The 107,887-nt window shown below is 35.3% G+C and overlaps 11 protein-coding genes and 1 non-coding gene across 16 annotated transcripts; 7 read left to right on the top strand and 5 right to left on the bottom strand.

Moving 5' to 3' along the window:
* Window positions 1–488: 488 nt before the first annotated feature.
* Window positions 489–5,059, bottom strand: LOC133852375 (kinesin-like protein KIN-1). The gene is made up of 15 exons (XM_062289116.1): window positions 4,801–5,059; window positions 4,539–4,641; window positions 4,242–4,285; window positions 3,665–3,694; window positions 3,460–3,582; window positions 3,326–3,351; window positions 3,067–3,148; window positions 2,507–2,548; window positions 2,404–2,437; window positions 2,194–2,269; window positions 1,909–2,125; window positions 1,737–1,828; window positions 1,300–1,414; window positions 1,021–1,200; window positions 489–836 (listed from the first exon to the last, which is right to left on the bottom strand). The coding sequence occupies exons 1-15, from the start codon at window positions 4,912–4,914 to the stop codon at window positions 669–671; spliced, it is 1,446 nt and encodes a 481-aa protein (XP_062145100.1). The 5' UTR covers window positions 4,915–5,059; the 3' UTR covers window positions 489–668.
* A 7,531-nt stretch (window positions 5,060–12,590) lies between these two features.
* On the top strand, window positions 12,591–15,908 carry LOC133883057 (GDSL esterase/lipase At1g54790). 2 transcript variants are annotated; one of them, XM_062322244.1, is made up of 5 exons: window positions 12,591–13,011; window positions 13,959–14,159; window positions 14,266–14,432; window positions 14,515–14,785; window positions 15,388–15,908. In XM_062322244.1, exons 1-5 carry the CDS (start codon window positions 12,618–12,620, stop codon window positions 15,660–15,662), a joined length of 1,308 nt encoding a protein of 435 aa, XP_062178228.1. In that variant the 5' UTR covers window positions 12,591–12,617; the 3' UTR covers window positions 15,663–15,908. The 2 variants fall into 2 exon arrangements, with proteins under 2 accessions (XP_062178228.1, XP_062178229.1); XM_062322245.1 differs by lacking the exon at window positions 12,591–13,011 and adding an exon at window positions 13,483–13,827.
* Window positions 15,909–16,621: 713 nt separating this feature from the next.
* LOC133851026 (UPF0603 protein At1g54780, chloroplastic) lies at window positions 16,622–20,440 on the bottom strand. Of its 2 annotated transcripts, XR_009895726.1 has the most exons (4): window positions 19,872–20,440; window positions 17,618–17,810; window positions 16,771–17,182; window positions 16,622–16,729 (listed from the first exon to the last, which is right to left on the bottom strand). XR_009895726.1 is itself a non-coding variant. In XM_062287317.1 (3 exons), the coding sequence occupies exons 1-3, from the start codon at window positions 20,319–20,321 to the stop codon at window positions 16,935–16,937; spliced, it is 891 nt and encodes a 296-aa protein (XP_062143301.1). In that variant the 5' UTR covers window positions 20,322–20,440; the 3' UTR covers window positions 16,677–16,934. The 2 variants fall into 2 exon arrangements, 1 of the variants encoding a protein (XP_062143301.1); XM_062287317.1 differs by having other exon boundaries at window positions 16,677–17,182.
* An 826-nt stretch (window positions 20,441–21,266) lies between these two features.
* On the top strand, window positions 21,267–27,072 carry LOC133851101 (uncharacterized). Of its 2 annotated transcripts, XM_062287410.1 has the most exons (8): window positions 21,267–21,615; window positions 22,477–22,556; window positions 24,449–24,509; window positions 25,029–25,086; window positions 25,221–25,278; window positions 25,617–25,689; window positions 26,176–26,296; window positions 26,605–27,072. In XM_062287410.1, the coding sequence occupies exons 1-7, from the start codon at window positions 21,298–21,300 to the stop codon at window positions 26,266–26,268; spliced, it is 741 nt and encodes a 246-aa protein (XP_062143394.1). In that variant the 5' UTR covers window positions 21,267–21,297; the 3' UTR covers window positions 26,269–26,296; window positions 26,605–27,072. The 2 variants fall into 2 exon arrangements, with proteins under 2 accessions (XP_062143394.1, XP_062143392.1); XM_062287408.1 differs by lacking the exon at window positions 26,605–27,072 and having other exon boundaries at window positions 26,176–26,440.
* Window positions 27,073–35,899: 8,827 nt separating this feature from the next.
* On the top strand, window positions 35,900–43,812 carry LOC133851982 (sodium/hydrogen exchanger 1-like). Its single transcript, XM_062288622.1, has 14 exons — window positions 35,900–36,240; window positions 36,332–36,450; window positions 36,971–37,068; window positions 37,254–37,313; window positions 37,408–37,454; window positions 37,542–37,736; window positions 39,056–39,102; window positions 40,140–40,206; window positions 40,796–40,896; window positions 42,106–42,207; window positions 42,496–42,634; window positions 42,722–42,784; window positions 42,864–42,947; window positions 43,271–43,812. Exons 1-14 carry the CDS (start codon window positions 36,052–36,054, stop codon window positions 43,592–43,594), a joined length of 1,635 nt encoding a protein of 544 aa, XP_062144606.1. The 5' UTR covers window positions 35,900–36,051; the 3' UTR covers window positions 43,595–43,812.
* A 1,859-nt stretch (window positions 43,813–45,671) lies between these two features.
* LOC133851763 (uncharacterized) lies at window positions 45,672–53,904 on the top strand. Its single transcript, XM_062288333.1, has 12 exons — window positions 45,672–45,827; window positions 46,090–46,130; window positions 46,263–46,363; window positions 46,600–46,680; window positions 47,655–47,737; window positions 49,001–49,052; window positions 49,898–49,987; window positions 50,295–50,363; window positions 50,504–50,605; window positions 52,395–52,463; window positions 53,001–53,057; window positions 53,494–53,904. Exons 1-12 carry the CDS (start codon window positions 45,757–45,759, stop codon window positions 53,587–53,589), a joined length of 912 nt encoding a protein of 303 aa, XP_062144317.1. The 5' UTR covers window positions 45,672–45,756; the 3' UTR covers window positions 53,590–53,904.
* Window positions 53,905–62,109: 8,205 nt separating this feature from the next.
* LOC133852631 (zinc finger BED domain-containing protein RICESLEEPER 1-like) lies at window positions 62,110–64,122 on the top strand. Its single transcript, XM_062289399.1, has 3 exons — window positions 62,110–62,306; window positions 62,403–63,168; window positions 63,325–64,122. Exons 1-3 carry the CDS (start codon window positions 62,110–62,112, stop codon window positions 64,120–64,122), a joined length of 1,761 nt encoding a protein of 586 aa, XP_062145383.1.
* An 11,798-nt stretch (window positions 64,123–75,920) lies between these two features.
* Window positions 75,921–83,743, top strand: LOC133851623 (glutathione synthetase, chloroplastic). Its single transcript, XM_062288123.1, has 12 exons — window positions 75,921–76,324; window positions 76,876–77,045; window positions 77,932–78,007; window positions 78,469–78,599; window positions 80,228–80,350; window positions 80,446–80,527; window positions 80,865–80,944; window positions 81,048–81,117; window positions 81,998–82,119; window positions 82,579–82,718; window positions 82,800–82,992; window positions 83,224–83,743. Exons 1-12 carry the CDS (start codon window positions 75,947–75,949, stop codon window positions 83,345–83,347), a joined length of 1,689 nt encoding a protein of 562 aa, XP_062144107.1. The 5' UTR covers window positions 75,921–75,946; the 3' UTR covers window positions 83,348–83,743.
* Window positions 83,744–84,593: 850 nt separating this feature from the next.
* On the bottom strand, window positions 84,594–88,551 carry LOC133851749 (uncharacterized). Of its 2 annotated transcripts, none has more exons than XM_062288305.1 (3): window positions 87,580–88,551; window positions 86,031–86,057; window positions 84,594–85,140 (listed from the first exon to the last, which is right to left on the bottom strand). In XM_062288305.1, the coding sequence occupies exons 1-3, from the start codon at window positions 87,776–87,778 to the stop codon at window positions 84,824–84,826; spliced, it is 543 nt and encodes a 180-aa protein (XP_062144289.1). In that variant the 5' UTR covers window positions 87,779–88,551; the 3' UTR covers window positions 84,594–84,823. The 2 variants fall into 2 exon arrangements, with proteins under 2 accessions (XP_062144289.1, XP_062144290.1); XM_062288306.1 differs by having other exon boundaries at window positions 86,031–86,054; window positions 87,580–88,548.
* Window positions 88,552–93,784: 5,233 nt separating this feature from the next.
* On the bottom strand, window positions 93,785–96,513 carry LOC133883083 (phosphoglycerate mutase-like protein AT74). The gene is made up of 2 exons (XM_062322282.1): window positions 95,962–96,513; window positions 93,785–94,324 (listed from the first exon to the last, which is right to left on the bottom strand). Exons 1-2 carry the CDS (start codon window positions 96,413–96,415, stop codon window positions 93,909–93,911), a joined length of 870 nt encoding a protein of 289 aa, XP_062178266.1. The 5' UTR covers window positions 96,416–96,513; the 3' UTR covers window positions 93,785–93,908.
* A 5,598-nt stretch (window positions 96,514–102,111) lies between these two features.
* Window positions 102,112–102,193, top strand: TRNAS-UGA (transfer RNA serine (anticodon UGA)). The gene has a single exon. It is a non-coding gene; the product is annotated as a tRNA-Ser (tRNA).
* A 177-nt stretch (window positions 102,194–102,370) lies between these two features.
* Window positions 102,371–104,345, bottom strand: LOC133852034 (uncharacterized). Its single transcript, XM_062288700.1, has 2 exons — window positions 103,155–104,345; window positions 102,371–103,056 (listed from the first exon to the last, which is right to left on the bottom strand). The coding sequence occupies exon 1, from the start codon at window positions 104,257–104,259 to the stop codon at window positions 103,213–103,215; it is 1,047 nt and encodes a 348-aa protein (XP_062144684.1). The 5' UTR covers window positions 104,260–104,345; the 3' UTR covers window positions 102,371–103,056; window positions 103,155–103,212.
* Between the last annotated feature and the right edge of the window lie 3,542 nt (window positions 104,346–107,887).

The raw sequence follows: 107,887 nt of genomic DNA, 5'->3' as shown, positions 1-107,887 counted from the left end.
ATGGCTTGAGAGGTCATCGTCATATTGTGTACTCGTTGATCATTTACAAGGATGTCCATAAGTATATATGATCGAGATGCTAAATCATGCAACATACCATCAGGCAGGCCACCCCACATAGGGCAAAATATGAATAATATCATTTGTATATATAGTTGAATTGACAAGTCCTGTCAGGCACCCCTGTCCAGTGATTTTATTACTTGGAAGTAAAAATCCAATAATTGCCCTGTTTATTAGGTCATTTTGGATGGCTAAGCTCATACTTTTTGTTGTGAGTGCATGTTTGAATGTTGTGTCTCACGTAGAGAAAGTATAAAGAAAAATATTAGTTAATATACCTAATTGAACCTAAACCCCTTAGTTTAAATTTTTGGGCTATAATTAATGATGTTTAAATATGTATATTAATTAACATACTATTGGTGGACTCTTTATTCTCTAACTGATTCTCTCCCAAACGCTTTTTACATAATATCTGTGCTTTATATTATTATTTTGTTTCCGTTTTAGGAGAATGCAGCAGATCATATGGTCAAAGTCATCTAGCCATCCCGATATCTGTAAAAAATATTGTTTCTTCTATTTATGCACTTCCGATGCTTGTATGGTGTATATACCTTCTGCGTGTCCGAGACGTACAGTACCTTGAAATGGCAATAAATTCTTCATTTCAGCGTCTTGACGGAGGAGAATGACCCCCAGAAAATGAAGAAACGGATAATGCCTGAAATCTTATGCAGAAGATTTGAAATTACGCCGTCTTCTTTGCGGAGTGCATCAAGCCTTTCAAGGGCTGCTATTCTGGCTTTGAGAGCCTTGTTCTCCCTCTTAAGCTGTAAAATATAACATCTTATAGCTTAGGTGTATCAGTACATATATATATGCTTTAGATTGTTCAAATTCTCATTATCTGAAATCTCTCTTAATTAGTAAAAGGATTAGTGCAACCAAAGCTCATTGAAATGATGCTTACAAGCCCCTATTTCATAAACTTAATTGTGAAAAATTATCACTTACCTCTTCAAAATTAGGCACAAGCTCTTGCAACTCGTGTTGTAACAAGGACATTGTCCGTAAAGTAACATCTTCATAAACTGATTCCAGCTCTTCAACTGAATAAGGATCAAAGAAAATTCCCTCAAGTATGAACAACTCTTCCAGTACTTTCACATCTTCAATATCCAATCTCTCCCTCAACTATATGAGTGAAAGTTGTTTAAGAAACTGCAAGTCATGTAAAACTTTGAAAATGTACTACAGTAGGTCATATTAAGAGTTTCACAGAATACTTCTAACCTTGTTTAAAATTCTCTCACATGATTCATCTTTATTTGGATAGAGAACTTCGTGCTTCTTAGCACGTTTATCATCATTGCAGTTAACGCGTGGTGATGATTTGATATGCTTTGCCCTGCCCCAGTTTCCATTTACACAAACAGAACTATGATGTTAAAATTCAACCAAAGAATGTTCATCTCCAGAACCCAAAGCTGAGTTCATGTCGATAATTAGAAAAAGTTGCATTTCTTTGGAATGATTTCAAGTTTTTCAAAACTAAAAAAAGTTGGTGAATTATGTAAATTAATATATGTTACTATAAAGAAATCAGATCCATAAAGTAATCCTTCAGAAATATAAGAAAAGTGTCATTTTAAAACCCGGTAAATCTTAGCAATGATAATAATTAATATGGTTTACTGTGGCCTTAACACTAAAAGAATTTGAATTAGCACCTCCCACCAAAACGTAGAGTGGATAGGCTCTCTGATGCATTTGAAGAGCTGGGGGAGCAACAACACAATAAAGCAGTTCTGGAGTTCCCACCCTGCAAGAAGAGAGCTGCAGATCAGATCTTAGCTACAAATTGATATTGTTAGGATGAGGACAGAAGGGTGAGAAACTAACAAGTGCATCCTGAAGAATCCGAGTAAGCTTGGAATCACGATATGGGATGTGGTTCGCTCTGCCTGAGCCACATGTCAAAGCATTTATAACATTCCCAAGGGCTGAGAGGGACTTGTTGATCATTTTAGCTTCTTCAAGAACTTTCCCTTCAGCCCCCGTTTTCTCCACTTTCTCTGATCCTGCCAAGTCCACAAGGACTAGTTTCCCAGGGTTCACTCTGTCCATAGTTTTGAAATTTTCAAAATTTAATCATTAAAATTCTAGAACTGATTCAAGAAATACTACCTCTTGTCGCCAATTACTTCTTGTTGGACTGTGAACATGTAAACAGAATGACTTCTACTGCTGGCCATGTTCATTTCTGTCTATGCTAAGGCTTGGATAGAAGATTTAGTCACAAAGAGCCAACATTACTTCCACCCAGGAAACGGGCTTTTGATACATTGCGTAATTAAGAAATACAAAGAATTGAAAAAGAAAAGTAAAGCAGGATACGGGTCTCTCCAACTGCTCTGTTAGCTATCCCAGTCTGTGCATTTCCGAAGTCAGCAATAAAAATAAAATATACAACAAAATCCTCAAGCAGTTCTTGACTTACCGATAGGCTTTCTAATGCTTGTGCATGGTCCAGAATAGAGATCTGGAAAGGGAAGGCTCTTACAATTGGGAAACAGTTGCATAAACTTACGGAAAAATCTAACATCAAAAGATATAAACAAAATGGATCTAATTTCATTTACGAATTTTATCATATTTAGATAATTAGTTGTAGTGATATAATTGGTTCGGAGATTTAGAAGGAAAAAACTAATGAAACTTTATAGAGAATGAAGATGTTTTGATCAAATTATCCTTCTGCTGACAATGATTTGTGATGGATATCTTGAATAAGACAAGCCTGACTGCTCTGGTGTTTTTGTTGATACATTTGTGAACTTTCTTGAGTTGTGTATGTGTGTGGGCATGTGTGCATGTATTTCTACAAACAAACTTGTGAAAGTGGTATTCAAGCATATTGGGGATTTGAAGCCAGGTTATGGTTATGGCACAGCTGCATCATATTTGAAAATTAGGACGACAAGTATAAACAAAATTGCACAATTGTTATTATCATATATAAGATGGTGCACAGAGAGCTTTTACAAAAGACATGCTCACCTCTGTTGCTCCAGACAACAATATCCCTTGTGCTTTGCTCTCCTTAATCTGTATATGGTCCTTGGATAAATCAAGGAGGTCCCTGAGTAATGTGTAGGAAAGATCAGTAAAGCTCAAGACTGACGTAACATCCTCGAATGTTTTCAAGAAAGTACAGGTATAATCAAAACTATTAAGATGTGTCAAAGTATGGGGAATCAACCATCACAGTTAGAAGAATCATGTATTCTGAGTTTAATTGCATTTGGGAGGTAAGTACCTTACTTTTTCCATGTAGATCTCTACCTGGAAGAACCACAATAGATTGAAAAAATTACAATTAGTAAAAAATATTGACATTATAGCCAATGCTAGCCCCTAGTGCACGATAAAGGAATGTAAGTGTCCCAGTACCATTGACAACTTGATAGAGTATTTTGCGATTTTATCAAAAGATTTAATATGCTCAAAAAGTCCATCTACTACTCTTGGAAGTATCCCTTTCTTCTTCTCGTTACATTCTAGAACGCCAGGCCCCTGATCCAAAATGGCATCATGTAAAAGCTTTATTCAACATCCGGCCGTAACAATCATTTCTAGAATATGCTTGTGACTTTACCTCCATACTATACGTCTTTCCAGCTCCAGTCTATCACCAATGGCATAAACAAAGTTCATCAAATTAGAACATCAGTCAAATGATCGGCAACTTAAGTTACAAATCAACTGAAGAATGTATGGCAGAAAAAGTGTCATTCTATGAGCTTTGCATCATAACCTGTGGATGTGCAAGTGAGGAAAACAAATACTTTGTGATTCCACAGGAACTTGTTTGAATCTAATCTTTATTTAGCAGTTCAATTCACTAAATGGAACACAAAATGCAAAGATTTACAGTGATAGTGGTGAAATCTTTTATCTTTTTTAACTAGTGCCCATAAGGGAAATGAATTGTGGTCTCAAGATATCTGAACTGTAATTTGTTTAATGCCTGCTTGGAGAGCAAACATATCCAGTCTTCTCAGCCCATAAAGAAAGTAGCAATGTTTGCATATGTGTCAATTGCCATGTATATACAAAGTCCAGACGATTGTATATGTGATAAAAGGAGGCATGCAGAAATTACAGATCACTAAAAATTTAACAGAGAAAAGTAAGCCTTTGGAACAATTTTTACGCAACTAACTACATGTTACCTGTCCATAAGTAATAATCGTCCCGTTGATTGCATTAACAGCATCTGTTTCAATGAGCCAATCATATATGGTCCAAAAGCAGAGCATAAGAAGAAGATTTTATTTATAGCTGCATAGTGCATAGATATACTATTTGTAAACAATCAATTTCCAATCAGTTAAAACCTTCCCTCAATTTTGTAACAATGAAGATGAGTATAATTAAGGATTGTGCTGATGAAGTTTCTGAGTTATCAGATGCAAAGTACTCTACTGCTTTCCTCTATTTTCTTAGCAGACTAAAGTTATGAGATGTACCTCGAACGATAGGCAAAGCTAGAAATTCATAGATCTCAGCTTGCTCAGATTCCTCATAGAATACCCTATCGAAGCTGAAAGTGAAATCTTCCTCCTTCTCATCCTACAACACATTTATACAAATTGCTTAACAATCAAATTCACATGCATACACGCACACATATGAATTCAAATTGCAAAAACAATCAGATTCAGATGCACGGTCATTACTGAAAAATTAAGTAAAAAAATGTCTGTGATAAAAAGTCCAGCAAACTGAGACCTTGAAAAAGAAAGTCTCAGTGTCTATGCGTCGAATACAGACACTATCACCATGATCTCTTTTCTCTTTCGAACTCAGAGGCCTGAAGCGAGCACAGACCGTTATATTTGACATAGTTTCGTGGTGCGAAAAAGCTCAATTTCCTAAAAATTTGATTCAAACCTGAAAACAATAGAATGAGAGATTACGAATTAGTTCACATCTACATTGCAACGTCAACCAATAACAGAATCAGTTGAAAAATAAAAACGAAAAAAGTGATATGGACCACTGCTTGGATGCTGTGAAATCCAGAGAAAAGAAAAAAAAAATGAAAGTTGGAGTACAAAATTGAAGCAATCTAGTTTCGTAATAGATCGAAAGCTTGTATTTATTGAGCTGAATACGCGTATTAAGAATATATTCAAGTCCCGCTTTCCTTTCCTTCCATTTCTTGGCAACCAAACAGAGTGAAGAGGAAACAATTCGAAACAATATCTCAAAGTTCTATAGGAAATCTGAAGCCTCGATTTGACCAAAGGAAAGGACACAAACTTTTATATCTGTTTGGACGACAAGAAAAGAAGGAATAGAAAGAGAAAATGAACATTTCACTCTCAAATTTTCGTAAAATCTCGTCCGCACTTGCCCGCCGCAAAAATGATTTTGTAGATGGACAAAATTTATTGGATATATATCGACAAATAATTTCCTTTCTTTTCTTTTCCTTTTCTGCATTTTCTGGGCAACCAAACAACGATGAGAGAGAGAGAGAGAGAGAGAAAGGTACTTTGGTGTTAGCGCTAAAGGATGTGTTGGCGGGGATCAGAAATTTCAAAGTTGATTTTATAAGTGTGAGAATGAGGCGGCGAATACAACACTGAATTGAACGGCGTCGTTTGGTTAACGCTGCGCCAAATTGGAATTGAACAGTTTTAATCAAATTCAAATTCCTACTTCCAAAAGTGGAAGACATTTATATTCTTTTATAATTTAGGAGACATTGACGCAATTGTAATGAAGGGATATTGACAATGTGATGCCAATATGAGAGGGTTATGTATATTTTATATATATATAATTTATCATATGCTCAATTGTTGAGCAAGAATGCCGATAAGGAACGACAATAAAACAGCTTGCAGGAACATTCTGGCATGAATAGCCATGATGTTTAAGTTAATGATTAATGAGTAATTCAAAAGGAAGAGAAGGAGTGCTTAAATGGACTAGAGACTGGTTAGGCTATTTATCTTGTTCCTAAGCAGCGAAGTACCTTTTAATTGCTTACGACGTGTCATTTTCCTATTGGCAATTTCCTTGCAATCGAATATCCCAATTTTGGAGATGTCTAGGATTTGCCAAACATTGGTGTGAGTGTTAAGCCCAAGATGTTTGACGTCAATCCCAGATGAGGAGCCTTTAGTCACTTTTGTTATCAAGCATTATTACTTGTTATATTGACCATTCAAAGCAGTTTTCTTTTAATTTTTTTAATTTTTCTTAAACATATGAAACAATACTACTTTTTACTTCTCTATCCAAGTACAGTTCACAATAACTATTATTATCTTTCCTTATATCAATTAAATATAATTAAGTTTGTACCTACCTTTACATTTTTCACAAAATTTCAACACAATCCCAATAAAAGGCAAAAAGATGAGAAATGAGAGAGAAAAAAAAATATTTTATATTAAAATAATTGATAGGAAAGCTCTCTTGGTTCCTTATACATTGGGTAAAACTGTAATGTTTCCAATACTTAGGAAACAGATAAAGTATTTACTGTTAGTGTTTTTTGTAATTTTTTTGACATTTTTCCTGCATGTAGGAAACTAGGGAAAATGAATGGGCTATAAAAAAAAAAAAAAAAAAAAAAAAAAAAGGCTTTTGTGAATGCTTTTAACCAATTATTCTTCCAATATATGGAGCTGACGTGGTGGTCATTTATGCATTTAATTTATTTTCTTATTACTGGATTATCACTATTTGTTGTCATTTGATGTGTTTCATTACAGATATGACCCTACTAAGTTTAGCGCTATTGGATGTGTTGGCGGGGATCAGAAATTTCAAAGTGGATTTTATAAGTACTGCGTGAGAATGAGGTAGTGAATACAACACTAAGTTGAACCGCGTCGTTTAATTGGTCGAACTCTACGCCCTATTGGAATTTAACAATTTTAATCAAATTCAAATTCCTAAGTGGGGGACATTTGCAAGTTTTTTTTTATAGATTACGAGAGATATCGACAAATGACAATGTGGTGAAAATTTGAGAGAATTTTGTATATTTTATATATATTTTCTAAAAGTTGAAGACATTTATAATTTTTTTATAGTCTATAAGATATATTGATGCAATTGTAGTTTGGAGAGATATTGAGAAATGAGAATAGGGTGATAATTTGAAGAATTATATATACAGTTCATCGTATGGTCAATTGTCGATCAAGAATGCATGTAAAGAAAAACAATAAAAGAGCTTTTTGAAACGTAGCAGTATGGATAATTCTGATACTTAAGTTAGTGAGTAATTCAAAGAAAAGAGGTCTCAAAGAAGTAGTTCAATCGATCGAGAACCACGCCTCATAAAGCGGAGGTCATTAGTTTGAATTTTCTCTCTCTTTTCTTGTGTGGAAATGTAAAAAAAAAAAAAAAAAAAAAAAAAAAAAAAAATTAAAAGGGAAGAGAAGGAGTTCTTAAATGGACTAGAGAATGCTGAAAATAATCCTTACCTGGTCCCTTAGCCCTTTTTTTATTTTTATTTTTTTATAGCGGAGTACCTTCTATTTGCTTACTAAGGTCATCTTCCTTTTGTCAATTTCTTTGCAACCCAATATTCCAATTTTAGAGAGGTCAAGGATTCATTAAACATTTGACGAGGATAAGCCCAAGATGTCTAATGTCAATATGAGATGAGGCGAGACCGGATCCTCTCAATTTCAAATGAAATGGAGATCGAGGATCCAGTTAGCTAGATGCGTTTGGGATTGTGATTTTGTAGACAAAAAGTGTAATTTTAAACCAAATCGCAAAAAATATACCGTTGGAGAATTACGTTTTTAAAAAATTGCGATTTAAAAACGCAGAAAACTGCATTTTCAAATCGCAAGTAATGAGATATTTTTTTGAAAATGTAGAACTTTAAAGGCTAAACTGCGATTTTGCCAAACGATTTACTACTTTTTTTAAAATCACTTTCTCAAATCGCACATTTTAAAATCGTTATTTTAAAATCTTACTTTTTGAAATTGCAAACTCAAACGGATCCTTAGTGTATTTAAGAAAGGTAAAATAGTCAAAAAATAATAATAATTATTATTATTATTATTTTACCCCTCCTAAATGCACTAACCGACTCCTGCCAATTTTATTTGAAATAGAGAGGATCCGTTTTAAGACGAGGAGCCTTTAGTCAATTTGTTATAAAGCGTTATTACTAATTTTTTTTTTTATAAGTACAATTGAAAAAAGGAAACAAAACTATGGAATATAAAAGATATTCCAAATCAGGGAGGAAAAGAACTAAATAAAGAACTAGAAAAATGTGATAGCATGAGAATGCAGTCAGAAATTAAATATTATGGTCGCGGTCTAATCTGCCCCATGGTGCATGAACACAAAAATTTACAATTCGGTTGATTTTAGGAGCTATCCAAGCAGTAAAAGGTGGAATGGAGGATATGCAACTGATGTACGTAGTGGTAATTTATGCAATTAATTTATTTTCTTAATTATTATCGTCTATTTTATGTGGATTATCATTATTTGTTGCCATTTGATGTGTTTCATTTTTATTTATTTATTTTTTAAATTGGAGTCACGTTCCATTCTCTTTTTTTTTTTTTTTTTTGAAGTTTTCCTTGACTTTTATAAATTGATGAAATTACATTGATCTTTCCAGACAATTTGATGTGTTTCATTAGAGATATATATATATATATATATATGACCCTGCTACTAAGTTTATGAAGATTTTATTCGAAGGTGTGAACTCTACATTGATATTGGAATTGAATTTGAAGTCTAGTTATTTGCTCTTGAGGTGAGACCACTCTTCTTGCCGGTGAGACTGTAACACCCCTTTAAAATATTAGGGTTAATGACACTTTGATCTTGCCTATGATTGGGCAAGAAAAATGAGATTATTGGATATTTGGGAGAATTTTCTGCAGAAAACAATTGATCGTTGCTTTGAACAATCGAACAGTATTGTTAAGTACACAACGATCGGTCGTTATTCTTAACGATCAAACGGTGGCAATCTGCATGCGAATAAGAATTAGTTATTTTAGCATGAGCTAATGAGAGGGAGTTTTATATAAGGGTATAAGTTAACACCTAAATCCCATTTTGTCATTTTTCAACCACCAACCCCTAGAGTGAAAGAGAGAGTGATCTTTGGAGGGGTTTGGATCCCTACCTTTAAGAGAGGTAAACCGGACATCTAAATTAGCTCGGTTCTTTTCGTGCTTTATACTTGTTTAACCCTCATTTAGTTTCTGGTAGTGTACGTTTTTGTGTGTAGCTGTTGCTAGAGAGTCTTTGAGTAGTTTTTTATGGTGATTATAGGGTTTGAAATTTGTAGTTTTTGGAGAGACTTGGACCATTTCGTTTACTTTGCTTTAAAACCCTTGTTTTCTCCATACCTATATAAGCCTAAAGGCCTGCGACTTTCATAAGAACTAGATGATGTCTTTAACTATTCTTGGAAAGGTTTCTAAACACCTTTTGAGCCCGAGCATATTTGACTCCTCTCCTTGTTTTTTATCAATGAAATCACCGAATAACTTCCGGCCACCAAAGCTATGGGTTGTAACGAACAATGTTTGTTCATGGAGTTGATATGTGTAGAAGAAGGCCAAAGGTTTCTAAAGCCATTATGGTGGGATGTGAAAAAGCATTTTGCAGGGATTACAAATTGAGTCTTCAGAATTATAACAAATTTGCAAGTAAAATCAATCTGTAACACAAATCTTATATAGTGGATTCTTTTGGAGTTGGCTAGCCCCCATAGTGGTTTTATTTAGGAAAAAATACGCATAGTCTCCTTAAATTAACACTTAATTTGCAATGTCTCTCTCAAACTAAAGATTGCGTCAATGTTACCTTATTTTATTAATTTTTTTTTTTTTTTCTAAAAAGACATGCATGTCGGACCGTGAGCTGACATTCCACTTAAAAACAATTGGTGCTAACCGAGACAAACTAAAAACAGGCTGGCCTGTTTTTATAGCAGTCCCAATTAAGAAGCGACATTGTGTTCGAACATTCGTATGAGGGCAATTCAAGACGAGGAGCCTTCTGCCAGCTTTCTTCTTCTTCTTCTTCTTCTTCTTCTTCTTTTTTTTTTCCTAATTAAATAAGGAAATGGTTATAAGGGAGAATCATTCCCACTCTTGATTCAAAAGAAATAATGAGTAGACGATCCTATAGACAAAAAATGGGATGGGTGAAGGAAAAGATAATCAAATAGAAAAAAAAATAAAAAATAACGGAGACAATGAATTTTATGTAGTTCGGTCTATGACATACGTCCATAGGATAAAGCCCTAAGAGTTACATTTTGCTTTTATTCATTAATTATTTTACAATACAGAAGACTCATATTTATAGAAGAATTGATATAAATAAGTATGATAATTTACCATTAAACCTATAAAAAGTAAGTAACATACAATATCATATTAATATATTTCCTAAGAAATATATTCTCTAACATTTCCCCCCAAACTCAAGGTGAAACAATCTGTTAGAAAATTTATTTTTTAAAAAATATATTTTCTAAGAGTGAGCTCCTAAACAATAGACCCAAACACAAACTAAAGCAGTGCTGAAATAATTACAAAGGGTAAGAAATTGGTCAAACAAGTAACTTGGTCCTCTCAAAGGGCCGCTCAAGGTAGTTACAGAAGTAAAAAGGGGCACAGATTAAGGCGAATTAACTTATCTGAACTCCCACTTAAAAACAACGACAATCACCATAAGGAGACTAAAGGGATAAAATTACTGTTAGAATCCAAATTTAGGATTGCAAAATAAAGAAGCACCAACAAAAATCCAGCAAAATGAGCCTTCAGATCAGCTTGTTATCAAGCCTTATTAGGCTATTAGCCCATCATTCTTCCAGTTTATAAATGCAGCTTAATTATAATGTGGTGGTCATTTATACATTTAATTTATTTTCTTATTCTTGTTTATTTTAAGTGGATTATTATTATTTGTTGCCATTTGGTGTAGCGTTTCATTCGACATATGAGCATGCATGATATGTTTATGATTATTTCATTAAAAGTTGTGAACTCTACGTAACTACGTACGTTGATAGTAAAATTGAATTTGAAGTCAGTTATTTGTCCTTGAGGCGAGACTCTGGTGGTGAGACTCTAGTGGGTTAATTGTGAGCAGGGATGGAGCCAGAAATTTTTATGGACAATGGCTAATGGCTAAAATTTTTTTTTACAGGGGCCAATAAGTTAAATTTTTAGTTTTTATCTTATATTTTTACTTTTTTTTTTTAATTTTTTATTTTAGAAATTTGGAGAGCCATGGCCCCTGCCAGCCCCCTCCCACCGTCACTGATTGTGAGACTTCTGTTATTGAATGTTTGACAATTAATAGTACTGCATCAAGGTTATTGACAACTGGTAGAATATATTTTTCATATTACATATGTTGGTGTATTTTTTATGATAATATTTTTTATTTAGGTTTGATTTTCTTGTAGGGTTTATTCCCATTATGTTAGAATATCTATATTCTCTAAATTAGGTTTATCGATATTTACCTTATTTAAGTTTAGAATTTCTTATTCATTACTCATTAATTATCTCTCTATAAATAAAGAGTTATATAATAATATTTAATATAATAAATAGATAAAATGTAGCCTATACATATGTCTCTCTCAGCTTTCACTTCTGTTAAAAGAAACCTTATAAAGAAATCAAACTAAAATTAAAATATATATATATATACACCAACATAGTATGAAAAATATATTCTATCAACAACGATAACGAGATGGGTTATGATATATATATTTCTTTTAAAAAAGTTCAAAGATTGCGTACATAGATGAAAGACAGAAAATAACAATTTTAATAATGTAATATAATGCTCTATTAATCTATTTGGCAAGAGTGCACACGACAAATCTGTCTTAATTTCTCGATATGTATTATTTCAGTTGGCATTCAGAAGATATTTCTTGGCAAAAATTGTGAGAGAAACTTTTATAGAGCGGCACCTTTTCAGTTAAGTGAGTTTTATAAGAGCTTTATTACTATTGCATGTCTCGGGCGAAAATTGTGAGAGAACATCTTATAAAGCGGCATAGTTGATTTGTCGGGATTATGCAAATACCTTTTCGGTCGAGTGGGTTTCGCAAAAATCCTATCACAATTGCATGCTTAAATGGCAAACAATATGTACATGCAAGTGTACTAGATTTCAATTATACTCCAAAAGATGTTCTAATCTTTCATATTCTTTTCTTTCGCAAATAGTCCATATGTGTATATTTAATATAATTGAATGAAAATATAAAAAATATTTATTAATTTTTCATACAGGCTAAACATTAAAAAAAATAATTTCAACCCATTTTACGTCGAAACAATGGAACCGAGATACGTATACCATGCTTAGAAGGAAGCATCAAAGCCTTGCTTTCAACAGGGTGTCCAAGTGTAGTCAGGCTTAAGAGTAGTCAGAACTCACTCAAGCTTTTCGCAATCATCCGAATTTCCCTGTGAACTCAAACTATTCAAGTCCGTATTCACGGGACTTTTAGCGCGACATGCCGTCCGTGACTCGGGTAATCCACTCATATGGATGGAACCATAGCTGGTTTGCTTCTGGCTCTCATTTTACCTTCCCATAATTTAAAGCAAAAATGTTCCTTCAGCTGGGAAGCTAAAGCAAGCTTTCTCCGTCTTCATAAAACCCAGCAATTAGCAAACCTTCTCTTCTCTCTCAAAACAAAAGCAATGGCTACGAAAGCCATTTTTGTCCCAATTCTCACCTTATTTTCACTCTTCTTTTCTCTTACAAATTCCATCGACTTCGATTATCCTGCAATTTTCAACTTCGGCGACTCGAATTCTGACACAGGTGAGTTCGCCGCGGGGCTTGGGCTTCTCATGGAACTCCCCAACGGACAAACATACTTCAAGACCCCATCAGGGAGATTTTGTGACGGTCGTCTCATCATAGACTTCGTCAGTAAGTTCCTCACCACCTTACGAATTTATTATGCACTTTCACTTCCAAAGCATCCTTGCTATTGAATTTTGGACGGCTAAATCTATATATGATATTCAATAGTAATTTTTACTGTCACGTCAACGAATAAATGTAGCATTTGTTTTTCCTAAATAAATACTAAAGGAAATGCTACGTATACTTTCAAGTGCTTACTTTTTGCTGCGGAAATGTAACGTATCATTAATATGTCATATACATATTAACCCGTTCAAAATTTACACTTAAAAAGTACATGTAGATGCCCAGAAGAAAGTGTTTCCTCTCAGCCTTTTAAGTATTAGATAAGAAGAAACGAGCTGTGTGATATAAAGAGAATTGCCTTTTATCTTCTGTGGGTCCTCTTGGCTTCCCATAATTGTAAGCAAACTTCCAATACACATATATATAATTATATATATGACACACCAAACAAACTTCATTGTCAAGAGTTATCATGAACTATTTGTACTCGGTGGTTACAACATGAGTGAAAGCTACCAACAAGGGCAAACAAGCGACAACTCTCCCACCCCCCTCCTCCTCTTGCATTAGCCATGGCTTTTTCCAAGAGCTGCGTTCTCCATATCCTCACCTTAATGCTGTCCATCTGCTTACCTCTTTCCGAATCCATTCACTTCAACATTCCTGCGGTTTTCAACTTTGGTGACTCAAATTCTGACACGGGTGAGCTTATCGCCGCCGGGATTGAGAGCATTAACCATCCTTATGGACAGAGTTACTTCCATAGACCATCTGGGAGATACTGTGACGGCCGTCTCATTATTGATTTTCTCAGTAATTTGTTTATTCTTTCTGCTATTCATCTCAACTCTGTTTTTTTTCTCTATATTCCCCTGTTTCCTCTGTTTTCAAGGATACTCGATCTGTCTCTATTGTTTATTTTTTTTTTATGCAAAATGTTGCAGTGGATGCAATGGATAAGCCATTTCTAAATGCCTATCTGGATTCAATCGGCTTGCCAAATTTCAGAAGAGGGTGCAATTTTGCATCTGCAGGGTCCACTATACTTCCAGCATCTCCAACATCTGTCAGCCCATTCTCATTTGGGCTTCAGGTGGCTCAGTTTCTCAGATTTAAAGCTCGGGCTCTCGAATTGCTAGCACAAAGTATGTACACGGATCATCTTATTTAAGTTTCAAAGTATTAGAGTTCATTGACGACACAGAAGTAAGAAATGTTGTTGCAATACCAATATTCTTGAATTTGTTTCAGATAAGAAACTGAAAAGGTACCTCCCAGCAGAAGATAATTTTGAGAAGGCGCTTTACATGTTTGATATAGGCCAGAATGATCTTGCTGGTGCATTTTATTCCAAGTCATTAGATCAGATACTTGGTTCAATTCCAACAATCTTGGGAGAGTTTGAAAATGGAATAAAGGTCAGCTTCATCCATCACTTTCTAAACAAAATTGCAATCAGTGGAACATTGAATTCTCACACTTGCTGTCTTGTTTTTTCAGAAACTATATGATCAAGGGGCTCGGTATTTTTGGGTACACAACACGGGTCCTCTTGGATGCTTGGCTCAAAATATTGCCAGATTTGGAACTGACCAATCAAAGCTGGATGAGCTAGGATGTGTCAGCTCGCACAATCAAGCTGCTAGACTTTTCAATCTGCAGCTTCATGCTCTCTGTAAAAAATTGCAAGGCCAATATATGGACGCCAATGTCACATATATTGATATCTTTACCCTAAAATCCAACCTCATTGCAAATTATTCCCTATATGGTTAGTATGTCTTCTGGGCACTGTTTTTCTTGTCTTTGAATTCTTTCATTTCAGTACCTTAACTTGAGATACAGCTTGATACTTGAATAACCTAGTAATTTGTATCATCAAGCATGATGGGCCTGCATCCATTTCACTATAAAATTTGACTTTCAATGTCAGAGTATGCCTACATCACACCTCTCTTGACAACCACTCATTCCCTTCATCCATTTTACTTTGCTTGTATGTTCAAGAGATTGATGAAATATAAATATCTCAAGCTTGAGTGAGTATGTAAGTATTTTCCCGTTTCGGTGGAAATCCGATGGAAGACAAAGAGAAAGGCAAAGTCAGAGAAGTTAGAACAAAATAATTTTTTTCTGACCCCCACTCTATATATAGAGTGCAATACAACTCTGTTTCTCTTTTCAGTAACCTCCATGGAAGTTATTATCTTCCATGGGAATAATCAAATCAGTTAGGATGGTTCTTCCTGGGTATTCATTTCATTCAAAATCATTAGAACTATTACAAGAATTCATAACTTAATGAAAGAATTTGATTTCTGATTTCAGATATGATCATATTAAAGTTGATTTTTGATGGATACTAATTTGCAGGATTTGAACAACCTATAATGACTTGCTGTGGGTATGGAGGTCCACCACTGAACTATGACAGTCGCATTAGCTGTGGGCAAACAAAGATCTTGAACGGGACATTGGTCACGGCCAAAGGGTGCCCAGATAGTACTGAGCATGTCAGTTGGGATGGAATTCATTACACTGAGGCTGCAAATCAGTATGTCTCATCACAGATACTCACTGGAAAATTTTCTGATCCACCTTTCTCAGACGAGATGCCTTTCCTTCTGAAGCTCAAGTTCCAAAAATAGAATATGCTTATTATTATAACTAATTCATTTTTTCTTTTTCTGATGTGTTAACTTCTTTGAGTATTTGTAAGCCATCATTCAAAGAATCAAAATGATAAGTTAATATTTTTACTGACTGGAAACTAGTAATGCAGTGGATGCACTTCATCATATGAGGTGGGCTGTGTAGCTCTCATCAATTGTTTATGTTAAACAAGGGATATTTGATATATCTCACTCCAAGCGAATCTTTTGCGGGTTGGATTTGTTGCTTGTCTTACAAAATTAGAGCTCTCCTTCGTCACCTAGGAAGCTACTAGAGTCGCCTTAGAATTTCTGCACTTCAAAATTTTAGGGCTAGTAATGGTTACCCTAGAGATTATGGATGTAGAGAGAGAGGAATTAAATTTTCTTAGTGCTTCTAAAACGTACGTTCAGTCTTTTTAAAGAGTAATATTATTTAGTAGACTCATGTACAACTATCATACAACTTGATGACATGATAATAAGAATCAACTCTTGAATCAACATTTTTTCTTTTTTCTTTTAAAAAAATGCTGACCTAATTGCTGAATTTTATTGTCACGTCATTTAGTTGTATAGCAGTTGCAAAAAGTCTAATAAATAACATTATTCATTTTTAAAATCAATCTAGAATCTCTATACTAGATTCCTAAGAAAGGAAAATTTCTAGTAGAGAGAAATTTTGCACTCAAAATGGTAGTCCTATAATGATCCAAATTAGTAGGGAGTTATCAAATAACAACCTCACCCACTATTTGACAATCCTTAAAAGATTGTCTCAATTTGAATTATGACTCCACTAACCCATGTGGACTCTCCATGGGTCAATCTAATTTCCAACAGTTTATACCTTTACCTGTGATTTCCAAATTGGAAGGTGATTCAAACTGAAAAAATTGGGGTTAGTATAAAAAGGTTTCACTTGAACCAAATTAAGACAGCATAGCCTCGGAGCCTTCATGATTTTAATATATGAGTAATTGCTTTCATTGATTAAGTCTTCATGATTCATTATGGCCAAAACTATACTCTCTCTCTTGAACCCTTTTCAACTATATTGTCCCCTGAAGTTGCAGACACCTGTAAAATGAGTAGTTGCAGACACCTGAAGTTGGACTAAGAGACAAGTCCAACACATCATTAACATATTAACCAAAACTCACCGATTGTGAGTTTCTGATCAACCATTCTAACATGATGATTTGTACAACAGCATGTTATACATGATTTGTGAAATTTAAGGGAAATAATTTGAAGACAAATCTATTGTTACTTCCTGGAGACATAAGCATAGTATTGTGCCATAGGAACAACAAAGGCAATCACTAATAAACCTCCAACTACAAGAGAGAATTGCCCCCGCTTCTCTTCTGTCTCTTCCCTGGATTTGAAGTTGGATTCACGTTTATTGTCTTTAACCGAGGGTCCACCAGGATCTGGGAGCCCATCAATGGCAGCAACTAGTCGCTTGGCACTGCTATAAACAGCTTCATTGTACTTTTCTTCTGTAGCCAAGACTGCAATTACAAATCCAACAATTTGATCACTACAACTGCAATATCTTCTTTAAAACAATAGAAGAAATTTACTGCTGCACATCATCAAAGGAAAATTTTAAAACTTCACTCCTACAGCTTGTTTGATCATATCTCTTATATCTAAGATATCATCTGAAGCAGAGGATATAAGTGGCAGATATATGGAACTTTTGGACAGATGTACATCCAAAATAAAAACACATAAATTATCTTCTAAGCTCATTACTTTATGGGCAAAACATTTTACTTTTGCAGCTATCCTCTAGTTTCATGGTTTTTCAACATAGTTTCAATTGAACATTTATGGTGTTAGAATGCATATAAACACTACCATAATCTTCTCAAAGTCAAAAGCGGTTGCATATATAGTTGAATAATTTTGGCTTAAAGGATGACAAATAAGTGCAAGGTTACCAGGAAGATTTTCTGTAACAGTGGCATCAAGAATATTTTCTCCAACAGCCTGGACAAATGCAGGGCCCCCTGTGACTGCCCCTTCCTTTTGACTGGTAACAAGCACGACAATGCCCTTATTACTGCCCTCTTCTACTGTGGGATACCAACGCTCCAAAACTTGGTCAGCATACTCAAAGGCATCAGCTTTGCTCTGCAACCAAATGTTACAACTTTTAAACCAAAACAAAAAGCCCCACGCACTTGCATTCTTGAATTTCTTATCTTTATAGACACAACGGTCCAAGGCAATTGCATAACTTTTGAAGACATGGTATAAAGCATAGCCTTCTCATTGTTTGTGCCTTAAAAGTTGCAGAAACAAATATAGGAAAAGAATTAAGCTAGGAAAAACTGCACTTTTTTTATTTTTTATTATTTTTATTGATGAGTTGAACAAAGAACAACAACAAACACAGAAAAATGGGAACAGAGACCAAATACATTACAGAACAAAAAAGAACTCTATTATTGACAGCAATCCAAAGCAAGTTCTTTCCATAGCCCTGGTGGGAATCCTCGTTGATGGAAGTAGCAAGCGGAAAAGCTATCAGTAAAGCTGGTTGTAGCGTCCATCGTGGATGTTATGGGTTCAATAGAAGGCACCAAAAATATTCTTAGTTTCTATGCAGCTTCGGAGGGAGCTGGCAAGACTAAGAGGTAACTGAACAAGCAGGAGAGGAGTCCCCTACAAGGACGGTGTGGCCAAAAAAATAAAGAACAAATTTTTTTGTGACACATATCTGGATATGGAAGTTCTTATGTGCCAAAAGAGCGCTATAGTAGAGAGCCAGAGGAGCTGGGATGGAGGAGATATGCTGCAAGCGCTAAAAGGGGCATCGGCATGTGTAGCCCACATGCGTCACAACGGTGCATGGGGTGCACGTGAGGGGGCGGGGACTACTTGAAGGTGGAGCAGGGACCTGCGAGGGTCGAGGACGGGCCTGTGGATGGGGGGGGGGGGGGGGGGGGTTGGAAAGATTTCAGTAATCTGGCCTCTAAAAACTCAAATAAAAGATCAGCAAAAACAAAAGGAGAAGGAGAAAAGGAAAAACCAGAAACGGGATGGAGGGGAGGAGTACATAAGAGTAGGGAGTGGAGAGGAGGGAAGAGCAGGAACTACACTTCCCCCTCAAACTTACACTCCATTTGCAATCTCTTTCAAACTTTAAAAAGTGACAATGACCCCTTCAAACTATATAACATTTTCAATTTGCCCCCATCTATTAGCATTTTCTATTAACTTGGACAAAAAATGTATCACGTGACCCACACATGATTTAAAATGAGTAATGCTAGAGATACTAAATCTTTTACTAAGAGATGAATACCAAAATGATGTGGAGCTTATTCATTGGAGATGATCAAAACAATTAATAAAAAAAAATGCTACAGGTACCAATAAATAAGTTCCACATCATCTTAGTATCCATCTTTTAGTAAAAAATCTAGTACATGTAGCATTTATCAATTTAAATTGTCCATTATATCTCGTATCAGACGTGAAACTACAATTATGCCCTTAGATTAAAACCAAAGAAAAAGAAAGCAACCTCCTTTGATCATAAAGACGGTCTCTGGCCGTGGAGACCCACGGCCAGGTCGTGGCTCTCTGGTCACGGAGACCCATGGCCAAACCGTGGCTCTCTTGCCATTGGCCGTGGGTCTCCTTCCATAGAGACCAACACTCCTTCCATAGGCTTTATTTTTAGTTTTATTTATTATCAAGTATAATGGACAAGATGAGTCACATGCGGATTACATTATGCATTTTCCATCCAAGTTAACATGCTATCGGAGGGGGCAAATTGGAAGTGACAAGTAATTTAAGGATCTATTGTCACTTTTTTAAGTTTGGGGTGGTTGCAAATGAGGGTTAAGTTCGATACATGAAGTGTAGTTTCCGATATACATCTTAGATTTCTAAATGCTAGGGAACAGAAAAAAAAAAAAAAAAATTTGACGTTCATCTCAACTGAGCCTAAGAGAATCATACAAGATAGCTGAGATAAGTTGCATATAAAAAGGAATCCTCAGTTCTCCCAGAAACCAAACAAATGTTAGTGATCCAAATAACAAATTGTAATCCATTTGTTTAAATCATAAAAAGGGCGTCCTAGGAAGAGTCAACCTCACACTATACTAAACTGGTATATCAGTATATGCATATTAACAGAACCTTGTTATGGCAAAAAAACACAAAAACAGTACTCACGGTTAGTTTTCGAACAATGACGAAATTAATGCGGAAGTTCTTCCTTGACTCCAAATCCGTCAACAACCTCTTCAAATCCGATTTTGTCACCCGACTAAGCACGCCTGCATCGTCAACAACATATGTTTCTTTAGGTGGCCCCTCATTAATCACATCAAATTCAGATGCTAATGCATTGCCACTAGGCAAGAGTGGGCTAAAATTGAGTGCTAGAGTGATAGCTAGAGCTGCCAGTCCTTTTTGGGCATGTGAAAGCCAGCTTGTGGGTGTTGGTAAAGATGAACTTAGTGATTGGGGTTGGTGTTTTTTGAGACTACAAGTAATGGATTTGGTAAGAAAAAGAGAATTTGATGATCTGGGTTGGATAGAGGAGGAGGAAAGGGTCTTTGGACAGGAAGGTTTGGGATTGAAGAGAGGGGAGAGAGAGCGAGGAGAGAGAATGGTTTCCATGGAAGAAAGCAACCAGGGAGGTTCACAAATGGGGAAGCATGAGGGGGAGGGAGAGTGAAAGAGCAAAGGAGGGATTTGATACCACGCTTTTTTTGTTTCTGTTTTCTGTTGGGTTTGGAATTTGGGTGGTTAGGATTTGTTTGTTTTGGATTGGCTGTCTGAATTTGAACCGGGATAATGCTTGTTAAAAGCCATAAGGACATTTTGGTCCATATGAGTTACAATCATCCAATCTTTAGCAAAAATATATCTAATATTTCCCATGTTTTAAGTTTGAGTTTTCAATTTTTTTATTTTATTTTTAAACATAAATTTTAACTAGATTCTAATCTAAAATCTTCCTTAAATGAAATTTTTGTTTACTCTATTTGTTAATGCGTTTTGTTTTTAATTTGAAAAGAAAATTTAGCTCAACTCCTCGACCGTCAAGGATTTTACGATAATAACCTCAAATTAACTCAATATCGAGTTTTCAATTATGAGCCCTTATTAATGTTACTCCGATCAAGGTCATCAAATGTTTAGTTTTTTGTTAAAAAAAAATAAAAGTGATTATTTTTGACATTTTGGTGTTAAGATTTTACAAAAAAAATTCTAACAAATGGATACCATTAAAATGGGTTGGTAATTGAAAACCCGACATTGAAAATTTTGATAATTTTTAAGATTACGATAGTAAAACTCTTGATGGTTTTTGGGTAAGTAAAATTTCTCAAAAAAGTAATCTAATGCACCATCAATGTAAAAGTAATTTTAAATATTTTATAAAAATTTTGTGACAACTCAAGAAATGATATTTGCCTAAAAAATATGAACAACAGAAGAGTTGACTGAAATGACTAAAACAACCTCCTATTTTTCTCAAATTCCCAAAGCTACCCTCTAATCCTCACATAACAAAGAAAAACTAGTCCATGTCCCACATTATCTCCCTCCGTCCATTTATCACCGGCCATGAATACCATTCCATTCTCTCATGGCCATTCTCTCCCTCTCTCCACACCCACCGAACCCTCCCCAAAACCCCAACCCCAACCCTGCCACCACCAAACCCACTTCTCTCACCGCTCCCAAACCCGCAGCTTCCAAGAGGCACTTTCTCCTCAAAACCACTTCGCTTTTCATCATTTCCTTGACCCCAGCATGCCCACTTGCCCATTCTTCAGCTGAACCTTCGCTGCCTCCGAAGCCGGCTCTTTCCGGCATTGCAAACACGAAGTCTTGGTTCCAGTTCTATGGTGCTGGGTTCGCCATTCGGGTGCCGCCACAGTTTGAGGACATCACGGAGCCCGAGGTACTTTTATCACACATTTTTTTTCTTCTTGTACATATATAACTTAGGAAGAGCTGAAGAGGATTTATTATGTTCTTTAATGTTATGGAATGCATGCACTTGTAAACAGCATTCAAATCAAGGTGCTAATTTGACGGTAATGATGTAACGAAAGAATATAAATTAAATGATTAAATTCATGTATAAATTATCGGCTTAAACTTTTGGGATAACTGGTGATTTAACTTTGTATAAGAGTAAAAATCTTGAGTTCACACCTTTTGTTCATCATTTACATCTCATTTCAATTAAATATTCTATGGAGAGTGTTAATTAGCATATAAATTAAATGATTAAATATTATTCATAACCTATCAGTTTAAGCTTTTGAGATAAGTGGTGAATTAATAAACAATAGGATGAGAAAATTATATGCGAGTCACATATTTTTCAATAGTATTAAATTGTCTGAATTGTGTGGTTTGGGGAGTTATGAGTTGTGAATTGTAATTGATAAGGAGATAAACACCAGGGGCAGCTGTATATATTTGGTTGCTTAATGGAATTCTGCCACTTCTTTCTCAATGAAAAGAAACTCTGATCAATTTTTATTGTATGAAATTAGTTTGATTTTTATATTTTTCTATCTGACTTTCACTCTTTCTAAATGCATGCTCTTACAATAATATGTTTAGTGGTCATCTGTTTTCATCATAGCATTGGTCACTTTTGATTCTTAAGCTTTAAAGACCGATGCTGAAAGACTCATTGTATTGATTTTGAAATTGATCTCTTGTTTGGGAGTATATTAAAGTCCAACTATTGTCTTTCTCATGAATTAATTTTTTGTTAATCTACTGGTTATAATGATCAATGTTGTAGGATTACAGTGCTGGATTGTCTCTTTATGGAGACAAGGTAAAGCCTAAGACTTTTGCGGCAAGATTTGCATCACCAGATGGGTATATGATTTCATATAAGCTCCCTTCTCTTAGATGGTTTAATATATTAGCTCAGGAAGAAAAAAGAAAAAAAGATGGTTTAATATATTTATTTATTTATTTTCAATAGGACAAGTTGCATGATAGCTTTTGCTTCCCTAGCCTGCATATTGTTTGCTTTTACATTCTTTATTTATGAATGAAGATTAAATAAAAAATAAAAAATCAACTACTTTTGTGAAGGTTGTGTACTAATAAACTTTACAGAAGGATCATAATATTCACCCAAAAAAATAAGAGGGATAATGAAAATATTTTTTTTTTTTTTTGATAAGTAATGATAGTTTTATTGAAAGCGTAAGGCGCCCCTACGTACACTAGAAGTATACAACAGGAAACACCTAACTAGAAAGCGAAAAAGAAGCAAGAAATTCAGCAAAGCTGATAGATAAAGGGTACAGATAAGCCATCGACCAGACATACAAGGTATGGAAAAATAACTCTATCACCTCCTCTAGGGAGCTCTCTAGGTCCTCAAAATGCCTAAGGTTTCTCTCTCTCCAAATACACCAAAAAAGGCAAATAGGCACCATCTTCCAAGTAGTAGCACTCCCAGAACTCCCATACTTCCACCAGCAAGCAACTAAGTCAAGCACACTCCTAGGCATGACCCACGAAATACCAAAGCGGGAGAAAATGTTGTTCCAAAGAGAAGATGCTAGATCGCAATGCAGAAGAATATGGTCCACTGATTCCCCATCCCTCTTACAAAGACAGCATCTGTCCACAATAATAATATGCCTCTTCCTAAGATTGTCCAAGGTAAGAATCCTGCCTAGAGCTGCAGACCACGCGAAGAAAGCTGCCCTCGTGGGTGCCTGAGACCGCCACACACACTTCCATGGGAACCATGTACCTCCAGAACCCATCATAGAACCAAAATATGACTTCACCCCGAACACACCTTTCTTGGACGGAACCCATTTGAGACAATCTGCCCTCTCAACGTTCTCCTTTGTGTCGCCCAGAACCTGGAAGAAAGAGGCAAAAACATCGACTTCCCAATCATGAGCCTCTCTAACAAAGCTCACGTTCCACCGAATGGACCCACCCAATCTCTCCATATTATCAGCCACTGACGCATCCTTCACCCGAGCAATGCCAAAGAAATCAGGAAACACTTCTTTCAAAATCGAATCCCCACACCACAAGTCATGCCAGAATCTAATCCTGCTCCCATCCCCCACTTCGAATCTAAGTAGATTGGAGAATTTCTCCCATCCTTTCCTAATAAATTTCCACAAACCTACTCCAAACGCCCCAGTCACCTCTCGGGAGCACCACCCACCCCACAAACTACCATATTTGGAATCCACCGCAACTCTCCACCAAGCATCTCTATCCAAACCATAGCGCCATAACCATTTACCTAGTAATGCTCGATTGAACTGAACCAACTTTCTAATGCCCAGCCCCCCCTTCGAGATAGGATTACAAACCTTCTCCCAACTCACCAGATGGTATTTAAAATCATCACCCATACCACCCCAAAGAAAGTCGCGTTGCAACTTCTCAATGCGAGAAGCAACACTCACCGGTATAGGGAACAAAGACATGTAGTACGTAGGCAAGTTAGAGAGCGTACTCTTGATAAGGGTCACTCTCCCTCCCTTAGAGAGGTATAACCTTTTCCATCTAGCCAATCGTTTATCAACCTTCTCAATAACTCCATCCCAGATACGAATAGACTTGTAGGGAGCCCCCAATGGAAGACCCAGATACGTCACAGGCAAATGAGCAACTTCACACCCTAAACATAATGGGTGTACTATAATTGTTTTTGCCAACTGTATTTGTCATACTTAGTATTGTATGTATATATTGATTTTTATTTGTCTTATTGTTTGATGTAGATCTGAAGTTTTGAGTGTGGTCATTCGCCCAACCAATCAACTCAAGATCACCTTTTTAGAGGTATTGGTAATGACAGTCATGAAGTTTCAATACTTCTACAATATAAATTTATCCATAGAGCTTTATTACTCAATTGGATCAAATAGAATAAATACTTATGGATTGTTATAGTGGAGACTTCTCCTATTTTTTCTGTAATAAATGTAAGCCACATAAAACCAGTGCTAAATAGCAACAAATTAAGTGAGGTGTGATGGACTGAAAAAGTAGAAGGTGATTGCTTATATATATATACACACACATATTTAATACTTTGTTTGTGTGTGTGCTTTGTGCGAAAACAAGAGTATTGAGGGGTTTTAATTGTCACATTAATGACAATAACACTCTTATTACCATTTTGGCTTCCTATCTGCAAGACCGAAATTCAGCAATATCTTTATGCATATCTTTGTGTCTTGGTTTAAAGACCATGTTGTTCATGTCAATCAGGCTTTTGAAGTATAAGATTTTCATTATACCGTCATGAAACACATTTGCTGACCTGAAAACTTGTTTGATATTTGCTGACCTGAACAGGCCAAAGACATTACTGATTTAGGTTCTTTGAAGGCGGCTGCAAAAATTTTTGTTCCAGGTATATCATGTACCCCCCCCCCCCCCGAAAAAAAAACCCCAAGAACTATCATATGGGAACAACTAGGACATCTTCTTATCTTCCTCTGCCATCTCTAGCATTGGTTTTTAATTCTACTCATGCTGCATTTGCAGGTGGGTCCAATTTACACTCTGCAAGAACTATAAAAATAAAGGAAGAGGAAGGTCTCAGGTAAAGTTTATTTTCGAGGTGATGGCAAGGCCGCTATAAAATAATGGTTTCTATTGCTATCAAAGTGAAGTGCCTTAAGAAGGAAAACCAAACCCTTTTTTTTTTCTTTTTCTTTCAGTGAAAGAATATCGTTCTCCCACAATCACCTTCCCCCAACCGTACTGTTATTAGCAATTATAGGATAGACATTGCTTGGAAATCCAAATGTATTACAATAATGGCTCATTATTTTAAAGCAGTTGGGACACCAAATACAGACAATTTCTTCGAAGCGCTGTATACATGCTCTATTCACAATTTTTTATTTCCTAATGTTTGATGTTTGGTATATATTTCAGGACTTACTACTTCTATGAGTTTAGTAGAGATGAACAGCATGTAGCCCTAGTAGCTGCTGTTAATAGTGGAAAGGTCCGTTACTATATTTTATAGTGTTTAAATACTTGTTTGTCAAAAAGTTTGTCAGGTATATAGTAAGACCTAAGGATACGTTTGGTACGCGGAATAGTTATTCCATTAGGAAAAAGGAATAGCCTAATTAAGAACAAAATAGCCTTGGTGTTAAAGTATACATATACTCTAATACTTGAAATAGCCATTCTCATAGTCCAAGAGAGAATGACTCCTTTCAAATTGAGGAATGGCTAGTCATTCCCTCATGGACCGTGAGAATGGCTATTCCAAAACTCTTTCATTCTACCTTCTTCCATTTTTAATAAAAGCTAGTTATTCTGCATACCAAATGTTACTCTAGTGCCTTGTGATAGATATCATGTGAGTCAATTTGGCCTGGTAGTTAATTGACTCTATAGATCTCTATTCCCATGAAGAACTTACCCATAAAACTTAGGATTCTGATTTGACGTGAAAATTATGATGTCTTCTTGTCATTTACAGGCAATTATTGCTGGAGCAACTGCCCCACAGTCTAAATGGGATGATGATGGAGTGAAGCTTCGGTCTGCTGCTGTATCACTAGCAATTCTCTAGGCATGCGACCCAATGATTCAATAAGCAGGTCTGTGGAATCAAATCTCTGTAAATTATTTTGAGATTGTATCAGTTGATTTCTCTTCAATCTTTGAAATTTTGAGCAGAATTCAATTCTTTCAATTTCTTGACTCCCTAATATTTATCTGATTGTTCTTATTGGTTACCTAAATCTCAAAGATCAAAAGCTTTCTTTCCACTTTCTAGTTAATCTCCTTCTTAGTTCCATCGTAAGAGTTTTTATAACAATTATGAAAGCGAATAGGGCGGAAAACCTAAAAACCAAAAGGTTTTTCAACTCGAACTATGACTTGCCTTTATTATTAATGCATGCAGAAGAACCATGACTCAGTTTCAATTACAGACCGCGCGTTCAAGTGCTTCCAATTGACTTAACAAATTTAACGGTGCCTGCCCGGGTTCCCTTCGCCGGTTATACTTCACACTTATTTATCACACTCATTTCACACTGATTGATGTGTCTTGTTTTGAGTTACTGTCTCTGACATGAAAAGTTATTGAAAACATGCCATATCAGCCAGTATGAAATGAATGTGAAAAGTAACATTATTTATCTAAAACATTATACGATTTCCATGGGCTTATCCTTCCTGTGATAGAACAGGTTCTCCTAATCAATGGCTTAAAATGGGCCTTTTTCGCTTTCAGCCAGAGCTGCAAATGGGCTGAAAGCTTCCGATTAATGTACGATAAGTGCATTTAGTCAATCAGATTAGAATCGTAGGCCTATAGTAGCATATTTTCTGCTTTGCTAATGATTGGAGCATAAATTGAATTTCTTGGTTTTTCCCCCTCTTTTTTTTTTTGTCGATTTAATGGAAATGATTTACTATACACTAAAAAATCCCCCCCCCCCCCCCCCAAAAAAAAAGGATTAAAATAACCAAAGCAGGGAAGATTTAGCATTAAATAAGAAGGATTGATAGCCTGTGTTGATTTATTCAGGACCATTGTACTATATCATGCATAACTTCATACATGATATATGCAATATCTCAGTGAACATTACTTGATGAACATCCAAACAAAGAAAAAGAGACATTCTCTGTTTTTTCTTTTTCTTTTTTATTTCCTTAAAACCAACATTTACACGCATGTGCGGATGAGCTTGCATATACGTGTATGATCTTGGATTACATGATCACATGGCTGGCTGGCACAAGTAGACCGTTCTGGTGGAGAAGATCCTCCTCCAAGTTTCAAGATCTGCTATAAGATCTTGAAGTGCCAAAACGTGGACAGCTAAATTATGTTATCCCTAGATCCCAATTTGGTGCATTTTTTGTACCAAGCACGTTTATATGTACCAGCTATGAACTTATTTATATCAAAATACCGAATATTTTCAGTATAGCACGTGTATGCAAGTTTTGCTAGCTTCTAAGGTTTAGCTAAGTCTAACACTTAAAATTAGGAAAAAAATATAAAAGTAGTTTACCTGCTTTGCAATTAACTTCACGTGGTATTAAAACAATTTACTTTCTATAGTTAAATTTTATTCACTGACTTAACATATTTCATTAGTGTCACACTGACTTAAATATGACACACTATAATTTTATTAACTGATGTGTCATATCATCAGAATTTATTAATTGAGTAAATATAATTTTGACTGTAAGAAATAAATTATTTTTTGGCATACCACATGCCTTGTGGATTGTTAAATTTATTTTGATACTACGTGAAGCTAAAGGCAAATCTGATAAACCCGTGATTTGATTTTGCATTTTTTTTTCCTTAAAATATTCCAGGGTATATTTATAGAGCATCCGTATAATATTAGTTAATAAAAAAATGCTATTTAATAGACTATTATATAATTATTATACGATTGGAATGACGTGTAAGTGAATATCAGCTATTAATTTTTTCTTTTACAAGTCATTTTGATCCAAAGGACTTGTTTTTACTATCACATTATTTTAATTATATAACAATCTACCAAATAGCATTACTCATAATTAATTTAAGGTTAAAAATCACTTCCATAAGTTTTTCTCGGGCATATGTAAAACACTTTTTTTGCTACAGTAATTAGCAATAGCGGGGCAATCACCGTAGCAAAAAGCTCAAATATTTTATTCATTCTTCCTTTATTTTATTGTTTCTTTCATGACCATAGGAAACACATTACCATTGAAAAATACGCACGTCGGAAAAATAAAAACCGTTGGCAAAATATGACCGTTGAAAAAAATATAATCATTAGGAAAAAAATACGAGCGTTGAGAAAATATGACCACTAGAAAAAACAAATATGATCTTTTGAAAAGTATGACAAAAAATATGACAATCGAAAAAAAAAATTTACATAACATCGTTGGAGATGCTTTTAGGGCCGGGTGACAATTCATGTTTACATGTCGGATTGGGGTTATATTGAATCATAAATATAAAATTATATAGGTTAACTCTAACTCAACCCGTTTAATTAAACGTGTTAAGCACCTCAACTTTGACTTTCTAATTTTGTTTCGGGTTAGCAAATCATAAAACAAAATTGTTAGTGATAATGTCAGGATCGGATCATGTCGTTTCAAAGCATCGGTATAAAATTTGAGTAATGATTCACTACCACTTAAATATACAACTTTTCACCACCTTGCCTATGTGGCAAGGTGGTCCCCCACCTTAATTTATTTTTAAAAAATAAAAAAACTCAAAAAATAGTGGGGGACCACCTTTCCACATAGGTAAGATGGTAAAAAATTGTATCTTTGAATGGCATTGAATCATTACTCATAAAATTTTATTGGTCAATCTTAATTTAATTAAATAAATCATACTTTTCAACTCTAAACCTATTTCAAATTCACACGTCAAACTTGCGTCCGCTCAGCACTCAAGTGAAATACCAACAAAAATATGTATTTTCTTATTAGTTAGAGAAGTTGAGAAACAGGAAGAAAGCAAGTGAGCACGTGACTTCATAGCCTCAGGCCAATCTGCTACCTAACTTCTTCAACCTTTTTAACTTTTTCATCTCCGTGCTTGGGCTTCTCGCCGCAGATTGCGTCAGATTCATAGACGTTAGTTTTCCAGTGAACTTTCGAGGAGGCCCGTGCCAATCACGAGGCCAGGGAAAATTCAACTACTATCTCGGTGTCTCCATCTAGTCAATTACTTCCTTTTCCAAGGTTTCAATATCTTATCTGCCGTAAAAGGCTGAGAGATTTTCTATTTTTTATTTTTTTTCCAGATCATATTTCACAGATTTAATGATAAATTTAAAAAATAAATTAACAAAAAAATTGTAACAAAATGACACAAAACATCTCAAAAAGTTAATTAATACAATCTTAACAAATTTTTCACTTGTCTTTTAGTTTCTTTGGAAAGTCATTTTTTTTTTCCTGTTTGTTTTATTTGATTTTTAATCAAGAAGACTATTTTTTAAAAAAAAAATGGTTAAATACTTTTTTGACCTATGCAGTTTATCAACTTCTTTCTTTCTTTTTTTTTTTTCTTTTTTCCCACTTTTTTATTTTTATTTTGTATCATAAATAGTACTTCGCTTATGGCTAAAAATGAATATGGTGCCTTAGTCAAACTTCTGTCCAAAAATTGATTAAAGTTTACGCTAATACCCCTAAAAACAAACACACGTCCCTACGTGTCATTAAAAATTAAAAAACTAGAAAAGTAAAAATTTAAAAACATAAATAAATAAATAAATAATTTTTTGAAAAAAAAAATGAAGATAATTGAGCGGCTTGAGCCACCCCATGGTTGGTCTAGGGGTGGCCGAAGCCACTCGCAAAGGCCTTGAGCCACTCCCGTTTAGTCGAAACAACCCCCAATGGCCAAAACCCTAAGAATGCTTTTTTTTTTTGGCCTTGTGGGGGTGGCCAAACCACCACCATATGCCATGGGGGTAGCTGGCCACCTCATTTTTCTCATAGGAGCCACCCTTTTTTCACCAAAAATGATTTTTCTTTTTCTTTTTTTTAAATGAAGCATAGGGGCAAGTGTCTTTTTTTAGAAGTATTGACGTGAACTTCCGCCATCTCAACTTTTAGTCATAAGCGAAGTATTATCTATTATACAAATTGAAACCTACATAATTTTTTTTAAAAAAAAAAATGCTACATCAAGGGGTCAAAAGTATTTAACTATAAAAAAAAAAAAAAAAAAAAAAAAAATGATAACTTTTTATTTGAAAAGACAATGCATTAAGTAAGAGTAATTTTACTTGTGATATAAATGTCAATCAAGTGTCTATCAAATAATGAGGTGGCTTTTAAAATCACCATTCGATAAATCACACGCTCAATGGTGATTTTAAAAGTCACCACATTATTTGATGGATATTTATATCACATATAGAATTACTCATTAAGTAATGTTCTTTAAAATTTGGAGTTTTTATGGCACAGTGAACTGAAATTTTAGAGTAATTCTACATGTCATATAAATGTCCATCAAATAATGAGGTGGCTTTTAAAATCACCATTTTATCAAATTTATCATTTGATCAATTACATGTCCAATGGTGATTTTAAAAGTCACCTCATTATTTAATAGACACTTGATTGACATTTATATGACATGTAGAAATTAGAATTACTCAAAATTGTATACCCCGATAACAAAAAAAAGAAAAAAAAAAAAAAAAAAAAGAGCTCCAAGACCAGAATAAGGAAGGACGAATTAAAATACAAATGATATATTTATTAAAAAAATTAAAAGTACAAATGGCATGAGATATTACAAAAGAAAACTGTTATTGAAATTATGCTCTGTTTGTTTCGGCGTAAAATGGTTTTTGAAAAATAATTTTGTTATCTTTCGATGTTTGATAAGGGCAAAAATAATGGTCAACTGAAAAATAATTTCCGTTTGACTAAAAATGATTAGTAAATTTCAGAAAATGATTTACGTTTTTTAAAAGTGTAAATTATTTTCCTTAGATGGCAGACACAATCGACCATATTTTAAACAACGCAGTCGACCTTTATCTTCAAGCAATCGACTATCGCCGAATTCCAACAAGCCAGATTTTGGCACTAGTCCGTATCGGAATCTAAAAATTATGTTCCAGCCAAACCGACCCGAATTTGGCCAAATTCCAGGCTGTCTGGCTAGTATCCGCCTAGAACTTCGCCGGAATCCTGTATAAATCGCCAGATTCCAACTACTTTTACTGGAATCCGTATCCACCAAATATAAAAAAAAAAAAAAAAATATATATATATATATATATATATAATTTTACATTAATATTTTTTATGTTGTGAATAAAATTTAATTTTTATAAATTAATATGGTTAAATAAAAATATAAAAAAAATATTTATAATTTTTTATACGAGTCAAATGTTAAAAAATAATTTCAACAAATATTTATTAAAAAATTATCTTTCCTAAAAATATTTTGGGACAAAAACTATCTTTTCACCGAAACAATCATAGCATTAGCGTGTTCCCACTTCTCACATACATCGATCATTGAAATATTGAATGCCGGCTCGCACTGGGTTCCACGATAGTACTTTTCTTTTCATTAATAAGAAATCAATGCACTTCATATCTAGCCGATATGGTTTGTATCTTTTCTGAAAAAACAAAAAAGATTAAAAAAAAAAAAAAAAAATCCTTTTAAAGTCATAGATGATTTGGTTTGACTATGTCCACATATATCCATTCATCTTTTTTTTTTTTTAATAGAGCTTTTTGCATTTAGGCTGCATTTTTTTTATTATTATATTAATGAAAGTCCCCTTATAAATAGTTTTCTAGAAAATTTTCTGATCTTGATTAGATTTGACTACCAAATACATCAAATATGAATTATTGAAGTTCGTCCGTTGTCCTAGCATCCTGTATTTGCCTATCACTGAGCTATAATCTTCGTTAATCTCTGTATTTGCATTTTTTTTCCTTAAAAGAAAAAAAAAAATTATTTTAAAACTTTTAACTTGATTTAACAGAAAATTCTAACGGAGGATTAAAATTAAAAAACTTTTTAAAAGATGAATATTATAAATTGACATTTTTTAAAGTTTTAGTACTTTTTTTACGAAAGTAATGGAAGATTGAAAATTACCGTATAAGTGAAGTTTTTTCATTTATTTATGGGATAATTGGATCGTTGGTCCCTGTGGTATGCCATAATTATTTTTCACTCCCTATGGTTTAAAAAGTTTATGGGAGGTCCCTGTGCTATGCAATAATTACGTTTTACTCCCTAGGTCGATTTTCCGTCCACCATTTTGACGTGTCGCCATCCATCTTAATAAAAAAAATATAAATTTATTAAAAAAATAAATAAAAATACTTTTTTTTTTTTGAAAAAAGATAAAGAAAAACGGGAAGCAAGGGGTGGCACGCAGCCACCCCTTAAAGATCCAGGGGTGGCCCGATGGCCACCCCCGGCCACTGGGGGTGGCCCGATGGCCACCCCCGGCCACTGGGGGTGGCCAGCCACCCCTTGCTGCTTTTTTTTTGAATTTTTTTTGAATTTTTTTTTTTTAAAATAAGTATATTTATTTATTTTTTAATAAATTTATATTTTTTATTAAGATAGACACGTGGCGCTGACATGGCATTTGACGGAATCTGTTAAAAAATTTAACAAAATTTGACGCTAGGGATCGATTTGTAATTATTGCATAGCACAAGGATCTCCCATGAACTTTTTAAACCATAAGGAGTGAAAAATAATTATGGTATACCACAGGGACCTCACATGAACTTTTTAAACCATACGGAGTAAAAAATAATTATGGCATACCACAGGGACCAACGGTGCAATTATCCCTTTATTTATATATGTATGAGAAGAAGCATAAAAAAGTTACAAAGAATGGATATAAATTTTCTACAAAACGGTTTGTAAGAAATTGACATGTATCCTTTAAACATGTGATTCTCATATGTTTTTTTATTAATACTATTAAAAAAATATGTGAGAAACACATGCTATTAAAACAACATGTGATTGTCACATGCCAAGGGACACGTGTCAATTTTATATTTGGGTTGTATGAAATTTTTTAAAAATTTGTAAGAAATTTCTGTCCCATAAATATATTAACAAACAATATAAAATCACAAAATATCCTTAAAATATAGAAATAATTTTTATCTTTATATCATGTAGAAATAATTTTCCAAAATAAAGAAACCTCCCAAACAAGCAAACAAACAATAAATCAATGAAGATTCTACAGAAAGTTGAAGAGAGCGCTTTCAGAGATAAGAATGAAAACGACTCGTTTAAATTAGAGTGTGACAGAGAAATTGACAAATTGTGATGTTCTACCTAATGAAGGTGGGCCCTTTGAGAAATAAATATGCCACGTCTCTGGTTTCAAAATGGTATCTGTACGTGAGACTCTGATGCACGTCCTCCGGGGACAATATCTTAAGCTGATTATGCCACGACGACTCATGAGTGACGAGTCAAAAGACTTCCAAATATTTATTTTATTTTATTTTTTTTTTAAGAGAAAAGACTTCCAAATATTTATTTTATTTTATTTTTTTTTAAGAGAAAAGACTTCCAAATGTTTAAAGCATGTGAACGCCAACTAACGGCCAAACAGACGTGACTTATCACGTGAGTCATGTCGTAAGAAAAGGCTAGAATCGGGTAATGCAAAACCAATGGAACATTTTACGACCCCCTTATTTTTAAGGGACAAGTTTGTTTTGGTAAGTAATTATTAATGGAACAAAAAAAAAAAAAAGAGACTAATTATTAATGGTAAATATGAAATAAATTTTTGAATAGACGCCCTCGAGATGAGAAATGATATTTTTATATTTTTTTTATATATATTTATTTTTTAAATTAACTTTCGAATTTTTAAGGCCCACAAGTAATTTTATATGTGCATTAAGTGTCTACAAAAAAACAAAATCATCATTTAATCAAAATCATCGTTTGATCAATCATACGTCTAATTGTGATTTTAAAAGATACTTTATTTTTTATGGACACTTAATGTACATATAGATTACTTAGAGTCTATAGATCAAATGATTAATTTAATAAAGACATGTACTGAAGATGTATGCCTATCATGTCTCATTATAAATTGTTCTCTCAGTTTTTTAATCTTAAAATTGATAGCTTAAGTTTTTTTTTTTTTTTTAATCATTTTCAATTAGATTCTTCTGCGCGTTTTTTTTTTTATCCAATTTAATAGTGCTGGTCAATGCCACATCAGAGGTTTTTCCACGTTGGACTAAATATATATATATATATATTTTACTAACATGTTAAAATATAAAATAAAATAAAATAAAGTAATATATATATATATACTTTTTTTACAAAAAGAGGGGCGGCCACCCCCAACAAATTGGGATGGCCGGCTGCTCCATCCACCACCCAGGGGTGGGGGTGCCTCTTCTCCCTTTGTGGTAGCAGGGGTGGATTAGCCAGCCTTTCTTTTTTGTTTTTAAGATTGAATTTTTTATATTTTAAAGTTTCTAGATTTTAATTTTCTTTTTTGAATTTGTTCTTTAAGAAAATAAAATTTTAATTAGATGTGGCAAAAATGTTACGTGGCATTGACTGACGTTACTAAATTGAAGGAAAAATACACGGAATGATTCAATTGAAAATTGCAAAAGAAAAAAATTTAAATAAAAATACAAAATCATAAACCAGAGGTATAATATATAATGACGCGTTTACTCAATAATTTATTTTATTTTTATCTAATTATTAAAGTTCCATGCTAGAAATTCCACATGTAAAAAGGTTACTCCTGGCTGCCACAAATTGGGTTAGAAGGACATGCTTGGATCACGGTTTTTAAGATTATTTAGAGCAATTTAAGATATGATTCTTTAAGTTTTAATAATTATGTTTAATCAAATAGTTTAGACCTTATCGATGTAGTATTCAAAGTACAAAATAACAGAATGTATTGATTCAAAAAAATAAAGAAATTGAAAGTCCTCTAGAGATGGTAAATTCTAATATTAAGAAATCTAAATCATTGAGCTAAAAATAATAATCAAAATTTTAAATTTTTTATAGTGAAATTTTTTTTTTTTTTTAAAAATCTACATTATCGTTCTTTCAGTTGAGAAGAAAGTTAGCTCTATTGTTGCCAAATATCTCGTTCTTTCTAAATGTAAACATAATAATAAAAAAAATGTGAATATTGAAATTTGAAAAAAAAAATGTAAAAAAAAAATTATACAAGTTTACGTAAGCTTTTTCAATCATGTCGAGTTTGGAGCTTGTTATTTGCATTTTAAGTACACAACAGGAACACAATACCCTCTCATATTGGGGTGGGTCCCAATGTGTGAGACCCACCCTCATGTGAGCAGGTGTTGTATCTCTGTTGTGCACCTGAAGTGCAAATAGTATTTTCAGTCGAGTTTATACAAAGAGAAATGATTCATACACTCATTTCTCACAACAGTCCCACAACAAGCTGACGTGGCTGGTAATATTTTATTATTTTTTTACAAAAAAAAAATGAAAATAAAACAAAAAAATAATAAAATATTATCAGCCATGTCAGCTTGTTATAAGGTTGTTGTAAGAACTGTAAAGAACGAATCGAGTTTAACCGAAAGTCGAGCAAACTTTACGAGCGGTTGTCGTCATCTTATACCCCTGACTCGTACCAACTACCATTCTTCCCTCCACTACAACCTTAAATGGAAGTGGAGAGAGCTCAGAAATAAATAGCAGCAGACTTTAGTTTCATGGTCCAATCCTAGGCTGCTTCCGTTTCCAACTCTCCAAACCCATATTGTGAATGCCAAATCCAGCCGCAGAATCCCAGAAATGGCTGTGCTCGAAACCATACCAGTTCTGTTCCCGGTCGAAGCATCATCATCTTCTTCTTCATTCCTGAGCACTAGCACCATCATTGCGCTCACCGTTTTCTTTGCCCTCCTCTGCGCTTGTATCGTTATCGGTCATCTCCTGGAAGAGCACCGCTGGGCTAACGAATCGATCACCGCCCTTCTTCTGGTACTTGGAATTGTGTTTACATGATTGATTTTGTGACAGTTATTGTGTCTTCTTGTTTCTGGCTAGTGGCTGAATGTGTGGTCTGATATAGGGCTTGTGCGCTGGAGTGGTGGTGTTGTTGATCAGCAAATTCCAGAGTTCGCAAATACTAGTCTTTAGTGAGGACTTGTTCTTCCTTTATTTGCTTCCCCCAATCATTTTCAATGCCGGGTATGACCTCTTCATCTCTCTCTCTCTCTCTCTCTCTTTCTCTATGTGATTTGTGTTTGGTTCCCCAGAATTGTATTGGATGGATCATGGAATTGTGTTTTGCCTGTACTTTAGATATATACTTTGTGGATAGGATTTGGGTTCTGTGAATAACTTAGTCCCAATATCTAATATAGAAGATGTTAGACACTACTCGACTGTTGATTTTTTTAATGTAGGCACTCCAATTCCAAGCAATGCAGGAAAAGGAGATGTTATATGATATGACGTGGGTTCAAAATTCTGCTTTGGAAATAACTATGAACAAATTATTAGATCTTATAGATGGTTTTTTTCACTTAAATTTAAATTACCAATCTTGATGTTTTGATGTTTCTGCTATGCTGTGTCCTTGCAATTTTCGTGAAAATTAATTTTTAATCTTGGTTTTGTTTTTATTTTCTCAAAACGTCCTCTTTCTAAAACATGTGCTGACTCTTACACTAGCATACATTGATATTGGTTCTTGATCTGTTTCCAGTTTTCAGGTCAAGAAAAAGCAATTTTTCAAGAATTTCTCAACAATATTTTTGTTTGGAGTCTTTGGCACAGTAATTTCGTTCTGCATTATATCACTAGGTAAGCTCTGCAATCATCCATCCACTTCCACTATTTGCTTTTTGTCAAGTTTGATACAGGTATTTTGTCTTATACACATATTTGTCATGATGATATTATTATTATTATTATTATTATTATTATTATTATTATTTCACTCAAGACAACGTTTAACTCTAACATTTTTGCCTTTCGAAACTTTCTAGGTGCCTATTTAATCTTTAGAAGAATTGGTGTGACAGACCTGGATATACAAGATTACCTAGGTGACTAAATAATGTCTAATTTTTTTTTTTTTCATATGGTGCTTTCTATTGTTCTTTTATACTTACTGACCATTTCTTCTTCTTGCATGTGCAGCTATTGGTGCCATATTGTCAGCAACTGATTCAGTTTGCACGCTGCAGGTACAGCTGACAATTTCGGTCGTAATACTAATTTATATGAGGTTATTAACATGTGCCATTAATCCATGAATTTTTCTTATGTTAAAGGTTCTCAGTCAAGATGAAACACCCTTACTTTACAGTATTGTATTCGGTGAGGGAGTGGTGAATGATGCCACCTCTATTGTGCTTTTCAATGCAGTCCAATCACTTGACGTCGAGAACATTGATCCTTTTACAGCATTAAAATTGTTGGGGACCTTTCTTTACCTTTTCTTGACCAGTACTGCTCTTGGTATAGCAGTAAGTTTTTGTCTCTTCATTTTTGTCTTTTATTTTTTCGGTTGTTTTAGTTGCTGTACATTATGTGTCATTAACAAGCAAACATGAAAAAGTTGAACTGGTTCGTAAAGCATCAAGAGAAAATGTTACATAGTATCTGTATGCCTGAGGCCTTGTCTTGGACTTGTTTCCTTTCACATGAAAAAGATATTTTCCTTCCTATCATAGGTACAGTGAAGCTAAATTTCAGATTTCAACAGTCGTGTTAAGAGTCTGTTACCTGCCTACATAACGTGGGATGAAAAATCAACAAGAGCATAGATTTTTCGTAGGATAATTTGAGGAATCATAGGCCTCCTTAGTTTGGAGTAGTTCAAGGGACCCTGACCTCCCAATCAACTAGAATAGTTGAGTAATTAGCTTCTCATACTTTCGTTAATCAACTCCTCCACTTAAATAAGTGGTTACACGATAATGATAAAGATGGATACAAAGGTAGCTGATATGATAAGGATTATAATAGATAGAAATCCTAAAGTCTTACTGAGATATTACATCTCTTATTCTAGTGGAAACTAACTCCAAGTTGAGTAGAATTCTTATGCTGCACCAAATAGAGTCCCTCAGCTGCATGAAGTCTATCCAATGCATATATGTAGCCATGTAACATTCCGCCCTTCTTTAGGTGGACCTTGTCCTCAAGGTCCTAAAAATTCTATAATTTACAGCTTAACAGTTGGATGAGCCCACCCATTTTTTTTCATTGGTCTGGCCCAATATTATCGCAGCAATTTGAACCTTGCAGTCAAGAGTTTTTCTAAAATGTTACATAGTGCTGTATGCCTGAGGGCTTGTCTTGGACTTGTTTCCTTTCACATGAAAAAGATATTGTCCTTCCTATCATAGATACACTGAAGCTGAATTTTAGATTTCTACAGTTGTGTTAAGAGTCACAGTGACGAATTCTACAGATAGTTTTAAAGTGATGCTTCATTTTTTCTTTCTTTTTCAAAATTTTTGTCTGGGGGTTACAACTCTACTATTGCAAATCTATTTTTCAAAGTAGCAAAGAATTTCGTCATTTGTTTATATCAACAACCATTATGATGGAATCACCAGCATTGCAGCTCATTTAAGTATTTCCCTGTTTAGTCCTTTGAGCTCATTCATTTGCAACTGGCTGTCAAATTAGTCTTACATTTGGTGTCTTATGGGCTTGCTAAATTTTTGCACTGTTTATTGGAAGCTGGTGTTCATATATCTTCTAAGATTTTAATGCACTGTTTATAGGGACTTGGGTGTTTCTGTACCTTCTAAATTGCTCTGTGGTAATCTTTCAGGCAGGTCTTATAAGTGCGTATATCATTAAGACACTTTACTTCGGAAGGTACAAGCAAATGCATTATCGCTCTTAGTTTACAGCATTTATTGTTGCTACTGGTTTGTTTGCGATAATCAAACCATGCATTTTAAAAAACGTGGCAAGAGACTACCATCACAAGCAAAAGTCAGCTCCAATGTTACCACAAACTCAGCCAATGAGAAGGAAGCCCTTCAAAGAGGGAAAGCCAGAGGCATGGTCAAGAAATGTGGCTAGCTATTACCTCATCACTTAACCTGGCAGCATAAACTCAAGCCATCTTCAACAAATTTCAATATCAAGTTAGAAAAAATGAGTCTGAAAACAAGAAAAGTGTTTTGAGTCATATAAATTTCCAACTCTAGTTATACTTAGTCATATAAAAAGCAAAGTAACTGAAGTGTTAATTGATGGATGGAAGTATGTCTTTCCTAGACATGGTTGAGTCACATAAATTTCCAACTTTTAACCGAGCTATACAACATCAGTCTGTAACCTAGGCAATTCGTGTACCTCTATACTCATATGGGTTTTAGTGTTTCTTTAGGCATTCACATCTTCTTCTTCTTCTTCTTCTTCTTCTTTTTTTTTTTTAAAAAAAAAAGCTTGTAATCATATTCATTTAGGGAGAAGCTACATGATTTGCACACAATGGAAGAATATTAAGAATTGGAACATAGACAGAGGCAGAGGGCTAGGTGGAAAAAAGGATAAGGGAATACAACTGGTGAGAAGGGGCAATCAGATAAATTGAAGGTGCTGCAAGGAAAAATGGAGGGGAAAAAATGATGTAGCTAGAGAGATTGTGTTAAAAGACAATATGGCCAAAGATTTAATAGAATCCATGTCCTAAAACAAGATAAATGATGAACAAGGAATCCTGTAGTCTAGCCTATCTGGAAATCAACCAGTTTCAATAGTGGACCACATATATTATTGCTTTAGTCAATTAGTCTTGCATGATCACAATTTTTATTTATTGGGTTTTGCATCCTTAAATGGTTAAGTGACCTCTAAGTATGTAAGCCTTGGTGTACCCTGACATTATTGTTCTTCTACCACAGGCATTCCACAGATCGTGAAGTTGCACTCATGATGCTTATGGCTTATTTGTCATACATGCTGGCTGAGGTACCAAAAAGTCATGCTTTTTTTTTGATGAATTTTTTTGTAGCAAGTTATTGAACAGTGAAAACAAACTTAGGATCAATTTATGTAGGAAAGTTCTGTTCCCATTGACACAATGGTTTATACTTATTATTCCATCTCCTTTGATAGCTTTGCCAGTGCATCAGAAGTCAATCATATTGTATCTTGTAATGCATTCCTAGTTGACATTAGTCATATTAGTTTTGGCTGTTTGGACTTTCAATTGGAACAAAATAAATTACACTTACTGAATGTAAATATAGAACACATGGCCGGACAATGTGAAATCTCTTATGTTTTCATGTCATATCATATTTTACATACTTGAGATAGCTATAGTTCAACACACTGTTGCTCAAGGAAATTGAATTTGACAACTTAAATGGAAAAGAAATGATATGATCTGATTTTAGAAACAGGGTGATTCTGATATAAACAAAATGGAAGAACTTGGATAACCTTTTGCTCACTGGAAAATAATTTGGCCAAAACAGTGTTCAGTGACTGTGGATCCATTGCTTTGGTGTTTTATTTGAAATTAAGGAATTAATTCCTTTTTTCTTTTCTGCAGCTTTTAAATTTAAGTGGGATCTTGACAATATTCTTCTGTGGCATTGTCATGTCTCACTACACGTGGCACAATGTTACAGAAAGCTCACGGATAACGACCAAGTAAGAGCAACTTTTATCTGGTTTACTTTTTGGAGATGTATCATACTATAAAGAGATTGTTGTCAAAAAAATTGGAATTGTGGGGTGGTTACATTATTGAGCAGCTCCTATCACATCTGTTAATTGTGCAGACACGAAGTCTGATAATGCCTAAAGGAGAGGCGCCTCCTATTGCACATTACTATATGTTCACATCTTCTATCTGTCACTTTGGGTGGAGAGAAAATGTCATTTAAGGTGTCCATGGTTGCATATTCCCAGCATACATGAAAAAATTTGGCTTACTTGTGATCAATCTGATACTATTATATGTAGAATTTAGGAAGACAGTGGAAAATATATGTAGGATTTATTGAAACTTGAAAGTTAAGAAATATGAGAGGATCGGACCTTAGGGGAATGTACGTATGAAAATATTGTATAGATTTGTTTAAAGTTGTTATTTCAACTAAGACCATTCCTATATATTGTAAAAGTTTATTCATAGGACTTTTAGAAACCTTGAATGTCACAGTTCGGGGAAAGTTCCCATCTACTTTATTACTCTAAAAGAACTAATAGAGCTCGCTAGAAACACTTATAAAGTTTAGCATCGCCTAGTAAGGAACCAATGTGAGACTTGACACTTAGGTAACACCATGATAATCCACCCAACCAATGCGGGACTTAACTTTCCTTGGGTTTAACAATCTCCCCCACTCAAACACTTGACATCCTCATCAGGAATCACGTCACATCGCAATGCCTAAATGTCAAGTGATATCATGTTAAATCATCACTTATTCCAAAAGTTTAAACTAGCAGGAAATTGTGAATTTAATAATCTAATTAAGATTCTAATGCCCCCCTCACTTATAGGCTCAAACTCTTCAATAAGCACAAAAAGATAAAGTAAAAAAATCACTGTTAATATATTGTGCATAAGAGTGCAAAAGAAGGTCTAGAGAGCACCTGCAAAGAACATTTTGACAGCAAAAGAGCGTAATCTATCAGTTTGACATAGATATGCTAGAAAGAAAAAGCAGTTGGTGGCAAGCTTTGATTTTCACTCCCGGGTCATAATCTTGGGTGGGTTAAGGTTCTCGCAATTTTGATCCTCATTCAATAATTACTGAGTTGGGTAGTTAAGCCAATGATTATTAGTGGGTTTCATTTGAAAAATGAATTCTGCTGAAAGATCCTAAATTGCAAATGATTTTATGATTTCAGGCATGCATTTGCAACAATTTCATTCATTGCAGAAACTTTTATATTTCTGTATGTCGGTATGGATGCCTTGGACATTGACAAATGGAAAAGCAGCAATGCAAGGTAAATTTACTACTTTTCTCCTTCAGATTATAGAGCTCATGGGTAAATTGGCAGTTGGAATATTGTACCAGATGAAATGAAATGAGATTTACCACATTTAGATATAAGGTGTCCTGCAGGTTGCCACTGCCATAAAAATGTGCTGATGATTAAATGTATTTTAACTATTGCCATCATCACTCTTAGAGAATACAAGAGATATATACTGCCTTTTATACTGGCTTTTCCTGTGGTTCGCATTGTAATGTTAAATGTCATGTCTAATTGGTATTATACTCTTTGCTTCAGTGTAGGAACTTCAGTTGCTGTAAGTTCAACATTGCTTGCATTGGTATTGGTTGGAAGAGCAGCATTTGTGTTCCCCATTTCCAATATAACAAATTGCATGAAGAAAAGAGAGAGTACAAAGATTGAGTTTCGACAACAGGTAATACCGGCAGGTGCTTAAGCACTTAGATATTTGCTATTGATTCTAGTTCAAAACTCAAACTGTGCTAACTTTTTGAAATATCAGTTTATAATATGGTGGGCAGGCCTTATGAGAGGTGCAGTGACCATTGCCTTGTCTTATAACGAGGCAAGTTGCTGTTATTTCAAGTCTAAAACATTTTAAAATAAGTTCTTGGGCAGATATTGACTTGTGCAATTACATGCAGTTTGCAAATTCCGACAAGACATCAACGGCAGATAGTGCACTAATGATCACCAGCACTATAATTGTTGTTTTATTTAGTACTGTGGTATGTTTTCTTGTCCTTTCTGTAATCTAATTTCATTGCTTTAAAGTCCGCTCTAAGTAGAATGTTGCTTGTAGCACTAGTAGCATTATATATTTAACCCATAAGTCCTTGGCTCTGTTTGGCACATTGGACTTGTTTATTCTCCTTTCCTCTTATGCTTGAAACCCCAGAAAACAATAAGAGTTGAGGACAAGAGATAATGATTATAAGAGTACTCATGATTGAACTCCTTTTAGTTTTATGCATATTTTTGGAACTACCTATTGAACTTTTCACCTTCTTCTTCGTCATATGAGACTGTCTTTTTCTTTGTCTCAAAACAGGTGTTTGGTTCCATAACAAAGCCACTTGTAAAAGCAATGCTGTTGCGCAATGCAAAACCTGCAATCTCAGACGCAACCGACCTTCCAAGCTTAGAAGAGTTGAACATATCATTCCTTGAAAACTGCGATCCAAGTGAGCAGCCCAATACTCCACCACGCCGCAAGAATAGCCTGAGGTTGCTAATAAGCAACCCCACTAGGACTGTTCATTACTGGTGGAGAAAATTTGACGACAAATGCATGAGACCAGTGTTTGGTGGACGGGGTTTTGTTCCATTTGTTCCTGGTTCCCCAAGTGGTGCAAGAGATGAGGAAACTTCTTAATCATGTATACTTTTATTCTCTGTCTTCTTCTTTTGTTGTACAATAAAATATATAATGAAGCTGCAAGATGTAAAGAACATTTTCCCAAGATTTTGCTCTTTCTTTTTTATTGTATTTTATTACAATTCATTCGGAAACAGAAATGTGGCCGGAGGTTTAATTGTATCATAGTGAATAAGCTTGAACTAATTATACTTCACATAGTATTGAAATGGATTCTTTTTTTTTTGGTCAAATGATTGGGGAACTTCTAATCTCATATCCCAGATATGATCAAATATATTAGTTTCACATTTGTTTTGAGTTAGTGGATAAATAAAATTATCTAGTTAGAACATTAATTAACTTTCAAAGGAATAATATAAAAATTCCTAAATTTGATAATTCTATTTTTTTTAAAAGTAGTGGAGCAGATTTTATATATAAGAAACGATTTAACCACAACGCTCAACAAAAATAATATCAGCAATACAATGAGGAATTTCCTCAATGAAAACCCCTTTCTCACTAAGATAAAGACCTTCCTTCGCAAGACGGTGGGCAGCCAAATTTGATAATTAATCAAACAACCTAGCCCATCTAATCATAGATGGAAAAATACATGTATTTGAGTTTACTTTGAATCAACAACAATTCATTTGCAATTGGTGAAAATGGAGAATAGAAGACATTGATGAATTACCATTTTAAATTGTTATTATGATTATATACCATGGAATTATTTTCTAAAATTATTTTCTAAAATCAATTTTGCCTTGCCAGAGAAAGGGATTTTTCGTACTGAATATGATGAGATGAAGAAATGGTTGAAAAGTATAGAAAGAGAACTAATAATGATATATATCACATTTTTATCCTACAATGATGATCTAGCAACCCTAACTAACCATTGGATTAATTTTTTTTATTAAAAAGAAAAATCAAGGGTTAATTTAAGCTGTTATATTATCATTGTGAAATAAAAATGTGGTATATAACATTACTCATTGTAATTTACATGATACACTACAATATTTTCTAATGGTATCGTAATTTGCTAATTCCAACCACAACAAAGTAACTTTTACCTCTAAATTTTGCAAAATGTAATAAATCTATGAATTTACAACATAATAAAAGTAAAGTCATAACATTCTAAGATAATTTAGAAAGTTCAATCCAATAACAACTTTCAATTGTATATAAATCTCCAAATATATATATATATATATATATATATATATATATATATTTTTTTTTTTTTACGTAATCTAAACCTATCTTAGGTGTAATAAAACTACTCTCCCTACCTATGAAATATTTTCATATGACCCCAAATCAATTAGATCAGAATGTTTATCAATAAAATTTAACAACAAAATAGATAGTACCTTTGCGTTCATCCACAAAAGAAAAGAAAATAAAAAAAAAAAAGAAAAAAAATCATACAATAAGAAGAATACTTATCTAGACTAAAAAGGGAGGAAAAGAAAATACAAGTTTGGAATGTAACTTTATAGATTGTCCATGGCAATGACGTGATTGACATTTATGTTAAAACATTTGAAAAGTGCTAGAGACACTCCATTTTACTCCCACTTTCTATATTATCGGACTGCACAATGCAATGTTAGCTTCTTCAAAAAATTTATTAACGTGATACTGTCACGCTAGCCCCTCAAAAAATTGCCCAACCTCTATGATGACCACCCCAACTAAAGCCGAGGTAATGCGACCACCGAATCGGGTAGTACCGACCACCCCGCGTGGTGGTACGGGGTGGCGTCAGCCAGAAGATGAGGAGAAAATTCTTTTTAATCTAACATGACAGTGCGACGTCAAGAAAAAAAAAATAGTGAAATGGACGTATTTGTAGAACTACTCAAGCATTTTAGTGATGGACAGAAATTTCCTACAAACTAATTTGCGGAGATAATAAAATTGATTTTTTTTCGAAATTGTAAAGGAATATAGCCACCGGCATCGTCGTTCAAAGTTCAAACCCAGTATGCATTGTCGTTTGGGCCCATGCCCAAAGCAGAGACCCAGTCACCCAGGCCCATTGCTTGGCACAGCAGCGAAGTACCGCATACTTCCACCTTAAACCCTGAGAATTAAAACCTCTCTCTCTCTCTGCGTTCTCCATCCTCATGATTTGCGTTTGGACTACTTTCTGAGCAGAAATGGCTTTGAGAAGATTGCAGACGATTCGTGCTCTGTATTGGACAGCTGGGATTCGAGAATCTTCGTATCTGTAAGTACGGTCTTCTATAAATGCTGCGTTTGGTTGCTGGGAAAATGTAGGAAATGAAAGAAATCACGATGCTGGGATTTTAATTTTCGTTTTCTTGGCCGGAAAAAGGATACGTATTCGACCATTCAGCTCGGTCGTGCTGAGCTTTTAGGTTTTTCATAACAATAACAACATGGGAATTGGAGTTTGAAGGTTTCTTGAAATTTGCTTCTTTATTTAGGTGGAAATAGTGTTTTGAAGGTGGGTTTTGTTTGAATTTCAGGCTTGGTAGTTCAAGAAGCTATTCAAATGCTATTTCACACGGTAATTATGTTGTTAGAGACATTATTTCACATTAATTTTTTCCTCAAATATGGTTTTCTTAATGCACTTGTAGCTTTAATGGGTGGCCACCACCCATGTATATACAATTAATATTGTTTCCTGTGTGATCAGTTCCTGAACTTAATCAGCGGAGCATTTCTTCTTGCTTATATAAGGCCCGGAATGCTTTCCACTTCACTCGAGGATGTACGATGACTCTTCGCTCTACGATGGTAACCTTTTCAAAACGTATAATTTAGATTTCAATCTCTTTAACTTATTCATTGGCTGTTACATCTATCATTCAAGCATAAAGATAATCTTGTCCTCCATAAGTAAGGATCGGACATCGGAGGGTGAGCTCAATGGTTCAACCATGAGTGGGTGTGTGAGTAGTGTGTTTACCTTCAAAAAAAGGTCTTTAAATGGGATTCTGTTTGTATCAAGCATCTTCTTTTGTTTGTGTTAGGCTGCCGAGTTGTTGATATTCTCCAATGACACGAGGTTGGTTACTACACAAGCAAAAGCCCCTCCACAAGCGCGACAGATGGTGCACCATCTTTACTTTTTATACTGGTCATATAATTCTTCCTTCTCAGTTTGATTGAAAAATGGTTGCTGGTTCTCATCTGATGACATTAATGCTATTTTCAAAGATGTAGTTTGATAAGTGCTATATTTGCTCAAAATGTAGACAAAAGATAAAACTCTCTTGAACATGCAAGCTATACAAAGTACAAAGAAAGACTCGAGAGAACAAGAGTGTGCAAAGTAGTGATTTTAGAATTTTCCCTTCACCTTAAGGGTAGGAAATGAGAATCAAAATACATTGAAAAATCCAAACCAAACAGGTCCTTACGATGTTCCTTTTGAATGTGCTGAAGATATCAAAATTGAAGGTTTGGATTGAGGCTATCAATTTGATGGTCTGTGAGAACCATGGGCCTAAGTGTAACGTTGTAGTTATATATCAGGAGTAACTGACTTATTTTTCTCTGTTGCTTATGTGCAACTTTACTTCAAAGTTCTTCTTCAGCATGCATATCCTTTTGAATTATGGTTTCTTAATATCTCTCACTTTTAGATTTAGCATAGTAGCAACTCAAATTGATAAAATGGTGATTATACTCTATGTTTAGTAACCAAGAGATGAGGAACATGATCAACAAAAAATTGTAATAAACGTAATTATCTATGGTGTTCTCCCTTTAGCGAGTGCAAATGTCATTTTCTTTTCTGAAACTGGAAATGTTAGATGCTGGTATAGCATCCTCTAAAATTCCATTAGTATTTTAACATTTTTTTTCTCCTTTTTTGAATCTGCAAGTACAAGGACTGGTATTGAGTTAATTTTTTATAGTTCTTTGTTGGAGATTAGCAAGTTATCTGTTAGGTACAAGTTTTATTTATTAATTAGTACTCTCAATAAAGATCATAAATAAAATTCTTTCGTGATAACTATCATCATTCTGCTAATATGCAATGCAATGCGTTGACCGCCTGCTTATGATATCTTTTACGCAGGGATCTCTTAAAGTATCCATGTTGAGTCCTGGATTCATTTATGAACCTTATGCACCTCGTGAACCAATATCATTTTGGCAGAGGTTAGATTTAAACAAGTTCTAAAATATTTTTCAATGTTATAGCACTACGAATTCTTGTGAAACTGGATGTAGATTGTTTATGGTGAGACTTTGAATCTAATCAATAGAACTAACTAATAACTTGGTAGCAATTCTGACAGTTCTTGTGAGATCACATCATACATCTTTTTAGTGTGTTTATAACTTTTGAACCTGAACATTACTCCTAAATTTTATTATACACTAACTGTTTAAGGTAGACAATGTTAATTTAAATGTGAATTCAGTTAAATCATCCAATGTCAAGGTGATGGCTGGTGAGGAGCACTATCAGTTTAATGGTTTTTAAAAAAGGAGAATACAATGATTGCATAGGGAGATGAAACCCAAAGGCCCTAAAGGGTTGGGAGGGATGCAAACTATATGCTGAAATGACATGCTACAGTCAAAGAGAAAATAGAATTAAACCTTTAAGCAAATAACACAATCCTGAAACTGAAATCACCATTAAGAGCATCTATTAGTATTTTCGAGTTCCTCTGAATTTAAGTTTTCTTCTTTTCTTTTCTTTCTTTTCTTTTTTCTTTTTTTTTTTTAAAAAAAAAAATTATTAGAAAAAAAAGTTTTCTTCTTTTATTAACAAATTAATTCTTATCATTTTTTTTTATCAGTTAGGCAATAATATTTAACTGAAAGAGTGAGTTTATTTAAGTTTGAATGAATGAATCATGGTAGCGGGAGGCCTTAAATAACTTTGGGTAAAAGGTAATGAAGAAAGATATAATGAATAGGGAGGCAACAAAAAGTATGACCTTAGAGTGTGCAAACTGGTATAACAAGATACATGCGGGCTACCTCAATTGGTTAAAAAAGGATCTATGGATCTTACTCCAGCTTAATTGGGATTAAGGCTTAGCTGAGTCGAGTTAAAATAAATGTTTTGGCAACAGAAAAAATTTTGAACTCCTAATCAAGGGAAAAAAGGATTGTGCCCTGGGACTTGACTCTGTCATATATCTGACTTTCAACAAGTGTCCAGCACCTTAATTGAACATGTAGGAGTGTCCCACGTACATCTTTGTCCCAGGGATTTTTCACATTTGATGTTTCATGCTGGTGCTTCCATTTGTATGGTATTTCATTTAGCCATTTCATTCAGACTCAGTTGGAAACCCAAAGTGCATTTTTCTTTCAAACCATGTACATTCTATAGTTACTGATCATTTAGCATAAAGCATATATGTCTGTCCTGCTGTTCAGACTTTTCATGTTTTTATGTGTCAGATGGTTCACAAGAAGTGGTTGGAAAAGAACAAAAGAGGATGTTATTCTGGAGGTGACATTCTTGTGTGCCACTTATAATTAGTTGACAATTGTCTGTCTTATATTTCAAACTGTTTCCTGGATGTATTTTTGCTTCTTTTTCCTATCATAGTAAGCTATAATTGATGTGATCATCAAAATTCCATGTTCTGTCATTCCCTTTTTTCCAATCATTTTCTTTTTTATTTATGGTAATAATAGCCTGAGACCCAGTCTTCCCTTTCGGTTAGATGCCTGGTCCACTATGCTACAATGGTTTTTGTCCCATTTACTGTTTACAAATTTGGTTGAAGAATTACGAAAAAGGATATCTGTTTAGAGGTGATACTCATGCATGCCTGTTTATAATTAGTTCGTAGTACTTTTCTTTCTTATACTTCAACTTATTCTCAGGATCTGTTGAGGCTAATTTTTTCCCTTCTACTTGCTGTCATTGGTATGCGCTCAAATATTGCGTATGTGCTGTGACTTTTTTAAACTCTCTCTCTCTCTCTCTCTGTAGCTAATTTTTTCCCTTCTACTTGCTCTCGTTGGTATGCGCTCAAATATTGCGTATGTGCTATGACTTTTTTAATCTCTCTCTCTCTCTCTCTCTCTGTCTCTCTCTCTCGGGCTATGGGATGAGTTAATCACTTGACCCTAGCCTTCTCCTTTTAATGCCGTGTTTGCTCCACTATGTGATGATGATTTTTGCACCATCAGTTGCTTACAAATTTCTTTATTTGGATTTGGATGTGTTTATCATGGCATCATGGGAATGTGAATCAACTACAACGTAAGGATGTAGATTATGTAACGCCTAGGCTCAGTAAAGAAATATTTTCAACTGAATTAAATTTCTGATTTTCTTATTTGCAGCTTAAAAATGCCTATGCAGTTTCCAAATTAAGAAAATCTGGATACTCAAAGCAGAAGTTTTACAATGAGGCCATAAATTTGTACAAGGAGGTATGCTTTTGGTATGTTCTTGAGATTTGGCCTGCCATTACATTTCTACCAGTTATGCTATGCAATTCTATTCAAAATCTGAGTCTTTGCAAGAAAGAAATGGTATAGATGCTTTTTAGAAAGCAAGGACTGGAAAAAGGCAAAACAAAAGATTTGGGTTGGAAATGAAGTTAAGTTGGGAGTGCCATCTATAACTGCAGTGTTTTAACTAAAATTAATACCTATAGGTAAATAATTTAAGTTCTCGTATATCATTGGTTTATTGGACTTTTGTGCCCAATGCAGAAATTTTTTATTCTTTTTCCAGATAAACACTCTAATGGCAAATGGAGACAAAACATCATTAAGGAAAGCAGTTACTGAAAGAATGTACTCTGTAAGCTTCTTTTTTATTCACCTGCTGCAGCACTGCTGCTTTTGTAAGGTTTTATATATTGTCTACTTCAGTTAAGCTACTCTCAGCCTTTAGAGCTTATAATTTAAATCTTGAGATGTTTTCGGTATTCTTCTTCACAGGCACTCAAAAGTGAAATTAAACAAAGAGAATCCGTGTGGAGCAAGGTTTATTGGGAAATGGTCGAACCAGTTGTTAAGATACGAACTTTGCGAGCTCGTCTGGTAAGTACTTGTATATGTGATTTATTTTATGGACAGTTTAGTTTAATATAAATTAAAGAGGATTTCTAACATCAGGATGGCAGGACAAAAGCTGCCCCAACTGCCTTTTCCATACATATCTATATTTAGATAGGCAGTGATGCAGAGGGTGGGGCAGATGCTGGTGACTTGCGAATGGTGAGGCACCAATGGAATCGTATTGTTGAAGTTTGATCCTATTTGATAAATACCATTCAATTTGCTGCGACTGTTGTGGACCAGTCTACAGTATTTTTACTTACCACCTGAATTACTGACCTGAAATTAGGAGTGGGCAAAACATCCAACTACCGCCTACCAACCGCCTACCACCTCTACTGACTTATTTTGGTCCGTTAGTTGGTTGAATTTATTTATTTATTTTTTTTCCGGTTAACCGAACCAAACAGACTTATAACCGACCGAACTGACACTATACAGTAAGGAATAACCGACTTTTAATCGATTCTAAGAAATGGGTAGAGGAAACTCTACACAAATACTCCTGCTCACAGGTTTTTAACCGACTTAACCGACCGTCTTTTAACCGATTTAATTGTTTTAACCGAAAATATCGAAATTAAAGGTTGTTGAACTAAAATTGGTGAATTAACCGACTTTGTCAGTTTAGATGGTGTGGGTATGGCGTTGTCGGTTTCGCTTGGGAGTCCTCAGATGCCGAAGATCTCGTTGTTGACAGTTCCTGGGGCTATCCCGATCTCTTTGGCTGAGTTGGGTGAAAAGTCAACGCCGGAGTGGGATCTCCCTTTGAAGAAGGCTACAGTGCTTCCAGAGAATGACTCTCGAGATGGGATTTGTCAACTCCTGTCATAGTGCTTCGTCTCAGGAGGACGGTATGGGCCTCTCCCAAATCCAGGATTCACATTTTGTTTATTTCTACAATTGGGAGAAGGAGGCTTGGAAGAAGGGCGATGAGCTTTGGGAGAGGGTGTCCGCGATGTACGCGGTGATTGAGGATCACAGCAAGAGGTTCAGGACGATATGGGGCAAGATGATTGAACGCCATAAGTGCGAAGGGAAGAGGAAGTGCAAAGGAAAGAGGGAGCTTCGGAATCTGCAAAGTTCCGTCAATTACGGCGACATTAAAGCTTCTTCTAGGTGTAGGAAAGGCAAGGCCCACATGTTGTAGGGTTATATGCCTTGGGGGTTTGTGGGCTGTTCCTCAAGTGCTCTTTAGATTTTTATGTGGTTTTCTTGGTTTTTTTGTGGGCACGTTGCTTGGGTTCTTTTGTGGGTTGTTTTTTGGGTGTTATTTCGGTTTCTAAGTTTTAGCTTCTAGGGTTTTGTTGTGTTTTTGCGGGTCAACTTTGGCTCTCCTGTGTATATTATCTGTGTACTTGGGGCGCTTTACGCTTTTTTTTCAATAAACTATTGCTTACTTATAAAAAAAAAAAAAATTGACTTTGTCGGTAACAGAACCGAAAACACCAATAACCGAACCGATACCCACCCCTAACTGAAATGATATATTATATGTTGAGTTAAAACTATACATCTGTTGAATAGTTGCTAGGATTGAATGTTTGCAATTGTCATTCTTATTTATTTTATAAAACCGTCATGTATGTAATGCAAATTAAATTTTATCTGTTTAGAATGATCTATCCCCAACTTGGAACTGTAAAACGCAGAGTTGCAAATGATATGCCCATCCATTCTACAATTTTCCTTTTTCTTTACATTGAACTTATAGCATGCCTTTCTTCTTTTCTTTCTTTTTTTTTTTTTTTTAAAAAAAAAAAATTTACAGATTGGTGTTGATCGCAATGACCTCAGCAAAGTTTTCATTCAACTCACACTCGAGTTTCTGACTAAGCAGGTGAACTTAATATGGTCTAAATTTCCTCTTTTTATTATGGTTGTACCATGCAAAGCTTGGGTGTACCCTAACCTAGGTGAGAAACATCTTAGTTCTGGAAAACTTAAAGCAGATTAAACCTTGTGCGGACCTTTTGACAGTTTTCTGCAAGTTTACAACCATTGTTGGTCAGCAAAGGTGGTGTTGATCTGTGGCAATAGGTTGACTAAAGTATAAAACATACGAGCAATAACTAAACTCTTTGGTATTTGATACCTTTAATTACTTGGTATTATATAAAACTTAATGGTGTTATGATTATGCTGTTGTTGTATTTGTGGTATGGCATATCATATATGTTGTTTTACAATGTCCATATAAGAGGGCAATTGGACGTCTCGTTGAAATAAAATCATCGAACCAACTTTTATATATCCTTGTTTTGCTTTATATCTGTGGTCTGGTTTCAGCATCCATATGTCTCTTGCTTTGATTGTTGAAATATGTTAATCTCTTGAGAATTTTGTAAAATTTTTAGTTACATGTGTGTACTTGCAGAAGTTTGAAGCCTATGATTCAAACGGTTCTGTTGTAGCTGGAGATAAAGTTAAGGAGGTAATATTAATCGGTTTTATTTTTGTTGGTGGTGATGCCAATTTTTATTTAACAGTCCTTTATTTAGCTTTTTCTTTAGTTTGAAGAGTGGCTAAGCATCCTGAATTCGGGCACCCTATTTCTAACATGGGCAAACATATATATCAATTTGAGCAATCATAATGGTAGGAAATACAAATTTTAAATCGCAGTGTGTGTTTATTATAACGAATTAATAGGTGGGATGAAAAGGTATTTTTATGGGGTCAATCATCCTTGTAGGTTTCCCTGGTAAGATCTCATGGTTGGTTTGACCCCACTGCATCTGTAGACACATATTAGTACAAATATTGCCATTATTTTGTCAAATTTACTGCATTTCTTCAGTATTAAACGTGTTCCTGTTCTGGCATTTTTAGTACTGCTAATAATTGCCAATGCTTATCATGTTATTCAGGTTCTTGTCCGTGATATATGGGTATTTGAGAAATCTTTCTTTCACCCTGGAGCTTACTGGCGTCTCTGTGGGCGGATCTCACAGAAATCTCCTTGATTGAAGTCAGAGAGATCTACCACCATGCTGATAATGATGATTAACTGCTGTTACCAATTTTGTAAGCTGAACTGTGTAAATTTCTCAAATCTATTAAACAGATAGAACTCTAAGTTTACAGGATGGATGCCCCTTGAGTCAAGAGTTGCAACTTGTTATTATTCCAATTTCACCTGGGGTTAGCTTTGGGGATCAACTGGAGTTGCATTCCTCGAGCAATAAATATGAGACGGTGATTGTTGTTCTTAGAACATTGTGAATTGCCATCATTTCAGTGTGGAATGTCTCATGAATGCCTATCCTCTGTTGAACTAACTAGCTTCCTGAATCACCTAAGGTAAGTTTGTGCCTGTGAATCTCATAACTGGCTGGGCATATGGCTACATAAAGATGTCCTTGTGTCTGGCAAAAGGAATTTCCACCTTAACCTTCCTTCAATCAAATAAGACTTATTGAAAAATGATAGAATATCATACAATAGAGGAGAATTCCATCTTGAGAAGTAATGGTTTCTTATATTCTTGTGCTTTTACTCGGCAGAAAATGAACCTTTGGTTAGAGTCTTAGAGAATAGGAAGCAATCTCTCCCAAACAACCTCCTCTTTCGCATCTCCAAAGTTTACCATATTCTGGGGTTTGCAATTGAAAAACAATTGGCCCTTGGATAAGATTGGAATAGCCCTGGACAACTATGGCCACTTCAGAAAACGTCGTTAGAGCAACTCTGGGCAATGGTGTTTGACAAAGCGAAATTCGATCCTAACTACATATGGATAGAATTTAGTTACCACTACTAACAAAATTACTCAAGAAAGTAAAGGACAATGTCATTCTATAGTAGTTTTGGGTTTTGACAAATAGGTCCATAGGGTTTAAAAGGTGATTAATCACTTTTTGATGCAAGCAAAAAGAACAAATATGTCTTTGATGTTAGAAAAGTTGGCAGAATTTATTAATGAATCACATCAATACCAATCACAATGTGACATGTGTCACTTACAAGAAAAAAAAAAAAAATTATGTGTATGTGTTGCGGTAGTTGGGTCACCTCTTTGGCCAAATGGGAGTTGTCTGAACTATCTCCAAGGTCATGTGGGTGGTTTGGCCACTCTCTTCGGCCGACTTGGGTGATTTGGCTACTTTCTATGAGCATATTTGAAGGTGATTATTAGAGGTGGTTTGGTCACTCCTAAATTGCAAAAATAAAATAAAATAAAATTCAAACCACCCCTCATTTTATTTATTTATTTTAAAAAGTCAACTTTATTCATGCAGGTTCAATCCTGCCACGCATTCAACACCCTAAATTTGAGGGATGTATGCCATTTTTCCAAGCAAAGCCTAGTTATATTCTTTAATGTTCATTAACTTTCACCACAACTTTATGAAGTGCAAAAACCTTTAGGTTAAGTCTCTTTTAAGAAAAGCAAAGAATCTCGAAGAAGCAATCCCCATATTTCCAAGCTTCTAATCACTTCTACCACATTATGTGCGCCATTCATCGACAGTAAACCTCTCCCCCAATACCATCCCTCACACATCTTTGGACATAATTTAAAGATGGATCATAGAGAACAGCAACTCCAATCTTTGAGCATCTGCCACAGGCTCTTCAACTTCATCATGAAAACCATCGCATCACAAGCGCTCAAGACTGTGCCTTTGGGCGCTCCGACCACGAATCACAGTCACCCAATGGCTCATGAAAAACCCCGCGAAGCTGCACCTTTGGGAGCCGAGGAGGTCCCAACAGTTGATCAAGCCATTGGTGATGATACTATGATCAAAGATAACATTGATTCTAACATAGATTCTGGGAAAAGCGTAGAAGAGGAAGCACCAATATCTACAACTGCAGCCCAACCAAAACCTCTGAAGAAAACGGTTAGCATAAATGACACGGTGGAGGAGATAAGCACGCCAAGGAAGAGCAAGAAAATGAGCAAAGCTACCAAAAAATCAACTTCGTTTGAGCGCGAAGAAGATGGTCCAAAGCCGTTGAGATCAATTCTGAAGATGGGGTCTAATCTAAGTGAAAAATCAGATTCGTTTGTGAATCGTAGTAGCGATGGATGAGTGTTCTTCATTTGAATGTATATCAAAGCATTCTAGCAAATATGATTAAGCTCTTTCGATGAAATTGCAGCATAGATGAATTGTGCAGATATATATTAAGGTTCTTAATTGGTTTTACAAACTTGGAAAATGGAAAGTAATATGCTCAATATTTTGTGAATAAAAATATCAAGAAAAACAAGAAAAAGAGTAAAGGGCCTCGGTGATCACATGGCTTTCTGATAATTTGCTTAGTGGTTTCCATCTATGATTGTTTGTTTGTTCGTTCAACTTGTAGCATCTAATGGATTGAACTGAATAAAAATCATATGCCATCAAAACAATAACATGATGATGATGATCATAAGCTAACCAGACTGGGCGAACCTTGTGATGATGGTAATCTTTTGTGTCCCGAGTCCCATCAAGCTGAAATGAATGGACCTGCCTGGATCCAATATCTATAATGAGTTGTTAGAAAAGGGGGATGCAGGGGATGAGGCCGGCTCAATAGATATTGAAGCTTAAGACGATAAATTTATGTGAGATTTTTTTCATATTTAAATATTCTTTTTTTCAAACAATTTATAAAATTCATATTTGTTAAGAGATATTTAATTTTAACAGATGTCATATTTGTGTTGAGCTACATATAATTCTTTTACGTAGAATTTGAATTGCATAAGGGATAGCTCAATCGGCTGAATACCAAGCCTCATGAAGCGGAAGCTACTAGTTCGAATCCCGCCTCCCCCTCTTGCGTGGACATGTCAAAAAAAAAAAAAAATTACTTTCATTTTAAAAATTATTTTAATGGACTTGTAAGTTCATGTAAAATTATGAGTTTAGTAATGATTTAAAGGTACAATTAATGTAACTTTTCATTTTTCTTCTTTTTCTTCTTAATATCTTGAAATTCAATTCTTTGTATTTATTTTTTATCGTAATTAAGAACAGACTAACTTTTTTGTCATAATATTATTTTTTATAATAATTATGGCCTTAATTAAAGAGCATTGACTAACTTTTTTGTCATAAGTGGAACAGTAATTTTTTTAATAAAAGAAAATTTAATTATACTATCACTATTTGGGGCATTGTTTAATCGGAGGCGTAAAGCGATTGCTTAATTTACCTTACCATTCAGCTGGCTCTGCAGGGAATCACAGGGAAATTTGACAACTACGAGAATTATGTGCATCGGGAATCTAGTGGAAGAGGCTGCCAGATTGACTGCAAGGAGGGTTGCGTGTGCCTTCACAACACTTCTCCTGGAGGAAGACGATTGGCATAAGCGGCAATGATGGATCCATGGTGGTCACTAAGCACAGCTGTTGCAACTGAGAAGGAAGGTCTGATGGCAACATCGAAGTTCAACTTAACGGAGCCTAGAGGAGGGCCAGTCCAGTCTTCAAGGCCTAAATGTGAAGATTTCCAGGCCTTTATATTGTCTAGAAGACCTTAGAAATTTGTTTGATAATAGAATGAACATCAGGAGATGCATGTTCGTGAATTATATTAGGGTTAAATATGTTCTTAGTAATTGGATTTTGGAAACTTTATTTTTTGGTATTTGAGTTTCAATTCACATTACAGATGGTACCTCAGTTTTGGAAAAATACCAAATTAACACCTCATTTAAGTTTTCCGTCCAAAAACTAATGGCTCGCCATGTCACTGCCACTTAGCACTACTAGGAACACGACACCTGCCCCTTTTGAGATGTTAGCACTCACATAATTGCCAAATCACCTAAATACTTCTACATAACACACTCACGTCATTTACTGATTTTGGGTTGATTTGGCAATTATGTGGGTGCATGTCAGAAGGGGTAGGTGTCGTGTTTCTAGTGGTGCTAAGTGGCAGTGATGTGACATGTCGTTAGTTTTTGGACAGAAAATTTGACTGGGATACTAATTTGGTATTTTCTCAAAATGGAGGTATCATCTGTGATGCGAATTGAAACTCAAGTACTAAAAAAATAAAATTTCTAAAACTCAGGTACAAAAACATATTTAACCTATTATATTATTCTGAGTAACCAAATTTGATCCAAGGTGTTTTTATTGTGCACAATAATAATGAATAATATAGAATAAAAAAGAGAGAGCAAGAAAAAATCAAAACATAGATTTACGTGGTTCAGTAATGTGCATACGTCTACAGAAGTACAGCTATATTTTATTATATGATTTAGGGTTACATCATAACATACTTATAAAAAAACCCTAATTGTACATACGTATTTTGAAAAACTCTAAAATACCCTATATCATACCGCAGGGCGTTGTTCTCGCACCCCCACAATCTATTCATCCTCGAAATGTTTTATTTGTATATCATTTTAGTGCATGTACATCACCAAGACACATTTAGTGTGGAATCCATGCATGTGGAACCCTTCTATATGCATGTGTCCCACATCAAATATGTCTCGGTGTATACTTGATATATTGATATTTTAATATTATTTTCTATACTTAAAAAAAATATGAGCCATTTGTTCCGACCCGAAATATCTAACACTGTTTGAGGTCTAAGAAAGGCTTTGATCCAATCGGTAATAGGGAGAGATCCAAAGCTGCTAGCTAGTGTCCAGTGGGCCAGTGGCCATTTGACATTCCTCCAAATTATCCTTACAAGAGGACAAGAAAGCAGGATGTGCTTAATAGTTTCAAGAGGGCCGACAAATTGGACAACAGCTTTCTTCCTAGTCAACATTTGTACAAGGCTCCAATTTATTTCTGCATAAAATATTTTTTATAAAATGTTTTTAAGTATATTTTTTTTTGATATTTAGTGGGATTAAAAATAAAAGTCAAACCGAAATATTTTCTATTTAATTAAAAAAGCTTTTTTAATTTTGAAAAATGGTTATCATTTTTAAATTTTGTAAATCATTTTATAAGTTTGAGTTTCTCTTTCTCAAACTGTCGAACCATCACTGAGCCACCCCTGGACCACCACCAGGCCATCTTCGGCCACCGCTAGACTACCGACGGGCCTTTGCCAGACCACTACTGTAACTCAAATTATTAGGTTAATTTATTTTTATGTTGTGAATAAAAAATATTTTATATCTATATTAATATTATTGAATAAAAATATAAAAAATATTTTTGATTTTCTGTACGCGATAAATGCCGAAAATATTTTCAGCATAAAATATTTTTCTAAAAGATAATTTTTCTAAAAACATTTTATACCAAAACAAACGAAAGTTAAATTTAAATATGTTTGATTTAATTGGCAAGATTTTCCAATAAATTTTCTAGAGAAAATGTTTGAGCCTATGCTGAAGCTTTAGACTCATTATGGTATTCCATTTTATGGATACCTAAACCACCAATAGCTTTGGGGCAACGGTCAAAACTCCACCAGAATTTTTCAAAAGGTTAAATAGCCTAAACACTCATGTGCTTTACAACCTTTATTTTTTGTCCTTTCAGTTTTCTTTTTTTATCAAATTTGGTACTTGTGGTATGGTAAAAGACAGAAATGGTACCTCCGTCCAAACTAACGTCCAGCCATGTCATCCTACAGGTGTTAGCATGCATGAGCGACACCTATCCTCGTGGTACACCTCAGCGCTGACGTAGCTATCATTTTTTTTTTTTATTATTATTATTTTAATGATTTCTTATATATATATATATATATATATATATATATATATATATATATATATATATATATATATTTCTTTGGTGGCTTAGCCACCCCCAAGGGCCAAAATGGGGGTGGCCGAAACCACCCCATTTCGCTTGGGGGTGGCTCGGCCACCCTAACAATTTTTTTTTTTATAAAAAAAATCCTTTAAAATAATAATAATAATATATATGGTACAAAATATATTGATTTTATTTTATTTTATTTTTTGACATATCCATACAAGAGGAGGATGAGGGATTCAAACTAGTAACTTCCACTTTATGAGGCATGGTCCCCAGCCGATTAAGCTATCCCTTTGGGACAAAAATATATTAATTGTGTACAAAGTACCATGTGTGATATATTTATAAAACCAAAGTACCATTTCTGATACTTATTTAAACCACATAGGGCATATCATGAAATGTATAAAACCACAGGGGTATATATTGGGAAAAAAAAATGTTTTTAAGTAACAAGCATTTGGTCATTTTTTGAGTTATATCAATTGGTCACGCAAATTATTTTGTGTTTCCAATTGTTACACAGGATTGAATTTTTTTTTTTTTTTTTTTTTTTTTAATGAAGGGTTCAATTATTGTCAACATATTATTTTGATACACGACAGGCATATATGTTACTTTTGGTTCAAAACAGGTATACCGAATATACCAAATATTGTTTGTGTACAAAGTACCATTTGTGATATAATTACAAAAACAAAGTATCATTTCCAGTACTTAATTAAAACCACATGGGGCACATCGTGAAATTTATAAAACTACAGGGGTATCTATTGGAAAAAAAAAACGTGGTTTGGCCACCCCCATGTGGCCCAAAGGGGTGACTGAGCCACCTTAGATTTTTTTTTTTCTTTTTTCTTTTTTCTTTTTTCTTTTTTCTTTTTTCTTTTTTCTTTTTTCTTTTTTCTTTTTTCTTTTTTCTTTTTTTTAAAAAAAGCCTTAAAATTAAGAACCACAATTTTTTTTCATAAATACCCTGTAGTTTTATAAATTTCACGATGTGCCCCATGTGGTTTTAATAAGTACCAGAAAATGATACTTTATTTTTGTAATTATATCACAATTGTACTTTGCACACAAACAATATTTGGTATATTGGTATGCCTGTTTTGAACCAAAAGTAACCTATATGCATGTCGTGTATCAAAATAATATGTTGATTAGGGCTGGGCAGGTTCCGCGAAAACCTGATCCGCACCTAAACAGCCTCTACCCGCACATGTGCTAAACGGATCCCCTTTTTTGGTTCAGCAAACAGCATGGTGCAGTACGGTTTGTGGGTTCGGATTTGGGAAAATCCTAGGGCTCCGCCCCGCCCCGCACTGTACGAAATTATTATAAAAAAAAAAAAAAACGTAAAATTGAAAAAACCCTAAAGTCCAAACTCCAGAGAGTTCACCACGGCCCCCTTCGGCAGATTCGACAGTTCCACGCCATCAGTGCCCTCAACCCCTCACAGTCTCACATTGCACCGCCGCTACCACTACCAGTCTACCCCTAATCCCTACACTCAATTTCGTTAGGGTTTTGGTCCTTTTGGAGAGCTCTCTGCCTCTATGGACTCAACTCTTTTCTCTACGCCAATCTTCGTTTCTTGGTAGTCTTTTCTCTTTTCTCTGACACTGATATTTATTTGTCTTTGCTTTTATATTTCAGTTTATTAACTTTATTTCATGTTTGAATTTATTGTAGCCTGCAACTGCACGGCCAAGGGCTCCAAGTCTCCGACCGACGACCGCAAGGTACCTTCTAACTTCTAAGTTCTAAGATTTGTTAATGTTACTCCAAAAAACCCTGTTGTAAACTTGTAAATATTTATTACTGTTACTCTTAAGAGTCAATCTTTGTTTCTTTGTTACTGTTATTCAAAAGATATTGACATATATCATATTGATTCATATATGCTGTATTTAGTGCCGAAATAAATAATGCTTGCCAATTAATTCAATATCATCCAAAGATTTTTCTTTTGCTTGTGGGTAAAATTTCAATATCTTAAACATCATCTTGCAATTCATCTACTTGACCTGTTGTAGGAAAATGGACATAAAGGTAGATCTATTTTTTTTTTTTTTTTTTTTTTTTTATAAGTAATTTGATTTAAAGTTCAACTTAATTAATAATTATGTTTAGCTTGCTGTTAATTTTTAGGGGTAATTACTTTTTCCCCCCATGAACTACCAAAAAATGCGCAATGCCCTTATGACCTACCAACTCGACCAAAATAGAGTATTCAACTACTAAAGACAACCATTTTTCCCCCTTCCGTCAGTTAGAGGGGTTAAAAGAAACAGTTAATGGGTCATGTTGAAAGATAGTGGTAGCTCATGGGGGGAAAAGAGGAAGATGGTGGTAGTTCATGAGGGGAAAAGAGGAAGAAAATGAGGGTAAAACGGCGTGTGACGGTCATGTGACCCGTTGACCGTTTGTTTTAACCTCTTTGACTAGCGGAAGGGGGGAAAAGGGTTGTCTTTGGTAGTTGAATGCTCTATTTTGGTCGAGGTAGTTTGTGGGGGCTTTGCGCAAAAGTTGGTAGTTCATAAGGGGAAAAGGTAATTACCCCTAATTTTTATATTGCTGCCTTTGTTGGTCTAAATCGTGTTTTTTACAAGTTCAAGTCCATAACTTTGTTTGGTATGATTTAAAGTTCAGCTTAATCAATAATTATGTTTAGCTTGCTGTTTTTAATCTCTTAAATAAGATTATAAAAGTTCAGCTTAATTATGTTTAGCTTGCTGTTGATTATGTTTTTTTTTTCCCACTTAATGTAGAGTTGTAGACTCAAGTCATGGATGATAATTCAACTGGTTGTCATAATACTATTGGTTCTAGTTCTGCGTCATCTGCACCTAGTCTTTTGGACAGTACCATGCCTCCCATGTTGAATGATAATGTTGAATGTGTTGGGGTTGGGGTTGGATCTACAGGAACTATTGGCTCTCCAAATCCTAGTTCAGCTCTCCCACATAAACCTAAGAAATTTGAGTAAACATCAAAGGTTTGGGAACATTTTACTAGGTTAGAGGAGAGTGATCCCAAGGATCCTAAATCATAATGTAAGTATTGTAAGACATTGTTTAGTTGTCACCCTAGAAGCCGCGGCACCTCATCCATGCTACAACATATCAGGAAAAGTTGCAAAAAATATCCTGGTAGGCTTGATAAGTCCCGAACAAAGTTGAGTTTTGAGGCTAAGAGGGAAGGACAAGGGGTAGTGGGCGAAGGGACATATGGTAATCTTGTTTTTACCAAGTATAATGCTACAAAAATAAGAGAATCAACTTCACAGATGATTATTGTGGATGAGTTACCATTTAGATTTGTGGAAGGTGAAGGGTTACAGAACTTCATGAAGACAGTGGAACCTAGGTATTCAATTCCTTCCCGTTATACTATGATGAGAGATTGGGTTAGGCTCTATATGTCTAAGAAGGAAAAATTGAGGGCAATGTTCTTGACATCCGATATTCGGGTTTGTCTTACCACTGATAGTTGGACTTCGGTACAGAACCTGAATTACATGTGCATCACTGCTCATTTTATTGATAATAATTGGAACTTGCACAAAAGAATTTTGAACTTTTGTTTACTTTGTAACCACAAAGGTGAGACCATTGGGCAAAAGATTGAGTCGTGTATGCTTGAGTGGGGTATTAGTAGCATTTTCACTATCACAGTTGACAATGATTCTTCTAATGATACTGCTTTGGAATACTTGAGGAAGAGAACGGCTCATAGGACTGGTGCCATATTGGAGAATCAATTTATGGATGTGAAGTGTTGTGCATATATTTTAAATCTTATTGTGTCTGATAGTTTGAAAGAAGTTGATGAGTCCATTGTGAAGGTTAGAAGTGCAGTGAAATATGTGAAGTCTTCTCTCCAAAGATTTGAGAACTTTAAATATTGTATGGAAAGGGAAAAATTGCTTTCAAGGGTTTATTGTGTCTTGATGTTCCAACTAGATGGAACTCCACCTTTAAGATGCTAGAAGGTGTTGCAGAGTGCTTTTGATCTTTTGGAAGAGTATGATGGGAATTATGTTCTTTCGTTGACTGAGGAAAAGAATGCTAAAAAAGGTTTGGGACCTTCTAATTATGATGACTGGGATCGTATTAGGACTTTTCTCAAGTTTCTCAAACTTTTTTATGATGCCACATTGCGACTTTCACGGTCTTTGTATGTGACTTCTAATATGTATTGGCAAGAAATTCGTGGCATTCAAATGCATATACAATCGTATTGTGATAGTAGTGATTATGTATTGAGTTCTATGGCGGAGAGAATGATGATGAAATATAATAAGTATTGGGGGGATTTAGATAAGGTTAATGTGTTTATGTTTGTTGATGTCATACTTGATCCACAAACCAAATTGGGGTCATTGGAATTTTGGTTCAAGAATATTCTTAATGAGGAGCAATGTACTAATATGGTGAAAAAATTGAAGCACTACCTTCAAAAATTATATGATCACCTCGATGCTGGAGAGACTTCATCTCAAGTTGAACATGGTAGTGTATATGTATGCCCTCAAGGTTCCTCAATGATAGAAGAAACCGATAACCTTTCACTTCACTTCATGAACAAGTTTCATAAGTACCTAATTTTAAAAAGTGATGTTCATAACAAATTGGAGATAGATCGGTATTTGATGGAAGATGTTGAAAAACCAAATGTGAATTTTGATATTTTAAATTGGTGGAAGGTGAACTCATCTAAATTCCTAGTACTTGCCAAAAATAGCACGTATTGTGTTGGCCATTCCCATTACTACAGTTGCTTCAGAGTCGGCGTTTAGCATTGGAGGGCGTGTGTTGGATCCTTTTCAAAGTTCATTGGCCCTCAAAACAGTTGAAGCATTGGTATGTGCACAAATTGGTTAAGATCAAAACCCTTGAGCAATGGCAATGGTTGTGACACAGAGATGGTTGAAGATCCTGAAAGTTATAAGCTCGATTCAGGTAAGATTTATGTTATTCAGTATTCACTTCTTAATTTATTTTGATATTTAGTATTTACAAATTGAAAAATTCTAATTATCGGTTTCAATTGAGAATGTAATTCTTTTTTTCTTTTTCTTTTTTCATTCTTTGTAGAAATTACTTCGAAGAAATTCAATATGTTGCTTGAGGAGGATCAGTGACGTGAAGATTGAAGATTGAAGATTGAAGTTGCCTTTTTTATTCTGCTATTATCTTTTACTTTATTTTTAATGTAACTTAAGTTTTATGTGTTAATGTGTGCTACTAGCCTACTAGCTTGGTTTGTTTGTGTTTTACAATTTTACTGCTGGATCTGTAACTTAAGGTTTTATGTGTGCTGCTACTACTGCCTGGCTAGCGGTTGCATGATGGATTTGTTTGTCTTTTCTACTGCCTACTTAGCTTGGCTGTTGCTTGTTTGGGTGGGAGGTGGGTTGCTTTTGCTTTGTTATGTTTATGTTTGTGTGTGCTTTAATTAGGATTTAGTTTGATAGATGCTGAAGATTTAATGTTAGAATTATTAATATTTCTTGTAGTGAATCTAGTGATGAATATGTATCAGGATTCAGTTTTTTTTATTTCATTAGGTGGATGCTGAAATTTTAATTTGTTGATTTCATTAAGTGGATGCTGAAATTGTAAATTTGTAATATGATGATTTCAATCATTTCATTAGGTGGATGCTGAAATTGTAATCTGTTTATTTCATTAAGTGGATGCTGAAATTGTAATATGTTGATTTCATTAAGTGGATGCTGAAGATTTTGTTAGAATTGTTGATTTGTTGATTATATTATTAACTTTGAATGCTGATTGATATTTACTTTAAAAAAAATATTATGTTTACTTACATTTACACTGCTGAGTAGTGAGTGCTGAACTACTGATTTATTAAAAAAAAAAGTTTAATTATTGAAGTGGGCTTTTAAACTTTTAGTTTAGTTTACACTTTACATGGTTAATTAGGTTTCTATATACAAAAAGAATAATTTTTTTTTTTTTTTGGTAACAGCAAAAGCCAATATTTCTTTAGTTTTATGGTTTTAAAATTCAATAAAAAATTATGTAATTGCCCCTATTTAACCCGCCCCGCCCCGCCCCGCCTCGCAAACCCGCGCCCCCCCGCCCCGTACAGATCCGCCCCGCACGGATACCCTAAAGTCGTTGAGGCTTGCCTGTCCTCTATACTCAACCCGCATGTGCGTGGGGCGGAGCCAAAAAGGGCGAAAAACCGCCCCGCCCCGCCCCTTGCACACCCCTAATGTTGATAAGAATTGAACCATTCATAAAATAATAATAATAATAATAATAATAATTAAAAAAAAAAAAAAACACACACACACACACACAATCAGTCTTGTGTAACAATTGAAAACACAAAATAATATGCGTGACTAATTGATATAACCCAAAAAATGACCAAATGTTTTTTTTTTTTTTTTTGTTACTTAAACACAATTTTTTTTTCCAATATATACCCCTGTCGTTTTATACATTTCATGATGTGCCCCCTATGGTTTAAATAAGTAACAGAAATGGTACTTTGTTTTTATAAATATATCACACATGATAGTTTGTACACAATTAATATATTTTTGTCCACCAATAGTAGCTCAATCGCCTGGGAACCACGCCTTATGAAGCGGAAGTTACTAGTTTGAATCCCCCCTCCTCCTCTTATGTGGATATGTCAAAAAATATGTTAGTTTGTAATTGGCCTCATTCTAAAAATCACTTGTTTGTAAAGATGCTCTCCAACAGGGATTCCGTTATTCAGAAGTGTTTCAGAAGATTCTGCACTGCTTGCAAGTCAGAAAAGTCGATTCCCTGTCAGCCATCCGGATGACGTGTCATCCCGTCCGGACGCTCATCTGTCCACAGTTCCAGCCGTCCGGACGACGTGCCATACCGTCTGGACACCTAACAGACCAAGCATCATCCGTCTGGAAGACGTGGATTTTCGTCAGGACGCCTCTCAGTATTCAACCAAGCTTCAGATTCTTTCCAAGTTCATATATGGGAAGATTGCTGCAACCGTCCGGACGATGTGGATTCCCGTCCAGATGCACTTCTCCTTAAGGCAAGAATCGCAATTCAAATATAACCGTCCAGACGTCTGTCAGCATGGTCCGGACGCGCATTCAATAGATATGGAAATTGCGGATTTAATTTCAACCGTCCGAACGCCTGCCTATCATGGTCAGGACGCACGCGCAACAGATATGGAAATTACGTGTTGAAGATTAACCGTCCGGAGGGCCATCCCCCATGGTCCGGACGCGCGAAGCCTTATATGAAAATTACTTGTAGCTGACGAGCGACCGTCCGGACGACAGTGCCTCACCGTCTGGACACGGCTCTCAAACAGGAAAGATTTTCAGCGAAAATCTCAGAAATTCTAGTCGCACAGTTGTCCATCCGGACGGCCCATGTCCACCGTCCGAACGGCACCTGTATATTTCACAGCAGTTGCCCATTTGAACCTCAGCCTATAAATAGAGGCCCTTGGGCATTGATAACTGCAAGAATTCGGTATTGAATTCCACCAGAGCTTAGAGAGTATTTTGTGAGATTATTGGAGCTTATCTGTTCTCTCTAAAGCCATTGTTGTGTGTTGTTGCTGAGCTATAAACTGAAGTCTATCTTAGGGGTCGGCCCTAAGGTAAATGATTCCATTGAAGACCCCTTCAGGTAGGAGACCTGGTTGGAAAGTGTTTGTGTTGGGTTACACGTTAGAGAGCAAGGTACGACCACTGCATCAGGGGTATGTGAGTGTTACTGCTTTGTATCTAGCTTTATCTTCTGAATAGTAGATATTTTGGTTTGGTTGCCCCGGAGTGGTTTTTCTCTTAATTAAGTTTCCACTTCGTCAACAAAATATGTCTTCTTTAATTCTGCATTGTGATATTTTGTTGCACATTATTGCACACACTGGTTATTTATTTTAGAAGTCAATTTCAATTTTCAATTGGTATCAGAGCTTGGTACACTCTGTTAGGATTTATTTCCTGAGTGTGATCCTTATCTTCTGTGACTTCTATTTTTTTTATTACACATTTTATCATGAATTCTTCTCAGTTATCTAATAAGGATTCTGATATTAAGCTCTTGAAGGTTTTTAATAAATTGAAGAATGCTCAACATTCTAAAGTTTCTCATAAAGAGCTTAAAAATGTGAAGCAAGAAAAATAGTATTTAATTGTTCAGTTATCTGGATCACATGCTTTGATTGACTCTTTGAAATCTAAGAATACCATGATATTTGACATTATTGATACACTTGAGAATAAATTAAAAGAATCTGAAGATCTCTTGAAAAAATTCTCAAGTGATAATTTGAAAAGCATGCTTTGTATTCATTCAGATATTTCTAACAAGCCTGCTTTAATTTTTGATGATATGAGTGCTTCTACTTCACATGCTTCTGATTCTGAATTAGATATTAAGCCTGTGATAGTAGATACAGCTTGCTTAGAAAATTATTGCTTAAATAATCATGTGATGTCAAAGTCCAAGGAACCAGGTGATGAGTGCCAAAAAGTGTATATTTGGACCCCTTAATTTACATTAGTTAAACCTTTAGCTTTGTTACTTTCTGATGTTTTGGTTAGTTTTAGTGTTTTTGCGTTTTTGCAGGGTAATAAGAGAAAAATGACAATTTTCAAGTCAAAATACATAGAAAGCTAGATTTTCGGAAGTGCTGAAAAAGTAGATCGATCGAAAAGTAGTTCGATCGAATATTAAGTAGATCGATTGAAAAGCAGATCGATCGAATATTAAGTAGATCGATCGATTTTAAAATCGATCGATTGAATTTTTGCGGGACAGAAACCCTAGCTCACTCTATAAATACGTCTTTTTCTCATTTTCTCAATATGAGGAGCCGCGGCAGAGACCGTCTGGGCGCCCCAAAGGGCCGATTTTGACCTAGCTTAGGGTTCTTGGGTGATTTTCACCTAGAACCACCTTCCTTTGTAAGTTTATTTATGTTTTTATTGATTCTTCTTGTTCATTTACATTTTCTTTAGTGATGTATAACTAAACTTTCGTCTTAGGTTGAGGATGAAACCTCACCATTGAATAGAAACTGAGTTTCATTGCTTGTTTATGCTATTTGAGTTTATGGGCTTTGATTTCTCATGGTTCTACTCCGATTTTTGAGATTATTATTGGATATCTCTTGTGATTTCCGGATACAAGTGATGATTTGATATAGTTTTATTAAATTGATGGCTTGGGTTTTCATGTATGTTGGATATTCATTGTGTTTCATTCTATGGATACATTTGATGATTTAGTTGAAACTAGATATCTTTGTGATTTGTGGAAGAATGGATTCATTGAATAATTTAAATAATTTTTGAAGCAAAAGTAGAACATACCTAAGATTTGCATTTGAAAACCTCAAAATATGTGTGATGAGCATGAGATTAGGTTGTTGTGATTTGGTGAGTGTGGATTCCAAAACCCTAGACCCCTTTATTTTCATTAATTTTGTTTATGTTTTCTTTTATTAAAAACCCCTAAATTTGGAACTAGGTTAAAATAGGATTAGTTTGAATAGAGATTAATTTTCGCAACTCAATTCCCTGTGGGATCAACCTCGCACTTGCATAACACTATATTGCAAAACGATTCGTACACTTGTGAGTAATTATAATTTGCACAACACCAGGAACACGAGGTAAGTTTGTTCCTACCTGTCATAATTGTGGGAAGATTGGTCATATTAGGCCAAATTGTTGTTTGTTGAGATCCCACAGGCCTTGGATTAAGCAGGATGCTTTGAGGAAAAGTGAAGATTCTTCCTCATCTAAATATGTCATGCCACATAGAAGACATATAAAAGGTAAGGGCAATGTTATTTGTAAGAATGCTAACCATAATTCTGCAAAAAATGTCAAGAAGCATTCAAGCAAAAAAAGCTTGCCCACCGTCATCACTGCAGCATCACCGGTCACATCCGACCCAATTGTCCACAGCTCCAGGCTTAGAAGTTGAAGGTCCAAAGGGAGCTGCTAGCCAGAGTTACTTCAGGCACTCTACCTTCGACAGCACATCAGGCTCCACGGCATCAGCAGCAGTTTGTTCCTGCCATTCAAAGTGGCAAACCAAAGAAGAACAAATCAAGGCGCTACAAGAGAAAGCCGCAGAAGCCCATTAGCTACCATGACTATGAAGGGTTTCTGAGTCTGATGAAATGTATGCTAAGGAGAATGGACAACATGGACAAGACCAGCAAGCCATCGCCATGGGTCAAGCAAGTATGGGTCAAGAATGATGAGACCATTCACCCCTTGAGGGGGAGTGGACTCACCTAGTAGGTGAGGTCTCTCATGCCTAGGATTTTGGTTCATAAATCCTAGTGTATGTCAAGTATGTTTGCATTGCATTGTTTATCATGTCATATCTTATTTATGCTTTGCTTTTTGTTTGAGGAACCATTTATTTTATCCCTCATATTTTCTCTTGCTGTCTTGAGAAACATCTGCATATATTTTTTGGGGATGACAGTTAAAGCACGTCGAGCGGCTACTTTTCTGTCTTGGTATTTCTTAACCTCTCTCCATGAGAACAGGTTTGATTTTACCTTACATGCTGGGAAATGTCATTTCCTTTTCCATAAGCATGTCTTTGTTGTTTTTCTATTTATTGGTTTTCAACAAAAAAAAAGGGGGGGGGGGGGGGGGGAGAGAAGATGCGGAATTTTTTTTTTTTTTTTTTCTTTTGATAGCTTTTCAGATATTGCATGTGTTTTTGCCTAATATCTCAGTTCATTGTGCATTGATTAAATATGCTTATATATGATTGAGAGTTTATGCATGATATCTGTTAAGTTTTCTTGTTGCATCTTAATGATAGATAGTTACTTTCCTCATGCGATGAAAATGTGCACTATCTAAGACTCCTCTAAGGTACATCTTTTCCTTCTCTGACTTTTTGCGTCTAGAAATTATAGATAAGAGAAGAGGTTTTTGATAAGATAACCAAATTGACTAAATGCTAGTTGAACCTAGAACCTAAAAATTCTGGCACTCTCAAGGTTGCAGCATCATTAGAATCAAGCAGTAACTCTTCAGTTTTCTGTGCTATATGCTTATATTCACTGCTTATGCGCTGAATTTGCAATATACCTTGCTCTCTATGTGCAAGTAAAAGTTTACCTTGTCCTTCATGGTACAAGTAAAACAATTAGGTGCTGCATCTTAGGGGGAATGTATCAAATGAGGGTGGCTAGGCCCTAGTAAGATAAGGTTTGACTTTTGGCTGATCTTTCATTGATTTTCTTTCTTGTTTGGAAAATCTGGTTGCTTTTTGTCATATCAGTAAATTTCATAACTTATTGAGAAAGTCTTTACACACACGCGCGCATTGCATGAGTTGAGTAATCTATTTAAAATTTTTATTTGCAAGGAAATTTGTGCTTATTGAATGCTTAACTCTTATTTATATCTTTGCAATGCTATTTGACTGTTTTATCAGTTGATTATACATGCGTGGTCTGAAGTTAACTTTAGGAAAAATATTTTTCTGCAAATTTTCCTCAAGTTTCAGATTTTCAGTGTGAAGCATCTAGACGGACCTATTCTTACGTTCGGACGAGCGCAGTCTTGTCGTTCGCTGTCCTAGCAGTAGCCGTTTAGATGGTTAAGTGACTCATCCGGACAGGATCTCTACAGGTTTAAGACTTGTGTCTCTTTTTTTGTCATACACACATCTTTGCATTTTTATTGATTTATCATGGCATGTTGTGTTTTTTTTTTTCCTCGTGGATTTCTCCTGAGATTTTGGCATTCTTTGCACATCTCTTCTCATCCCATGATCTTCATTGTGTCTTCCGTTATTCTTTTAAGTTTTTGTGTTTTTAGAATATTGAATTTTTGTTGGGATATTTTCTTGAGATAGTGTGCATGAAAATCATATTATGTTTGTGTGTTGGGTTAATATTGATATATCTAGGTCATTTGGATTGCCATCTTTGCTTTTGTAATTCTTGGGCATCCAATTGACAGCTATCTTAAATATCACATTTTTTTGGAACTAACATGATCTAATGGTATTTTTGGAGATATTTCTTATTGGTTTTGGTTTAGGAATATGTTATCCAGCAACTCCCAGCACAATATTTGACAGATGGATCATTTGGAAAACTGACAGTTGTTGAAGTCGGATGTTCGATTTCCAAAGGTCTCAGGATTAAGATGAGCTTTTCCTCCAGCTTATGCATAGCTTTCCGTAGCATCTCCCTCAGATCTGCATCAGTTAAAGGTTCAGTATTTATCTTGCAGACCAATTGCTTAGAGGATGTCAATCTGCGGATAAACAGGTTCATGCCTTGCAAAATCAAACAACTGAAGGTTTTTCAGTCCATGGTTCCCGGCTCCCGGAGCTAGAAGCCGAAGTAGTACAAATCCAGCTTTTACGGATTTCTCTCTGTTACTTGATTTCAGTGGATCAGCAGGATTTGGTACTTGGAGGATTTTTGTTCCTCTCTTTTGGGCCACTTGCAAACTCTTCTCTATTTTCCTATTTTTTTGGATTTTAGAACGTTTTTGTCTGTGTATATTATTACTCTGTTTACCCTTGTCCTTCTGAGACATTTAGGGGGAGTATTTTTTTCTTTACTCTATTTTACCATTTGTCCCTTTGTGACAAAAATGGGAAGTAATTTTTATTTTTGGACCGGGAATGTATTTTCAAACCGGTCAAGTGATTTTTGTCCCAGAATGGCAAAATGGGGAGTTTGTTAGTTTGTAATTGGCCTCATTCTGTTAGACAAAATCACTTGTTTGTAAAGATGCTTTCTAACAAGGATTCCGCTATTCAGAAGTGTTTCAGAAGATTTTGCACTGCTTGCAAGTCAGAAAAGTTGATTCCTTATCAGCCGTCTGGACGACGTGTCATCCCATCCGGACGCTCATTTGTCCACAGTTCTAGGTCCGGACGACGTGCCATACCGTCCGGACGCCCGACAGACCAAGCATCATCCGTCCGGACCCTTTACTGTATCGAGAAGCTTCTGTTCCAGCTTGCATCAATCCGAACGTCTCAGCAGCCCGTCCGGACGCCTCTCAGTATTCGACCAAGCTTCAGATTCTTTCCAAGTTCATATATGGGAAGATTGCTACAACCGTTCGGACAATGTGGATTCTCGTCCGGATGCGCTTCTCCTTAAGGCAAGAATCGCAATTCAAATATAACCATATGAACGTCTGTCAGCATGGTCCGAACGTGCGTTCAACAGATATGAAAATTGTAGATTTAATTTCAACCGTCCGGACGCCTGCCTATCATGTTCCAGACACGCGCCCAGCAGATATGGAAATTGCGTGTTGAAGATTAACCGTCCAGACGACCATCCCCCATGGTCCAGACGCGCGAAGCCTTATATGGAAATTACTTGCGGCGGACATGCGATTTTCCGGACGACAGAGCCTCACCGTCCGGACGCGGCTCTTAAACAGGAAAGATTTTTAGCGAAAATATCAGAAATTCTGGTCTCACAGTTGTCCGTCCGGACGGCCCATGTTCACCGTTCGGACGGCACCCGTATATTTCACAGCAGTCGCCCATTTGAACCTCAGCCTATAAATAGAGGCCCCTGGGCATTGAGAACTGCAAGAATTCGGTATTGAATTCCACTAGAGCTTAGAAACTATTTTGTGAGATTATTGAAGCTGATCTGTTCTCTCTAAAGCCATTGTTGTGTGCTATTGCTGAGCTGTAAACTGAAGTCTATCTTAGGGGTCGGCCATAAGGTAAATGATTCCATTGAAGACCCCTTCAGGTAGGAGACCTGGTTGAGAAGCGTTCGTGTTGGGTTACACGTTAAAGAGCAATGTACGACCATTGCATCAGGGGTATGTGAGTGTTACTGCTTTGTATCTAGCTTTGTCTTCTGAATAGTGGATATCCTGGGTTTGGCTACCCCGGAGTGGTTTTTCTCTTAATTGAGTTTCCACTTCGTCAACAAAATATATGTCTTCTTTAATTCCGCAGTGTGATATTTTGTTGCACACTATTGCACACACTGGTTATTTATTTTAGAAGTCAATTTCAATTTTCAAAATAAAATAAAATAAAATCAATAAATTTTGTACCATATATATATATATATATATATATATATTATTTTAAAGTTTTTTTTTTTAAAAAAAAATAAAAAATGTTAGGGTGGCCAAGCCACCCCTTTGGGCCACATGGGGTGGCCGGCCACCCCCATGGCCCATGGGGGTGGTTCGGCCACCTCAAAGGGCCAAAACCTAATTTGTGTTTTTTCTCACTTTGGCCATTGGGTGTGGCCAAACCACCCCCATGGGCCACGGGGGTGGTTCGGCCACCCCTAAGCCTAATGGCCATCCCCAAGGGCTATGTGGGTGGTCGGCCACCCCCAAAAAGGCCTTGGGGGTAGTTTCCCCTTGGCCAAAATGGGAGTGGCCAGCCACCCCCCATGTGGCCCAAAGGGGTGGCTGAGCCACCCCATAATTATATATATATATATATATATAAGAAATCATTAAAATAATAATTATAAAAAATGGTAGCCACGTCAGCGCTGAGGTGTACCACGAAGACAGGTGTCGCGCATGTACGTTGACACCTGTAGGATGACGTGGCTGGACGTTAGTTTTGGACGAAAAATTGGACTGATGTACCATTTCCGTCTTTTCATATACCACCGGTACCAAATTTGATAAAAAGTAAAATTAAGGGGACAAAAAATAAAGGTTGTAAAGCACAGGGGGCAAATAGGTATTTAACTCTTTTTCAAAAGTTGAGATTGTGTAGCTAGGAGTAGGAATGGAGCTAGAAACAGATTTAATGAGAGTAGTTTTGACGGCCTAGGAGAAGAGTTTTGCCTCCCATCTTGAAATTTTTTGATTTTTTTTAAATCAACAAAGCCAGGAATTTTTTATTTTTTGATAGCCTAGGAGAAGAGTCAATGTTTCTGCAGATGATCAAATTTCACCTATCAACAGTTTGTTTGTTTGTTTCTTTTTTTTTTTTGTTTTTTTCTGCAGATGATCAAATTTCACCTGTCAGCAGTTTTTTTTTTTTTTTTTTTTTTAATTATTTTTTTTTTTTATTTTTTATTATTATTATGGGATTTGTATAATATAACTATTAAGACAAGAGTTACAAGAACTCAAGAGACAAGAGTTACAAGAACTCAAGAAACAAGAGTTACAAGCATTCAAGAGACAAAAGTTACATACACTCAAGAGTCAAGGGTTACAAGACGATAAATTATTGTTAGTGTAGATGTAGAAGAAACTTGTAACGTTCATATTCTTTTCTCTATAAATAGAGTATTGTATGCAATCAAATATATCAAGGAAATATGTAATCAACAAAAGGCTTTGACGTGTGGATGTAGGCCATAGGCCAAACCACCTAAAATCTGTGTTTCCTCTATTTCTTTTATCTCTCTTTCAATTATAATGAGTTCTTACATGGTATCAGAGCTATAAGCTAACGCCAGTATTCGATCCTGTGCAATTTTTTTTTTGTTCACTCATCCTTTTGCATCTTCAATTATAACCAAAATCAAAATATCCACAAATATCCATTGTGTGCCATTTTTATTTTTATTTTTATTGAGTTTTCTCATCCTTTCACATTTTCTCATCTTGTACTCGAGCTATTTCTCTTTCCACGCTCACATGAGTCTCTCTCTTTATTAAGATGACATGCCACATTGTCATTGTTTCATTTACTAGCAAATACCACCACCCCCCAATTCTCTCTTGTTGAAAAAAGAAAAAAAATGCCCAAAGAGGTTTCATGCTCATAGTTGGTTCAATTTCGACAATAGTAGCTGTTTCCGACTAAAGTTGTTGATGTCCAAATTTTGGCCATAATAGCCGATGCCGGTTAAAGTCGCCGATGTCCAAGTCTCGGCCATTGTCGTCGAAGTCCAAGTTTCGGTCATAGAAACCGATGTTTCCATTCAGGCCATAGTAGCCACATTTTTTTTTTTTTTTTTCTAGCCCTTTGATGTTCAAGATCAAACCTCAATGTCTGTGTTATACCGCTGGGTTTTTAGGGGCGTATTGAGACAAGAGTTACAAGAACTCAAGAGACAATAGTTACAAGTATTCAAGAGACAAAAGTTATATACACTCAAGAGTCAAAAGTTACAAGATGATAAATTATTGTTAGTGTAGAAGTAAAAGAAATTTGTAACGTTCAGATTCTTTTTCTGTAAATAGGCTATTGTATGCAATGAAATATATTAAGGAAATATGTAGTCAACAAAAGGTTTTAACGTGTGGATATAAGTCTTAGGCCTAACCACCTAAAATCTATGTTTTCTCTATTTTCTTTATCTCTTTCAATTATAATTAGTTCTTACAATTACTAATACAAAAAGTAGTCCGGAAAAAATAAACAAAGTTATAAATGCCTTAAAAGCTTTTCATTGAAAAACAAGAAAAAGAGAATTAAGACCACCACTAACATGAATTCCTAGTGATTATGGCATGAACATATGTTGGTTCTTGGTAATGATACGTCCTACGCATATGGATACCCTCCAAAAAAGTGTTGCAAAACTACCTAATCTTCATGACGTTATCTCAATTCCCAAACCCAAAACCAAAAAGTTAGAAATAACCAAAAAAAGGGGTCAAGATCAAAATGGGCGCTGCCTTTTCCTCTTGCTCCTCTCATTCCCTCACTTTCCCCACTTGCATACTTTACTCCCTACCCATCACTACCTCGTCAAAATCCAATCCCAGATCAAATTCCAACCCATTTTTGTGCCCAACTTCCAAAATCTTCCACACCTATTTGCTAAAACCGATAAAAATCATGGCCCAGACCCCTTTACCTTCTTCAGGGTTGGCTGTGAAGTGTGGGAAAGTTGAGGGTGTGGAGATCCAAGAAGAGGGGAGTGCAAGAAAACCCATGTTTGATTATCATGGGATTGATCAAGATTTGCTTCAGGAGATGGTTTATGATGCTCTTGTTTGGAGCTCTCTCCATGGGCTTGTTATTGGTGACAAGTCTGTACAGGTCAGTGGACAAAAAAGGATTATCATTTTGAATCTCTCTCTTTCTTGTTCAGTTTTTTTTTTTGGATGAATTTTCTTGTTCAGTTTGATGGTGTTGGTTTGCTGACCTTCTGTTCGGTTACATTCAAGTTTTTCATTTCTTTGTAACTTCGTAATTTTTGTTGTAATTCCTGAGAAAATTGAGAATATCAACTTAGTTCAGCATGTAGTGTAACATTGGGAGTATGTTTTTTCATTTGATTTTACTTTCCTCCCAAATTTGGATTGTGTAACTGTCAATCAATTAGAGCCCGATCGTATCATGCCCAGATACTGAGCGTGGAATAATTTTCTTAAAAGCTAGAGATTTACAATATATCTGATAATGATCTGATATGAAGTTGGTTTGCCAGCTAAGAACAAGATTAGTATCTTCTTCTTTTTTCTTTTGGGGGGGGGTGGGGGGGGTTTGGAGGGATGGTATAGGCTTAAAGACACAATGGGCACTAAATTATGCTCTTTATGTTTAATTATCAATACTTGAATTTGATGTTTGGTTGCTTTCAATCATAGAGATCAGGAAAAGTGCCCGGCGTAGGCTTGGTACATGCCCCATTTGCCTTATTGCCCATTCCATTACCAGAAAGTCAGTGGAGACAAGCGTGTGAGTTGGCCCCAATATTTAGTGAACTTGTTGATCGAGTGAGTTTGGATGGCAAATTTCTACAGGAGTCATTGTCCAGGTAGTCTCTCTTTAAAATCTTCTCCCTCGTACACACACAAACAAGTAATTATTATTATTATTATGTATGTGGTTGCATGCAAACAGCCTAATTTATTGAACGGAAAAAAACCTCATCCGACCCACTGGACATGGGTTAAATCAAATAAGTTCCAGTATTTGCCCCTACTAGGTTATTATTCCCATAACAAATGCCTTCTTTGGTTTATCTGCTCATAGTTTTAGCACCTTAAGAGCTGATGGAGAGCGTTTTAGAGCCCTTTCAGCATTTTGGCCAGCCAAAATAGCTAAAGGCTGCTGTGAATGCTCTTATGCTAGGATTTGATTGGGATTTGACTAGCAAGTTGCATATTGGGCTTTAGCACTGCATCAACCTCCTATTTAAGAAAAAAATGTGCCTGCAAACTCTGACAGCATGATTGTCCAACCAATCAACACTTTTGACCTTCATGAAGTGGTTGTTTGTTTTGGTTCTTGATGAGGAACTCTATAGTTTCCAGGCTTTGTTGTAATCTCCATCCAATCATTTCTAATCTGTCCACCATGCTGAGCTTCTGGTCCTTTTTATCTTTTTCCCTTTTTTCAAGGATGATTTGCATCGAAAGTATTTTGCAGGACTATGCCCTTGGTAGATGCATGTCATATTCAGAATAGTTTCACTGCCCCTCTAGCTTGTCCTTAACTTTAGCATATATGTTTCCTCTAAGTTTAAATAGGCCGATTTCACAATACTCCTTTACATTTGTGCTGCTTCCTGTCTATCTTTCTTTAAGTTTGATTTCTTCTACTTATGGCATTTGTTTTTCTTCAGTTTCAAGTTTCTCTGATTGACTGAAGAGATTGGAAACATTTGTGAATTGATGTCTCTTCTATTCTTCACATTGCAGAACTAAGAAAGCAGATGCTTTTACATCTAGACTTTTAGATATTCATTCCAAGATGCTAGAGATTAACAAGAAAGAGGTAAGTGTATATTTTGATAGGGCATATGGATAATTTACCTTCTTTTACGTTTACTTATCAAAAAAGATAGGGCATATGGACAAAAATTATTGTGAGAGGATTTATTTTGATCTTTGTAGAGCTTCTTGGTCATTTTAGTCTGAGCGTCTCCATTTCATGATTATAATGTTTATTGCATAAATTCCATTTTTTTTTTTATAACATAAATTACTTTTTTCATTTAGCTTATAAACAAATTTTTTTGAATGAATTTAGCGTGTTATTATAAATGAAAGGCATTCTAGGATCATAAAAGTGATGAAAGATGAAACAGAATCATTATGGTGTTTATGTAGTTTCTTACACCCCTTACCTATTAACTTCATTTTCTTTATTTCACTAACTATTTGGTGTAAAAGACAGTAATTTTTATGGTTCAGAAGTGGGGAAAATACTAATCTTTGTTTGAATTTTTTACACAGGAAATACGCTTGGGTTTACATCGCTCAGATTATATGCTTGATGAACAAACTAAATTGCTTTTCCAAATAGAACTGAACACAATTTCGTCTTCATTCCCTGGCCTTAGTTGTCTTGTCACTGAGCTCCACAGGTCAACTATTTCTGGAATTTGCATTTCACATCTTATTTAAAAACTTTTTATTTTATTTTATTTTTAAATAAGTAATTGAGATATCATAAAAAGCATAGGGCGGCTCCAGGTACACATGGAGTATACAAGAGAAGCCGCATGCCTAGTAGGAGCAAAAAGAACAAGAAAGTCATAATAACTAATCAGCAAAGGAGAGACAAAAGCAGCTGTCCAAAGATACAAGGCGTTGAAAAATAAAGAATTAATCTCCTCTAAAGTCCACTTACGGTCCTCAAAACTTTTGTCATTCATTTCCCTCCAAAGACACCACAAAAGGCATAAAGGAACAATCTTCCACACAGTAGCACTCCGAGTGTTGCCGGCAATCCACCAACAAGCATACAAGTTGACTATTCGTCTAAGCACAGTAAAGAAGAAGATGGTCCACAGACTCCACATTTTTTTTACACATACAACACCTATCAACCACAATGACGCGCGCTTTTAGAGATTGTCCATGGTAACGATCTTTCCTAGGCCGACCAAGCAAAAAAAGCTACCATCGACGGAACCATAGTCTGCCAAACACTATTCCAAGGTAAACAAAAGCCATCATTACACCCCATGACACTATAAAAGGATTTAACATGAAACAATCCTCTTTTGGATGTAACCCGCAACAGCTTGTCCTCATCTTCCCATCTCAATCGCACTAAATACAACACCCTGAAGAACAAGGCAAAGACATTCACCTCCCAATTATGAATCACTCTAGCAAAGCTCATGTTACACTGAATGGAACCTCTAGAAAGTTCCACATGAATTGCAACAGAAGCATCCTTTTGCGCAAGCAATATCAAATAAAATTGGAAAAACCTTCCTTCTAACTTAAGAATTTCTTGAAAATTAAGTTTGGGTGCTGGGTTTGATTTCTAGTAATGAATTATCCGGAGTATATTCTGAGTTCCTGATTACATGTTGAAAAGGCTGTGAAGCAGGCACTAAAAGGTTAAGCCATTCACCAGTGTACCGGGGTCAAATAAAATGACCTCTGTATCCTTAGCAAGGAAAACTGTCATGGGTGGTTAGAATGGAACAGGGGTTAGAACAGTTGCAATGTCCATGTCCTTATCTATTATATATTTGCCATTCATTTATTGAAAGTAAATGTGGCATACATGACAAGATTTTAGAACTGCTCTAACCACCATCTTAGTCATTCTCCCTACTGCCAGTGTGGGGTGGGGTGGGGTGGAGGTGCCAACCAGCCAACCAACGTCGATGTTTTCCTGCCTGTTTCATTTTGTCCTAGCAGTTGTTTGCCTGTTTATTGGCCTCTAAGACAAAAATTCTAACACTAAGTTGTGCGAGAGACACCATAGGAGGTGGGATATGATTGAAGATTGTGAGCTTTAGGGGCTTAGGGTTGGGTTGTTTTGTGGGCTGTTCCTTGTCGGGTCGGTGGTGAGGCTGTTGCTTCTTGTATACTCCGTGTGTACTAGGGGCGCCTTACGCTGTTTTTTATAAAATTACAATTACTTATAAAAAAAAAAAACTATATAGCGTTCATTGTATTGTTCTGATGCATTTTTCAGAAATGTAAGTACATAGAGTGATCAAGAAGTATTTAAACCTTGGTCATTCTGCAGAAGCTTACTTAATCATTATGGTGAAGTCCTTGGATTAGATCCTAAAAGGATTCCTGGCAATACTGCTCTTAGTCACTTTGTGGAGGCATTTGCTAAAGCTTGGACTGAGTATAATAATCCCAGGTTAGATTTCAAAATATGTTTTCTTGGTTTCTTTTCTGCTGCTGCATTCACTAAGGTGATTTAAGGTGTATGTAACTGTGAATAAAATTGTACAGAGCTGTAGTTATGTTTGTGGTTCAGGCTGAAGAGCGTAACATGTACGACCAACATTGGCTTTCTGCAGTTCTGAAAGAAAGATATCCTCTTTATATCTATCACAGGCTCCCATGTGTAACAGGCTAGTGGTGCCTCCAAGGCATCACAAGGGTTGAAAAACCTTAGCATGACTACTTGTGGGCTATTATATTGTGTTTCTTCGAACCTATATTGATAAAAAGCATAGGAAAATCTTAATTTCCAAAATGATTTACTTTTTAAAAAATTATTTTTTCTTCTCTATCCTAGATTATTGTTGGTGTATCCTTTTTTTTTTTTTGGTGTGTGTGTGTGTGTGTGTGTGTGTGTGTGTGTGTGTGTGTAAGAGAGCCTTTTTGAAGAGTCAGCAAAGAGTTAGCTTCCTTAGCTTTGTAATACACATAGCATTACAACTATTCGGAAAACGATGGCAGAAATTGACACCGAAGGAGAACTTCTACCAGATGGAACACTTCTTGTGTATGTAGCCTTATGCCTTGGAATAATGAGTTTTCTAATCTAGACTTGATGCTTTACTATGTTATCTTTTTTACTTTAATATAGAAAAGACTTTCATTTGCAGGGGTGGTAAAGCAATTGCAGTAATTTATTTTAGAGCTGGCTATACGCCAAATGATTATCCTTCAGAATCAGTAAGCATCTTTGCTTTATTTTCCTGCTGCTCAGAATGATGGTTTTGTCTGGAGAAGAATCTTTGCTTTTCCTTGGAAATGTAAACATTTGTTCTCTAGTCCTAGGAAATTTCTGGTGCTAATGGACAAATCCCAAGTCCTCAATGGCATGAACATCTGTCTTGTTAATCTTGAGAGCGATAATGGTTGTCAGGTAATCCTGCATGTGTCTCTTTATCCTTGGTATAAAGTAGGTAAAGACTACTAGACGTTGATTGGTGGTACACCATGAGAGTGGATATCCAACACCCTCTTTTACCAATCAGGTCATGCAGAGTTGTGAATAGTAAAACTTCCTATCATCCATGGTAGGGGAATTTACTGAATTTTTAACGTTCGCGCATGAGAGTGTATGAGGCAGTTTTTTGAGTTAAACATGATTCATAATTTATGCTTGTATGAAAGGTGCCAAACCATTATCAACTTCATCATCAGTTTCTTCATGTTCTTATCTTAATTCTTAAAATGTTTAAAATCTAATGTCTTTCCAAAGATAATCCTTATGGTCTTTTTGCCTTAAAATGTGAGCATCAAATCTTTGAAATGGTAGAAAGGAAATTTTTTTTTAAAAAAAAACCAGCATCGATATGGCAATATTGAGGTATAATCAAATGACTGTTTGCATTATTCTGATATTGCCTCCTGAATTGTTCCTAAATCTGGTAATGACTTCTAACTTTTAGATTTTTTCTGCTCGATGCTTGCTAAATAATCTCTAACACAACCGTAAGATACTATCCATCTACTAGAATTCCATTATACCATGCCAGTAGATGCGTCAAACTCAGGATATCATGCCTATCATATGATTATTCCATACTCATTCTTACTCGATTCGTAGGAATGGAAAGCTAGGCTACTTATGGAGCAGTCATCTGCCATCAAGTGCCCATCAATATCTTATCATTTAGCAGGAACCAAGAAGATTCAACAAGAACTTGCAAAACCCGATGTACTTGAGAGGTATTGCATGATTACTAATCCTTACAATGTCCATGTCATTTGAGAATCAGTACTACTTGGTGTGTTTGGAAGCAATCTCCTAATAAGATTGGCTCTGATGGCTAAAAGAACGGTTAGTAATAGGTTAATGCGAATGATTTACTGATGGCTAAAAGAATGGTTAGTAATAGGTTAATACAAATGATTTTTCAGGTGAAGTTGAAAATATAGTGTTAAGTTACTTATTTTTAACCCCAAAAATGGCATCTAGTTTCTATCGAAAGAAGGAGGCGACTTTATTTATTAAAGGGACTCAAATCATTAAGTATTGACATCTTTACCAGCTAAAACATGATAGAAGTATTTTTCTCTCTTGCTTATTGTCCTGAAAATTATGAGTTCCTCGTTCTTTTGTAAATTTTAGCAGAACTGGTTTACTTCCAATTGGCTTTTCTTCCTTAAAGCTTCCTTTGTTAGCAGGTTTCTTGACAATAAAGAGGACATTGCCAAACTACGAAAATGCTTTGCTGGATTGTGGAGTTTGGATGACCTGGAAATTGTCAAAAAGGCAATTGAAGTACCTGAGCTGTTTGTTATGAAACCCCAAAGAGAAGGCGGAGGTATCATATTTTTCTGAACTCTGCTCTGCTGTTCTTGCCGTTAATAACATTGTTAACAACTGATTTATCTTTCTACTTCAGGGAACAATATCTACGGTTCCGATGTGAGAGAAACCCTTCTACGATTGCAGAAGGAAGGGACCGATGGAAGTGCAGCTTACATCCTAATGCAAAGGATATTCCCTAATGTTTTCCCCACATTTTTGATGCGCGATGGCATTTGTCATAAAGATCATGCCATTTCAGAACTTGGTATATATGGTGCTTACTTGAGGTACATGTGCTTTGCATTTATTCAACGTAAGGCACCCCCACCCCCACCCCCACCCCCAACCCTGGCAATTTACATGTCTCTCTTTGTCAATCACTTCAATGAATCCATTTTGGCAGTTGGTTTTCTTAACCCCATTTTCTTTCAACATACCAAGCAAGCACTACGAAAGGCATATTCGTCCTGAGTTTCTCATTTGCGAAACACTTGATAATCTTGGAATGGAATGTGCAGGAACAAGAGCAAGGTGATCATCAATGACCAATGCGGTTACTTGCTGCGGACTAAGATTTCTTCATCAGATGAAGGTGGTGTTGCAGCCGGATTTGCAGTATTGGACAGTATATATTTGACTTGATGGAGGCAGCCTGGATGTCACTTAAATAAACTCGAAGAATTCGTCATTGATTTCCACACTTTACATGTTGAAAAAGATCTCAATATCTCATGGTCTCGATACTTGGCAATGCTCAGGTCAAACTGGATGTTGCCTTTATTTTTTTCACAAGGGAAAATGATTGACGTGGGGGACTTTCTTGCCTTCTATTTAACTTTGGGAGCGCAGTTGTAATGTGTGAGTGGAGCTTCTGGCTTTTCCTTAGCCAGACAGGGCTATTATATTAACAATAAACTGTGCGCTTTGGAAGCATTTCGTAGCTCCCTTGTTTTTGTGTGTTAATTATAAGCTAGTAGAAAAACGAAGGCTTGAAGTGGAGAAAAAATAATTATGATTATATTTTGCCGGAAGTTGAAATATTTTTTAGGTTTAGAGGCTTTATTTTTGCTCACTTCGGTTTCTATTTGTATCGTAGATGGTACTTCGTTTATGGCTAAAACGAAAATGATATTTATTTCAAAGTCTGTCTATAAAATTGATGGTAGTTCACGTCAACCCAACAAGAAAATGACACGTGGACATATCTCATATTAAAAATTAATATATATATATATATATATATATATATATATATATATATATATATATATATATATATATATATATTTCCTTGAACAAAGCACTCAACGCTCTAATTTTCATGATTCTTTTTTTATACTATCTTCTTAATTATTATGGCCAATTTTTTTGTTCGACAAATGAGACATTTCGATACAATAATTGCATTGTAGTGGGTGTGGTTTAGTAAAAAAGTGCGATTCGTTCTACTAATCCCTTAATAGTAAAGGGGTCCCTTCGGTTTGTTTGATTAATATTCCGATAAAAAAACGAGAGCTAAGAGCAAATAGAACACCTTTAAGGAGTTTCAATATCGTCACATATTTTAATGAGTTTTTTAATTTTTAATATGAGATATGTTCACATGTCAGTTTGTTATTGGGTTGACGTGAACTTCCATCAATTTTATGGTTGGAAATACTATCTTTGATTTTAGCTATAAGCAAGGTATCATCTACGATACAAATTGAAACTAAAGTGGTAAAAATAAAGTCATTAAACCACGTGTGGATAATGAGCGTTGAAAAAGTAGGTAAATGTGAATGACCAAGCTTGTTAAATATGTTGATCGATGCGAGGATAAAGAGCAAAACGACATTTAGATCCACTGAATACGGCACTTTGCAGGCCTGTGATTTTGTACTTGAAGTGACCTCCCTTATTTCCTTCTGATTATAACTACAAAAAGATCAATAATTACAGTAGAAATCCAATGCATGAGAGGTTGGATTTATTGTAAATAGTATACAAGACCAGTTGAAAAGTAAATAGTGTTAAACGTATCTATATTCACAAGAGACCTCAAAATCAGTTGTACAATGACAAGTCAAAATCAGAAGCCTAACATTAGCATAAAACAAAAACATAATAACTAAAAAATCATGAGCGTGTTCTTCTGTTATCCTTCCACCCCCATTCACGAGCCCGTTTCTCCCACAATGCTGAAAGCTTAAGCTCCTCTGCGAGTTCTCTTTCAGCCCTCGCCCTTGCTTCTTCGCAAGTTTCCACTCCAGCACTGCACTTTTCTGCCTCCTTTTGATAGTGTGAATAGGCTTTCCTAGTGTCCATTATCAATGCCTTGGAATGTTCCATAGTATCATTAGCAACAGCTTTCACTAAACTTAGTTCCTCTGACAGTAAAGCTATAAGATCCTTCTCCATTTCCTCATTCATATCAGGATCATTTTTACCACAGTCTGCACATTGTGAATAAAATGATTAGATGAATATGCAGAAGAAAACTTGTAAATGTACCAGTGAGCATTTTCTTTTTCTTGATTTTATCCATTTATTCTCTAAAAGTGGCTTCAGGTCACTTGCTGAACTCTTGCAGTTGACCTCCAGTTTTATGGAACCACACAATTTCTTAGGTTTTCAATCATAGATCATAAACTCTGTACTGATATATCACAGAAAATGAGTTCAAGTTCTTAAAGAAACTAACTATTCCATTTCAATATCAATGGGTTTCTCAAGGTAAGACATGACTTTTACAAGATGCTCTCAAATTTCCTACCATTTTTTTTCGAATCTAGAAAAAAAGTATTAATGATATATCAGCTATGCATTACTTTCCAGAGAAAGAAGGGGCGGCTGATTTACTTTGGTATGCTAAAACTACTGAAGATAAAGATCAAAAGTAGTATTTAGTAGAAACATTTAAACCATTACTAAAAAAAATGCTATTTGACTATATTTTTCAGTATAATTTGTTTTAAAACATTTTTTTCTGGATGGGAAAATTTTAAAATCATGGGATGCTTCAAAAATTTCTACATATCCAATTAGAAGCTTCAAAGTGCTGAAAAAAAGAAGCAAATACAACTCCGACATTGGCCTTCTTTCTATCTCTGCAGATGTTCAGGAAGATAAGTCGTATAATAATTTCATATGGCCCTTTGGACACATGTTCATCACCACTCTATTCCTGAAAGCACTCAATTAATATCCCACAACAAGACATGCAAGGGTGAATCCTCAACAAGTTTTTGAGGTTCCAAACTGCCAGAAACACATGCTCCCCGTCCCAAATGGAAAGCTTAAAATAACACTTAAACAAAAATAGAAGGAAAAAACATGAACTGACCAGAAAATGAGCTGTTGACGATTCCTGCTAGAAGGATAAAAAACAAAAAACAAAAAATGTATCAACAGAAGTGACAAGCAAATATAACTAATACTACAAAGCTCAAAGATAGACACAGAAAAAGTGATGAAGCCTAGTAATAACAGAAGTACTACTCAAACTTGGTTAATGCCCAATCACAGTAATTCATGATATACCAGAACGGTAAAACCAATTTTGAGCCCAAGTAACATCTACACCATCCACTGAGAGACTATAATTAAAGAGGATCTAATGTCCTGTTTGGGAGTGCGTTTGAAAAAATTTTACTTTTGAAGGCCGAATCACGATTTTACCAAATGTTTAACTGTGTTTTTAAAATCGCATTTTCATTAACTGGGTCTTGAAATTGCTATTTTTTCAACCCCTATGTTTTAAAACTGCTAAACTAAACAGAGACCAAGTACAACTAACCCCAATTCCCACCTCACACTCACACAGAAGTTAAAAAAAGATGGACCAGTGTAAATTTCACTCCTAAGCAACCCAAAGCTTTACTAAAAAGAGACCTAGTAGGGACTTGTTAAACTTATTTCCAAAAAAAAAAAAAAAAGGGATGTCTCTTTCCAGTAAATCCCTTGGCAGACTAAGCTGTAAAAGCAGTCTCCTTCAATATATCAACAAAAAACCAGTTTCAACAAAGCTAAATTTCCAAATTTAACTAGATAAGAGCACTCACAATGGACTTTTCATATTTAGTTTTTTCTCGCTACATTTTTAACAAAAACCACAAAAATACCCATATAACAAACTCTTTAGCAAATGTTAAACATAACATTTGTCAGCTTTTCTCTTTAGATTTAAAGAACCAAAAAGACAATGTTATAATTTTTTTTAATACTACTTATTGCAAACTGTGCCAACCTTTTCCCTCGTGGCACCACAAATGTTTTCATGGCACTTATTTTTGTGATTAAAAAAATAGTATTTATTTAAAGTAGAGAAACATTTAAGAGAGTTTGTTTTTTTAAGAGTTTTAAAAAGTGACTAGCTAAATCAATAGAAGTAGTTTTTTAGAGTTAGATTTGGAAAAATTATGAAGCCATTGTGAGTGCTCTAATAAACTAATAAGTTTTAGGAATTAAATCGAGTACATGCTATACAAATTGGCTACTTGGAATGCTTTCCTACCCAGTTGATGTGGCTTATTTGTTACCCTAACATTTAAAAAAACAAAACGAATATTTTTTCTCTAATTTTTTGAATAAGTCAAAAATTGAAAAGTAGCACTAATATCACACAATATCAGCATTTTCCGTGACTAACGTATTCGAGATATAAAAATAATAGAATTGTAAAACTAATATCACTAGTAACTCTGCAAAGGGACGCATCTGAAGCATAACTGCCAAAGGAGCACTATTGATCATGCCAAAAAGAGAATGTTCTAAAACAATGGTATACCAAATTCTCAAAGTCAGAATGCAAAATGAGTTACGCATAAATATGCAAATGGACCAATGTTTCTATATTTAGAAAGTTTTTAACAGGCCATGAAACTGAAACTCACCTAAAGGTTCGGAGAGGAGATCCTCTGAAGAGCAATCACAAACACATGAAGGACATGAAGCTTGACCAGTTGAATTCCCCTTCAAGCGCCAGTACAGTGGCGGCCCAACTGTGTATCCAACCAAACTCACACCTACCAAAAACAACACCAACCTCAAAGCCCCATTAGTAGCGATCCCATGGTCCGGTGGATAAGCCATCTATTCCCTCCCAAAGAAAAAACCCAAATATGATTTGACCCCAGCAAAATGAAGAACACCCAAGATCAAATATCAAACACCCATTACTCGAAATCCGGCCATAACCCAATCTTTGGTGTCTACTAGAAGAGTGTGATTATTTTAGCAAGAAATGAAGAATGCCCACTATCGGAAACTAGATATGCATTTCAAGATCTGGGTCGCACTTTAAATAAGACCACGACACAATCATTGGACGATTTGGGCGTCTTCTAGAAGTGTGTGTGAACTTTTCTTTGCAAGAATAAAAAGAACACCCAGCAATCAGCATCAGATATTACCCATTTCAAGAACCGGGTCATAGGCGCAGAATTTGACTATAACTAATGATTGAAGCACTTTAACTTCATCTCGGATTTTATATGTGTGTGTTTGTGAAACACGGAGCACTTTAACTTTGTTTTTCAGGGAAAATAAAGGAGACTCAGATCCCGGGAAAGTGTAAAGAAGATATGTTCATGAGATAAGCAAAATGTAGGTAGATTTGTAGCGAGAGAAAGAGAGAGAGCAAAAGAGAGATTCGGTTGGGGGGTTTTGGTTAACCAAGAAGGAGACTGCTTTAATCATTTTGTTGGTTTGGGTACAGAAAACCTTCTGTATTGTGAAAAAATTGCATTGGCCGATGTTGGAGGGCGCTCTCTGATTGGACTGCAATTGGGGCCATGTTGGCACATGGCGTGTCCTCTCTCTGTCTCTCAGTTGGAAGAATTCTTCATCTCTTTCGTCTTGGTGGTTACCAAACTATATCTTGTAAAAGCTTTACAACATAGATAATTTTCATTATGGGGCATGTGATAAGAATTCATTAACTGCTTTTACCTAAATTTTTTAATGATATCAGGCCAAAAAATTAAGAAAAAGTAATTTTTGACTTATTAGATCTAGTGTTAAATCTAGGCCGTTAACAAATTAAGAAAAGTAATATTACCATACTATCAATCAAATTTCATTGAAACACATTGAGAGTGCAAATCAGAGGGACCTACATATATTGATTTATATATATATATATATAACTTAGGGAAGGCTGAATTTTTTTTTTTTTTTTCGAGCACAAAATATATAATAACCAATTTAAGCATATTGTTCAATAGAAATAATATCCAAAACATATGGAGGGTTTCCTTAAGAAAGCATTAATTGCCTCTTGCTCAGGTATAATTAATGCTTCATTGGCGAACCGGTGAGCAGGGCCGGTTGAACTCTTAGGCAACTTAGGCGGTTGCTTAAGTATTTCAATTAATAATTGTACAATAATTTTTATTTTTATTTTTTTTATAAAAAAAATATTTTTAAAGCTCCAATATGGTAAAAAAAAAAAAAATTATTTAGTAGACTGTTATACGACTAAGGTGACATGACAATGAAAATCATCATTGATTGTTATCTAAATGATGTTTTTCCTGCCAGGTCATCTCAGTTGTATGATAATCATATAACAGTCTACAAAATTGCATTCCTCATTTTACAATAAAGGTTCTTTAAAAAGAAAAATTATAAGACTCTAATATGATAAAAAGTTAGTAAATAATCCCACATTCTTGCCACACTGCCATGGCAGATTTACAACTCCAAAGAATGTGGAAGACATCCTCCGTTCCTGCAAGCAAATCGGACAAGGACATGATTGGCTCACAACCCCATCACAACCCCTACCACCATTGTGAGTGGGGTTGTGAGGGAGTTGTACAAAAAGGTTGTGGTTTTATCATTTTCCAATCGGACAAGCCATATCTTGTACGACCTTCCTCCTAAAAAGGTTCCCTTTTGTTGGGAGCAACTCATTACCAACCTTCCACACAAAATTTTTAACCACAGCTGGAGCTCTCAACTTCCATAGCTCCTTCCAAAAAACTTCCTCTTCCTTAGCATGAGAGCTCTCACCCAAACCCCGAGTCCACATATTGTGTTCAAGGTAATACGCACTCCGGACTGTGAACATCCCATGAGGGGTGTGGTTTGAGGAGTGTCCCTCTTTTCTTCAATCTGTACTTCTTGCTTAGCAAGTTTTTCTGGTTTGATCTTTCATTAATAATATATTTCATCTTATCTCAAAAAAAAAAAAAAAGAATTGAAAATGAGATGTTAAAAAACTTGAATATAAAAACATAATTAATAATTTTTCATCTCAAAAAGTGAAAAGAATGATTTTTAAATAAAAATATAATATTAATAATTTAATCAATAATACATAAAATTATCTCATTTAAACTTGTCGCCTTATACCTTAAAATATATCAAGCCAGCCCTAATTTATAACTTATAATTGGTTTTTAGGTTAACTCCTTAGTTTAGTTATGCATTTAGTTAAGAAACGCAATTTCCAGTTTCTAGCTAGGGCAGCCAGGCAACCACTTGGCTTGGCTTGAGCTTGGGTAGGTCATTACCAGGCTTGTTTGCAACTGATCAATGAATAATTAATCTTGCAATTTTCCATCTAAATTTTGATGGCAAAATAGTCCAAACTTGAGCCTGAAGCAAGAAAATGCAAGTCCATGGTTGCACCTTATTAGTTATTTGGTGAAGTGCCTCGAGGTTTTGCATTCAATCATTCAAATACTTAACATCCCATGTCCATGCCTGTAACACCTCCAATTTGTTAGGGGTTAGGTTTTTTATTGTAAAATTTAAGGATTTATAAGCACTATCACACCAATCTCAAGATGTTATATGAGAGTAAGATAGGAATTGAACATTTAGAATTACTCAATCGTAAAAGCCTCGTATGCGCCAAAGTGATAAATAGGGCAACCATCGAACACTTATTGAAATGAGTTTAGAAACTTTATTGAAATGAAATGCAGAAACCAAAGGTTATAAAACATGACATAACATAACAAGTGTTTCTAAAAATCTCTCTTAGATGAAACAAAACATAGCATGATATGATAGGATCATCTCCAACTAAATAAGCATCTGACCTTCTAATTTGTCTCTTCCTGGCTTGAAAAGAGGAAAACAAAATGGGTGAGCGAAAAAGTTCTTTAAAAACTTTTTCTTTGAAGATAATTAGGTTTCGTTTGGTTTGCAGAATAAACACCTGGAATGAAACCAAACTATTCCCTTACGAAAATGAATACCTATTCCTCTAAAAAATGAGAGGAATAGCTATTCCTTTATGAATATACTACATTTTCTAGAAAACTTCACTCATTATTTTCTATTTTCTCTTTCTTTTTTTTTTTTCTTGTTTTTTTTAAAAAAACCAACATATGTTATACTGTGACTGGCCGACTACCCATTGAGCTACAGTCGACCACCCTCGGAGCATTTGGAGGTGGCACAGGCCACCACCTGAGCCCCTCAAGGGTGGCCTAGCCACCTACCAAAGAGCCGAGGATGGCCGCGAACACCCTAGGCTCTTCTGTGGGTGGTCGGCCACTAGCTTTCAATTTTTTTTATATATATATAATTTGAGTTTTTTTTTTTTATTAATTTTTAATAATGTATGGTTTTTAGTATTTTTGATTTGATTCTAATTAAAAAATGTGTTGTCACCAAACTAAAGAGTATGAATAACTATTTCATTCTATTCTCTTTCAATATCTGTAATAACTATTTTATTTTCCATTGGAATACTTATTCCGTAAACCAAACGAGGCCTTAGTTATTAAGATGATAAATCAGACATGCAAAAGGATCCTCAAATCAAAGCACAAAATCCTCAAACATATCAGCTCTCTCTCACGGCAGCTTCTCCCCTTTATTTCTGCAGAATCTTCTCCTTGTTTTACTCTCCAATATCTCCTGATTTCCAGCATATTTCATTCCATGTTTTATGGGATATTGTTCCCTTTACATCTCTATATATTATTCCTCTTGTAATTGAAGAATGTATTGAGAATCAGTAAAGATGTAGCTCTTGAGTTTACCTGTGTTCTTCTCTGTTTTCTGTCTTCCCTTTGTTTTCTAACATTAGTTAAGTATAAGAAAGAAAATTCTTTATGCATCTCTTGATAAAACTTAATTAAGAAAACCTTATTTCTATTTCTTATGTTATGGCATTTGCATTATTGTATACAATTTCTTCCCATATGCTTGGGGTTGCGAGATCCAACCTTCATACAACGATTTGATGATATCTATGGTTGTGGATATGCCTTGGGCCGCTGATTAAATTCTGGGTGCATTAAGCCTAACAAAACATGGTGATAGACCATACTTTCACGTAAATGTCCTTCATTATGGCGTGCCTAATCCCAATTCCGGTATAGTGTCGTGCTTTCTCTCTTTCTCTTTCGCCAAATAATTTCATAAAATATCTACCTTATCATATGCCCTGGACTTTTCTCTTTCTTAAATTCTAATATGAGAGGGAGTTTTCTCTCTTTGAAAATCTTTTCTTTCTTACGAACATAAAAGTATCACGTTTATTCAAATGACACCATAGCATTTTTTTTTTTTTAAAAAAAAAAAAAACAACAACTTATCATCGTGATAATCACATAAAAGAAACATTGCACATGATAATATTTAAAGCATAAATATTTAAATAAACATAAAAATGATGTACGTAGAATGGGTAAGAAATATCACTTACTTCTCATCTACAAAAAGGCCGAACGAGTGTTAAGAGCCTGAATTAATAATTTCATATACGTCAACTTTAACTCTAATAGTCTAATCATACTCTAACCTTAATTAAACCTCTTTATTCATTAAAATCACTTTTATTTAAAATTCATTGACTTTTAAAAACATTTTTCTCTTGGAAAATCAACTAGTCCTATTTTTACTTTAGAAAATTCTAAAAAAAATTCTAAATTAATTATTTGACTTTCCAAAAGGGGGAATTTCCAAGAAAGAATGACCCACTTGGTGTAACATTCAGCTTTAGGGAGTGCGAAAGTAATAAATAATAATAATTTTAAATAGTGTTAGTTTTTTAATAGTGAGTGAATATTTAGTTAGTTACTTTAGTTGAAGTTAATGAATTAGTTAGTTAGGAAAAGGAAATAAATTTAGGAGTAAAGAAACAAAAAATGGATGAATGATGAATGGTAATAATAATAATAATAATAATAATAATAATAATTTTAAAATATATAAAATAAAATAATAATAAGGGTTTAGTAGAAAAATCTAAACCAATGAGAGAATTAATTACAAACTGCTCTTTGCCCTTTCTTCCTATCCCTAATTTGGGACCTAACTAGAGGACCCCTATTTGGGTCAAGAACAAAAGAGAGCCCAATACAAAATGAGGTTCCCCAAACATGTGTCAATGGGCTAGTAAGAGAGGAGCCTAGAATATAGTTATGTAACCTAGATCAGATTATATTGGACTTTGGACAATTGGCTAATACATGGTCATGTCTTCCAGATTATATTTGGCAATTAATTAGCCGGTGTTGGATAGCAGATCAAAGCTGTAACGTCCCGGCTTTTATATAAGCCTTATAACAGAATTATTTAAATTTCACGTAACGCTACTAATTTCTCATACACTCATAGCAGAAGAAGAAAATCAAGTATAATTTTTATTTAAAAACTACAAAATCACTCACAAAGCATACCATAGCTTCTGGTACAATATTTCTCATATATGAAACTTAATATCATTTACATAACGTAAACTACTATTGTTTTTACAACATTCCAAAAGATGCCACTTTGGCATATCTATATAAAAAAATTGACTTAACATTGGCCAGCTCTTCAAAACGTGGAGGCCTCCTATCGGCCTCACGGACAATAGTCCAAACACACGTACAACTCCTCCTCAATCGCCTCCTCGGTGACATATGTAAAATTTTATAATTTTACTGGTAGATATATGAATCCACAACTCAATAACCTCTTGATGTGTGTGACCTAGATTGTTAATGTTATCTCATTCTTAGAGTTTTGGTTTAATTTATTCACCAAAATTGCTTGTGTTAATTGCTTTACAGCTTTCCATATTTTTGATGATGTTCAGCTGGTTCGTTAATTTCTAAAATAACGTTTTTTATTGGTATACACCTATTCAACACGCTTCCTCGGTGCCCGATTTATTATTTCAATTTCAATTTGAAAATCAAAGAACATATAAACAAAAACAAACAAATTTGCTTCCAAACAAGCCAAAAAAATCAAAACAACTTTCAATTCAAATATCACTTGGATTTCCTTTATCACTCGCTTCGTCATCCTCCGAGTCAGCCAGAGGGTCAAAGAAAGCATCAAGATACCAGGGGCAATCGTCATTCCAGTCACCCTTCTTGGCATGAGCTCGCCATTTTTGGTCTGCTATCATTTCAGAGTCGAGCCCCCATTCTCGCATTTCCTCCTCCGTGTGATGGATTGCTAAGCTATACTCTCCACCGCCTCCCAACTCTATCACTCTGTATTCACAGTTGCCGAGATTGTTCAGGCGCTCAAATTGCTCAACCGTCCACTTGAACCACTTCGTCAGGAAGACGCGCGAGGTTAGCCCATGTGATACAATTATAAGATTCAGGTCATGTTCAGGATCATGGCGAAGCCTGTTCATTTCTATGTCCCTCCATAAAGATTCTAGAAAACCTGCACCATTCATATATCATTTCACTTGCACAAGATTTTGATTTTGCAAATAAATAGAGTCAATAACATATGTCCACATTGATGGTTTTTGAAGTTTTCGGGAATTTTTTTGTAACGACTCAGAAAAAAGCGTAGCCATATATGCGCTATCGTCTCAAAATGACTAATCAATTTAAGGCTTCTCTAGAATTCCTTATAAAGTCCAGTTTTATGCAATGTGAGACTTAATACTCATGAGTATCTTTATAAACCATCAATTCTATATAGGCTACTTATCTCTTTCCAATATGGGACCGGGGTGTACATTTTTATATGATGAAGAACCCCTCCAAGGCAGTGCCACTTCGTGTACCCAACCCTGTTAAGTAAACCTTGGACCTATGTAAAGCACCCCCTCCATACGAATTGGGTAATACTCAGGGTTTGTCGGAGGACTGGCCCCGAGTAATTGTTTGCACCCAAGAGGATTCAACCCTTAAACCTCATGGAACTACCACAAAGACCAATACCCTTACCACTTAAGCCAATTATAAGATGTTAGAACTTTTTCATACAATTCTCTATTGCATAATTTGAATTTGACCAAAATGAAAGCTCCAAAACATGCATGAGCAACCCTGCTTCTGCAACTGATCTACACAGCTTGATTAAGCCTCCAGCACCAGCAGTCTATGAAGGTCTTAACTCTGAATCCACATCTATGTAGTCAATTCAATTTTTTTTTGTACTACTAGATTACATTAATTGATATGCTAAAGGTTTAGTATGTGAACATTTACTGTCTAATATTTTAAATTAAATTTTAAAATACTACTTCTTAGCCACCCTTTTAGACTCATGGATCAGTCCCTTGAATTACCTCCCAATGAGGTTTAAAGCTGAAAAATAGTTGCGGCTTCCAACTTTTCTTCTCCTTCCCAACATTTTCCCACCAGCCAAACAAAACATCCAAATAATTTGACCCAAAGAAGAAGAAAAGAAATCCAAAATCCTATACATACATATATATATATATATATATATATATATATATATATATATATATATATATATATATATATATATATATATATATATATCACTCTGTGTATACCATTCTGGGCTTACCAAGTAGATTTCATCAAATCTCAACAATTTCTTTCAAATTAAATAGTGGAAAACATTTACCATCTCATTCAGATTTAAAAACAATGATTGAAATTCGAACAAATTTAGGGTGAAATTCATTTTTCAAATACTGTTTTTTAGAATTCAAATTTTACTCAGATTTTATTCAACTTTTTCTAATTTTGTCTCAAATTTTCTAAACCACTCAAACATAATTTAAAAAACAAATTCTTTGGATATTCATAATTTTTCAAAAGATGAACAACCAAACTAGCCATTTTAAGAATAACCCAACTCTGAGGGATCTTGGTCTTACCATTTTAAGAATAACCCAACAACTGACTACCGAACTAACTAAACAACAAAAACACAAAAATCAAAATCCTTATATCTATTTAAAAAAATATAATAATAAATTCTTTTAATTCTTCAGAATATATTTTAAAAAAGGAAAGAGAGAACTGCTTCCAATTTCCAAAGCCCATAAACAAAGCAACTGAAAAACAAAGAAAGCAGAGAAAAGAACATACCGCAAACGCGGTCGAAGACATCGGCGGCGGACTCGCCCTCGGGGAAGCGATAGAAGAATCGGCCGAAGCGTTCCCGAGACCGTTTGATGGCTTGCATCCTCTCCTTCTCCTGGAAGTTCCCGAAATCCTGCTCTCGGATCCGGCATTCCTCTCGGACCCCGATCACCCGCCGCTTCGAGAAGGCCCGCCCGACTTCCCGGAGCGTCGATCGGGTGCGGTCGTAGGGGGACACGTAGAAGTAGGCCCGCCACTGGGGGGAGGAGGACCCGGCGATCAGGCCGCGGAGCTGGACCCCGGCCCGGCAGGCCTGGTCCAGCCCCACATCGGTGAGAGGGATTTTGTGGTCCGGGATGGTGGAGTAGGCCGCCGAGTCGAGGTTGCCCCTGGACTCGCCGTGGCGCATCACGATTATGCGCTTCGGCAGGACGGTTCGCTGCTTGTCGTGTGGTCGCATCTCTGGAGATTCTCCTCTACTTTTTGGGTTTTGCTTTTCCGTTTCTCTCGTTGCACCAAATTTCAACTTGTGAGTTGTTTTCTTACTTTTGCAATGTGGATGGGTAATCTATGCATTGTCAAAGTCTTGTGGATAATCGCAAAAGAAAAAAAAATTTAAAAAAATTAAAAAAAAAAAAAAAAAAAAAAAAACTGTTGCTGGTAATTTTTAACCCCAAAAGAAGAAAGGTCGAAGAAATTGGTATGGTATATAATATTATTCATTTGTAAATGTATTTCGAAAAAGAATTTTTATTTTCAGTTTGAAAAAGTGTTCAATACGAAAGTAAAATTTGTTTAAGGAAATTAATGTCTGACCAAGATACTTCCGATGTGTAATTAATTAAATTATTATCTATATAAAAAATATATATATATATATATATTATTGTACGTGCCAGCTTTACAAGTACAAATGCCCTTAATCGTTTGACGAAATCATTAATTATAATCGTTTGATAATCCTGATTGTTTCTGAGCCTAATCAACCCAAGTAAGCTAACGTATTAAAAAAGCAGTTGGATCCAGCTAGTTCATAGCCCCCCCCCCTTCTTTACGAGAAGGGTAAGAAAGTCAAACGATATATTTAATTATTTATAGCGTTATTCAATTGAGAAATGTGAAAGCAGCCCACAAACCTTCCTCCTTTTGACGAGGAAATTGTGGACGGAAGTATTCAAGTCTTCAACCAGTTGAACGTGTTCCCAGCACTCTTCGCCGGCTAGAAAATTTTCACAAAAATATTTAAAATTAGAAATAACTCTGCTCGTAACTCCGAACTTTTATTCTTTTTGAAAAAAAAAAGTACTTAAGGCCCTAAATTTTAAAACATTTTTATTTAGGGTATTTATCATTGGTAAAAGTAATTTCAAGCAATACTTTTGTTTGAAAAATTCACTGATCGAAAAGAAAAAAAGATAGAGGTTGTTATTTATAAACATAAACATAAATCGAAGATCTTAGATGCCAAAGCTAATTAGGTGGGAAGCCTCCTAATTGAAAGGGACTTACAAGAAGAGATCAAGAAGAAATAAAAATTAATTTATTTTCACACTTGTTAAGATGATATCCCTAATAAAGGTTGGAATGTAAGTACGGTGTGTTTGAGATTGCGATTTTGTAGATAAAAAATGCGATTTTAAACCAAATCACATAAAATAAATTATTTGTGAATTGCGATTTGAAAACGCATCGCAGGCAGTTTGGTATATTTTTGAAAACGCTAAATTTTAAGGACTAATTTACGATTTTAAAGATTAAACTAACTACGTTTTTAAAAATCACTTTTTAAAATCATAAACTCAAACGGACTGTAATATCTTTACGAATAACTATATATATTATATATCATAAGGTGAGCTTTTGAGTTATTAAGTCACTGTAACAAATCGACTAGCAATAATAATATTTTACTATGCATTACGAAAACATTTTATAACACATCGACAGATTGGATATCTGAGGTATGGACTTCAATCAGTCTTAAATTAAACATGTTTAAAAAAGCCCATAACTTTTTTGGGATATATTTAAGTAATGAAAAAGGTATTACAAATGTTTTGATCACTTTAATTTGTTAATATTATATCATAAATACTATTAATTATTATAATAGAACAACAACATCCTTAAAATATTAAGATTTTTTTTTTTTTTTTTTTTTGAAATGAAAATATTAAGATAATTAAGTGCAGAAGATAACAAGCGAGTTGGGATAAGTCTTATTTAGTGCAATGCCGAAATAGATGAAATTTTGTCTCGTCTTGAAAATCCTTTTCACTTTCCTTTTTGGACGTACGTGTACGCGTGAGACTCTTTACTGTTGTAAAGAATTCAACACTATTTTGAAATCGTCTATTAATTGGCGGTATCGATCAACACCAATTTTTGTGGTCTTTTCGTAATGGATGCACTACATGTAAAGCATCTCCATTTAGTTCTACCTTTTGCAAATTCAACTCTATTGTGAAACCTGTAACCTTTAAAGCTGCTATGGATTCTATAATAGCCGGATCAGTAATATTATCTCACTACACAAAATTAGAGATTGTTTTTTTAAATAACGTTAACAATGAAACTACTCACACAAACCTATCTCTTAAATCCTTCGTGTTTATGTGTTGACTTTAGGAGAACGTTTGAAGCTTCTAGAGAGAAAAAGAACTTAGTGAAAGATGGCTTTTGTTTCCCCTGACTTGTGTTTAGTGGTGGCTGTTTTCTCTCCCAGCCATTAGGACTGTAGAGCTTTTGGTCTTTCTGAAGCTAGATCCGGTTAAGGCTATTGGTTTTTTCTTTGTTTTGTTGTTGTGTGTCGGTGAAAATAAGAGATTTTCTGATTCAGGTCTGTGGAGAACGGCCAGTGTTGGTGGTTTTCGGTAGAGATGTTGTCAAAGGTAGATCTACAAGACTCAGCTGGAATTTCTTCGACAAGGACCTTCTTATTACGATCGCCGGCCTTCTCTGGTCACAATGGTCACTCGACGTGTTCGTGTGGTTCGTTCTTGTTCATGTGCCGTGGGTTTTCTCTCCATCATCTTGTGCGTGTGGGTCACCGTTTGCTTCTCCGGTTTAAGATGGTGACGATCTAAACTCTTGAAGGTCGTCCGACGTAAGGAGGGGTTTCCGGAGAAGGCGCGTGCTATACACACGCTGGCTCCAGCGGCGGTTTTTCCAGTGCTTGTTTTCGGAGGTTTTCTGTTTGTATTTGGTTGTATATTCTTGTCTTTGGTCATAGTCTACTGTTTGGTTATTGCTTCAAGTCAGGTTTTCTCCTGGTTTATTGGGTAGAGTTTCTTTATCTCTAATCACTACGATGGCCTTCGGGCAGTGTTTCTTCACCTTCGGGCAGTGTTGTTTTGCCTTTGGGCTTTATTGTTTGCCTTGTGTGCTTTATATTTGTATTGGCCTTTTGATTAAGTGTAACTCTTTGGGATCCTTTTCATTAATGAAGAAGGTACTGCTTCAGGAAAAAACCAAAAAAAAAAATACAATGAAACTAACGATGAGAACCATTTCTCGTCGTATTAGATCATATGTTGCGTTACTCGGAGTTGAGTTCCTTGTCACTTTTTTTTTTTTTTTTTTTTCATTTCTACTAAAACGACGTACATTTGACGATGTGTAAATTTAAAGGGCGTCAATTGATTTTGTCATTTTTTTTTTAAAAAAAAGGCACTAAATTTAATAAAAAAAATTATAATATATGTTGGCAAAATCCTTTACGGTTAAGGAAGAAATTGTCAATTTTTTCGACAACCAAACAAGAAATCCAAAACCAAAAACTGACGAAATCAAATCCTAAGGAGAAGCTAGCATCCATAAAAATTGATGAAATTAATCAGGTCCTGGCACTGCCTCGTGATCTCCACGAGAGCTTTGGATTTGAAGCAAATTAAACAGTACTGCCCTCTCGCTCAACGACTTGATGCGCACCTTGTTCTTCAGCCTGAGGAAATCTTCCCTTGTCCATCAAAAGGTGAAGATTGTCGATCTAAGCGAGAAGGTCCACAGGTTTCTCACCAGCTACCACAACCATAGCTTCAAAGTCATATTTATTCAATCCGCTCTGAAGGGCGGTATCCACTATATGGATAAGGAAAAAGATTCTTGCACAATAGTTGTGCAAGAGTTTTACACTTTTGTAGGCACATGAGATGTGATTCATGTAATGGGACCTATCATATGGGTCTTACCTCATATGTTTATAGTTGTGCACAACTGTTATGCTCCAATCAGCTCTCTATAAAAAAACTTTACATATTTCCCATGACTCTTTTAAAGCTTCTGACCCCACATACTTCATGCATCTCTTGCCGCAGGGAAACTCCATAGTACATGGCCCATTGTTAATTTCCTCCTCCAAACAGCATATATATTGGGCATAATGGATCTGGCACAATTTTCCTTTCGAACAAATTAACTTTTGTAGGCAATGCATTATTATAGGCCTTCCACATGAAAATTTTAACAACATTAAGAGCCTGATCCATTTTCCATGTTATTTTTCAAGTATATGTGTATCTAGCTTGAAAATATCTTTTAGTCACATATAAATGTCTTTCTAAATCGAGGCAATCCAAAGTAGTGGTCTTTTCATGACAATGATGCTTTAGATGTACGTAGAGAAAAATTATAGAGGTCTTAGAATTTAGCCTTTTTTTCAAAGCATTTAATTCTTAGGCGGGTTTAAAATTTATCAAATTACTTCTTAAAATATGCTTTGTTATTAAATCATTCCCTTCATACACTTCTCATTAGGTTTTCTAATCGAAATTATATATGACACATAGGCATAAGACTACGTCAAACTCAATATATATAGCTCTACGTGTACAAAAGTGTAACATTTACTTGACACATGGCAAAAAGAAGAAAAAAAGAACAGGAAAAAAAAAAAGAAAAAAAAAAGAAAAGAAAAGTGGGAGGGATCAGCGGGTGGTCATGTGTCAAGTTAGTGTATGTGTTGCTTTGGTTAGCTTACTAGTGGCAGTAGTTCGAATATATACCAAAGCTTTTCGTTGAGAATCTCACTTATAAAGAATAGTAGTAGTATTAGTTAATTAATTTTAAGGCGTTATAATTATAGAAGGCTCACTTAGGCTTCAGTCCAAGTCAGATATATTCGCCGACGGGCCCAATGAAACCCTTTTATTCCTCGAGTTTGTATGTGCCCGCTAACAGGCGAGGACCATTGTCGTCAGGTTAGCTCGCTCTTCCCCAAGGGAGTCACTAATTGGGCACCCCGCAGCCCATCGAATGCTTTACGACAAACAATAGGACCATTGACAATTGACTGTTATGACAAACAGTAAAATCATTCTGACAACTCCATGTAAAAGGGAATATTTGTCGGCCACTACTCACATCACAATAGTCACATCTGTCACACATTCTGGTGGGACAGTTCATATTGACAGGAGAGTCTGTATTAACATAATGTTTCCCAACCAAATGGTACCACGTAATGAGGTTGCTATACCCTCTCCCCCAAGTCGAAATCAGGATTTTAGGTTAGGTGGGTAAAAGGTTGCTTTTAAAAGAGTTTTAGGGATATTTTGAAGCTTGGGGGATGAATGGGAGTCCATTATATTGTAGCATGTAAGTTCTGAAGTTGTTTCTCACATGCTTTCTTGCTATTCCCTTTAAGAATTCATTATTGTCTATGATTTAGGCATTCATGGAGTGCTCTTCGTATAGTAGGTACCTCCCACGAGTCAAAACTGGCTCTGGGTAATTGTGGAGGAGACAAGGAAGGCACCTGTAAGTGGTGAGGAAACATATATAGTTGAAGGCCAAGTTAACTTAATCAAGAAGGAAGGAAATTTAATCAAGATTTGTCTACAAGCTATATATACAAGCCTACAACACTAGTCAAATCTTCTCATATCCAGTCACTCCAGAATTGTGCATTTAAGTTTGTAGTAAAAGCAAGTAGATCGATGTCACAAACTAGATGTAACATTGAGACGTTTAATCCAAATTGGATACCGTTTGGTTCATAATGTTATAGATTTTTTCAAATTTTACTGATTTCACTCGCCCACAATTTAGTGTATAGTTTTTCTCATAACTTTTGTCTCATAAGAGCTCAGGAACAGACAAAATCTAAAAGAACTTACAAACAATAGGTGTTATTGAGAAGAGAGTTTAAGCAAAAACGTCGATATGTCCGAGTGGTTAAGGAGACAGACTTGAAATCTGTTGGGCTACGCCCGCGCAGGTTCGATCCCTGCTGTCGACGTTTTTCACTATATCCTTCCTCTCGGAGGAGGGCCACCGGCTACATACATCACTTTTTTTTTTTCTTTTCAAATTTTGTTTTTTTGGGGACTGGGGATCCAAGCGGGTCTTGGAGGATCTCCTTAAATTGAAAAACAATAAAATTTAATTTTTTAAATTGAGATTAATTAGCCAGTAGTGGGTGTCAAAAATAAAATAATTATGGGTTTGAATTAAATTAAAAAAAAAAAAAAAAAAAAAGACACCGCAAAACGCTTTTGCAAACATTGATTTAGTCAACAGCGTCCACCTGTACCCTAATCCTTGTTGTTCCCCTCTGTTGTGAGCTTCCATGTCAACTTCGCACCAAGTCCCTCTCGTCAACTTTTGATCGAAGTACATGAACTCAAACCTCATCTTATCATCACCAAAACATCTCCACCACTTTTTTGGTTCGATATTCAAAGTCCTCCCTTCAACTGACCAAAATCACATGAATTTCATCGTCTTTCCACTTTTACCAAAACTTTATGCTTCTACACACAAGAATATCCATTTACACGTAGAGATTTCAGATTTTTTCATCAACAAAAAACTACATACGTACATACATATATGTATGTATGTATGTATCATCTAAACAATATATTACAGAGAAAATGGATCGATGGTGGTGGGATATATCATATACGATATTGGTATTCAAAATTTTCTTTATTTGATGGAAGCTAGATGAGCTCTGAAAAGATGAAAGTGAAACTGTGTTATGTGGTAACAGAACCCTTCTAAATTTGGCATTTGGCAACCTCTGTCTCTCTCTGTCTCTGGTCTGCTGGCCGGCGAGGCAGAGAGCCTATTTGCTTGCTGTTGTTTCCAGAGATTCCACTGTTATCAATACCAAATTTAAGATGGGACACATCAACCATCTCTGGTTGCTAAATTTAGCAGATAACACGTTGCAGAAGACACACACAAAAATATACCTTCGTTGTCTCTTGCAATTTCGCAAGTCCACGTGAGCATGCTAAATAATTGGTAACCTCACCCAGTTGTCACACAATGCTGCCTCCAAATATGCAAGTTGTGCTGGTGATGATTGTGATGCTGGTGGTGGCTTACCAACTCGTGACATCTAATGAACCCCTCACCGGTCGCCGGAAACATCCACTCCCCAATCCCCTCTTCTCCCTTCTCTTCTACAGTGTCTTCTTCAATCCCATTTTCTTTTACTTTTTTTTCTTTTACTTCTTCTACCACTTCTACGACTGCTTCTTCTTCTTCTACGACTGCTTCTTCTTCTTCTTCTACGACTTCTTCCTCTTCTTCTTCTTCTTCTTCTTCTTCTTCTTCTTCATCGTCTGTACAATCTTGGATATCGTCGTCTCTGATGAGGTGCAATCTCAAACGCCCATCTTCTCGCGAAGCCCGGAGAATCTCGGTGCGATCAACCCTCACCTCAGTGAGCTCAAGGCGCCCGTCCTTCCTCACCGCACGGAGAAAGAAATTCCGCTGGCCGTTCCGAGTCATCGAGGAAAGCGGCGGGGGAAACTTCTTCACCTCCCCTCCCTCCTTTTTCCATTTCATTCTCGTCGTCGTCGTCCTCCTTTGAAACCCATCATTGCTCTCATTGCCTTTCATCTCCTCCTCAATCTTGTCATCGAACCGCCTCTCGTCGGAGCTCTCAAATCCTAGACTCTCCGTGCACGACATCAACCCGTCGACCCCGCCTCCTATATCGTCGATGAATCCTATCCCGCGGGGGTCTTTCATCGGAGCAGGCGGCGGCGTGGATTTAACCGACGACGATTCAAGAACGTTGGGCGAGCGTTGCATATCACCGCCGGTGGCAGTGATCAATCCCAACCCTCCTGAAAAAGAGGAAGAAGAAATGTGGTGGTGGTGGTGGTGAAGTTTGTCAGTGATGGCAGTAGTAGTAGCGGTGGTGGTGTCTATGGAGGTGGTGAGGCTAAGAAAAGCGTGAACGCTCTTCTTGCAAAAGCTCATAACCATAGTTGGAAAGGCCAAGATTGATAAGCTTGGAAAGAAATAAATAAAGAGAGAAAGAAAGGGAGAGAGAAAAAGGTTCATGAAAATGGTTTGGCGTTTGTGTTTTTTTTTTTTTTCGTTGAGAGAGAGTTGCGAGAAGGAGACGAGGGTATTAATAATATCCGCAGGCCAAAGATAGGAGAAGAGAGAGAGAGAGAGAGAGGTGGGTCTGGTGAAGGAAATGCCAGCGAGACAAAAAGGTGGTGAAAAATGAGCTGGAGTGATAGAGGAAACGGTTCCGGGTCCCACGAAATATGGCCTAAGACTTCGCTCAGATCTCCTTTTCTCTTCCACTCTTTTTTATTTTCCTTCTCGCTTTCTAGCTAGCCATACACTACCTAAGCTAACACATCCTCATCCTTTTTCATCTCTATCTGCTTTTGATTTGCGTGTGTTGGCTAACAAGCTTTGGAGTTTCGGGCTTTTGGCCGAAAGAAATGAAAAATTGAGTAAGGGTAAACTCTCTTATATAACTGTCATATAATTTAATTTAAAGAGTAATGTTATTATGTTAATGATTTATTTTTTTTTATCATCTTTTTTTAATAGCATTAAAGGTAATATGAATTTTAAAATTATCAATGAATTATTATTAAATTTTAATTTAATGATAAATTTAAAGACTATATCAACTTTAGAATGATCAAAAGACAGCCACTAGCATTATTCATAATTAAATGATATAGCAATAAATATCGCCATATATATCATCACTTATTTTTTTTTTTAAAAAAAGAAAGAGAGAGAAGAGAGAGAAATGATATTTGCCATGCAACTGAAATCATATTTTTTAAATAATATATTTTAAATAAAAACATACTTTAAATAGTATTACTCAAAAAAAAAATTAAAAATTAATTTTTACAATCATAACATTCATTTCAATTTTATGAATCTTATAAATTATAATTTTGAAGTTGGCTGGCATGGGTAGCTATGGTTTGCGTGTTTTTCTTGGCAGGTGGAAGTTGTGTAGGCCTAGGTCATGGGCATCCTGCAGATTTTGCCACCCGTAAATATATAGCATCAAGAGGACTGTACTTATTGTGTAAAGAATTATAGGTTAAGAAAAAAAATAAAAAAATCTAGAGAAATCAGTGAAATGGTGGGCATGATCTAGCTGGAAGTTTGGCAAAGATTCATTAATTAATTAATTAATAGGATTTTTGTAGGCCATGGCAGGAAGCTGGAACATGTTGTACGTGTGTAAAACTGGGTTGGAATGCTTCCTAAAATTAGATTACATCGGGGGATAACAACTAATCAATCATAAATAAGAATGGACATTATTTTTACTATAATATCTTTTACATTCTTCAAATTTAATTAATTACCATGTCTGTTCAAAAAAAAAAAAAAAAAAAAATTAATTACCATGTCTCTCTAAGGAAAAACTTTAACCACAAAGTTTAGTTGAGCTGTAAAATGGGGTCATCTCTAATGGTAAATACCTTTCAAGTTGCACCAGGCCCAGCCTCCACGCCAAACAGCTCAGCATAGAAAAGGTAGCATCCATATTGAGATCAGAGCAGCAAATATCCATATTTCTTGTTTTTTTCATTTTGGAAATTAATAGTGCCAAAAAAATCTCGATATATATATAGATATTAAATTTTTTATCCATATTGTTTTAATACCCAATAGGGGCAACAAATAGTGTCACTCTATCATCAAAGACAATTAGAGTTACCATATAGACCCGAGGTAGGCCGATAGTCCATAATTGATAAAATTGATTAAGTAAAAAATATGACTTATTAATTTAAAACGCATAACATCAGCCGGTATTTGCGTTGCTAAAGGACAAACAAGACATGGTTTTGAATTTGAATTACAAAGTTCAGATACATTATTAGAAAGAAAATATAGAGTTTTATTGCAGCGGTGGTGTAATCGACGATGCCAAAACTGCGAATTTGACATGCCACTTGATGTGTGTTTCTCGTGTTGGTGAAGTTATACATGCCATCATGCTCAGTTCCCAGACCAACCATCTTAATCGAGCGAAGGTCCTTGATGAAACAGAAATCAAAAGAAAAAATAATTAAATGAGACAATGCAATATTCAACGTAAAGTACGCACTGAGATTAGGTTAAACTCAAAGGTAGGAACGCAACGTACGTTATGAAGTACGAGCGATGGTAAAAAAATCACATATCCAATATGAGTAACTAAAGCATATGACCTATTAGGTAATTGTACTAGTGTATTACCATAAACAATAGATAACTGAGTCAAGGCAGTGGGAGAATAGGCCATGTGGTTAGTAGTACCACTGTCAAGAATCCAAACAGTATTATCAACAGTTAATGGACCACAGACTACTGCAGATTTACATTATTCAAAATAAGAAGGAAATGTTGGCCCTGATTAGGTGAAAAAGGAAAATTGATGGTAATGGAAACCTAACCCTAAAGAACCCGTCAAAGATATTGCCGAGGTATCGGCTATGTTTTCAATTGAAGAAGTAGAGCTTTCAATCTCTCAAATTTACTACTAGGCTCTAATATAAAATTAGACATAGCTAGTGTGAGCAGTAAACAAAGAATGAAAAAGAAGAAATATTTCATTTCTTCAATTGTATGGTTTCTATTCGGTTACATTACATCACATGAGCCATAGATGACAAGATATGGTGATAGGGTTTTTATCATAGAAGATAAATTCATTGTATTTTGAAATTGTAACAAAAAAAAAAAAAAAAAAAATCAATTTTCTTCTGATTTCATGGCTTTTTATCAGCCAAACAAACACGTACAAGTGCTGCTTTATCTTACAGGAGTTGATCAAACAAGGCCTTTTCTTCTGATTTCCAGTTGGGGCCACTTGGATTTTGATATTTGATTATTTGGTGTAGTGTGTAGGATATTCTTGGAACATGCAGAAAACAAGAATCTTCTTGATATATATATATATGTTAGCTTGGGAAACAGAAACTCATCCATACATATAAACAACCAAATTTTGTCATATGACCGTCACACACCCACGTATGCTCCTATAAACAAGAAGTGGACTACATTTCCGATGCCATAAAACACTTAATAATTGTGTTCCATACTTCTGGTACCTTTCATCCTGTTTGCAGATAATCTTTTAGAAAATACGAGGCTTGGATTTTTTCCCTCTGTAATTGGTGTCAATGATTTGTTTTCCTCCATTTGAGATGGATTTTGGTTCATAAATCCATTTGTTTTCATTCGTCATTGTTAAAAAATAAATAAATAAGCAAATAGTTTGGCATATTGATGGGTGATCCTCATTGGAAAAAGTAATTGCTTTCCATTGATTGTGACATGAGGCCCACTTGATAGTTGACGTTCCTTATCATAAACAAACCCTTTTTGTCCAACGCTAGAAAATCAAAATTATAAACAAGAGGATATTAATTATTCTCCTTTGCTTAATAAATAACCACAAAATTGATTTTTTAGAAATCAAATCTCAACCTTATCTTCATCAGAACTGATATATCTCACATGGAATTTATTTATTTATTATTGTTATTAGTGGTATAAAATAACTCTCATAGAACATATCATAGCTGAAATTATGAATTTTATATTATACAAATTTTTACATTGTACTTTACATAATAAAAAAACAATAATTAAAAGTACCTTATACATAAGAAGATATTCATCAAAAGTACTTAGAACATGTTTAACT

Source organism: Alnus glutinosa, chromosome 12 (genome assembly GCF_958979055.1).
Source record: "Alnus glutinosa chromosome 12, dhAlnGlut1.1, whole genome shotgun sequence".
NCBI lineage: Eukaryota > Viridiplantae > Streptophyta > Magnoliopsida > Fagales > Betulaceae > Alnus > Alnus glutinosa.
Note: the sequence above shows the minus strand (reverse complement) of the source record. Positions and strands in the feature narration are given on the sequence as shown.

Coding starts and splice junctions, on each gene's coding strand:
- LOC133851763 (XM_062288333.1), top strand. CDS start 45,757: ATGGCTTTGAGAAGATTGCAGACGATTCGTGCTCTGTATTGGACAGCT. Junction 46,364..46,599: donor TGACTCTTCGCTCTACGATG/GTAACCTTTTCA, acceptor TGTTTGTGTTAG/GCTGCCGAGTTGTTGATATT. Junction 50,364..50,503: donor TTACTGAAAGAATGTACTCT/GTAAGCTTCTTT, acceptor TCTTCTTCACAG/GCACTCAAAAGTGAAATTAA.
- LOC133883083 (XM_062322282.1), bottom strand. CDS start 96,415: ATGCGACCACACGACAAGCAGCGAACCGTCCTGCCGAAGCGCATAATC. Junction 94,325..95,961: donor TGTCTTCGACCGCGTTTGCG/GTATGTTCTTTT, acceptor TGAATGGTGCAG/GTTTTCTAGAATCTTTATGG.
- LOC133851623 (XM_062288123.1), top strand. CDS start 75,947: ATGGGCGCTGCCTTTTCCTCTTGCTCCTCTCATTCCCTCACTTTCCCC. Junction 81,118..81,997: donor ATGATTATCCTTCAGAATCA/GTAAGCATCTTT, acceptor CTCGATTCGTAG/GAATGGAAAGCTAGGCTACT. Junction 82,719..82,799: donor ACCCCAAAGAGAAGGCGGAG/GTATCATATTTT, acceptor TTTCTACTTCAG/GGAACAATATCTACGGTTCC.
- LOC133883057 (XM_062322244.1), top strand. CDS start 12,618: ATGGATGGAACCATAGCTGGTTTGCTTCTGGCTCTCATTTTACCTTCC. Junction 13,012..13,958: donor TCTCATCATAGACTTCGTCA/GTAAGTTCCTCA, acceptor AAAATGTTGCAG/TGGATGCAATGGATAAGCCA. Junction 14,160..14,265: donor TCTCGAATTGCTAGCACAAA/GTATGTACACGG, acceptor AATTTGTTTCAG/ATAAGAAACTGAAAAGGTAC.
- LOC133852375 (XM_062289116.1), bottom strand. CDS start 4,914: ATGTCAAATATAACGGTCTGTGCTCGCTTCAGGCCTCTGAGTTCGAAA. Junction 4,642..4,800: donor CTGAGACTTTCTTTTTCAAG/GTCTCAGTTTGC, acceptor AATGTGTTGTAG/GATGAGAAGGAGGAAGATTT. Junction 1,829..1,908: donor GGATTCTTCAGGATGCACTT/GTTAGTTTCTCA, acceptor CTCTTCTTGCAG/GGTGGGAACTCCAGAACTGC.
- LOC133851982 (XM_062288622.1), top strand. CDS start 36,052: ATGGCTGTGCTCGAAACCATACCAGTTCTGTTCCCGGTCGAAGCATCA. Junction 36,451..36,970: donor CCAATCATTTTCAATGCCGG/GTATGACCTCTT, acceptor ATCTGTTTCCAG/TTTTCAGGTCAAGAAAAAGC. Junction 42,948..43,270: donor TTGTTTTATTTAGTACTGTG/GTATGTTTTCTT, acceptor GTCTCAAAACAG/GTGTTTGGTTCCATAACAAA.
- LOC133852034 (XM_062288700.1), bottom strand. CDS start 104,259: ATGAACCTTTTTCTCTCTCCCTTTCTTTCTCTCTTTATTTATTTCTTT.
- LOC133851749 (XM_062288305.1), bottom strand. CDS start 87,778: ATGGCTTATCCACCGGACCATGGGATCGCTACTAATGGGGCTTTGAGG. Junction 86,058..87,579: donor TCTCCTCTCCGAACCTTTAG/GTGAGTTTCAGT, acceptor TTATCCTTCTAG/CAGGAATCGTCAACAGCTCA. Junction 85,141..86,030: donor CGTCAACAGCTCATTTTCTG/GTCAGTTCATGT, acceptor CACAATGTGCAG/ACTGTGGTAAAAATGATCCT.
- LOC133851101 (XM_062287410.1), top strand. CDS start 21,298: ATGGCCATTCTCTCCCTCTCTCCACACCCACCGAACCCTCCCCAAAAC. Junction 21,616..22,476: donor AGGACATCACGGAGCCCGAG/GTACTTTTATCA, acceptor TCAATGTTGTAG/GATTACAGTGCTGGATTGTC. Junction 24,510..25,028: donor TCAAGATCACCTTTTTAGAG/GTATTGGTAATG, acceptor TGACCTGAACAG/GCCAAAGACATTACTGATTT.
- LOC133852631 (XM_062289399.1), top strand. CDS start 62,110: ATGGATGATAATTCAACTGGTTGTCATAATACTATTGGTTCTAGTTCT. Junction 62,307..62,402: donor CATAAACCTAAGAAATTTGA/GTAAACATCAAA, acceptor GACATTGTTTAG/TTGTCACCCTAGAAGCCGCG. Junction 63,169..63,324: donor TTGATGAGTCCATTGTGAAG/GTTAGAAGTGCA, acceptor AAGGTGTTGCAG/AGTGCTTTTGATCTTTTGGA.
- LOC133851026 (XM_062287317.1), bottom strand. CDS start 20,321: ATGGAAACCATTCTCTCTCCTCGCTCTCTCTCCCCTCTCTTCAATCCC. Junction 17,811..19,871: donor TCATTGTTCGAAAACTAACC/GTGAGTACTGTT, acceptor ATTTGGTTGCAG/AGCAAAGCTGATGCCTTTGA. Junction 17,183..17,617: donor TGTTACAGAAAATCTTCCTG/GTAACCTTGCAC, acceptor TTGTAATTGCAG/TCTTGGCTACAGAAGAAAAG.